This window comes from Centroberyx affinis, unplaced genomic scaffold (assembly GCF_046629955.1).
Source record: "Centroberyx affinis isolate AG114_WGS23_722 - 3 ecotype Tasmania unplaced genomic scaffold, CSIRO-AGI_Caff_v1 ptg000143l_1, whole genome shotgun sequence".
NCBI lineage: Eukaryota > Metazoa > Chordata > Actinopteri > Beryciformes > Berycidae > Centroberyx > Centroberyx affinis.
This window is the reverse complement of record NW_027278841.1, coordinates 1-120,692: the sequence shown is the minus strand read 5'-3', so window position 1 is coordinate 120,692 and position 120,692 is coordinate 1. Positions and strand designations below refer to the sequence as shown.

Below are 120,692 nucleotides of genomic sequence, written 5' to 3'. Positions count from 1 at the left end.
TAGACAACCAAAGAAACATTTGCTCGCAGACAATCAAATGCCATTATTCTATTTCAGAGATAAAAATAAGAGCTGAATCAATTTTTATACACTTTTGGCCACTTTTTGGAAACAATGTCATCATGCAAAATCTCTGATTACAAAATGTTGCTTCATATTGTTTTCTTTCTAAAATCCAATATTGTGTAAAGACATTAATATATAATGAGAGTGTGCATTAAGAATGTCTTATTTAACCCATGTAAATATAAAATGTGCAAAAACTATGAATAAAAAACCCTAAAAACTAACTGTCTTGTATAATAGTAAAATGAACAAAAGAAAGAGAAAGACAGTCACAGTAGGGAGGGTGAGGAGAAACGAGATAAAGAAAAATATAGAGTGGTAAGATACGAAGAAATGGAGAAGAAAGAGTGGTTGGGGTTAAAGAAGACATGTGAGGTTCAGCAGGTTCTCAGTCTGGGACTTTAAACCCAAACTGGGTTCCCGAGATGATTAATGGAATTTTAGAAACATACTTGCAGCCTCTAGGCTTCTACTAATAATTAATCAAGTAAAAGAGACTGAAAGGGGAAAATAAAAATGATTATTTTGGTACAAAGTTCACCATTCGGTGTATTTACAGCAGATTCCTCAGAGTTTTCGTTCTACAAACATTTCTCAGAGGCCGAGTTGCTCTGGAGGCAGAGATGATCTGATTGGTTGTAAACCACTGTGAACCACTGTTTTTCTGGCTAAGTAACGTTAGACTGAAGCCCAGTGAAATAGACAAGAGGTAAGAGAGGAGGAAGATAATATTATGAAGCCTAGCGCTCTGCTACTAACTGAAAAAATACAATCTATCATACTAAGTTATCTAGGTTAGCTAGTTAGCTAGATGAGCTTCAAGTTCAAACTAGCCATACTAGCCTATAGCTATCTAGGTAAGCTAGTTAGCTAGCTGACCTTCAACATCATGATGCCATGATCATGAATGAATGAAACATTTTTGCCGTTTATATTCTTTATATTTTGACCAGAGTTCCTTATTTGCCATTCAAGTTTGCCAGTTAGCTAACTTGTGCTCCGCCCACTGAGGTTTAACTCTGACAATGAGACAACAATGAGATTACTTCTGCCTCCGGAGCAGCTCTGCCTCCAAGAAATATTTGTATAACTAAAACTCCACTTTATGTATTTACACTACAGCAGGGGATGTGACTAGGCAGTGTTTCATCTTCAGGGCCTTCACCTGCCTGTCGATCTGAAACTGCTCTTTAGCTCTCGCTGAAAACTCTTTTGATGCCGCTGTGTGACGGTCTGAACTCGTGGGATTAGCAGAACATCCCAATCTGCTCCCTTTCACTTTCAGAAAATGGCGTTATATAATGCCAATCCCAGCTAGTGGGGTGCTATAGAGGGCGCAGTATAGAACAAAATGAACTGAGAGAACTGTACATGTTGCATACACTCTGGGATTTAATCAGGACACATGTTGCAGTGAGATATTTGGACGGGGACATGCAGCTCGATGCTTCGGCTCCATACGCTTGTTACTCCGCGTCTGAACAGGCCCAGTGAGCATGACGTTAAACTGCAGACCATCTGCTTTAATTGGAGGGTATTTTTAGTCGTATCAGATGAAGCTTTGAAGAACTAGTTTTGTACACGGCCCACCCGATTCTGACTGCCAAAAGTATTCGGACAGATTACGAGATTATATTCAATAAAGCTGCATTTTAGCATGAAGTCAAGAGATTCTTACCGTGCGGTGACGTCTCAAAGTCGACAAGCAGACAAACTCATAAATATTACAAGACCCTTGAGATCTTACTGAGACTCCTTTAATTTCCCCATAGATTTAAATTTGTAAGAAAATTAGTGAGGGGAGAACTACTAAGGTGCTTTTTCTTTACAAGCATGAAGATTTGAGGCCCCTGTAATCAGTTAGATTTTTGTTTTTATTTGCAGTAATTTAGCCAACATATTACTCCATAATGCTTCAGAGTAATTTAGAGACAAGTGCAGTCACATCTGAATCCCCATAGATCTAGGTTTACACTGAAATTGATATATATTGGAATGGAAAAATGGCAGTATGGTTTGGAGACATTAAGAGTTTTTGGCTACATGCTGACCACTTTATTGAATATAATCTCAGTCTGTCCATACTTTTCCAATCCTGAAATGGGAGAAACATGGAAAAAACAGAGATTAGGCAGTTTTATTAAGTAATCCTTATCTGCCCAAACACTTTTGCCGTCATGAAATGGGAGTGGTGGAGGATAAAAAGGGCAATAGATGAAGTGACGGGTGAGGCAGAGTACAGTATGAACCTGGTCTTCACAAACTGTTGTCAAACCTCCTTTCTGCTGTAATCTGTTGGTCCTTAAAGAGATTAGTTTTACCACTTAGACAACCTGCTGTGTTTTAAATCTACACTACCAGTCAACAGTCTGGACCCACCTGACTGAATGTTCTGTGTTTCTCATTCTCTTAAAGCCATTTTGATCTAAAGGCTTCTGCTTAAATTCTTGACATTAGTTTCTTAGACAAATCTAAATAGTGAAGTTGATCCTATGTATGAATTTCTTTCCAAAGCCTTTGCCTTTCCATCAAGGCAAATAATCTAAAATAAAAGATAGTTTTGATTTGTTTAACACTGTGTTGGTCGCTGCGTAATTCCATTTGTGTTATTTCATAGTTTTGATGTTTTTACTGTTATTCTAAAATGTGGAAAATAGTAAAAATAAAGGAAAATGTGGTGTGTCCAAACTATTGACTGGTAGTGTACATATATTACATACATAACACATTTATTGTATTCATCTCACTGTTTTTGACCACTGCATTCATCTTTAATTGGTGAACTTCACATCATCCTGCTATTAAACTCAGTTGTTTGAACAGTTGGTGGACAGATGCTGCAGCCTAGTGGTTGTTGCTGGAACTGCAGTTGGATTGAACCAAAGTCAAACCTCACTCTTGTTCACACTCATCTAGATCAGTGATTCTCAACTTGTTTCATATCAAGTTCACATTGGAGTCCACATTGGAGCCTCAGACCCCCATTTGATGAGATTTTGTCTTTCAGACCCAAATCTGAGAATATTTTTATTGTCAGATATGTTTTTGTCCAGAATCCCATGACTGTCTGTATTGTAGGTAGAGAGATAACAGGGAAACTATGATCAAAACAGTCATTTTTCCACATTCTTTAATTGTGTTAAACTTCATTATTTCATTTACGAGAAGTTAACAATTCTTCAGTTTGCTGCGGACCCTCTGGAACCCCCTCAAGGACCCCTGGTGGTCCCCAGACCCAACGTTGCGAACCACTTAACCTAGATGTTGGAAATAAGTGCCTTTAGGTGTATATAGATGTTTATCGATGCATGTGAAGTGTTTGAGATTTAAAGGACCAAGACTTTTAATCATGTGATGATGCATTATCATATTAATTAAGAAGCTGCTGTTATTATGGCAAAATAAACTGTTTAAAAGGTGTAACATTTATTTTCTCAAGGTCTGGTCGTCTAAATTAAAAGAAACAATGAAAGCTGATTCAACACATTGCCTCAAGATGTATCAATTGAGAAAACAGGAAAAATAATGTAGTCCTTAATGAACTGACTAACGTAGGTCATTATTCAGTGCAACTTTAGTTAATTAAAAAATGTAAGGAAGGAAATAATTTAAAAGAAGTGGTGTCCTGTTTTATTCAGACTCATATTATGTGTTTGGTGAGCTGGGATGGAAATATAAAAGAGAACCAAATGAATGATAAAATAATGTAAAAGATCATCACAGGTAAAAAAAATTATCCCATTACATTAAACTGAACTGACCCCAACACACTCTGTAATTTATATTTTAAACTGTGCAGTACTGATTCTGGTAATAATTATTCAACTGTGCAATAATTATTTAAATATTTAATTATTTACACTGTTGTATATATTGTGATGCACATATTTGTACATAATTCTTATTTCTGATTCTGCCTCTGATTCAATGAGAGAAAGTGAAAACCTGAAGTTTTAGCGCCATCTGCTGGACAAGAGCCGGACAGGCACAATATCTATTATCAAGGCATTGCTATATTTCTTATGATAAACTATTAATACAACTTTAAAAAAAAAAAAGTATTATCATTTAAGCAAAAAAATAAAACAAAATATTTCTACATTTTTACCACTATCCTGCAGTCTGTAGGCTTGATGGGTAAATGGTTTGTTGTGGTTGTTGTTTCCTTGCTCTACCTGTTCAGGAACACATGTTGTGTTTTCACATCAGTCAGTTAGAACATGATGTGCTCCATTAAAAGCAGACGTACAGTACAAGGTGTATACAAGGTGGTTAAAGCTTTACAGCCAATGAGAAGAGAGGAGCTGAACCCTTTAACAGCCAGCAGCCCGCATTCACTGAGAGACGAGCTGAGAGGACGGCTTCACTGTTTAGTTTAATTCATTCAGTCATTCATTCACTCACTCACTCATTCATTCATTCATTCATTCATTCATTCATTCATTCACTCATTCATTCATTCATTCATTCACTCATTCACTCATTCATTCATTCATTCACTCACTCATTCATTCATTCATTCATACATTCACTCATTCACGCAGTCATTCATTCATTTTCTTTACCTGTTTCTTCCTGTTTATGGTCACAGGGGGCTAGATCCTATCCCAGCATGCATTGATGGCATTCATCCATTAATTCTCTTTCATTCATGCATTCACTTTCATTCATTCATTCATTCACTCACTCACTCACTCACTCTTTTATTAATTCATTCACTCACTCATTCACTCACCCACTCATTCATTCATTCATTCATTCACTCATTCACTTATTCATTAATTCATTCATTCCCTTATTCATTCATTTATTCATTCATTCACTCATTCATTTTCTTTACCCACTCCTCAGGGGGCTGGATCCTATCCCAGCATGCATTGGCCAGAAAGCAGATGTACAGTGTTGACAGATTAATTTTATTCTTTATTGATTTGAATTCATGGATGAATGAATCACTGAATCAATGAATGAATGAATGAATGAACAATAGCAGTTTCATATAACAATACAAAGTCAGTCTAGACTAAGCAAAAGCTGTGGGACTGAATCATTGTTGTATCAAATTGCAGAAGATAAAATATTAAAGCAAGCTGGTTTTCTCAGCTGTCTGTAGAATATGTTCTTGTTGGCAAATCTTTTCTCAAATGAAATCAAAAGAGGATAAAGGATAAGGATAAAGCCAAGACTCGGAGCGGATTTTAACTTTTTTTTTTTTATTTCGATCATGAGAAACATAATCAAGGACAAGGAAAAAATATCTGAGAACACAGATTCAAACATAATCGAGCTCGTGAAAAGCTCTGATAAAGCAGATACTGAAGGTCGTCTGAGAAAACTGAACACCCGGGGGGGAGGGGGGAGGAGGGGGGGGGGGGGGGGTTAGAAAAATCACACCAAATAAAGGAACAAATGAACAAGAAAAAAAAGAAAAGAAATAAGTGCTCCGGGTTGGGTGAATACATTCCTCTAGGCCAAATATAGCCGTAAAACTATACATACATAAGCAATCTACATAGAAGCCGCTCCGTCCTCCACTGAAACTGAACTGGAGGACGGGGAGCACCTGGTGCAAAAGCAATCAAATAACTGAATAAAGCATATACACTGCTGTGGGTCCAGGTCATGCACACAGCTGATCTGGTGGAGGATACACAAAAAAAAACAAAAAAAAACAAAAAAAAATAAAAATTCAGGTTGAGGTATTTCAACTAAGCGGGAGGAAAGTGGAAAGGACTGAAGCACCCTTTCACATCCTGACAGGTGAGTCACAGAAAAAGAACCTCTGAGGATTTCCATAATGCCCATGCAACGCCCAACGACTCTGTTTGGGCTCGTTTTGGTAATAGTGTCGATTTCTGAATATATATACTGCTTATATATATAACCCTTTCCAAAATACACAGGAAATATCTATGTAGGAAAACAGACTGTACAAAAAAAACAAGAAGAATAGCTCTGTATAAACATTAAAACCTTTAATATATCAATATATCCTTTATACTGTATTCTTTTGGTCTTGTAGTAAAGAGTACTAAAGTGATTAGGTATTCCACAGTATAAGACGACACCACTCACCCAACGCACTGTGTTTCAAATATACATCGTATACATTCATCTCTCACTCGGCCACCGGGGGGCGGTGCTCATCGCTGAGCTACACTTCGGAAATAGGACAGAGAAAACAAAAAAAAAAAAAAATACACAAAAACGTCATGCATTCCAAAAGCCATAAAGAACCATCTATTGCACTGAAGTAGATAACAGAGGAATTTGGATTCCTGTATTGAACAAAAACGCACAAAAGGAAAATCGAACAAAACGAGACGCGAAGATGCGAATCGCTGTGAAAACCTCGTAACTCCCAATTTCTTATCGGGTTTTAAACTTAAATTGAAGGATTTCATGTTCCTCTGTGAGTTGAGAAAATACGACATGAGAAAATATAACAAAAATACGAGAAAAATATGAGAAAAACACAAGAAAAATACAAGAAAATACAATACTGTGCTTATAAAACAATTTCAAAACCCCATTGGATAAACTCAAAAAAACATGGCAGTCAATCTGAAAATGAGGCTGTTTTTCTCAGTTCCTGAAAAGTCGAGATTTTGGAGATACGCGGTTTTCACTGGGCAGCGACGCAAAGTGTTTTGTTAATGCAGTTTGACAAGCTTTGTCCAGAAGGAGAGTGTTTTGGACTGGTAAAGTGTCTGGGTTTCATTCATGCAAAAAATAAAGAAAAATGTACGTATTCAAAGTCTGTAGTGTGTGTGTGTGTGTGTTTGACTCCAGGACTCGTCTAACTGTTCATGTACTTATTGCTTTAGGTTCCAGACAGCTCAAATGGAAATGGCACCAGCCAGCTCTTTCTGTGTCACAGCCTCTGTCTGCCTCTGCCTACATAACACTGTCATAACGCTGCCATATGGTCGGCATAAGGGACGTGTGACATAACCGATGGTGCCACCTCACACAAAGCAAGGGCAGCTTTCTGTTTCTCTGTTTCTGCCAACCTGCCGATCCGTACAGCGGGAGGCACTGCAGAAATCCACTTCACATGGATGTATCCTGCATTTGTACTGCAGGGAAGCTGATTTTTTTTTTACCATTATACAGTGGAAACAAATGAGTAAAATGTGAAATAAAACTATAATGTTCTCAACCAAGTAGTTGTCAGATCATTCCTTGTAACTTCCAAGGATGAGAAGAGAGTAAAAGTTGATTTTTTCCAAACTATTCCCCTTAGGGAAGGAGCAATATTTTGGCGTTTTTAGTGTGGATTTCTACAATGTCTGCCTCTGTATTTCTGCCCAAACAGGCAGTGGCAGGTTCCAGTATCAAGGCAAGATAAGGATTTTCCAATTAAAGTGTGTACAGTGGCATGGTGCAACGACTTAAACATACAGCTTATCTCTAATACAAAAAGACAAATTAAACAGTTTTGGAACAGACAGGTATAAGGGAAGGATATCCAATCCCTCAACATGTAGTACATACATTTACCAAATAAAGGGAAGGTAAGAGAAACCGTAGAAATATGGCAAAACAATGTCAGGGATGAGTTCACCACAGAAACAACATACAAACACTGAAAATGTCACATTTATCAACAAAGGCCCAGTTCATAAGCACAAGTACTATAAGTCTAAATTTACCTCAGATAGTGTTGAAAATACAGTTTGTCACCCAGAGTAATGTGGTCCGTTTATGGCATCGTTTCAGAGTGGCAGAACAAAATGAAACTCAGCAGCTGTTTTGTTGTAAAGAATATCAATTTTTTTTTTTTTTACATGAACCCGAGCCGCCTGCGGAGTGAGGAAATGCGCCTGGGGGAGTCAACGGTATTTTCAACACCCTGTGCGTATGAACCTTCTGCCGTGGAAATGAGCACACTAACTGTACATGTACTGAAGCAGTCGTCTAGCCTGGTCTTGTGTGAACGAAGAAAATAAACAAAAGGAGGAGGAGGAGGAGGAGGAGGAGGAGGAAGAGGTACACATTCATATACACAGTCGTCAGGGGGAGAACGAAGGCTATGGTACAGCACGAGCCATAAACACTATGTACAAATCAATAGGTATGAAAACAACCTGTGAGGTCGTCAATGAGAAAATAAACTGTGAGCAATTGAGCAAAAGTGGGAGTTTGTTTTTGCTGATTTCTCTCGTTTTTTGTTGTTTTTATTTTACAGAAAGCTGTACTTCTAAAGTGCCATAACCATACATAGGGGTGGGGGTAGGGGTGGGGGTTGGGGGGATGGGGGTTGATTGGGGGGGTTGGGTTGGGGTGGGAGTGGGGGTGGGGGGGTTGTATGGGTGGGGTGGGAGGTGGCAGTTTAGTAACTCTGGGACAGCTAAAGGTAGAAGTCCATGAGGAGAGTTCACAGGGCGAGCAAGGAGATTCTCAAAGAGTTGTGTGTGTCTTTGCATGGACTGTATATGTCTTTGTGTGTGTGTGTATAGGTGTGTGTGTGTGTGTGTGTGTGTGTGTGTGTGTGTGTGTTGCGCACATGCCCTGGTGCACGTTTGGGTTCTTCTCCTTTCATAACTCTGAATGAGAGACATCGGGAACCGGAGCAGAGGTGGCAAAAGGATCGCTGGCGGAGCAGGGGAAGTGGGGTCATCATTCTTGGTGTGTATATATGTGTGTGTGTGTGTGTGTGTGTGTGTGTGTGTGTGTGTCCTCACAGCGGCCCGTGCTGTGACTCGTACTTGGCCAGGATGTTCTTGGTGCGGCCGAGCTCTTTCCTCAGGTCGGCCACCTCCAGCCTCAGAGCCGAGTTCTCCTTCTCCAGGAAGCCGGCCCGGATGGCGATCTGGTTCTCCTTGAGCCGCCGCGCGTCCCGGGACCGTTTGGCCGCCATGTTGTTCTTCCTGCGCCTGGCCCAGTATTTGTCGTCCTGCTCGATGGACACAAGGGAGGAGAGAGGGAAGTTAAAAGGGAAGCTTCAAAGGAAATCAAAGAAAGAAAGCAATTTGACTGTGTTCAAAATTAAAGGTGCCACATGTAGCATTTTAACATCAATAAAAGAAGCCAGTCAGCCTCTATCAGCCTCTACTGATAGTACTATGCATCCTCCATTGTTTCTCCACCTGGTGGATCTGGAGGGAAATCTGCTGGATCGCTTTACGGCACAAAACAGGAAGAGGTTCTGTTCTTCCAGAGCAAACGGAGCTAAAGCTTTCAGAGTTTCTGGCAGCAGATGGTGGAAGGAGGGAAAGAAAGATGGAGAAATCACTTCCAACATGTTGATCCTCTTCAGGGAGGGGGGGGGGGGGGGGGGCAGGAAGCAACGGGGCTGATGGGAAATGTAGTCTTAATGTGGAGAAACACTAGAACTACTACTGGAGTGAGATAGAGGAGATCAATTATCTCCACCATTTGTTTATGGTAATTATTCCAAGGTTTCATATATTGAGGTTTAATAATGTAACATGTAGCAACTTTTAAAAGGAACACAATAAACACAATAAAGAGACTTCTTGAGCAACACTTTGTGGGTTTGGTCTGCCCAAAGACTTCATAAGGATTGCGTGCCATCCCCCCCCCCCCCCCATCCATCGCTCAACCCCCCTCCCTTCACCACATACTGTATGTTTCCCAGACAGCGCAAGAAAATAGAGAGAAAAACACGAGATTAACAAAAAACAAGAGTGAATGGAGACCCAGAGCTGCAGCCCAAGGCCATGCACATCGGTTTCCATGGAAAAAACATCATCTAGTCCACAGAACCGCAGAGGAGAACCAGTCTGCAGGCTTTACATCAAGCTGTCTCATCCATCCTGTCCTGTTGCTGTGCATTTCATGCTATTTATTATTATATAACCTGCTGTTATTCTTTGTCAGTATTGTACTGCATTTCTGGGTCCACTTAGTTGTTTGGTGTATTTTTTTCTTCTTGTGGATAACTGGACGAGGTGACGTCACGTTCAGCGTATTTCCAGCCGCGTATTTCTAGGGGTTTCTTAAGGATGAAGAGAGAGATCTACTCCTATCTGTAGCAGCTTTGTACTAAACCCTTCAACATCCGACTAATAGAACTTTGAAGACCGTTACATAGCTACTATAAACAGGTGTAATCCCTTAAATTGTTTGTATTGGGGAGAACATAAACAAAGGTGGATCAGGTGGAGAAAAATGCATCTTTGAAATTTTTTAGAGGCTGAAAAAAGTGGAGTTGACATCCAATAGCGGCCGAGACCAAGACCAGTCCAAGACGTCAGAAAAGAGGTCTGGAGACCGGACTCAAGACCGAGACCGGGCTGTGTTTACGTCACTACATGAGTTGCCACTTTTGACGTCTCTGACTCGTCTCGGTCTCACGCCTATTTTGACTTTTTCCTTCCTATCTAAAATACCTTTGTTTATTTCCCCCCAGACCTACAAGCAGTTTAAGGGATTACACCAAGACAAATTTGTATTTGACCAATACAGCGATTATGATTGTAAAGCTTTGACTGAACAGCCTCATGTCCAGTGTTGTTTCTGCAAAGGGCCTGTAGCCATTAGTGAATTACCAACGCTCGGGTGTCTACACTCGGCCGAGCCTCCTCTAGTCTCTCCAGAGCCGCTTTCACAATCAGCTTTCAGCAATTCATTACTGGACCACGGCCACACATGGATCCACTTTTATTTGAACAAATTAAAAGCCAAATCCCCTAAGCCTGAGCCTGCGGCGGTGGAAGCGGAGAGAGAGAGAGGGAGGGAGGGAGGGAGGGAGAATCACACGGCGCCGGTCCTTCATTCATTCTGCCTAAGCTTCTTAACGAGGAGGACCCGCCCCGCTGGGAGTCGGACGGGGCCAATGGGAGCGGGACGGCTGCAGCTGGTCTCTGTGTGACGGACGGGCGGACGAACGAGAGACAGAGAGAGAGAGAGAGAAAGAAAGAGAGAGTTCTCCTCCCCACTCATTCCACCCCGGTTTGTTCCCCCAGAGTGGCTGTGGCGGTCTAAGCCGACTGTAATCACGGCTAATGGTCCGCTCCGCTCCCCGCCGCACGCCAGTCACCAGGCAACGCAACCGCAGGGAAAATAACGATACCCAGAGGTCTGACTGATCTGAGATGAGACTATGGAAAAGCAGCGGGACTGATAAGTGCCTCAGCTAGCCAGAATGATCCACATGTAAGATAACGAATCATCTGGCAGGATTTCGCCCCAATGATCGCGTTATTATGAAAAGTACACATGTCAGTAAATAAGTATTTGAAAAGTGAGAAAACTGGCTGAAAAGTAACACCTAGTTTGACCAAATGATTCATGGCAGAAAAAATTAAGCACATAGTGGCACTTTTTAAATGAGAAGTCTTAGATTAAAAAACAATGGTAACACTTTCTGTTATACTTCAGAAATATTGAATGATTAAATTGAGGTATTGATTTTTCTCCCCAAAAAATAGATTGTTGCAAACTCTTCATTTCTGCTTGCTTTCTGCTTCTAAAATAAAACTATTTTTTGTCACCAGGTCCATTTTGTAATATAATTTCCAACCAAAAACACTTGAAGGAGACTTCGAAACTCTGAAGAGAAGTTTACGAAGAGCGCTTGAAGGCAGCATTGACTCTCGTGTTGCATTACTTCTGATTGGCGGAGATGACTACAAGCTTTTGGGACTCACTTACCCAAAATACAATGAGAACTAGGGCAGGGACAAGCTACAGTAGAATGAAAACCGTCTTCAGGCTGTGTTTTAGGTACAGAGTGTGTATCAGTGGTCGGAGACAGAGAACCAGCTCCAAATTACCTTCATATCGTCTGGGATGAAGATCTTGCGGGCTTTCTTGATCATGGGCTGCGGTTTCAGCTCCTCAGCCGAGAACTTGCGCTTCCTCGGGTCGAACATTTCCTGTCCCGGGACGCTGGACAGCGCCAGGTCGGCCGGGTCGGGCTCGTAACCCACCGGAACCTGGATGGACTCTGGGTCGATGGGGCTGGGGGTGTTTCTGGAGGTGGGGAGACCTGGAGGAGAAGGGGGGAGGAGTTTAACATCGCCTTATTAGTCCACAGTCTGTCTAATGTTAAAGAGTTAATTGTTAATTGAGGAAGACTTGAAGGAAACCAATTAAAGTAAAGCATAAACATGTATTGATTTAACTAAACCCCAAACCCAAATCTGTGTAAAGCCTGACATATAAAGGTAAAAAGCATGTTACTGAAATGGCCATCTGCTATTGGCTGATCTTTGGTGCCTGGTGATGTCACCACCTGTTGTACTCTAGAGGGTGACATCATCACCTGGTTTGGGCTTTAGTTCCTCTTTAATATCAATACATGTTTATGGTTTGATTTAATTGTTTTACTTCCGGTCTTCCTCAAGTACAATCAGTATGGAAAACATTTTACAAATATATAAAAAGAGAGAAAGAAAAAAAAAAAAAAGAAGTGTAGATAGTAGGGTTTGATCGATGTGGGTCGCCAATATTTTGTGCCAATATTCAAAATACAAAAAGATAAAATATTCCTGTGGCCCAGGAATGATGATGTACGATGCAGAAGTGCTAGGAAAGGAAATAAGAGTTTGTGGAAAGAGGTAGAGAGGATACAGTAGATATTTTCTAAGCAGTAAATCTGTTTATGGAGACATAAAGCAAACCCATCTCCACAGGTCAGTGTTGATGAGGTTAACTGTCAGATAAAGCCTGAAATAAAAGTGACACTCAGTGACACATTATAGTCACTGAGTGCTGCATTGGACCGTCCAAACACAGTGTGGCCGCAGTAACACTCTGGAACCAGCAGGTGGCGACAGACGCAGAGCTAAATCTGTCAAAGACGCCTGTCAGTGGAAACACAACTGGAGCCAAAAATGATGAATTCCCTCTGCTGAATGCAAAAACCCATGATGGTGTGAAAGTGGATGAATGTACGCACTACAGCTGACGCACCGGGACTATTCTGCGCTAAATATTCGACTCCACGACACCCACGCTGTTTTTTTTTTAAATCCCCTGAGCTGAAGTGTGACACATACTGGAGGTAAAGCAGCTCAAGTGCCCCCGAGTGCAATTTCCAATTCAGAAATCAACCCTGACCCAGCTAATGGACGTATTGGCTACTCCACATCTCTCTCTCTCTCTCTCTGTTGTCTCTCCTAACCTCGTCCTCCCATCACCCCCTTCCCTCTCTCTCTCCCTCTCTCTCTATCCATCATTACTCCGCACATGTTTTGCATTGAGTGGGCTGCAGTCTGTGACAAACTGGTGAGAGGAGATGGAAAACGTGGGCAGCCTTCCTGCTTTAACCTTGTGAAAATGTGCAAATGTACCCATCCTTCTCTCCATGGTTATCACAGATTTTATTTTTTTTACTTCATTAAAGGAGAACGCTGATGTCATTACAGGTTATAAACTGTCTACATCTAGCTTACATTTCCCCCAATCATGTTGGAGTCCAGGCCGAATGTAATAGGGATAAGACAATATATCGAAATTCAATATAGCGCAATTAGCAATTGGGTCAGAAAAATGAATCATGATATTAGCTCCATTTTAGCTCCGTTGTAATAATCACAAACGAGACACTTGACCATCACAGTTTCACAAGCTCTCCATCCAAATTATATTATTGTCACTTTGTAATGACATTTTTAAATTGTTGTTTACATTCTAGCGAGCCAATGCCATCGCTAGAAAGATTGTGTGACATTTATAACAACCTGAAACCACCTCAAAACTAAAAAAAAAACACTTAACTTGAGTGTCACACTGAGAGAACTGCTAGTGTCAAAATCACTTGTGGCAGCTCAAGTTAGCTGATTTGCATATTTCCCAGCCATCATTGTGTTTCAGTCTAATTTCTCGAAGCAGTTTTTTCCCTTTCGTTTGGACAACTCACTCAAGACAGACATGCGTTATGTAACTCCTGTGGGTGTCTTAATTAACACATGGTTAGAGTTTGAGAAAAAAGAGAGAAGAATACCAACTATTGCTGAAATTGGTATCTATTTAAACCTTGTATACTCTCTCTCTCTGGTGTTATAGATGTGTCTGTGTGGAAGTTACAGCTCTGTAGGCGTCTCAGTGCTTTGCTGTTCTTATCGATTATGTAAAGAGCTTTTCCAATCCTCAGTGATACAAATGGATTCACCAATTGAATACAACAGACACCCACTCTTGCAAAATGATTGATAGTAAAAGGATGGTAGGTAACTTAGGTCCACACTTTGACGCACTAAACCCTCTGCCATTCATTCTTGTCCAGTATGAAAAACAGCTTCCACAGAGCGAGAAGAATCCATCACCGGAAACATGAAGCCAAACTTTCTGTTTTCTGCTTATTATTTCGTCGTTGCTGAGTCGAGTGTTTTCATATCGTTCCGCTCTGCCTCCTGTCAATCAGCTGACACCCACGGCAAGAAATGGAAGAAGCCTCCTCCGAGAAATAATCCCTCAAAAACATGTCGCCTCTAAAACTTTACTTGTCACATCCATGTCTTGTTTTTTTTTTTAATAAGGGTGTCTTTTTTTTAAGCTGGGACAGCAGTTCATTTCAAGCTAAGTTTGACACCGTGAAGTTAGTATTTTAAAAAATCTAATTACATACGGCATGTATTGGAAAAACGACTGCTGGAAATATAAACTAGACGTAGACAGAAGAAAATGGACAACAACTCTAAATGCCGCTGGTGTTCTCTTTTAACGTCACTGCCACTCGTCAACGCCTGCAGCTGTATCACTTGAGATTAAAAGATGAAACGGTGGCTTCTTCTTCCCACGGCAGAGAAAAGACCCTCCCGATGCCTACTCTTCAGAAAACACTTTTACGACTAATTAATAGAGGGCACTGCAAATTACACTAATTAAGGTGTCCAATTACAGAGGCCCTTTGTCATGTATCAGGCGTCTCTCGGTGAAGATCTAATTAACCCGGCATCGCACGAGCAAATGCCGCAATTAAGCCAAGAGTGAAGCAGAATAGGAGCTGGAGGCGCAGCAGGGCCATGCTGACATGTGTGTTCGTGTTCCTGTACTTCTATCTTTGTGAGAACCAGTTTGAGTTTTAAACCTGCAGAGTGAGGACATTTTTGCAAAGTGGGGACATTTTGGCCAGTCCTCACTTCTTCAAGGGGCCGTTTTAGGTTTAGAGCTTGGTTTTAGGGTTAAGGTTAGAATTACGATTAGTGATTAGAATTACGAGTACTGATTCAAAGAACAGAAGGGCTTTTTATCAGAGCTATCCAGGTTAGGCACAGGCCATCCACCGTAAATAGATTGCACCTCGCTCCTTTTGTCTTTGAAGTAGGAAGTTGATGAAATACACTGGGCTTGGTTTTTCAAATTTGGAGCTAAATTTCAAAACACATCATCAGTAGTGTACCTCAGGATAATAGGATGTTTCGGCCTTCGAACACTAATGTAGAGGTGAGGGTTAGGGTTAGGGAAGAGGGAATGAATGGAGTCAATGGAGGGAGAGAGAGAGAGAGAGAGAGAGGGAGAGAGAGAAAGGGCCCCTCTACACTACGAGCCCCAGCAATTCTTGGAACTGTACTATTTGTTTTTCCCCTACAGCTGGCCGTGCCGAAGCAGCCATTCAGAGGTCAGGGTCAGGTGGGAGGGGCAGGGAGAGGGAGAGAGGGAGGGGGGCACAGACACATGGATCGTGTTCAATAAGGTACGTGGGTTGGGATGGCAACAGGGAAAGACTGAGATGGGAACGAGGCACTTTGATGGTGGGTTAGTTAAGATAAGAAAGGGGAGGGGAAGGTAATAATCACCAAAGAATGACGATTTATTCAAGATGGAGGGCGGAGGAAGGGCCCCTGCTGCGTTCCAGAGAGGTCTGAGAGTCAGGAATTCAGAGTTCCTTCTAGGAAAAAGGCAACGGGACGGCCCCTTCAAGTCGGAATTCCAAGTGGGAAACTCAAGGCAAGATGTTTGGTTTCTGAGACGCAGTTGTCTGGTGTCATGTCAACACGGTGGCAAACACTGTAAACGTTACTCAGCATTACTTTTTAGCGTGTTTACAATCCTCAAAATACACTTCAAGCAGCACCGGGCAACTTTTTGAGGTAGCTGAAGAATAACTTTAAATTCAATACCCAGAAATCCTGTAAGTCAGTAAACTTTTTACCAACCCGGCCGGTCTGTGCTGCTGTATACCAAAAGGAAACCATAGAGACGAGAGAGGAAAAGATCTAACGCCGGTGAGTCCAGCTTTCTCTGCTGCTGCTCAGGAGACAGTTTGGGTTTCACTCTTAGGCTTTGATTCATCACTTCCAGAATTTCATTTGGGCAAACAGGGTGAATCTACTGCGTCTTAATTAGTGGGGATGGGACGCTCCTCTCCGTTGCAGCCCTACTTTGTGGTTTAGACGAGTGATTCTCAACCTTTTTCATGTCAAGGACCCCTAATTTAGTCCACATTAGAGCCACGGACCCCAATTTGATGAACTTTTGTCTCTTGGACCCAAATCTGAGAATATTTTGTCCCAAAATCCCAAACTATCTGTAGAGAGATAACAGTTAAACTATGATCAAAATAGTCATTCTTCTACATTCACTAATTGTGTTAACTTCTTGTAATTAAAATAATGCTAAATTTAACATTCCATGAACTTGCTGGGGACCCTCTGGAACCCCTTCAAGGACCCCTGGTGGTCCCCGGACCCCACGTTGAGAACCACTGGTTTAGACTGATAGGACTGATGCCACTTTAAGTTTGATTTTTAGCGTCTCATGACCTTAAATCTATCAAAACACTTGTGTGATAAATGGTTAATTCTATCAAAACGTCAGCTGTTGCATGGGTAACAGTAGGCCTGCTTTACACTGGGCAAAGAAAATCTCGTGGGCGTCCATGTTTTTCTGTCCATTTTTTCCGAGGTTGTAATTACAACCTATACGTTTGGGATTTCCGAGTTCCGTCTTTGAATGCAGCGCGGGATTATTATGATGGGGATGATACTTAAAGAGCCGAGGAGCAGGTGGGCTCCGATGGGCGTGATGATAACAGCATCGTCCAATGTGTCTCACTGCTTCAAACGTGACACAAAGCTCGACATCCACACGTGAGTCTGTGTGTGTGTGTGTGTGTGTGTGTGTGTGTGTGTGTGTGTGTGCGTGTGTAACTTGAGCACACTTCATCTGCATGAGCCGCTGGACCGTGGTTCCCGACGTTTCCCGTGGATCCGAGCTTCTCTTTCATCTCACTCGCTCCGGAGGTTCCAAAACACGACACATCCCACATTTCTACGTTATTATTCCTGTCATCCTTCCCACGGTTGCCTCACCGTACACCGCTGACTAAAATGACTAAACCATTCTTATTTTAAGTGCGGCAGAACTGAGGCGAGTAATAACCTGCTGTTTCAGTGTCTATACATAGCACCGTAATCTGTGGCATAATCTGGCATATTTGTATTCCCACATGCCCTGTGACCGTCCGGGAGATAAGAGGACGGGAACAGGCGGGGTTACCCAGGGTTCACCAGATAATGAAAAACAAATAGAGATGAGAGAGAGAGAGAGCGAGAGAGAGAGAGAGAGTGTGTAGGGGGGTCTTGAAAAAACATAAACATCCTTATCCTGCTAATTAGACAGAGGCTCAGCTGAAGCACCTCTGACACACCAGCAACCCTCCAAATTTCCCCATATTACGTTTTATTCTCATCAAAGTGTGAAAATCACTATTTGCCCTGCTGCTGTAAACTGTATTTTATGTTTTTGTGAAATTTGCAAAATATTTATGCCTCACAAAATGACTTTTCAATTGGTACCAGTGTGATATTGGCCTTTAAAGAAATGTGTTTTTCTTTGTTTTTGCTTCATTTAAAGGCAGTAATGTCTCCCAGAGTTTCTCTACCATTGACTAGTTGTGGTGGGTCACTCTGCTGACACTAAAAACACATGTCATCAGTCTGGGTTTCAGTGGAGAGTTTTAGTGTCCCATGATGCTCTAGGCTTTTCTGCCCTGACAAGGAGACAATTGTGGGTGGAAACACTGAATACTTGTGAATTTTTGGCATGAAAATTGACAAATTTGAAGTTACTGAATATATGAGAAATATCACCATCAGTATCGGCCTTCAAAAATCCATATCAGTCGACCTCTAGTAGCAGCTATGAATGCAAGATTGCTGTAATTTTCAAGGCATGGGCCTTCGCAGACATAAGTAGTCTCTCATTGAATGAGCGGGCTGACTAACACGTTCAAGCCGTGTGTGTGTATCTGTGTGTGTGTGTGTGTGTGTGTGTGTGTGTGTGTGAGAAGCGGCAGCATGATTAGTTTATGTAAACACGGCGCTGGAAACTTGACTGCAGTTGAGGAGTTTGTGTGAGTTGGCCCTCGTTCACGTGAGGGTTCCCGCCCCCTGGCCTAGATCTGGAGAGAACACTATGTTCTTAAAACACTGAGCTCATGCAGGGACAAGCACAACAGCAGTTCCCTCTCTCACACACACACACACCCTCTCACACGCACGCACACACACACACACACACAAGTAAGTCACATGTCTGTGCATGCTGTGAGAGGACAGTTTTTTTTTTTTCCCTACACATGAGTACACATGAGGAACACGGATGGAGTAAAACAAGGAAAAAAAAAAGGAAGTTCTTGCCTTCACACATATATGCACATGAGGACAAACATGCACACACACACACACACACTCACTCAAACCAGCACAACATCTGTCGAGGTGTTGAATTTGACACTTATTTCACTCATGGTGTTTGGGTGAATATGCTTTCCTCACCATTCTTGCAGCACTAAGTAAGCTAGCGTTACTACTGATACAGAGCCAGATAGAATCCCCTAATGTGTTGTTGACATCAGACCTGTGAAAACCTTTAGTGTTAGCATGATCCTAAACACACACTTTGGATCTCGACTCACCTTTGTACCATTTTCAGCCCTTACCTAGCACTCTCTGGCCCTGATAGAGTCAAGGATTTGAACTTTGTGCTCATTGTTCCAAGGAGTTAAGGACATTTTCTATGCGTGATGAAGGTCCCATAAACACAAGATCAGCCCACAGGATGGTGGAATAACGCACAAAACCAACCGCCAAACATCCACCGAGTGTGAAAACACTTTTGTCCAATTGTTAAAATGTCACTTTAAAGTGGCAGTGATTGTAATTACCTCCAAGGTTATGTTTTTTTCCGTCTGTCTGTCAGCAAGATATCTCAAGAATTTATGAACGGATTTCCATGAAATTTGGTGGATAGATCAGCCTTGGACCAAGGAGCAATTGATTCGATTTTGGTGGTGATCTAGATCTGGAGTTTTCACCATTAGACAATTGGTTTTTTTTTAGCCGTAACTATGAAACTAAAGGAAAGAAACTAAAGGATGCTGAGGTTTGTTTGCTGGGTCAAGAAATCAATTTAACTGAAGTGATGGGACCGATGTGTTTGGGTGTAACAGCAAGTCGGAGAGTCGTTCAGCGTGGGCGGAGGTTTGTGCTCTCCGAGTGTCTTCTAGTTGGAGAGTAATTCAATTCGACGAACTGGTCATAACTGATTCCTCCTCACACGGGTCAAATAAGACATTTCAACACTTCAGCCAATTGATTTTCTCACTGATCCCGAGACGACGTTCAATACTTCTCTGCCCTGGGAACCTCCTGCCTGATTGACTGAGGCGTCTTCTCTGTTCGTCTATCACCACTGATAACACCACGAGGACAAAGGTGTCGAAAGACTGTCCTGCTGCTGCATGGTTTCAGCTCAAACTCATGATGAAAGTGACGCACGGCTCTGCTTTGTTCACTTTTCAGTAGGTGGGGACAAACAGTAGGACTGTAACTGGTCCTGGTGTGGTACCTTGAAGTGAAAAAACACTTCTAACTCGATTCTTAGCTCTGATTTCTCTTCAACGATTTCCTTTTTCTAGCACTTGTAGCTTACATGATCATTCTCTGACCCTTGAACTCCTCACTATGGTTTGCTTGTAATGTTGGCGGTCTCGGAATCAAAGCCTATTCTACTGTTGTCACTGTAAGTCGTGTCAGCGAAATGCCTTAGATATGAATTATCACTGTCGGGTGAAGACCTCACATCTCCCAAATGTCAACTTTTCAGGATCTAAGACAAAATAGCGCTGTTTTAGCTTGACCACCATGCGTTTTTGAGTTTCTCCAATGGGCTTTGAAAGGATTGGGTTGAGAGTTGAAAGTTGGAATGTAAAAATGTGTGTTTGTGTGTGTGTGTTTGCACGTCTCTGTGTGCCTCTGTTACCTGCTCTTGCCGGGCTGCTGTGCAGGCAGTTTGGAGACACCAAGGTTGTGTGTACAGAGGTTGTGGCACGGTTGCTAAGGTCCATCACTGAGGGCGATGGCGTTGCCGGGGCTTGGGGCATGATTGGCGGCTGGTGCTGAGCGTGCTGTTGGTGCTGGTGGTGCTGGGAGGGGCTGGAGGGGATGCCGTTCTCCGATAGGAACTCCTCCAGGTCCATGTACTCCAGCTGGAAGTTGTCTCCATCGTAGGGCAGCGTCTTGTCCCACAGCGTGGGGCCCAGGAAGGCCGACTGTGGGGCGCTGCGCTCCTCCTCCAAGTTCTTCTCCTTCTCCTGCTGCTCCTTGTTGAACGCTGCACAGGGAAGGGTATTTTTAAATTAGTACATACCTAAAAACAACACTCGTTCACAAGGACGCGTTCACACCAAGCATGTTCTGAGCACTTTATTCAAACTCCGGACTGTTTCCTCCTTTAGTTTGGTTCATTTGGCCAGGTGAAAACAATGTTAATCCTTACTGAAAAAGTTAATTCCCACACGCACAGATCATCTCTGCATATTTTATTGTTGATGCTTCCGTCTTTCGACCTGAGGTGATCTGTGTGTGCAGGAATTTACTTTTTAGAAAGCATTAGCAATGTCTGGATATTTTCTTCCTTGCATCCTGAATGCAGTGGTGTGTGTGCTGTCAGGTGAGAACAATGACATTTGAACTCTGGTGCCATTTGAACACCAAACAACGGCACCGAGACGCCGCCGAATATGAGTCTCAGGCCTCTAACAATGAACTGCAGAGACCTACAGGAAATTACCCCAAAACACAAGGTTTTATGGGTATAAAGAGATGGATATTGCCATCTGATAGCCAGCAGTTACTCATGCTTGTAAAGCTTGGCAATATAAAATGAACCGAGGGCAAACTAAAGCTAAAGTTACAGGGACTGGAGTCAGATTTGTTTTGACTCTCCTCCCTTCGCCAAAATCTCTAACCTGGCAGGATGACAGGTCACCAAAACTGTGTCCAATAAATGACCTACTTGTGAGTCATGTGACTTTTGTTTACAAGCCAGTTCGCTTGTAATTGGGCAGCGTGAACCTAAACTTTAAACTTTTCCACAATGGCTTGAATCAAAGAAAACAAACTATAGTGATCGCACCCTTTAAAGGTAAAGGGTTTCTGGGAACCTTTTGCAGTCATAGCAGAACCCCTCAGGGTTCCTTGAAAACGGTTCCTGGGGCAGCAGGTGGTGCAGTGAAGGGAAACCAAGAAGGTTCAAACCCCTGTGAGGATCCATCCTTCAGCATGACACTGAATCCCTACCACCTCCAGGGCTGCTGCTCTGTAGCTGACCCCGACCACTGACCTCTGACCTCGCCACAGAAAGATGAATCTATTATATAGAATTAAGAGCCCCTTCGTAACGTGTTCCTGGAACCCGACAGTACTTCGAGGAACTCCTGACATATGGAAACCTTTCAGGGATATTTTTTCTCACGCTGAACGCCACGGTTCTTATTGGATCCCTGTGGATCTTAGGAGAACCACTGGTTTCATCAGGAATACCAAACAATCTACTTGTGCGTTCACGTGCTGCTGGGAAAGTCCGACATCTGGGACTTCCAAGTCGGCTGCTAAACGGCGTTGCATTCACGTGCTATTTTGGCGGAAAATCGCTAAACGCTAAACAATCATTGCCCTCCTGCAGCTTAACAAATTAATTTAACATAATTTAAACACATTTTAGTCATGATGGTTAGTTAACTGCATAGGTGCAATAAACGTGTCTTTAACTGACACAAAACTTGATTTTTACATCATGTTGAGAGGGTTAGTAACTCGGAAACTCGGGTAGCAAATTTTCTCTGACTTTTCTGACTTCATCATCCAACTTTGAATGGTTCATGTGAAATATCCAAAAAATAAATAATTTTTTTTATTTCTGATCTATCTGATAGCATGTGAATGCATTGCATGGCCAGGGCAGTAAAGGTTTGTAGTGAAAGGATAAAGTCACAGCTCAGTGACAGTGCTGCAGCCTATACAGACACTTTCTGATCCAGAAGCAGGTGACTGGCAGCATAATCAACTAAGAACTGTGGCTGAACAGCTCAGAGACAGACTGTAGCCTCCATTAGCCCTTTTTGCTTCAAATTTGTAGCTTGTAAACACTTGAAATTTGCATTAAAATGGGCATCATGATTTGGTGAGAGTGCAGAGTAACACTGGCTCATCTCCCGTCCAGCTCTGACAGCCTGAGGAGCGGCGGGAGAGGCGCTGTGCCCGGCAGACAGGCAACGCAGCATAACTGAAATTCCTCATAAATCAAGCCTCTTTAACGTCACATTATTAAAAGTCCATGCACACATACAACCTGTCAAATATGAATAATGTGAACTAATCAGCTCCAGGCTTGAATGGGTAATAAGAATAAAAAATATAACAATAATAATAACATGTGGAGAATCTACCAAATAGCCAATTAAAGGGCTGTAACCATGCAGAAACAAACTACTGGCTACTCTAGTTTAGCTGCAACACTGTTTTATTTTGTTTTTTTTAATTTTTTTTAACTCACCTTCATGATGGAGAGGCAGCTTCATCGGGTTTTCCAACAGAGATTTGAGCACGCCGTGCGTCGCTGGAGGTAGAAAACTTGGATTTAACGGGATGGGATGCCTGGACATTTTCTCCATGGCGCCTTGCATGGACTGACAGTCGAAAATGTAAAAAAAATAAAATTAAAAAAACAAGATCAAAATCTGCTGGTGTGTGGTAGTACGCCTCCTCGGTGCTGGCGATCGGCGAGGATAAACATGTGAAAAAATTAGAAATATAAACGTAGAGGGAAAGAGAAACTGCAGGATATAAGAGGTCGGATGCGACCCCCTTAGAATAAAGCCTTATAATAACCGGAGCGGGTCTGTTGTGGTTGCGTGCGGCTGTGGCAGACCGGGCTGCGGGAGGCGAACAGACCGAGCACCGATCCCATGTGTGAGAACGGAGGTCTATTGACGTCAAACCGTGAGAGCCAAGCTAGAAACACCCGCCCCTCTCTCCACACCCCTCCCTCTCTCCCTCCGTCACTCTCTCTCTCTATCCAAGTAAGACCAAGCCTGTTGAATGAAAAATCACTATAATATTCCGATAATATCCCTATAATATCCTTATAATATTCCTATAGGGACTGATAGTGTGTCTGCGGTAAACAATAGTGAGTTTATAGTGACTTTAGCGTACTTTATGGTACTTTTAATATCATAATATTCCTATAATATCCTTAAAATATTCCTAAAATATTACTGTAATATTCCAAAAACGAACGTATAGTGTGTCTGTGGTATTCAACATTGATTTTATAGCGACCTTATTGTACTTTATGGTATTTTTTCATCTTCTGTGGTATCGCTATAATATTAGCATTCCTATATTCCTATAGGGATTTTTAGTGTCTTGGGTACTCAATAGTGAGTTTATAGTCACATTATCGTACTTTATTATGGTTTATTGAATCTCCTGTGGTATCACTATAATATTCCTATAGTTATCGCGTCTATAGGATATAGCGGTTGAAGTGATAATTGTACTGTATGTTCCTCTGAATCCCAGTATGATGATCGCCCACAGGAATTATAGTTCACCCACCTTTTTTATTTACCTCTACACCCCGTGTTACAGACTATGTTTGTCAGCCCCCCCACGCGCCTCACTCAACCTGCTGTCATCCTGCTGTGAGCGGGCCGCGGCTCTCCGCTCCCCGGAGAGGAGCGACTCTTTTGCGGCTGTCACGCTTTTGCGCACACGGGCGGCGCTCCCCGGCCCGGAGAGAGGAATGCTGCAGGTCACATGAGTGGGCCGGCTTGACCTAGTTTTATCCAATGGGAAGGCGCTCTGTCTCCCTCTAACCTCCTCCCCCCTCCTCCCCCCTCCTCCCTTCACAAGCCTGGTCACATTGAACCTCATGTGCTTTGGCCCGGGAGAAAAACAAATCCAGCAGGGGGAAAAAACAGAGGAGGAGAGGAGAGGAGAGGTGGAGAGAGGATACAAGGAGAGGAGGAGAGGAGAGGAGAGGTGGAGAGAGGATACAAGGAGAGGAGAGGAGAGGAGAGAGGAGAGAGGAGGAAAGGAAAAGAGGAAATCGCTAGTGCCAAATGAACATTTTGTTTAGGGCCGAGTCCTTTAGATGATGAAGTGTAAAGTTAGTGGTTTGAGTTTGTATCTCCTATGGTATTACTATAATATTCCTATAGTATTCCTACAGGGACTTACGGTGTTTCTATGGTACTTAATAGTGAATCACACCTTATGGCGTTTTAATCTCCTATAGCCTAGTATCTATCAATACAATAATTCCATATTTCCCATTATTTTAATAGGCTATAGGGATTTACAGTGTGTCTATGGTACTCAATAGTACTTCACAGATTCATTTTATATGGCTTAATATTATAGGAATATTATAGGGATATCATAGTGATACCATAGGAGATGAAATATACTGTAAAGTACAACAAAGTCACTATAAACTCATTATTGAATACAAATACACACTTTATGAATATTGCAGGAACATTATTGAAATATTCTAGGAATATTATAGTGATATCATAGACGATCGAAAAATACCATAAAGCACATACTATAAAGTAGCCTACAATAAGGAGATAAAAATAGCCTACTATCAAATACAATAAGGAGATAAAAATACTGTAAAGTACAACAAGGAGATAAAATACTAGAAAGTACAATAAGGAGATAATAAAGTGCAATAGTGTCACTATAAACCCACTATTGAGTTGCATATAATAATATTTGGAAGGGATGCAAGGAATATTTTAGTGATTTTTCATTGGGGCTTTAAAACACAGGAGTACAAAGTTGTATTTTAACAGTGAAAATCTGTCTTCTGTACATCGCTCTGACCGCCTTCTGTCTCCTCTAGCCTATGTGAGTCTCCTCCTATACTGCAGCTATAAAGCACCATATGTGACACTATAGACGGAAAAAAAAACTATTCTGGGATAGTCTTCACGAATCCCTATCAGTTTCGCTCTCATTAAAACTTCCTTGGCAACAGCGGTTGCTAAAGCACAGTGATGTTGTGATGACCTTTGCAGGGGGAAAGTAGGACAGGCCGGGAGCCACGCCCGCTCCGCCGCTACGCAAGAGCGGCCGCCGCGGTGACTGGGCCAGACGCTGCCCAGCACTGCCTGCTCTGACTCATTCATTTATAATGCACAGTTCATTTCCACAGTCCATTCTGCTGAGGACAAAACCATTACCTGAGGTTCACTATTCAATATCTGTCATGTAGCCTATCGAGGATTCTGTCATTAAGTCAACAGAGGACTCAGAGGCTGCCTGCTGTAACACTATCGGTGGATGTTGGGAGCGTAGAAGTCGAACTTTTATTTCCTTGCATGATTTTTGAAGTCTAAGTCCATTGGTTTGCAGAGATGGGAAGTAAAGAAAAAATACTTTGTTACTTATTTTCAAGTATCTGTGCTTTGTTTTTCTTTCACTTAAGACTTCTTACTTTTACCCACTACATTTCAAAAGAAAAATTTATACATTCTACTCACTACATTTCAGAGAAAAAAAGGAAAGAAAAAGGTGCGAACTGTAACCGAAGATGGTTCTTCAGAGTGATGCCATAGAAGAACCATTTCTGGTTTAAGTCTTAAGAGTCTTAAGAGTCTAAGGCAGCAGTTGCTGCTAAAATATGTTTAAGCTTGAATACCCTGAACAGCTGGGGACTTCTAAATGTCTCCAATTAAATTAGTTAATTTGATGAGGCGGTACCTCGGGACTACTATTAAATAAAAGTTTTTCTTTTTAGTTAGTGGTGAGCAGACTACACACACCCATAAACACACACACCCACAGCGATCATTTAATCCAATTGTGAGTGTTGTGCCTCCAATGCTCTGTGGCCATTAAAGGAAAGGCTGGTGTTTTTTAATGCATTGCTTACCGTCAACAAATCCTATGAAAATAACAAAATCAGCAGTGATTTTGTTTTGCCAACAAGTCTCGTCCATGTAGCCGGTGCCCAGTGCAGCCATGTCCCAGCAGCCATAGAACTCCATTGTATAAAAAAAACGATGAAGAACCCGTCACAGAGCCATGCTGCTGCTCTGCAGCATATTTCATCATCATGATGCACCGGGCCGGCTGACTTTTTCCTCACACAACTTAATAAGCCGGCCGTAAACACGTTTTCCAGCTCAGGAAAGTAGTTCCGTAGCACCGAAAATAGTCCCCGGTGTAATGAAGAATTTATTTCCATTTGAATTTGATTTGGTAATAACTACAACAGCCTGACTTTTCGTGGTAACAGTGATTTTTAAAATGTAAACTATGTCTTTGTGAGCCGTATTTCAAAGTTTTTACCTTACAGTTGGAGCCAATGACTTCCGGGTTGATGGATAAAAACGGTACGTGGGAAGTCAGAAAGTAACGTGAGGAGAGCAAACACACTGTTGATTTTGTTATTTTCATAGGATTTGTTGACAGTAAGCAATGCATTAAAAAACACCAGCCTTATCCTTTAAAGGGTTGAAAATAAGATTTGCATAACCAAAGCTGGCCCAAACGAGCTAAATCGGGGTGTTATGTACAATCTTGATCCTGCGCTCACCTCACCTCTTGAGACCCGAGATGACTGAGCTGACACAAGCAGTCTTGGAGAACGAGACGGTTAATAAGACCAGAGAAGAAGAACGCTCTCAACACAACAAATAAAAGGAAAAGCAGCGAGGTTGGGAGTTATTTCAGATCCTCAGTTAACCTCAACCTCATCACCAACGCTGCTATGAGGTCCAGTCACCTCACTGGACTGACTGGCTGTGGTCTGATTGGCTCAAACGGCCTCGCTCCAGCTTTCTAATCCCATCCTGAAAGAATTGTTGCTGCAGTGCGTGACCTTTCACCTCTCCAGGTTGAATGAAGGAAAGAGGCTTTGCAGATTGTGTAACTTCTCCGTTGATTCGCTCACGATTGTAAACTCTCATTTTACAAGCAAAGCATGAACACTAAACTAAGACATGCAGTGTACCTGCTGTAGCTTTCAATGATCTATAAATATCTTGTTTTTTTCCGCAATGCTCATTATGAAAACCCCCTTTTCCATCAAGACAATGACATGTAATCATGGTCCCTTCATCTTCACAATACAAAGCTGATGAGAGCTTTCCAGTCCCTTTAAATGCCAATCAGGGATTTTGTTGAGTCTGTCATTATCAGTACATGGACATGAAGGGAAAGACTTGCTAATGGAAAATAATGATTTTGCAGCTTCTTTCCAGATCAGACCAGAACTCATAATACAGGCCGATTTTGCTCCAAGTGTTTACAGTCAATACAAATACAAACACAGAATTTCTAAATTCATTTATAGTTCATGTTTGGTTCTCATGTACTGCCAGCCCCGAGTCTATTGATGTAGAGGTCAATAGACTCAGGGCCAACTCGCTGGCGCTGCTCAACGTTTTTTTCCACCTTATTTTCGCTCTTGTAATCTGATCCTAGGTCAGCCTAATCATCACGCAAGTTACACAGCGCTTCCATGCGTTTCTCGTCTCGTCACGTGATCAGCGCTGATCACGGGTCTTCTCTGATCCACTCGGGTATTACACATAATGATAAACAGACCCGGGACCCGCGGCAATTGACCATAATAAAACGTGGACCCGAACCCGTACGGGTCCCGGGTCGGGTCTCGGATCCTAGAGTCCGGGTAGACCCGTGAAGACCTCTACATTGATGAACAAGATAGCTGCACAAGACAATTTTGCACTTTGGCGGCCCCAAGTGGCAGCCAGAGGTAACTGTTTCAATTTTCAAAAGTTTGAAGGACTTCATTACCCAAAAATCTTGTAACATGTCAGTAAACTGCGCACTCCTCTGACCTAATGCTGCGTTCACTTCATATCAGAATAAGCGGAGGGATGGGTTGACGTCTCGTTGCTACAACTTGGAAGCGTTCATGTGTGTAACTCGTTTGAACGTCCACGTATAAAAAATCGACAAACTGCAGCAGATATCTCTTGTTTAGAGTAGAGTTGATTGTATTACTCTGAATATAACTGATAATTTAGATATTTATTACCTTGGACTGCCGACATCGGTGGATTTGCTGCCTGTGTCGACACACTTCCACAACTCATCACGCAGAGTGGGAGATATCGGAGCAAAAAATTCTGACATGAACGGTTTTTAATCAGTCGGCAGCTAGTATTTACAGTAAATCTGATAAAATGTGAACACGGCATAAATATCTTCCTCTGAGTGTGGTGAAGAAGTTCGGCCATTGTTGGTGAGTCCAGCTTTCTCTGGACGAAGTGCTGCTCACTGCTGTTCAGGAGACAGTTTTGGATTTCACTCTTAAGTCTCAATTCATCTCTTCCTGTGTGGAGAAGATTTCCCACCAGTGAGCATACCAACACCAGAATTTAATTTGGACAAACAGGGAGAATCTACAGAGATGGGACACTCTTCTGTGTTGCAGCCCCAAATTGTAATTTATGCTGATGACACAGGTGTATTTTTACATAAAAATCTTGATTAGCTTTGAAAATTGTCTTCTACCTCAAAGACAAAATGAAGCCAGCAGCAAGGCAAAAGTGACACAAGGTACCTTGCTGTGATTCTGGTTTGGTTATTGAAGTTTAAAAAGAAATTTCACTGCAATTCTTTCAGCAAGAAGGAAATGAAGAAAGTATCCGATGGTAGCAGCGGGCTGAATCCAGGCGCTCAGGAGGAATCTCTTATAAAGCAAGACCAGATGTGTGTTTGTAGTGTGTGTGTGTGTATGTGTGTTTGTAGAGTATGTGTGTGTGTGTGTATGTGTTTGTGTGTGTGTGAGGGGCTGCAGACCACTGAAGATGAAGCATGTGAACACAAACGCCATTAAAACTCTGCAACGACATTGTTCTCCAAGTGTTGGTGAATATGTTTGCGTAGGGCTTCCAAGTGTGTGTGTCCAGTTGTACATGAACTTTTGTGTGCAAGCAAATGCAGATATTGTAAATATATGTGTATCTGTGTATGTGCATGTGTATCTTTAATGCAATGCTGCCCCCTGCTGGTCAGAAATACCGGACGATTAGCACTGTGTTAAAAATACAAAACATTTAAAAAAATACATTTCGGAGGGAAATTATATTATCTGTTAAAGCAAAGTAATGGCCTTCATACACAGGTGACCACCTACATAAAGTTATAATTGTCGCCAAATCATTGGACTCTTTTTCAGAATTTAAAATGGTTGATCCAAAGTGAAATATTGTGTAAAAAGTAATGAAATGAGCATGAACTCTAAAACGCAGATTTACCTGCTGTGGACACCAATTATGTGAAAATCATGTTCCTCCACCATGAACTGGATTCTGTGACCAAAACATGAATTGGGCATTTTCAGCAACGGTTCAGTTTAGGAAACTAAAACAACTCAGTTAAGGTCTGGGTTCAGGTTCCGGTCAGACCACTGAAACAACTCGGTTAAGGTCTGGGTTCAGGTTCCGGTCAGACCACTGAAACAACTCGGTTAAGGTCTGGGTTCAGGTTCCGGTCAGACCACTGAAACAACTCGGTTAAGGTCTGGGTTCAGGTTCCGGTCAGACCACTGAAACAACTCGGTTAAGGTCTGGGTTCAGGTTCCGGTCAGACCACTGAAACAACTCGGTTAAGGTCTGGGTTCAGGTTCCGGTCAGACCACTGAAACAACTCGGTTAAGATGTGGGTTCAGGTTCCGGTCAGACCACTGAAACAACTCGGTTAAGGTCTGGGTTCAGGTTCCGGTCAGACCACTGAAACAACTCGGTTAAGGTCTGGGTTCAGGTTCCGGTCAGACCACTGAAACAACTCGGTTAAGGTCTGGGTTCAGGTTCCGGTCAGACCACTGAAACAACTCGGTTAAGGTCTGGGTTCAGGTTCCGGTTAGACCACTAAAACAACTTGGTTAAGGTTAGTGAAAGGCTTTGGTCGGTCAAATAAGAAAACCTTTAGCTAAAAAAATTTAATTTGACTTTGAGAAATTTCCTTCCTACAAACTGGGAATTGAACTCCGGTCTCCGACATTGAAGTGAAGCTCATGGTCCATCCAGCAGCCGACCACAACACCCTGACTGTCACTGAGCTGCTGCACTGAGACTCTGCTGCCTGTTACAGTCCTGTCTGCTTCAGGGAACCGCTTCAAGCTGGGAAAACTGAGTTTTAACACTTTACGTGCCACCAACACGTAATTTGGTGTTAACAAGTCGTGTTCATTCCAGGTATTTGTGTGAGATCAGGTTGAGAAAGTTTGATTTTTCCAACGTATCTCTCGCTCCGCTGCTAGCAAAACCATCAAAACCATTGGAATCAATGGACTTCCGGTGTACCGCAACAGAATGGAACAGGCAGTTATGAACGAGGCGTGTGGTCTGCCTGATACGTGCACGCAGGTCTGTGTTGTGTGTGTGTGTGTCATGTGATTAGTGTTTCCAAGCGCAGCAGATATTTATAACTGCACCTGCTGCAGAGAAGGGAAATCAATACTCCGAGCCTGAGGCAGGAAGAATATTGGCTTGCCCCTTCCACCTCCCAACCCTCACACACACACACACACACACACACTATAAATACTACTCTTCAGATCACACACTAACATACACACACACACACACACTCACATTCACACACTTAAAAGCACATAAGCACACGCTTAATAAATGACTTCCCCGATGACCTCGTCACCCCGAGGTAAAACAGTAAAATAATCTTGTTCTTACAGGTTTTTATTTAGTTACTTTCAATTACATACGTCACCGAAAGAACAGAACGGAGTACAATTGGTTTAAACTCCCACATAAAAACGAAAAGAGGGTGAGAGAGAGAGGGGTTCTGGTGCAGATCTATATCGATCTATCTCTATGACGTAACACACGTTACAGGCCACCAATAGTAACAGCAGTATTTGGTACAGTATGACTGCTGAGGACACACAGAAACATTTGCATATTTACATTTTACAGTTTAGGCATTTGGCTGACGCACTTCTCTCTCACTGTCACATTTGTTGAAACCGGTAAAAATTATCTGCCAGTGCATTTGCAAGATGATTTCACAAAAAGAAATCCTAAAATGAGCTTGATAAGTCTGGAGACAAGATAAAATAACTGTTTGTCGATTTTTGCAGTGTGAATATATAACAATAAGGCGAGAGAGAAACAGCTGAAAAAGATGGACTATGGACAGTGAAGTTTCCAGTGGTAATAAGTGTTGATTTTGTTGACTGAAGTGCTGATTGGAGAATTGTTTGTCAAGAATACAGAATAAAGAACTTGCCCGCTTTTGTTTCCACTCTATTATTCAGCCTGAGATTTCAGGCTGTTGACGAGGGAAACACCAGACTCTCTGACTCGCCTGACAAAATCTGAAAAGGGGGCGGGACGAGATTCAGGAGTCTGGAACCAGAATACAGCATTTAGACCATCATGGGACACTAAAACTCTCCACTGAAACCCAGACTGATTATATTCTTTAAGGCTTGGTGGCTCCTTAAGGCGGTTTTACAGAGAGTTTTCCTGTAGCTGTGGTCAGAGAAGAACTTCCATCATATCAGAGTTGGAAAATACGGAAGCCGAGAACGGCCGTGCTTGCAATTATTTGTTTTAATGCCGTTATCTCGAGATAACGAGATAATCAACCCGTTATCACGAGAAAACAAAATGTGGTTTGCTGTTATTACTTCTAATGTTTATCAGAGATCAGGAGTGCCATGCCAGCATGCAGAGATGGCGTCTTGACAACTGACAACAACGTAACTGCAGCAAACAAAACTACACATTTATGCCTTGACTTCCTGTTCAGTTCTGAATCCTCCCCGACAGTCATGACAGTGATCTTGAAGGCTGAAATCAGGTGTGATCAAACGAACCAGACGCTCATTTTTGAGTTCTCCATAATTATCCCGTGATCTCGAGAAAACAAAAGTCGTTTTCTCGTGATAAATTAACCCGTTATCTCGAGAAAACGAGCTTTGTTATCTCAATATAACAAAATAATTAACTCGTGATCTCGAGATAATGCCATTAAAAAAATAATTGCAAGCACGGCCATTCTCGGCTTCCGTAAAAACCCAATATCGATACAAACTTAATGGTTATATCTACGAATCAAAGCTTATTGTACTGTTGAAGTAGTCAGCTGTAGATAAGAGTGTCAGCTAAATGGCAAATACAATATAATGCAAATCAAATAATAAATAAATAATAAAAAGTAAATAAATACATTTGTTAATAAATAAATATGTTTTTCCTAACATTATTATATAATATACAGTATATTTTACTTTGATTTTTTGTGAACATCAGAAGTATGTAATGTAATTCGTGTTGCTTTTATTTCTTAGTTTTTTATGTGTTTGTCTATAAAGTTTCTATTTTAACAAGGCCTTTCTTTGTGTTGCTTTTAATGTTGGTTTGTTTCACCTGTTTTCATGCACTTATTATTTACCCTGAAGCACTTTGAGGTTTACCTCTAATGAAAAGTGCATTACAAATAAAATGTATTATTATTATTAATGTAACAGTGAATGTAATGTAAGTCTTCACAGCAGAAACAAGGTTTGATCTGCTGCATAATGAAAACAATAACAGCCGACTGGATTAATGAACTGACTAATAGAGGATTAATAGTTGACTAATAGAGGTTGGATTCGTTTTGGTTAATGGACATAATGCTGCAGTCTCAGGGAAAAACAAACATGGAACTGCAATTTTGGTGTTTTTCTTTTTCTCACTTGAAATGAAAAGTTTTATGTGTTATTTATGTGTTGAATGAGTTTTGTTCAAACTCCAACTGAAGAGTTTCGTTCAAAAATGATATATAATTTGAACAATTTGGAAAAGGGACACCTACTGTTGCAAATGATTCACAGCAAAAGCTTAAAGCAGATTGTGGTACTTTTTAAAGAACAGTTACGTAACTTAAGTCTTTGGTTTAGAAAATCGGAAATTTTTTACTGGCTGGATCCTCTATTTTAAGGCTATTGAATTTGAAATAACAGTTTGTCCTTGAGTCTTTGGTTGAAAAAAAGAAACATTTTCACTGCTTTATTTATTTATTATATATTTTTGTCTAAATAGCATTTTGGAATGGAAGTCTTAAGTTGTTTAATGTCAGTGCTACATGGGCAGCTTTTATTCATAAAAAATAACTTTTTGCAGATTCATATTTTTTTGACAGACAACAGCGAACGTTGTTGGAGATCAGTAGTTCCCTCTTCTATTGTGGCGTCCACCTTAACTTTGTTCCCCATGTTTATTTTGTTCTATTCCCTGGCCAGCGTCCCAACATGAGGAACCTCCTTCGCTTGAGTTTCTTATCTTATCTGTCAGATGGGAAACCTGTCATCTGTTCATCCCCTGTTGTTTACCTCCAGTCTTTCTCTCTTGGCCCGCTGCTGTGGGAAGCTGAGAGGGGAAAATAAAGTCTTGTTAGTTTGGTTAAGCTTGTACCAGCAAACTCTGGGCTCCATTGTGGAGCTGAAGACAATTCGGGCACAGGAATGCAGACCTTCTCAGAATAGCATTAAAAGGAGCACTTGGCGCGGCGGAGAGTGTTTCAGCGTTTCCCCGCTCCCTCCAGATGAAAGAGCAGATAAATGCACTTCATCCACTGAGAGACCTTTCCTGCCGCTGACAAGAAAAACATACCTACTGTTTCTGTGGCCGGCTTCAAAGGTTGGAGCCGGAGTAATAGGCTGGGAAGGGAAGAAGTACAGAGGAGAGAGAGAGAGAGAGAGAGAGACAGAATGGGGCTATGAAGCGACTCGTATTGTGATGAAAAGAGAGACAAGACTCTAAAGACGCTCTAAAGTTGGAACGCTTTCCGAGTTGAAATTTCCCCATTTGTAATCATGAGGGGAGACGAGGTGCAACCACAGAACTTGAATGGGTAGAACGGTCCTTCCACTGTTTGTCCTGGTAATTTGGCTAGCACAGCATAAAATGGCGAGGGTTAGATGGTATGATGACAAGGAAAGTCTGGACATTAAGGCCGTAAAGTCTGTCCATGGTCTGTCACACTTGCTTGAGAACTGAGCAGATGAGTCTGTTAACAAACTGTCAAAACTCAACTGAAAGCTGCTGTTAGCGACGAGGCTAACGTAGCTTTATCACACACTGTACTTCTCTCTCTAGCTCTTCTGGTCAAAATCAGCATATTAGCACCTAGCAGGTAAGCATCATCAAACACGTTCCTTTAACTTAAAATAGCCCCTTAAATGCTATAAACTAACCTAGCTTAGCCTACCTTTAGTGGAGCAGAAAAGTTAGTATTCGCTAACTTCAAACAGCTAAAGGACAGAAACGTAAAACGCATCACACCAAATCACTTCTTGTGCGGCAGAGGATTTTTCCAGGAAAGAGCTACTGGCTGTTCAGCAACAATGGAAAAGCTTTATGAACTGGATATAGGTTTGATCACTGTTGGGTTATATCAATTGGGGATAGAGAGTAAAATGGAGATGTCACAGATTATTACTTTAATATGATTCACTACTAAAGATTGGACAACTTTTTCACTGAGAGTGTGTTGCACCCAAGCAGCCAAAACCAGGGTGAATTTTGAAGCCAATAGGAATTGGGTGGAGGCCGCTAGAGTCCGGCTCCAAAAAGACTCCAAACCGCCCAACTCCATGAAGTCAATGGACCACAACCCAACGTCTGATTAAAAAAGTCAATACATTTTATTGACAAGAGGTTTCAGTAGGGCGGTTGGGTTTCATTATTTTATGTCTTTGCTTGTTTTATCCTGCCTACTCTATGTTTGCTTTTTGATCTTATGGTTGCTTGTTTGCTTATTTTTGTTGGATTACATGATTTTTGTATTTGCTTATAATGCGTATTGAGGTGAGATTCCCTCTATAAGCCTCTAGGGGTTTTCTAAATCTCACCTGCACAATTTGCTTCTTCTCTTTTGTTGTTGTGTTTTTTCTGCTTTGTTTTATTGTGCAAAAAAAAAGGAAAAAAACCCCAATCTTTTGGCTTCAAAACGGCCCTTCGGAAACCTGTGGATGATGTCACCCTCACTACGTCCATCTTGTTTTTTTGCTGTCTGTGGTTGTAGTCTTCCCTCAGTGTTGCTTCATTTAATTCTCCCTCTGGTTGCTGTTTTTTCTCCGTCTGTTGAGTCTTGATCCATCCTTCGCTAAAACTCAACAGAGGCCGGGAAAGGGAGCAGGGGCCTTAGGAAACACTTTCTCCACAGGCCTGAAGCTTTGGATCCAGTCAAACCCAGAGTCACTGTTTGTATTTACAAGCCTTTAAACCCTCATTTTACCCCAAAAACTACGATGCTATGAGGTGACAGGAGAGAAGATTTGCAGGTTCAAACCTTGCAGGTTTGACCGAGCGAACCTCCGGTCTACATCTCCGTCTCCACCGACTGGCTCGTCTTCCTCTCCGCCTCTTCCTCCCTCTTCCCTTCCGTCTCCCTCTCCGGAGGCGGCGGCGGGGTGCTGGTCACAGGGTGGGTCCACGACGTCGTCTGGGTCACGTGACTGCCACACAGGTCAAAGAAAACACAAAACAGACAACTCACTCAAAGTTAATGATTACCTCAAGCGCATAACTCAAGCAAACAGGTTCGCGACCCTTGAAATCCCTTTTGGTCTGCAGACTTTCTGAAAAGCGCTTCCTTCCAGTCCTGCCGTGACCTTTGACAGTCAGCTGGCTATTATCTCCTCTCAAGCTTTCAACAGTGGTGGAACGAGTATTAGAACGTCCTGCTCAAGTACAAGTACTGTTACTTTGCTGATATTTGACTTAAGTAGAAGCAAAAGTTCTGGTGTCAAAATCTACTTCAGTAAAAGTAAAAAGTGTCTGACAAAATAAAGTGCAGAAACTTTTTTTAACTATGCTCCAAAATTATGGAATACCATACCTAACGCCATAAGAGATCCGAGCTCAGTGAACATTTTTAAACGACAGCTAAAAACCTATTTATTTAACTTGGCTTTTAATTGAAGTCATTCTATTTTACTTTTTATTTTTTTGTACATATTATATCGTTTTTACCAGTTTCTGTTTTTACTGTCCCTTTTACCATCTACTGATCTATTTATTACTACTCCTTTCCATTTACCCTTGTTTTAATTTGTATGTTTTCAATTTGTATTTCTTTTAATATCAAGCATTTTTTTAATGTAAAGCACTTTGAACTGCATCGTTTGTATGAAAATACAAAATAAAGTTTATCATTATTATTATTATTATTATTAAACAAACTAAAGTCAGATTCCTCTTCTCACTGTGAATGGATCCACAGTTTGTCAGTTTGCGTTAATCCAGTTTCTGTTGCTGATGGAGAGACACACAATCTGTTCTGTGATGGATGGGATTTAAGTACAATACTTAAAAAAAAAAAAAAGTACACAAAAGTAGCTACTCAATTACAGTAACATGAATAAATGTAATTAGTTACTTCCAACACCACTGCTTTGTCTTGCAGTTACTGAAGCTGTGATGGAATGATGTGGCTGCTGTATAAAAGCCTATAGAAGAAAAATAGAACGCACACATCCAAAAAAACAGAGAAGAAAAGCTAAATAAATAGAAAAATAGAGTCTGCATACTGCAAAATATAGCTCCCAGATGATGACTTTATTGAGGTTTCGGCCCCAGGGCTTTTTTCAGACGCCTCTCCATGTTCATCTCTGCATATTTTACTGAATTCTCACAACGTCGGCATATTCTAATCACTCATGGAAATTTTTCTGAGCGCGGTTTGGAAAGACGTTTGTCAGATTCCTATCCTGAGCGTTCATGCCTTCTCTTACTTGATGTAGTATTTCACCCCGTCTGCAGTGTAGGCCTCCTCCCAGCCGTAAGGAAGACCTATGGAAAGAATAAAAAAAAAAAAAAAAGAAAAGAAAAAAAAAGAACATGGGGGGAATGACGTTGGTAATTTAAGGATTCACTGGATGAAAAACCGTAGCTCAGATTTGTGGTTTGTCCCAGCCGGAGTTAGCTTGGATCATGTCTTATGTCTAGTTTTCCATCCCAGACATAATCAGGCCAACAGATCACTTGAACGCTCCTTACAAATATCATTTTTCCATTTTCCATCAGCCACCCCGCCCTTGTCAACCCCCCCCTCCCCCCCCGTCATTCTTCAACTAATTTTACTGTACTTTTCCACACTATCACACTGATCTCTCTGCCTACTGTATGCACTGGGACACAACAGCTCTCTTAACCCTGTTTTGGATGAACAAAAGGACCCAAGTTTCAAGTTGCTGCCCCGCGGGGATTCTAGTAAACCGAGACCAGAATTTCACACGTTCTTAGAAAGGGGGATTGTGGTGGATGGGTGTATCAGTGTCCGTGGGCCCCATGATATGATATCACATACCGGTCCCGCCCCAAAAAAAAATCAGCTATCAGTTATAATAGACGTGTGTGTGTTGATCGGTGCTTCCTCCTGGGTAGATGCAGAATCTGTAATGGAAAATTCCGTTTTACTTTTTTAGACATTTAGCTGTTGCTTCTATCAGGGTTTGGGGTCGATTCATGAATTAACTCATCAATTCCAGTTCAACTGAGGAATTGGAATTGGAATTTGAAAAAAAACCTACAGGAAACCGAATTGGAATTGAATTGGAATTAACATGAAATCGTGTGAACTTCCATGTTTTTTTTTTGTTTTTCTTCCCACATATCCGAGATTCCACATAGCGTTATATATTATCAATACTGAATATCATAAAATGTTAAAGGAACCTTTCAGGTGGTGTTTGATGCAGAACATCTAATGGTAATCCATACATTATGACTGAATGTGTTTGATTTGTTGAACTGTCTTTCATTAGATTCATAATGTTTTGATTTATAATGTTTAGAGTCGAGACAAACTCTCTTAGAAGTGGAATTTCATGGAATTTAATGGAATTCAGTTCTGTCTCCTGTCATTCCAATTCAATTAAATTCACATTCTGTTTCCTTACAGCTGGGAGACTCTCACATTCACACTGCAGGAGCTCAACTGGAATTTCCCATGCATTCTCAGTTCAGTTCATCAGTGGCCCAAGCCCTGGCTCTTATCTGGTGCTACTTACAATAAGCACAACAGTAGCCTAAGATCCAAAATCCCAATTCCTAGATTACCAAAACTACAGCCAATAGTAAAGAGAGCAAGGGTCAGAGCTGCAGTGCCCAGACAATACTTTTGTAACCCAGGAAAGATCATGTGAGACAAAAGAGGAAAAGGCAGAGATATTTTTGTTGTTGATTTTTAATTTGATGCTTTTTACACTGCATCTCTCCTTTTTTAAAATTCAGTCTCCATCTTTGTCCTTTCAGCCTCACTGCACTTCCCACAGATCACCTGTCAATCAAACAGTGTGGGGGGCGGAGCTTGGATTTTTCCTGTTGATGCAGTTTGAGTTTCTCTTTTCTCTGTCTGTTCAGCCATGGTGGCTATCGCTGCTAATGCTAACTACCCAGTTCTTCTTCTTCTTCTGTTGATTCCAAACAAACCGGAAACGTAAAACGCATCACTTCCTGTGCGGCAGAGGATTTTTCCCAGGAAAGAGCGACCAGACACGGGCTGTTTAGAACAGACAGTGGAGAAGATTTATGGACCGAATATAGGTTGGGTCACTGTTGAGTTAGAGCAATCGAAGACAATAGCAAAACTGATAAATATTTATATGAAAATGTCATGGATTATTACGTTAAATACCTTTGTTTGTGCTCTCCTGATAAAACGGAGGATTCCCCAGATTTAGGACCCCCTCTCCACACACACACACACACACACACTGTAAAACTGTATGATCTATTTACCCTGGCTCTATAGACCAAGACCCTTTTCACCATCGATAAACCTGATCCTGTCCTGTCACCTGTCACTGTACACAGGAAACCAAACGCCCCCATACTGTACCCTCCACAATGCGGCCCATGTACGAACACGGAGCCGACAATGCGGTTCTCACCCTCGGAACAAAGACACATGATATCAGAGCCGCTTTGTGTCCCTCTGAATGTCAGATGTGTACGTCGGCGATACATTTCGCAGACCGGGTTTCACCCTGTCAGTCTGAGCGTTGTCAGGACGGGGGCCAAAGGGACAAGAGGCAGGTCTCAGGTTCTCAAAACAGCTCCTTTCAAAGAGGGAGATAAACTGTACTGTACACTAATGGCCTGCCCTCTTACTGTATGGTTACAGAGCTAATCTGTGATCACCGTTGACAGCGGGTCTCTTGTGGCTGAGCGAGGGATTACAACAACACAGCTGCTCTGGTTCGCTGTTTGCTCTTATTCAGGGAAATACCTGGTGGCTCGGGAAATGTGTTTTGTGAAATGTCGTGTTTTGTGAAATAATGTGTTTTGTGAAATGTCATTGTGTTTTGTGAAATGTTATATTTTGTGAAATGTCATTGTGTTTTGTGAGATGTCGTGTTTTGTGAAATGTCGTTTTGTTTTGTGAAATGTCGTTTTGTGAAATGTCATTGTGTTTTGTGAAATGTATTTTGTGAAATGTCATTGTGTTTTGTGAAATGTCGTTGTGTTTTGTGAAATGTCGTTTTGTTTTGTGAGATGTTGTGTTTTGTGAAATGTCGTGTTTTGTGAAATCTCGTTGTGTTTTGTGAAATGTCGTTGTGTTTTGTGAAATGTCGTTTTGTTTTGTGAGATGTTGTGTTTTGTGAAATGTCGTGTTTTGTGAAATGTCGTGTTTTGTGAAATCTCGTTGTGTTTTGTGAAATGTCGTGTTTTGTGAAATCTCGTTGTGTTTTGTGAAATGTCGTTTTGTGAAATGTCGTCGTGTTTTGTGAGATGTTGTGTTTTGTGAAATGTCGTCGTGTTTTGTGAAATGTCGTGTTTTCTGAAATGTCGTGTTTTGTGAAATCTCGTTGTTTTTTGTGAAATGTCGTTGTGTTTTGTGAAATGTCGTTGTGTTTTGTGAAATGTCGTTGTGTTTTGTGAAATGTCGTCGTGTTTTGTGAGATGTTGTGTTTTGTGAAATGTCGTGTTTTGTGAAATGTCGTTGTGTTTTGTGAAATGTCGTCGTGTTTTGTGAAATGTCGTGTTTTCTGAAATGTTGTGTTTTGTGAAATCTCGTTGTGTTTTGTGAGATGTCGTTGTGTTTTGTGAGATGTCGTTGTGTTTTGTGAAATGTCGGGTCCCAACCGATCCATCAGAAAACAGACAGAATTATTGCTGATAGATGTGTGTGTGTTGGTTTGTTCTGAGCGTCAACATGGCGGCAAAGGCAGAAGAACAGGAAGCTTTGCTCATAACGGAGCTGCTTGATAGAAAACAGAAGAAACAGGGTGCATCCCAAGTCTCTTAAATTGCATCCACGTTTCCCTCACTTGCGTCTTTTCCTTGCGTCTTAGTCCCTCCCACCGAGGATGCATGGAGAGACGCAAGGAAACCATGCGAGGAGAGAGGAAACAAGGAAATATGTTATTAGAGAAATGAGACGTCCTTTCCTCTGAAGCGTCATGTGAAGCGACGTCCGTTTCTGCATGACAAAAAGGGTTGTGGATGAAATAAACGTAATTTAGGTTCCCAATGTTCTTTCATTAACATTATATATGAAAAAGCATAAAATAACGGACATTTACACTCGTACTGTTTCTCTGCCATCTCGTTCAAATTTGCCAGATGTAGGGGCGGAGAATTGACGTCATGGCGTTCAGCTGAAAGTCTTCCAGGAAGGCTGCTCTCGTGTCTCCTCGCTCAGCTCCTCAGAGATCCTTCCTCCCTCCTCGCTCCTCGCTCCTCGGAGCAGAAATAAGAGCTTTGGGACGACCTTCAAAATGACGGACCAGAACGACTTCCGGTTCAAGCGAGGATCGAGGAGCGAGGAAATATCAAATAAGAGACTTGGGATGCACCCATAGACTCTACTGTATAAATTCTGTAAGAAACTGAGCTGGAAAACCTACAATTGACACGACAAAAACAGGGAGAGCTGGAACGACGATTAGGGCAATGGGGTCATTATACAGCGATCGCGGATGGACTGAAGAAAGAGTCAATGGTCTCCAATACATTGATAACTCAAACTGATCAGTTGTACAATATTGATAGCCCCCTTTGGTGTGACAAGATGTAAAGTCCCGGGAAGGTGGGAGGGGGGTGGGTTATGGGGATAGTTGTATATATGTCTTTGTTTTTGTTTTGTTTTTTCTTTTCTCTTCTTCCTTTCTCTTCACCGCCTAGTACAAATATTAATTGCACTTTACTGTCACATTTTTGTCCTTTCGCGCAACATATTCGAAGTAATGTGCCATTTTTGTCCTATCTCCCACACGAACTGTCTCTAGCCAAAGTCACACGAGAGGTCAGAGGTTGTTGCGCAAGTTTGATGATTTCTTTCTATCCGCCCAGATAATCCTGCAGATCCCAGATCCTGCAGATAATTGAAGAACTTACGTGACGCAAGTAACAACATAATTGTTTGATTAGTAACTGTAATGTGATTACTGAATTTAGGAACCATAACGCGTTACATTACTGCGTTACAGACAAATGTAATGTGATTACAACACTGTTTATACCAAAGGAAACCAAAGAGACGAGAGAGGAAAAGATCTAACGTGGGTGAGTCCAGCTTTCTCTGCTGCTGTTCAGGAGACAGATTGGATTTCACTCTGAAGTTTGGAGTTTCTCAATGAGTTTGGGTTGGACACTCTTCCAACCCAGTAAAGAAAATGAAAAATCGACACTGAGCGTTCAACCTCGTCCTTTGAAGAAACAAAAAGAAAAGGTCAGGCAGGCACAAAGAGGGAGATCCGGCTCATCCTCAAGCAGCAACAGTTCATGAAAGTGTATAAACGCTCTGTCTTTGCCCAGAGACAGAGGCTGAGGCTGAGGCTGAGCGAGCGTCAGGAGTCCGACCGGGCGGCCACGTGAACCAGCGGGTCTCAATCACCGCTTTGTTCCTCCTGAGGGCCCAGCACCCCGACCCCCCCCCCCACCCCCCACCCCCCGCAGGCCCGAGGCAGCGAGCCGAGTTCAATCTTCAGGCTGTTTCTGAGAAATAAAGCATTAAAGCTGCTTAAGACGAGCGCAACGACGTCACCGAGACAAGAGTGGGAGGAGTGGGAGAGGATGAGTGAAAGAGGAGGAAGAGGAATGGGATGTGTGTGTGTGTGTGGGGGGGTCTAAAATAAAAATAGTAAACATCCTCGTGCCTTGGGTGGGTGGTCGGGGGGAAATGGTGTGTGTGTGTGTGTGTGTGAGTGAGAGAGAGAGAGAGACAGACGGACAGAGTATGTGTGTATTTGTCTCTTGCTACTAATTTGATTCTTAATCCAATCACAGCATTTGATTTGTTTCTTAGTTATGTGTGTACCGCTCATAAGAGAAGTAAACAAATACAATTATCCCATGGGCTGGGGGAATACTTGATTTTGATTGGCTGATGAAGTCGTCTTTCTAAAGTAACGTGTTATATACGAGCGTTTGATGTAAGCATTATCAGGTGCATCAAATGAACTGGTACTGCTGTATTTCTTGTGTAAAAAATAACTTTATTCACTGAATATCTGGATAGTGTTTATACATTAAGTGCAACATTGCTGTGATAACCACAAAATATTCTAGCTAGCAGACATGCTAGCATCAGCTGAAACTGACACTGTTTGCATCAGTGTTGCATCAGAACTGCTGTAATATTTTAGTAATGTGAAAAAAATTTTTAATTTAGTGAATATCTTACTTAGAACAAGCAAAGCAGTTTGGTGTTTATCCAGTAAGTGCAACATTTATTGAGTCTGAGATAACAACAACGTATTTAAGCTAGCAGAGATGCTAGCATCGGCTAACACTGATGCTGTTTGCCAAGCAGTGCATAATGGTGCATCCAGTATCAAATACTGTGTGAACTTGTACTGCTGGAACTGTATTTTTTAATGGAAAAAATATTGGTGGTGAATGGTGAATATCTTGCTTACAACAAGTAGAGCAGTTTGTTGTTTATACAGCAAGCGCAACATTTATTCAATCTGGGAATCAGCTTCTGGAAACTGGATATGAAATAACAGCAAATCATTACCAACTACTCATAGTTATCTGAAATACTTTGTGGTAGATTGAATAAATGTTGCATGTACTGTAGAAACACTATTTAAGCTAGCAGACATGCTAGCATCGGCTAACACCAATGCTGTTTTCCACACAGTTGCCAGGAAAGTTGCTATAGCTACAGAGGGATTATCTTGTTGAAATTATAAGAAACATTTTACTCCAGAAATGATTCATTAACAGCACTGACATTTTTTTTTTTATATCTTTGGGAAATAGCCATGGTATAAATATAATAACACACTCCAAGGTGTTACAGAAAAATAATGCAGAAGCTTATTTGCTTTGCTTTGGGGGTTCTTAGCCCCCGTGTTGTGCATCATTACTCATTCATTATTTCTCGATAACCACGCACCTCGACATGTACTTTCCCTCAAGGAAGCATATCTGCAAAACTCATATGAATTTCTTGTGTAAAGCACAAGTTTCAGCCAAAATAATGGTCTTTAACTCACTGGCCAGTCCACACAGCTGTAATAAATGAAGTTATTATTATTATAACTAAAGTTCGGGAACAAGACGACGCCTCAAGCACACGTTCAATTTCCTGCTCCACCCTATTTCAACGTGCCTAACCATGACCTTTTCTCTCTCTCGTATGTCTCAGGTCTCTCATCCCCTTGCTCTTCTCTCTCTCTCAGTACAGGAACCACAGGGGGATGATGGAGCCAAGAAGACTCCCCCATCAGCGAGACAGTGCCCCCACCCTGAGTCTCAATTCCCTGGTTCCTCGAGCTAACCATCGACCCCGACTCATCCGACCCTTCATCTCGACCCCTGATTCATCCCTCCACCCTCGACCCTTGTTTCATCCCTCCATTCTCGACCCCATCTTTCCCTCAATAAACCATCTAAATATATCTCATAGCGGCGCGGTCTTTGTTAGTGAATTATGTTGTTATCTAAGAGACTGTTGATTTCCATTAGACAGAGGGCCTTTATCGGCTTGTCAGCGGGGAGGCACTCCCTTTGTGGTTATTAAAGTGCAACCATATGACTGATTTAATCTCTGACTGTAGCATAAAGGTCCCATGAGGTCATGACACGTAATGTCACGGAAATGTTGGCTGTCTCTGCAGGGAAGCAGCACATGTATACACCCATCCAGACTGCTGCTGTCTGATTAGAGCAGAAGCACATCACTATTGTTAGTTTAAGATGAAAATAAACAGTATTGATTGCTCTGTCTATTTCAGTGGCAGTGTTGCATGTTTGGAGAGGAGGGGCTGTCATCTCACATGCTTTCTCTTTGCCAAATGATCTGCTGCTGGTCCTGATCTGCTGGAGTCACTGTAGCCTCACGTGGCTGGAAGTCCGCTTACTGGCTAGCCACAACACACACACACACACACACACACACACACACACAGAACACGCACACACACACGGGCAAACATGCTAAACACCCTAACTCTTTCGCTGCACTGCAAAATGGCTGCTACACACACCGACGCACATGCACGCACACACACACACACACACACACACACACAATAACAGCTTGGACAGATACAAACTGACTCAGCGAGATTAGCATTACACTCACACTCACACACACACACACACACACACACACTCGTGCGTAGTTGGTGAGGTAGGAAGCGCATGGCAAAAACGTGAGCATCTCGTTTTGCAGCAGTCACGTAGTCGCTGTCTGCAAAACACGTTACAGCGAGCATGTTGCTTGAGCTTGACCGCGCACACACACACACACACACACACACACACACACACTGCCTTGCTTTTCCTCTAATGCTGGCTCCCTGCCTGAACTTCCGCTTCCATCTTCTGCCCGTATTCTTGGACTCTCTCTTCCATCTCTTCCTCCATCTTTTCCCCTTGGTCACTTCTTCAGCTTTCACTCCCTTTATCGAACTCTCTCTCTCTTTCTTTAGCCCTGTTTGCACGTGATTAGTATTATGTGTGGCGACGTCATGTGATTTAATGAATTAACCACACAGCCTCTGCATTTCGTGAAACGCATTTGCATGTGCTAATGAGATCGCTGCCCCGGATAAAGCTGTAGACGATCAAGATTTTACAATTTCTCACTTTCTGTAAACTTTTAAGTAAAACCTCCCTGTACAGATTCCACTACCGCCTCCATTTTTCATGACAGGAGGAAGATGGAAATTACACGTCTGGAAGAAAAAGAAAAAGAAATCACATGGAAATTACATCTGAAAGTACAGAGAGTTAGTGGGATTAGTATTATCAGAGAACCTCCGTCTTAAGCAAAATACAGTAGGTAATTTGTGTAGGAATTCTTACTTTGCAAATTACAAACATAGCAGATTTGCACAGGATTAAAATCGCTGATGATCTCTGTAATATTACAAATCACTTCACATACCCAGATAATTTTAGTCCCATTCAGATAGGGCTATATTCTCTCTCTCTCTCTCTCTCTCTCTCTCTCTCTCGCACCTATTCTATCTTTTAAACGCGGGAGCAGGGTAAAGAAACAAACAACATATGCCATCTTACAGCTGCAGGAAATCAATACTCTGGCTCTGAGCACGGCTAATTAGATTAGTAGCCTTGCGGAGACGACTATTGTCCGCTCAGGAGTATTGTCCAGGAAACACATCAGCTGTGTGTTCATACATCCACAAGCCTTTTCTCTGATAAGGAAGCTTGTGTGTGTGTCAGGCTGGATGCAGGGACACTTACATGACTGAACCAAGAGTACAGAAAGAGACCGAGTGTGTATTAAGGTTCGACCGAATTCTGAAGGTCAATACGATAATGTTATTTTTAGACTGAAGTCGCCAATTGCAGATATTTCGTTCTGATGCTCAGGAGCGTATCTATGTTCCCAGGGTCCTATATTTAACCCTAACCCTAACTAACCATATTAAGCTGGGGAACATCTTTATCAGGTTCCCATTATGTGCTATATAGAGCTGGGGAACAACATTGTGTTCGGGTCAAATTTGACCGGTTTCAAGTTAAAATATTTCATAAATATTATCCAGTTTTTTTTATTGGAACAAGGCTTCAAAACAGCTATATAAACACAACAAAACCAATGGTTATCATTTTATTTGATTTTGAAGGTCTCTAACCCTAACCCTAGAACTGGGGAACATAGGACCCTGGGAACATAGGACCCTTTGTCATGTCCCCATTATGTGCCATATAAATCTGGCTAATAAAAAAACTGGATAATATTTATGAAATATTTTAACTTGAAACCGGTCAAATTTGACCCGAACACAATAGGAGGGTTAATGTCTGTTAACAGAATATTGAACTGGGGAACATAGGACCCTGGAAACATAGGACCTTGGGAACTTAGGACCCTGGGAACATAGGACCTTGGGAACTTAGGACCCTGGGAACATAGATACGCTCCCCCTTACAACGAGCCAGGTGGGGGAACTCTGGGGCAGTCTGGGATGTGGATCACTCAATTTTAATTAAAAAAAAAAATTTAATTAGATGGAACCTTGTAATTCCAAGCTCATGAAACAAGTCGACAGTCAACAGGTTTGATTCGTCCCTATGGATGAGACCTAAAAAGGTAAAAAGGTGGAAATTCCCAAATTGGCCAAAATACTAAGCCACATAACGAGGGGAGGAAAATCACTTGTGATGCAGAAAGTAAGAACATTTATTCAAGCTTAACATCGCATATACAATTGTGTTAGAAAGCTGCAGAGCACTCATCACCGGCTTTCTATTCAGTTCTCCTCCTCAGGCAGCGGGTTTAAATACATTTCCTTACTTTCTGCACTACAAGCGGTTTTCCTCTCCTCATTATTTGGCTCTTCAGAGAGGCAAAGTGTTTCTGGAGGAGGTTTGGTTCCTGAGCTGCACGGCGGGGAGCGGAGCCTCATCCGTCAGCAACGAGAGGCGAATACCACACTCACCTCCAACACCAGCCGCTGGATAATCACAGCTTGGTGCACAGGAGGGACGGCCAAGTGCTGCATTAAGGCAGTAAGACCTCACTTGGCATCAGTTTGCCCTCAAGGGAAAATCACAGTAACAAGAAATAATTCTGAGCAAATGCTTTTTACGCACGACGCCAAAAATGGCCGACTGACGAGCTCCGGTTGATTGACAGGGCATGTGAAAGACACAAACATCATTTAGAAAATGTCATGGAAGATAATGACCGTGAAGGGAGCCCGTTACTAACCGACCCGGCCTGTTGTCTTGGCAACAGTATCCAAGGACTGTGGAAAAGTTTCTCTCTTAATTGTCTGTGTTTGCTCGTCCATTCAGCTGCAGAAGAAAAGGAAGACGGCTGAGTAGTAAACTTAAATCATAATGACAATGAAAAATCCAAATCAATTGAAAAAATCAATTAAAATGGGAATGACATTTTCACTCTCAACGCATGAGTAGAGAGTGTTTGCGTGTGTGTGTGTGTGTGTGTGTGTGTGTGTGTGTGTGTGTTCAGCCCAATACAGTCAGTACCTGTTTTCCTGCTTATATCATTAAAGTTACAACTGAGAAATAGTTTGAATATAGTTGAGATCTGCTGCTATATTTCTTATTTCCTGAACATCTAGCTGACTGAACCCCTACAGGCTTCATGGAAACATCAACAGTCTCGTAAATCTCATGAAAAGAGCCCAAACTCTGGAACGCAGGTTTACGTGTTGCGGATTGTCGTGATTTATGAGAAGATTTGGTCCGACAGCAGGAACCGGACTGGACATTTTCAAAAGGTTCGCTTCAGTTTAGACAAGAAAAACAACTTTGGTTAAGGTTAGTATTATGTTTAGGCTACTAAATCAATTTGGTTCAGGTTAGGTTCAGGTTTTCATGGCTCATGGTTCAATAAATTTCTTACTTTCTTTATGGAACACACTTCCTCTGTATCTTCGAAACATTCCTGCGAAGATAGAATTTAAGAGACGAGGAGTAAATCTTTTTTTTTTTTAATCTGCACCTTGTGTACTGGGTTCTTAGTGTTAAAGTTTTGTGTTGTATACTATATTATATGATTTCAGTGTATTGTCTCTCGCACTTTGAAGTACTCCTACTGTATGTCCTAATAAGTTTGTTGTAACTATGGTAGTAACAGTTGTCTTGTTGTAATTGGTAATTCTAATTTTATGTACATGTTTAACTTTGACTGTTTTGTATTGATATTTTAAAATGGACCCCAGGAAGACTAGTCTGTCGCTTGTGCGTCGACTAATGGGGATCCACAATAAACAATAAACAACAAATGAAAACTTGTTGTTATGAGTTAACCACTTCCTGTTTCTAGTCCTGTCTCCTCCAGCTGATCCTTTCCTGCTGGGAAACAGGTTTCTAACAGTATTCCTGCACAGAGCCACGATATCTAACACTTCATAATCACAAAATTTCAGAAGACTCAACTAGGATATACAGTATATATACATGTGTATATGTAAAGAAATAGATAAAGCCTCTGTTTGTCATTCCTAAATCACTATCACTTGGCACGTCACTAATCGCTAACTTGGCACGAGTAACTTATGGTCAATCACAAACCATTTGATTATTTCATTGAGATGAGATGTAAAACCCCAAAGAGGATCAAATCTATATATTAAAGCTGAATGTTTAAAATTACAATCAAGTTAATTGACTCACTAGTTAAAGCTCCGCTGGGCAAACGGCAGCGAGAGGTGACTGTTGAGTTTTGATCCGTCACTTTCTGTGTGGAGAAGATTTCCCACTAGTGTTCAAAACCAACACCAGCTTTTCATCTGGGCAAACAGGACAAATCCACAGCATCTCGGTTCTGTTACATCGCATTTCACTTCACAGCAACATTATTCTGTGTCTCCTGGTTGTATATTTAAACATTTATGATTCATTGTCTTCATTTTCTGTAAGCAAAATGCAATAAAAAGGTGTATTTTTTACATTAAAATCTTGCATACTGCAGCTTAAACTCTTGAGTCTGGCCAAAACTGCAACATTTTCCCACTCTGTCAAGATATATATATATATATTTATATCTTTATATTTTTTACACTTAATTTCACTGATGTCCTCTCCCTGGCCCTCGACCAGCCTTCAGTGAACAAATATTCTCGAGAGAAAATAAAACTGAGCAAGGAAAAGACAGTTCAGAGGGAGAACTTTATTTGCGATATGTACAAGCTGCAGGAGATAGTTGATCGTTATACTATACAGCCAAGGGACAAACACCTGGGTTTTGTCAAATAAAGCACACCAGATATATATTCCCCCAACATTTACAAACTTATCAGTATCAAATCAGTACAGTCACAACTTCCAATCTGCTTTTCATAGCAAAACTATTAAAAAAATAAACTTCTTACACGTCTTCTAGGCGTACATGATGTTGAATATTAATTGGCATGGTTTGGGGTAAAAAGCAAAAAAAATATATATAATATTGCCATGATGTCCTACAGCCTGTAAAATGGTCATAAATGTAGTTACTGGGGTTTGACCGATATCGGTTTTTGATATCTGATATTTGGAGACGTACCGGTAAGTCTCCGATGTCTGATATCTTGTGCCAATATTTTCACATTTGACCATTTTTGTACCAAAAAAATTATAACTATTCAGTGTTTTACCACAGAATTTTATTCTTGAACACCAAAAATCTCCACCACACCTATTCTGTGGTATATTGGGCATTTAAACAAAGAATTAATCAACAAAAACAAAAATAATAAAACAATTAAATGAATGAATAATGAATAAATTGTGCAAAGAAAATCAAATGTCACGTCAGGTTTTTTCAGACTGTGGACGACACTGATCGGCTGACATCAGATATTTAATAAAAACCCGGTATCAGCAAACCGATATATCAGTCTAACCCTAGTACTTAAACATAATTAATGCCTAGTCTGTGACAGTTTGTTGTGATTTCATCTCCAGTTTCCAGAGGCTGAATTAATTCCTAAATTAAGGCAAATGCGTTCTCGTGCCTTAATCCAATTCAGAACATTGCTCGGTGTGAATTGTCCAGCGTTTCATTCACAGCAGACAGGAGAGACTGAAAAAACGAATGAATGAACCTCAGTCCTGTATCTGATTCTGTTCCGTTACAGTGCGTTTTGAATTATAATACATTAATAAATTATGCAGTGAGATAGTATGAATTGACAGTCCAAGGTTTAGATTGCTTTTTCATGTTTTTTTTCTGGTCATCGTTTTTCATGCAATCTGTTGAGTAAAATGTGTGTGTGTGTGTGTGTGTGTGTGTGTGTGTGTGTGTGGGCGGATGTGTGTCCAATTACATAAACGCGCAGAGAGAAGACGACAAAAGCATCGTGGACTTGAGCTATATGGTTAAAGCAGGACACGTATCCAGGCAACCGCGGCCTTCATAGACGGAGCCAGAGGTGATGTTAAGTGATGGACCACTAAAACACACACACACATACACACACACACACACACACTCCCAGACATCCACAGGCTGCGAGACCTGAATTGGATTGACCTACTTTCTGTACGTCGTGACTTCATTTCTCTCTCTCTCTCTCTCTCTCTCTCTCTCTCCCTCTCTCTCTCTGTCTTCATTACCTCTAACAGCCCATTGAAAAGCACAGAAGACTTCCCTCCTACCAGGCCAGTGATGCAGAGTCATTGCTGATAATTATGTAACTCTGCCCACATCTCCCCAGAGCCTCTTTGTTTGCACACACAGTCCCTGACAGCTGTTGGTGAAGCTGAAATGAGGTGAGTGTGTCAAAACCCTCAAAGGCTGAACTCTGGGAACTAAATGTTGGTGAAGGTATCGTTAGGATTTTACCAGTTCCGATTGCTTTTTTCTCGATTCTTCTCGTCGATCCGATTCTTTATCGATTCGAACGGCGGAATGAAGAGGAGAATAGGTTCATCGGTTTTGGAATTGATATATCGATGAGCCGGTTCTAGATACCCAGCCCGACTTAAAGGGGCGATAAAGTATGCTTTTTACTGTCCCATAGCACAAAATTACCATAATACTGTATATCTGCAGAGGGTTGATAGGGTTGGTGATCAATACCAACTCAACGACTCAACTCAATATCGACCCAACTATTACTTTCCCAGCTGCTGAGATTTTCAAAACTCAATTTCCGGGCCCATACTCTATTTCTGTTTGATCTCTGCTTTAACTAGCGAGCTTACTCCTCCACACTGGGAAAATGTGACTTTACTGTTTGTGTCAATTACAGGCCACCGTAGCTGAAGGGGACGGGATGAGGAGTTAATCGATGTTGTTTCAACTCCTACTGATCACCAATAGCGGCCGATAAAGGCCATAGATTACTTAATGCCCCTTTAAGTTTTTCCAGCATTTTTCAATTCGATGTATGTGAATCCAACTTTGTTTTTTCTACCTCCAATCCAACAAATTAACTTTAACATGCTCTATATCGATGTTGCTGCAATTCCTACTGGCCGCCAATAGAGAATAGAGCCATTTTTTCAGTTCAACTTGTTTTTTCGACCCCCATAAATCCTACAAATGAACTTTAACACGCCCTAAACCCGTCAGGGATAAAGATCACGATGAAGACGACAGCGAGCTCGGTGTGAAGCGACACAGTAAATCCGGTGCAGTTAGAGAGCGACAGGCTGGGTGTGAGTCACCCTCCGCAGGGCCCTGACCCTTTGGCCTCTTGTCTTTTTAAACCTCGTTTGTCAGGGGAGAGCGGTGTCGCTGCGGGCGAGGGGTCGGGGGGGTTAAACGGAGCAGTCGTATTAGCGACAGCGGGCCGTGACCTCCGGGCGGGATCACCGAGTCTCTGCCTTGTAAAATGAGATGAATGCATAGAGCCTGGATAGAGCAGTTTACTAAGAGGAATCGGCTCAGGAAACTACGCGCTGTTACACTGCTACATGGTTTAAAGGAATAGTTCACGCAAAAATGTAATAATTAGGCTCCCTGGCAGAGAAGCTTTCTTCAAAAAGGGCAAAAAAAAATTCCATAAATGTACTCCATACCTCCATACGAGCCTGGCAAACTCCTGGTAAGTTGTATGAAGAAAAAACACTTTTTGTATTGGCAAGAGGATGAGTAGATTATGACCAAATTGTACATTTTGGGTGAACTATTCCTTTAAGTTATAGTGCTTTTTAGTGCTTCTGTTTTTTGGCTCGCAACCCTCAAAAACAAAGTGATAGCTACGTGTAACCATTTGTATGTGCAAATAGGTACAATTTTGACAGGAAATTATGTTTTTTTTCCTGTGGCTTTTCAGGCTGTTTGACGTGACGTAAACTATGAGAAGACGCTAAGAGACTGCAAATATTTGTAATTTTACAACAAAAGGCATTCATGACAAAGAATACAAACATGAAAATAATGGTTCCATGATCCCAAAATGACCCCATGACCACCTGAGGGGTTGTGACACCTTGGATAGTAACATTGATATATAAATACACTGTTTTATCCAAGATATTAACTAATTGATTTCTGTAATCGGAACACATCGGCTGCATTCCAATATGAATGTTATGCCCTCTTTACTGTTTCCCTTCATCTGATCTTGTGTGTAGGTGTGTGAGATTTATATATTGTCTATATTGTCTTATGATGCTTCTATGCGTGGTTTCTCTTGCTAGGCTACAGCACAAATACAAGCTTTCTGTCACTCAAACACAAAGATAAACATTGATCAGATAACAGTGAGTAGTGAGACAGAGAGATATGTTGTTTTCTAACTGTATAAAGTCGCCTCCCGGATAGGAGCGTCTGCTACATGGCAAAAAATATAGTGTGATGGTAACTGTTGTGTTACACTGTCAAGTAAAGGTATTTATTGATGCTACAGACAGAAAGGTTGAGTAATATTTAAAGGATTACACTGACTTTTTGGGGATTTTGTCCCGTTGGTCTCCTTACCCAATATCTGACAAGAGGATTGACACCAAAATCATCCCTGTGTCTCTGGTAGAAAGCTCTGTCCAGTTAGCATGCTAACGCTTTAGCATACAGTATGTTAAGTAATCGTAGGCGACTAGCATTATCTAAAGTATGAAGATAAACTTTTTAGTTGTCCAATGTTGGTGTTGGTTTTTATTCTATGGACTTCATAAGTTCTGAAAACAAAATCTCATCATTTGTAAATCTTCATCTTTAGTGAAATCCATTATTACGGAAGCCGAGAACGGCCGTGCTTGCAATTATTTTTTTATTGCCGTTATCTCGAGATCACAAGTTAATTATCTTGTTATCTCGAGATAACAAAGCTCGTTTTCTCGAGATAACGGGTTAATTTATCTCGTTATCTCGAGAAAACAAAGACTGATCTGAATGTTATCTCTAACAGAAAGACACAATGCAATTTCTGCCTGTGTTAGACCTTGACTGAAGTACAGTCTGATGCGTTGATCAATAATGGATACTCCTTGATCTAACATTTTCATCTTAAATCAGTTGCTATGCATGCTGGCATGGCACTCCTGATCTCTGATAAACATTATAAGTAATAAGAGGAAATGACATTTTGTTTTCTCGTGATAACGGGTTGATTATCTCGTTATCTCGAGATAACAAAGCTCGTTTTCTCGAGATAACGAGATAATTAACTTGTGATCTCAAGATAACGGCATTAAAAAAAAAATTGCAAGCACGGCCGTTCTCAGCTTCCGTGCATTATAAATCAACAGCGCAAACAACTTTAGCTGTTTGGCTACCTTCGCTCACCTCCTGTGTAAACAAAACAAGTCGCGATCGAAGTCTCGCGGGAAGAGAGATCTTCAGCCATTCAAAGTAACTCCAAAGAGTGAATCTTTTTTGTCTAATTTACCAATCTCCTAAATTAAATCTGCTACGATTTCTCATTTTCTCTTAGGATAATGCTAGTCGCCTATACTTAACATACGGTATGCTAAAGCGTTAGCATGATCTCAAGAGAGTGCTATCTACTAGAGACACAGAGATGATTTTGGTGTCAATCCTCTCATCAGATGTCAGGTAAGGAGACCAACAGGCCAAACTCCTAAAAAGTTGGGTGTAAACCTTCAACTTCACACCGGTCTTCTTCCAGTGTATTAACCTGTGTACTAACCCATGGAAACGTATTGTAAGTAGGCTACACGGTAATTCTGTGTTAGTATGTAATGAAAATCTGCCCCATACATAAATGTGCTTACAAGGCTGTAACATCACAATGTATTTACAATTTTCATAAAGTGCTAACACAGTATCATGTGGTAGCCGTTAAGTATTATGTGGTGGAAAAAAAGCCACATCATGAATCTCTCCTGCATTAGTGCTGCAGGTCCAGCTTCAGTCTTTCTTTTTACACTTGACACAGTAAAACTAAGGTCTTATGAAACAGAAAAAGACAAACTGTCCCGATCATTACTTGTGCCTTCTGGCATTTGAGCAAAGAATGTAAATTTAATTTTCCACATAATGGGGTTTAGCAATATTGAAGTCATGGAGTAACAAGTATCCACTAACCCTGCCAGGGTTAGGGGTTCAATTTCCACTGGTGCTTTGGATAAAAGCGTTCACCAAATGGTATCTGTCAACTTCTACATCTGACTAAGTCTGTGCATGACTTTTCCATAAGTTAATAAACAGGTTAAAACACTGGAACGAGGCCGTTGAGAAGCACTGGCGCAGCTTGTAGTGACTATACAGACAATGTTCAGTGTATTGCATAAATGAGAAATTCGCTGCTTCACAGAAACAAAACAGTGTTTCATGCAGATCCAAGACATGAGTCCACAACTGGAAAATATTACGGAGGCAAGAGTTGCAAGGGAAGAGAGTGCCGTTCGGGTTCACAGCGCAGGACATTTTCGCTGCTGGTTTCCCGCTGACGTCCGCTAAGGAGCCGATGCAGACTGTGCTCTCTTACAGTCGGGTCCTCTAGAAGGTCAGCACTGAAACGGGGAGGACAGTCACTCACAACGGCAGGCGGCAGGATTCGGTTTAGTTTGGTTTTCAACTTCATCCGGTAGGAGTCACATGCGGGGCGGTTGCACAGAGAAACGGACAGGAGCAGGAAGAGGAGGAGGAGATGGAGGAGGAAGAGGAGGAGGAGGAGGAGGAGGAGGAGGACGTGCAGACTGGCATGCGTGGAGGCGAGCGGAGACGAGCTGAGATCACTTACAGTCGACCTCCAGGATGGCCCTGACTGTCCTGGTGAGCTCCTTGGCCTCCTGGGCGAGCGTGGCCGCCGTCCAGGGGTTCTTCCTGTAGCGGGGGGCGGGGCCTTGGGACGAGGCTCCCACCTTCACATCCCCGGAGCTGCAGGCGGGACGGCAGAGAGGAGGACAGGTCAGCATGTTGGGAGACACTGGAGGAGGTGTAGCACTGTTTTTACTGAAAACTCCAAAGGCAACAAGCTGAAGTCAATTCTGTTGCATATTTTAAGACAAAACCCTTATATCTCTCAACTAGCTAGTCACAATACTCATTGTAACTAAAAGGAGCTAAACCAGGGTTCCTGCGCAGGTCTGGGAAGTCTGGAAAAGTATTAAAATTGAATTTGATCATTTCCAGGTCTTGAATAGTTTGGGAATTTGAAAAAATGTCTGAAAAAAGTATGGAAAATGTTGCGGTTCAGGTCCGATACACACATAATTCTAGCTTTTATGTTGTTGTAGACCCACTTTGAGTCCACAGTGTTTGTTGATGTGAAGAATAATGTTCAGATAGAGGGACGCTCTTATTACCCAGCCGCTGTCAGCATGCATTATATCAAATACCCACCAAAATCAAATCCGGTCAAGAACATAGGGTCTGGGAAAAATATGGAATTTTAAAATGGAAACCGTGTAGGAACCCTGCCAATCATCTCACATATTCTGATATTTGTCACTGTGAAGAACAATCTTCATCTATACAGTGATATGACCTAGTTAGCAGGGGCAAGATGTCTATCGGCGTAAATCATATTGAACACCAGACAAATCAAGGTCTGGAAAAAGTATGGAAGTAGGAACCCTGGATGTAGCAAATGTGCAGCAGTTTATCAAACCTGCAGTAAAACATGGTGCTTGATGCTTTATTTCCCGGGTCCATAATTTCCTAATAATTTCCTAGATAGTAATTTCTTAGGAAGTTTCCTGAAAAGGAACCATGAAAAGATGTTCTAATTACAGGGAAAATAGAGAAAGAGTTGAATGGTAGTTGGTAAATTCCTCCAATTTCTTCTTCTGAAATTATGTAGTAGTTATATAGAAAATTAATTAAGAATTCAACAAATAATTATATGAATAATGACTTCTGATTGACCTTTGAGTATAATTGACCTCTGCCTATTATTTCTCAAGTAAATAGTTTATAGCCTTGCAGTTCTTTCCAGGAAACTCTTGTAGAAATGTTCAGTATCTGATCGACTCTCCAGACTGAGACAGTTTCTACAGAGCTGCTGCTTCACTTCATGCTGCTTTCAGGAAACGTCCCAAGAAATTAACAATTCCTTTCTAGGAAATTATTACGAATTTGTGGACCTGGAAAATGAAGTGTTACCAAAGATGGGACTTCTGCAATGGCTGCTATATTTCATGTCTTTTCTAACTGTGTAATATCAAGGAAACCGCTGAATCAGCATTGACTGTTCAGTAATCCAGAAAATAATTCAAATAATTTATGCCTGTCTTTTTTACTTTTTCTGCTTTAAAAAAAAAATCCTTTCTGCCTATCACCACAGTGCTTATTCCTCATTTCATTTCCTAGCGCTTCTATATATTGCACTTGTTAGTTGTTCATGTTCATGACAGATGATTTGGAGAGGTGTAATCCAAACAGACACCAGTATTTGTATATATATATAAAAAAAAACAAAAAAAAACAATTGCTGTAACCTGATGTTGGAGACACCCCGTCTCAGAGTCAGGATCATTACAGCATATTAAAAACATCCACAGGACATCTTTCAAATTAAATTCCCCATTCACTCCATTTGGATAAAGACTTTTTTGAAATGAAAAGACCCAAAAGGCCTGTCTTGGTTTTCTAAGGAAATTGTAATCACCTCCTTTTGGGCCAAGAGAGAGACCTTCTCCATGCTTATGAAAGAAAGCACAAATCTTTTCCACCGGGTGTGAAATCATGTATATCACATTATTTGTTTTTAGAGGTAATGAAACTGAAAGAAGTAATAAAAGTAGAGGGTAAGGAGTCCAAACAGTTCCAATATCAGCTCAGCAGCAGGTGATCAGAACAGGATTTTGTCCAGTTTATTAGCTGGAGACGTAACTATACTGTAGGTTGAATCTGGTTTTCAGGAACAAGGCTGCTGATGTATTCCTAAAGCCAAAGCTCCCTGTGTCTTATTGTGTGAGCATAATCCAAACCAAACAATTTGTTTTGCAGCTTTGTATATTTTGTGCATCATAACCTGATCACAGCTCCAAAATGAAATTTCCCTCTCCTCATCTCCTAAGGGGTCTTTGAGTTCATGCTTTGATAAAAAAAAAAAAAAAATGTCTTTTCTGTTCCCCCACTCTCTTTATTACGGTGCTGAAGTCAAAATGACTGATGGGCCTAATGCAAGTAATATTCAGCATGATAAGAAAGTCATTATCTGGCAGTGAATGGGCAGCGCAGAGCCATTTATTTCTGACGGAGAATAACGACGCCGCTCGCCCACTACTCAATTAACTGGCATTCAAAAAAAAAAAAACTGGCCAGCCTACATTTCCGGTTCCAAGTGGCCTAGAAACAGATCCACAAGTGAAAAGAAAAAGACCACCACAAGCTGGAGGGAGCCTCGGTTATGAAAGACGTGTTTAGGTGTCCCACTGACCTGGAGAGGGATAAAAGGAAACAAGGCAGAAGGTGTTGTATGGGGAGTGGGGGGGCACATCGACCGGTCGGCCTGATTTACCGCATCACACTTACACAACCGGCCACTTTTCAGAGGCCAGAAGGTTCATGTCCGCTCTGCGTTACGGCACAAACCGCCGACATCACGCCCGACAAACCATGACAACCAAGAGCTTCTGCAACTGGAGCAGCAAAGACAGAAGCCTCTGTCTTCATGATCCATTTACACCGCGGCTTATATACAAAAACCCATTAAACAGTGCTGGAAAGACTAGAACGCCCTACTCAAGTAGAAGTACTGTTCCTTTTGCTGATATTTTACTTAAGTGGAACTAAAAGTATATTGGTGTAAAAATCTCAAAATAAAAGTAAAAAGTGTGTGATTTAAAATGTCCTCAGAGTAAAAGTTCCTCTTTAGAACAGAGAACGTTGTCAGCTGTGATCTTTTCCATGTGATTCTAACAGGAGAGAGGACAGAGTTCACACTAGATTCTTTTCACTGGAAACATTAGAAACGACAAAATAAAGAGCAGAAACAAAGTAAAGTCAGATTCCTCTTCTCACTGTGAATGGATCCACAGTTTGTCAGTTTACATCGATCCGGTTTCTGTTGCTGATGGAGAGACACAATCTGTTCTGTGATGGATGGGATTTAAAACGGACTGAAGTTAGAGCTGTGAGTCTTGAGGCACAAGTCTCAAGTCAAGTCCCAAGTCTAAATGTAGATTACTAAGTCAAGTCCAAGTCAAGTCCATGTCATTAATGTCAAGTCTCAAGTCTAAATGTAGAACAGCAAGTCAAGTCAGAACAAATCAAGAGTCCAGTATCAATTTAATATCTTAAAGAAAACTAAATATCTAGGACTTTTCAATGCAATATGGTTTTAATAGGATAAAAACTTGGTAAGAGCATCATGAGTTTGATTTCTATAATCAGTTTCAACTTCAGTAAATTCAATCATTCCATACAAATTCAGAAAACAGAATTTAAATTCAGTCGTCTGCTGGAACAAATCTCATCACTTTCAATCTAAGTCATTTACACAAACACAAGATCTCAAGTCAAGACTTTAGAAACCTTTTCAAGTCATCAGAGTACAAGTCAGAGTCAAGTCCCAAGTCACCAGAACCCAAGTCAAGTCAAGTCTCAAGCTATTAAAATCGTGACTCTAAAAAATAAAATTACTGACTTTAAAAAATACTCAAAAAAGGACAGCTACACAAAAAGCTACTTGATTACAGTAACGTGAGTAAATGTAATTAGTTACTGCCTTTAAAACAAGCCAGATGTAACAGGCTGGACTGTGGCAGCTCATTAGAGGAAGACATGTTGTCTTTTATTTTGTACTTTCAGTTCTACTGACCGACATAGATAAAATCCACCTGATCACATTTCATTCAAAACAGCAGCTGCCTCCTCCCTGCGGTAATAACCACAGAGTGTTTCATAACGCCGCGGCCCGGCTGCAGGCAGCGGGCGGCCATTAGCAGCTACGGTTAATTGGTGTTCTACCTGGGCCGAGCCGGGCCGGGCCGGGCCAGTGGGTGTGTGTGTGTGTGTGTGTGAGGGAGGGAGGGAGGTAACCTGGGCTAATGGGCTGTGGTATCTGCAGGGTCCCTCATTACACGACTCCTGCAGAGGTGTCGGGGTCAACAACACACACACACACACACACACACACACACACACACACACACACACCCTTGTAGCTATACACACAAATGGACATGCACACATATACTGTACATATACACACAAAATGTCACAGCCAGAACCACTACACACATAAACAACCACATACACACTTAATAACACACATACACATAATAGACAAAACAATGCACACACACACTCTTGTAGCCACACACACATATGACTAAATTATTGATTGACTGATTGATTGATTGACACAATTACAAACAAAACAACACACACACACACGCTCTTGTAGGTACACACAAATGGACACACACACACCTACACATACACGGCAAAACACACAAGGTCATGTGGCTACACACACACATACACATAAAGATGCAAAAAAGACACACACACAACCTCATGTACACACACAAAATAACACACACTTGTGGTTAGACACAACATAACACACACACACATACACAGACTCAAGTGGTAACGCAAAATGACACACACACATTTATGTAGCTACATACAAGTGGACACACATATACACACACACTCACACATATATACACACAAACAACATGCACACACACACTCAGACACACACATACATTATACACATACATATATACTGTATAGACACAGAACAACACAAACACACAGAGAAATGCACAACATCACACACACACACACACACACAAAGTCATACAAAACCCCACAAAGACAAAGCATAAGAGAGAGAGAGAGGGAGAGCAGAGTCGGTTGCTACTGGCAACCAGCTGGGCAGCTCGTCATCGCTGGAGGTTTTAACGCCGATCCAAACCATTACAGGACTGACGTGTCTCTAATGAACACCGGGGCTGTCAGTCACACACACACACACACACACACACACACACACACAAAACACACACTGAGGAAACACACAGAAAACTGCCTCTCTCTCTCTCTCTCTCCCTGACAGAAAGTGATGGATTTCTTTCAGCTGCTGTAATTGCTAACTGGAACCGAGTTGCTTTTTTGTGTATTTTTTTTTTTAAGTCAGTCCATTCCTCCTGCAGTTTTGTCCTTCGGTCCATTTTAACTCCCATCCATCACAGAACAGATTGTGTGTCTCTCCATCAGCAACAGAAACCGGATCGACGTAAACCGACAAACTGTGGATCCATTCACAGTGAGAAGAGGAATCTGACTTTTCTTTGTTTCTGCTCTTTATTTTGTCGTTTCTAATGTTTCCAGTGAAAAGAGTCTAGTTTGAACTCTGTCGAGAACTCTGAGTAGATTTTTACACCGGTACTTTTACTACTACTTGAGTAAAATGTGAGTAAAGCTCAGAGGTTTTCTGTCTCTTACCTGTAGCTCTTCGGCGGTCCTTGGGTTTCAACGAGGAACTCTTGAACATTCTGTGGACAGAGGGAAAGATTTTAACAACAAAAAACAAAAGCATTATAACCATGACTGACATTCTTTTATTGTATTATTTCTTTCAGCTCTTTCTTTCAATTTTTGTCTTTTGTTTGGAGAGTGGAAAATTCGGTGTATATTTAGCAGTGGCATTGCCAGGGTCTTTCTTTCGGGCTTAAGCCCCGAATATTTTGAGATTAGCCCCGAATATTTTTGATCAGTTAATATGTCCTGAGTAAAGCTCCATATTCTCCACTCTCCAGTGTTTTACTTTGTGTCTTGAGGTCCATTCAAAGCTGTGTGTGTGGTGTCATGAACCAAAAACACTCTCAATCCATTTTTACACGTTCATTTTCCAGCATCTCTCTGAGCCTTACCAAGAACAGGCTGTCTCTGTCGCCGTGTCTTTAAGGCTCATTAATATTAACGACCCCTCTGTTCCGATTGGCTAACCGTTTCAAGAGTGAAACGTGAGACGCCGCGGCCCGGTGGCTACAGGTAGGGAAAACTCTCCGGTAATAAACAATGACAACCGCTCAACCGCTTTGAAAAAAACACTTTGTTAGTCTATTATTTCTTACAAAAATGATAATGAGCGAACCTTTGTGACGCCACAAAGTTACGGAAGTCCAAACGGCTCGTTTAGAGGCTCGCTGCACTAATATGGATTGTGTGGATTTAGTTTTGATACTTTCACCATGTTTAGATAGACCATCCAACTCCTTTATCATCACAGAGGCAAGGGGAGTCCTGCTTTACACTAACGGGGCAACAGGGCTTATGGGAAATGTAGTCTTAATGTGGAGAAACACTAGAACTAGCAATACTACTGGTGCGAGATAGAGGAGACCAATTGTCTCCAACATGGACTCATTGGTTTACAGTAATTATTCCAAGGTATCACAATTAATTTGACAATGATATATTGATGTTTAAAATTGTTACACATATCCCTCTATAGAGCCTTAAAAATAAGGGCCAGACGGGGCACAGTTGTGTCTGATTGATTTACTGAGACTTGAAATGTAAATGATAGCAGCAATAAATGATAAAAAACCAAATGCCGTCTTTTCAAATTAGCTTTTATCGTTTCCCATCTGGACGACTGCATCTCCCTGCCGACCGGCTGGGCTTTCTGAAATCCTGAATACTGAAATCTTCGGCACCTTCAGCTCATCCAGTACGCACAAAAAATCCTCTCTCCTTTTTCTACCCAGCTCTTATTTTGACAGAAGAGCACTTTTTGGGGTTTTGTCCATCAGCGGGAACACGGTGACATGACATCCAAAGTGCCTCCTGTTCCTCGAGTGCAGACGCCTTCAGCACTTCTCACCCTGATGGAGTAAAAGCCTCGCTGAAGTGAACTAAAGTGAACTGAACTGAACTGAACTGAACTGCTCCCGACCGCAGGAGCGAGACATGAGCCTCGAGTGCCGAACCAAACTGAAGGTTTTCATCACGGTCACAAGGGGCTTCAAGAAAAGCTGCAGCCATGAAAAAAACTAAGTGGATGAAGTGGTGGATGAGATAAAAATAAACAAATAATAAAGATACACAAGATGAACAAAAAACGAATTGGCGTGATAGTAAATCTTCAGTTATAACTGGACCGATGTAAATAAAAGGTAACAGTATGGAAGGAAAAATCTGTGTATGGCGGATTGTGTTGCACCTGTTTGAATTGAATTAAATGTGAAAATTAACATTAATTAATTAAATAGAGCTTTGGCCTTTACTGCATTTGGAAAAATATATTTAAAGTGGCAATCCATGAGTTCTTTGTATTTTTGTGTCTGTGACATCATCACTGTGGTGTTTCTGCTCTGCTCTTCCCACAGATCACCTGTCAATCAAACAGTGTGGGGGGCGGAGCTTGTATTTTCTGTTGCTGTAGTTTGAGTTTCTCTTTTCTCTTTCTGTTCAGCCATGGTGGCTATCACTGCTCATGCTAACTACCTGGTTCTTCTTCTTCTGTTGATTCCAAACAAACCAGGAAACGTAAAACGCATCACTTCCTGTGCGGCAGAGGATTTTTACCGGCTGTTTAGAGCAGACAATAGAAAAACTTTCATTAACTGGAATATAGATTGAATTACTATTGTGTAAAATCAGTCTGCGCTAGAGTTTAGCAAAACAGACATTTATTTATATGAAAATGAATTGTATTATTACTTCGACAAGGTTAAAGGCCCCAGGTTCCTTTATATAAGTGCACCTGGAAATTAAATCAGAAATTATATATTTTTACACGCTACCGCCGTACCAACACCATAAACAGTTTGTAGAGCCGTGCCCAAGATTTCATATGTTGTCAAAAACCCTGAATTGGCCACACTGGGGACCTGTAGTCAGCACCATGCACTTACTTTCTGTTTGATAATGAATATTAAAAATGTATTGTAGTTCTAATACATAATACATACTTTTGACAGACAGTCCCCAGGGCAGCGAGTCGAGTCTGACTGCCGCCGAACCTCAGAGTAAAATATCACTTGAAGCCAAACACACAGAGCGTTACATAAGTGGGATAAAGCAGGTTGGGGAATTCGACCTGTGCCTGGTATATCTGTATATCTTTTATATTATACCTCCACAAAGTTAAGCAGTTTGCCCGTGGATATCTCAAAGCCCTTTTTGGCCCCTTCGCTCTTCCGTAGCTGACACTCCAGGACAGCCACCCGCTTCTTCAGCTCCTCCATCTCCTCCTGGGAGAAAACAGAAAGAGACAAGAAAAGGTTTTTATTTGGGTCTATTCATGAACTGAAATGAGAAGTCATGTTAAACTCCAGCTCAGCTCCTGCAGTGTGAATGTGAAAGTCTCCCAGCTGTAAGGAAACAGAATGTGAATTGAATGTGAATGACAGGAGACAGAACTGAATTCCATGAAATTCCACTTCTAAGAGAGTTTGTCTCGACTCGCTCAGCATTATAAATCAAAACATTATGAATCAAATAAAAGACAGTTCAACTAATCAAATACATTCAATCATAATGTATGGATTACCATAGGGCTGGGCGATATGGTTGAAATCAATATCATGATAATCATAAGGATTTTTCTCAATATCAATATATATCACGATATGGTTCATGTATGCAAAATCACATTAAATAATCAAATGAATGTTCATCTCATTGAACCGAATGGTGATGTTAGGTGTGATGTCAAACAAAACTGAAATATTCAAATAATATTCCTACCATACCTCATTTTATTAGAGTTTTTAAGTAAAATTTGCTTGTCATCATTAATTTAGACAGCAGAAATGTGTCACAATATTAAAATATCTTCATATCATCACGATATGATTCCACTGAAAGACGATAAACGATAATATTGAATTATCGCCCAGCCCTAGATTACCATTACATGTTCTGCATCAAACACCAGCTGAGAGGTTCCTTTAACACTTTATGATATTCAGTATTGATAATATAGAACACCATGTGGAATCTCAGATATGTGGGAAGAAAAAACAACAGAAAATGTAATTTCACAGAATTCCATTGAATTAAATTAAACTTTCTGAAATTCTAATTCAGTTCCTCAGCTGAATTGGACTTGAGTTCATTCATGAATTGACAACAACAACACTGGTTCATAGAGACTTTACTTCACTAGTATCCAACCATGTGTCATCCAGGGTGACGAGTCTGCAGGTTTTCATTTTCACCAAACACTACAGCAGCTGATTTCGTTAATTAATTCCCCTCCTCATTATGCTCATTAGTGAAATCAGTCGGTGTAGTTTTTTGGTCGGAATTAAAACCTGCAGACTCTGATGATTGAAAACCACTAATCCACATTTTAAAGCTGCACAGGTCACAGAGTGCACTGCTGGATCAGATCCACAGCCAGGGGGAGTAAACACCTGGACACAGCAAGGTTTCCAGTGTTAATAATTAATGATTTTTCAGTGATAATTACTTTGAGTTGACAAGTTGTTGTTTATCCACTCATACAGCTGATATGGCTCTGAAGTGAGTCTTTAAAACTTGCGTTAAAAACAAATTAAAAGTGTTGAATTGCCTGTGATGGGTGTGGATTTACATAACCACTGTTGATTTTTATACTCTTAACACTGACAATTTTGTTGATTTCACCATAATTTCCCTCCAAAACAAACAAACAAAACAGCCCTCTGGCATTTTTGAATAAAGATGAGTCAGCTCTTTATTTTCAACACCCCTACATATTTACACAGCACCCAGCAGGGGAGCAGATATCTGTCCGTCACCTCGGCTCGTCCTCCACATCGCCGCTCGTCCCGCTGACCTGCGGGTTGCTAGCCAGATTTTTATAAATAACCTCTGAACGGCGACGTCAGAGAGAAGCAGCACTGCTCAGCAGCTCTGTCGCTGAATAATACAAAGCAAACACTGACCTAGATTCACTGTGCCGGGTGGGGGGGGGGGGGGGGGGGGGGGGCAGAGAAAAGCTGGAGGGAGGGAAGGGACGAACGACAAGGAGTGGAGTCATTATGGAGGGGGGGGGGGGGGGACAGGTAATATGTTTGGTTGGAGATATGAGGAAGAGCAGCACAGATATTTCCGTGTAAACCTCCTCTAAGATCAGATGTACTCTGAACATGGAGAGTGAACATTTTGTTTTCCCAAGATAACAAGAAAATGATCAATATTAGGCTACCTGTAATAGCAAGGCATAATGCTATTTCCCTTGATTAAAGAGAAATGTGATACGGTGATACACTCCTGATCCTCTGATATTGCTCCACATAAAGATCATACGTTTCCTGAAATGATTTTAAAAGCGAAGTATCTCATTGACTCGAGGTAGCATATTTTGATATCCCGAGATCTTGAGATAATTTTCTCATTATCTCAGGAAAACAAAATGTGTTAGATCAAGATAAAGACTTAGATAACTCAATAAATAACTCAGAAAACAAAGAAAATGAAAGGTCCCATATTCTCCTTCTTCTTTCCAGAGTTTTATTTTGTGTCTTGAGGTCCATTCAAAGCTGTGTGTGTGGTGTCATGAACCAAAAACACTCTTTTTTTTTTACACGTTCATTTTCCAGCATCTCTCTGAGCCTTACCAAGAACAGGCTGTCTCTGTCGCCGTGTCTTTAAGGCTCATTAATATTAACGACCCCTCTGTTCCGATCGGCTAACCGTTTCCAGAGTGAAACGTGAGACGCCGCGGCCCGGCGGCTACAGGTAGGGAAAACTCTCCGGTAAGAAACAATGACAACCGCTCAACCGCTTTGAAAAAAACACTTTGTTAGTGTATTATTTCTTACAAAAATGATAATGAGCGAACCTTTGTGACGCCACAAAGTTACAGAAGTCCAAACGGCTCGTTTAGAGGCTCGCTGCACTAATATGGATTGTGTGGATTTAGTTGCTGACCGTGCGTTTTGATACTTTCACCATGTTTAGATAGACCATCCAACTCCTTTATCATCACAGAGGCAAGGGGAGTCCTGCTTTACACCATATGGGACCTTTAAGTCGTCATTACGAGAAAACGGCATAAATAAAATGTATGAATACTGTCCTCAACGGGTTTCCGTATGAATGAGAAAGGCTCTCCACTCCATAAACAACTACTGCTGAGGCACTTTACTCTCACAAATTTCAGTCAGGATATCCTAGTTTTTAAAGGATAGTAGGACAAAGTTACAACACTTTTACAGACTGAATCCCCTGTATTTTAGAAATACTGAGTGGTAAACCTCAGGTAAGGATTAGATTAAATTATTTTCAAGGAATTTTGAAGATACAGAGAATTTTGGATATTAACTCTTGTGTCTTGTGGGACACAAATACATAGACAGAAGAAGGCAGAGAAATGTCAAATATAAAAACATAAATATTTTGTGGTGGTGTGATAATAGCCTCAAGGTTAAAAAAACCTTCTGACTAGACAGATGCTGTTTCAAATTGCAGACAGGTTGGGAAAATCTGGGCAGGGAACTGCTGTTAAGGCGGCTTTGAGCAAGGCACTTCATCAATCTGCTGCATGGAGCTGCTCAGTTCCCAGTGGGCAACAGTAGAAGGCTGCGGTTATACTGGGAAGTTCCCAGTTGGGGATGAACTTCCTGTTACTTTATGAATGTGAAGCCGAGAATTCCTGGAAAGCCATTATTCCTTAGAAATGGTGAGACAGTGTTACCGTAGTGTCAGGTACTTTAAGGGTGTGTCTTTTTAAAAAAAAAACTGTGCAGTGTTTCCTCCGTTTAGTTGGGTTGGTTTGGCACTAAGCAACAAGAGAACTGCGGTGCGGTTCGTTAGGAGTGGGAACGTAATCCACCTCAAACCTAATCCACCTCAAACCACCTCAAAACACAAGGGATTATGGGTAGAAGGAGTCAGATGTTGACATTTGATAGCCAGCAGTTCCTCATGCCTGGAAAGCCTAGCCGAACAAAATGAAGTGAGAACAAACTTGTCAGCATGAGGTGAAATATTTCTTGAACACCACAGAAGGTAAATTATGGCAAAGAGCGCAGACCATGAAGCTTAGACTGGAATCAGGTTTGACTGGAATCCTGCTGCTGCCAAAATCTCTAACCTGCAGGATGACAGGTGACCAAAACTCTGTCCAGTAAACAAGCTACTTGTGAGTCACGTGACTTTTGCTTAGAAGCTGTGGTTTGCTTGTAATTGGATGGTGTGAACCTAAATGAACCAACTACAAAAATGAAACAACGCCAACTTTTCCACTCGGCCCAAAGAAAACACCCTGTCTGTGTGATCGGCCCCTGACCCGGCCCCCGTCCCTCCCTCCACCCAGCCGGGTTACCTTGGCCTGTGCCGGCTGCTCGGCTCTCTGGGTCTTCAGCTCGGCGATCTCGGCCTCCAGGAGGTGGATCACCTCCTCGTAGTCCATCTCCATCCCCCTCGCCTGCTTCTGGGCCGCCTCCGCCAGCTGGATCCGGCTCCGCAGGGCCCGGCTCTCCTCCGCCCCGGCCTTCACCTCCTGCCGGGGGGACACACCGGGGACGGACAGCGGAGGAAGACAGGGGACAGGGTCAGGGAAGGGAAGAGGGGAGAGGGTAAACGAGGATGAGAGAGGGAGAGGAGGAGGGAAAACAGAGAGAAAAGAGAGATTAAGCATTTGCAGGAGTAACGGTGTAAACCAGTGATTCTTAATCTTTTTCATGTCAAGGACCCTAATTTAGTCCACATTAGGGCCACGGACCCCCATTTGATGAGATTTTGTCTCTCGGACCCAAATCTGAGAATATTTTTATTGTTAGATATGATTTTGTCCAGAACTCCATGACTATCTGTGTTGTAGGGAGAGAGATAACAGTGAAACTATGATCAAAATAGTCAGTCTCCTACATTCTATAATTGTTCTTCTAAATGAAATAATGAAGTTTAACAATTCATCATTTGCTGGGGACCCCCTGGGATGCCCTCAAGGACCCCCGGTGGTCCCCGGACCCCACGTTGAGAACCACTGGTGTAAACAACTAAACAACCTGTGGAAGAAAGAGAGTGGCAGTTTGACAGTTTATTCAATCTGCAGGTTGGGAGCCAAGGAACTCAAAATCTGAATGATTAAACAGAATTTTATAGTGTTGAATATTCATGATTATGTTAATACAGATAGAATATAATAAAGCTATTGGTCAACAGGTATATGAACGAGACTGAACAACCAATGATAATTATAGTTCTGGCACTTTAAGGAGATGCGTAATAAGAGGTGAGCACCTTCCTCTAGAGCAGTGGTTCTCAACGTGGGGTCCGGGGACCACCAGGGGTCCTTGAGGGGGTTCCAGGGGGTCCCCAGCAACTTGATGAATTGTTAAACTTCACCATTATTTAATTTACAAGAAGTTAACACAATTAGACAATGTAAAAGAATGACTGTTCTGATTCATAGCTTTACTGTTATCTCTCTGCCTACAATACAGATAGTCATGGAATTCTGGACAAAATCTGACAATAAAAATATTCTCAGATTTGAGTCCGAGAGACAAAATCTCATCAAATGTGGGTCCGTGGCTCTAATATGTACTACATTTGGGGTCCTTGATATAATAAAGGTTGAGAACCACTGCTCTAGAGGACAGAAAGTTATTATTTTGTCAGTGTTTCAATGAGATTTGGATATTTGCACATTGGAGCCTCACAGTTCAGCGAGAAACACACAAGATATTACTTTAGAGTTTAATCTTATAAGGGTGAAGCAGACTTATATTCTTGAGTTTTAGGCACTTAAGGTGTAAATATGGGTCAAAGGCCACATATTAAGTGAGAATACATACTACCAGTCAACAGTCTGGACCCACCTGACTGAATGTTCCATGTTTTTCATTCTCTTAAAGCCGTTTTGATCTAAAGGCTTCTGCTTAAATGCTTGACATTAGTTTCTTAGACAAATCTAAACAGTGAAGTTGATCCTATGTATGAATTTCTTTCCAAAGCCTTTGCCTTTCCATCAAGGCAAAGGGCGGCTGCTTTAAAGAATCTGTTTTACACTTTTTTGGTCGCTGCATAATTCCATTTGTGTTATTTCATAGTTTAGATGTCTTTACTGTTATTCTAAAATGTGGTAAATAGTAAAAATTAAAGAAAAATACGTGTGTCAAGACTTTTGATTGGTAGTGTAGGAATGTTGCTTAGTATAGGTACTTTCAGTGGTGGAGTACCAATACAACAATGTAAAGATACTCCATTACAAGTAAAAGTCCTGCATTCAAAATCTTACTTAAGTAAAAGTACATAAGTATTGGCAGCAAAATGTACTTAGAGTATCAAAGTAAACGTACTCATTATGCAAACTGTCCCCATTTAGAGAGTTATATTTTTCATAAATTATTGGAATATTAATACTGATTTATTGATATACATGTACATGTAAGCAGCATTTTAAAGTTGTCAACGTGAAGCCAATCTTAACAATTTAGCTATACTTTTGGGTAGTCTAATCTATAACAATGCTATTTTATAGTTATTTTATAAAGATGATCAAATGTTTTAAATATAAAATATTGATCTGAAAAGTAACTAGTAACTATAGCTGTGAAATAAATGTAATGGAGTAAAAAGTACAATATTTCCCTCTAAAATGTAGTGGAGTATAAGTACAAAGTAGCATAAAATGGAAATACTCAAGTTAAGTACAAGTACCTCAAAATTGTACTTAAGTACAGTACTTGAGTAAATGTACTTAGTTACTTTCCACCACTGGGTACTTTTCCATTTCTTCCTCAACAAACGGTTCTGTGTGCACAAAGACACTGCAAGCCCGGCTGAAACGAAGCGACTTGTTGAAGCTGACGATGTGAAAGCCGCATCATCCGCCTTCCTCAGGAAAACGACTCGAGCGACTCAGCGAACAAACAAACGAACACATCAGTTGCCACCGAGTCGACGAGGCCCTGCTGCTGTTTCCAGAAGCTTCTTACAAGATGCTCGGGTCATGATGTGGCGTTCTGCGGCGTCGGGACGGATTAGCGTCAAACGTCACGTGACGAAGCTCTCCGCCCGGCCTGAGGAGCGTTCTGCTGAGTCACCGCTCTGCCTCACTGGGGCTTGCCCAGGCATGTCACGGTTCAGCATGTTTACCCCGCTGATAAGGTTACTGACCATGTGGGGACTCCAGTCACTATTTGAATCGCTTGAGACTTGACTTGACTTGGGTTCTGGTGACTTGGGACTTGGGTACTTTGATGACTTAAAAAAGGTTTCTAAAGTCTTGACAAAAGATCTTGTGTTTGTGTAAATGACTTAAAGGAATAGTTCACCCAAAAATGTAAATTCTGTCATCATCTTCTCACCCTCATGCCAAATGAAACACAGGTGAAATGTGTTAGTCCATATAACACACAGGGAGGCTGCAGCACAACTTGGTAGCAGCCTTCTCCAAAACAACTGAAGTCAATGGGGACCTGTTCTTTAGAGCTCCAAAACAAAAACAGCCAAACAATCACACTGTGAATAGAAAGACCTATACACCATTATTTGTTGCAAATCAATCAGCTGGAGTTAAGATTTGCACTAAATGATGGTGTAAATATACTGTAGGTCTTTTTGGAACACCGAGCCACGACTTCCAGAGTCTTGGAGCACCACTCAGCGCCACTCATGTTTTTCACTATTGCTACTAAACCCAGAACAAGAGCCACACATCAACATTAGATATGCGGCTTGAAATTTATCATTGTGAACAGAAGTAGCAAGCCATCTAATATTTTAAAAACAATAACTCGTTTTTATTTTGTCAGCTGACATTTGTTTTCCATCTAAAAAATCATCACCCAGTAAATCAAATAAATGTAGGCTATCCAGTATATCCATTCATTCACTCTATGAATGGCCCTCAAAATTTTTTTTACGAAAGATGGATGATGAATGAATTGGTTAATCAATGAAGTAGGTAAATATCCGGAATTATACGCCACCAATCACAGATTATTTAAGGATAACCAATGAAAGTCGGCAGTTTGGAGGAAGATAGCAGGAGTAACGGGATGTACCAGTAAATTGTAACGTTATAACATTTATCTACATATTAACGTCTACTGGCGCTCTCTGTGCGATGCTTCCTGTGTGGTTTACCTGAGCCTCGTCCGGTGTGCGACCCCCTTAAGACTGAAAATGATGAGATTTCTTCCAGCATGCGACTGAATTTAAATTCTGTTTTCTGAATTTGTATGGAATGATTGAATTTATTGAAGTTGAAACTGATTATAGAAATCAAACTCACGATGCTCTTACCAAGTTTTTATCCTATTAAAACCATATTGCATTGAAAAGTCCTAGATATTTAGTTTTCTTTAAGATATTAAATTGATACTGGACTCTTGATTTGTTCTGACTTGACTTGCTGTTCTACATTTAGACTTGAGACTTGACATTAATGACATGGACTTGACTTGGACTTGACTTGCTGTTCTACATTTAGACTTCAGAGTTTTGTTTTTTTTAATCAGGATGTTCTCATATAAAATTTGCAGTTCATAGATATTTTACAAATCAAGTGAAACGTGAGGCTGAAACAGGAAGTAGTTTGACACTGAAACAGCGCGGTGGAAAGGATGTGGCGGTCGGAGGGTGTTGGGGGGGGGGGGGGGTATCACTTACGGTTCGCTGGTTAATGTTTAATTATGTAGTTAATTAATCATTGATTAACCACTAATTGATATATCACTTATCTACTCACTGCCTCTTAGTCACTGCTCAGTGATATGATGATAAGCGATAAAGCACTTACTGATGAATCAAGAGTGACATCGTTAACTGACAGTTTAATTTATCATGTCACAGTTCAGGTATTCATTACCTCTGATAATTATAACTAGAATTTATAACCTCCTCCTCTCCTTGTCTCCTCTCTCCTCTCCTTGTCTCCTCTTTCCTCTCCTCTCCTTGTCTCCTCTTTCCTCTCCTTGTCTCCTCTCCTCTCTCCTCTCCTCCTCTCCTCTCCTTGTCTCCTCTCTCCTCTCCTGTCCTTGTCTCCTCTCCTCTCCTCCTCTCCTGGTCTCCTCTCTCCTCTCCTCTCCTCTCCTTGTCTCCTCTCTCCTCTCCTCTCCTTGTCTCCTCTCCTCTCCTGCTCTCCTCTCCTGCTCTCCTCTCCTGCTCTCCTCTCCTTTCCTCTCCTCTCCTTGTCACCTCTCCTTGTCTCGTCTCCTCTCCTCCTCTCCTCTCCTTTCGTCTCCTCTCCTCGTCTCCTCTCGGGACACACAAACACACAAACCGCTTATAGTCCAATTATAGTAGTGGGATGTAACTATAAGACAGGTCAGCCCATCTTTCCTTGTTGCCACTGTTTTGTTTTCTGTGTTTTCTTGGTGTTTGTTTTCATTGTGAACGTCTCTACTTCTCTGTGCCTATGTGGAACCCCAGCAGGCCTCTGTGGCTTTTCACCGAGGATTACTGAGAACTGAACAAACACGCCTCACCTGTCATCCCACATGAGCAACGACACGCTAACCACACGCTACACGGAGCACTCACAACACTACTGCAGAGCGAGTGAGTGTGTGTGTGTGTGTGTTTGAGAGAGAGAGAGAGAGAGAGAGGGAGAGAAAGAGACCCAGAGAAACACATCATACCTGAATGACAACCTCTTACATAACACACCCCGCTAAAATTAGGAGCTTGTCTGGGATCAGCGGAGGCAGTCAAACTCTTAACTCCATCCATCTGGTTTCAACAGACCTGCAGCTTACAGTGTCCGGGCCAAGGAAACAGCTTTTCGGAGTGGAAGTTACATAACGGGGGGGGGGGGCGGTGAAACAGACACCCGCCACAATTAGAGGCTTGTCACCTCTCCGACTGGGAAGAAACCACTCCCTGTGTTCTATTGCCACACTGGCAACCGGTAACTCTAACCCTTTACCTACTGAAATAAACACTATGGATCCCGAAGGTGGGTGTGCGAACGCTATTGGATGAGCAGCACACTCCAGCACTGTATTCTCATCTCTGTTTTGCACAGGCGGAGTAAAGCGATATTCAAAAGATAATGACGCTTTACAAATACGAGTAGTGGATTTATCACGCTACCGTATGGAATATGATCCCCCTCCTTCCCTCCTTCCCTCTTCCCCTCTTCTTCCCTCCTTCTCTCTTCTTCCCGGTAAATGCCAGGAGGAAATACCGAAGGAGAATGGCTGCGTATTGTTGCACTGGTGGAAAAGTTTGTGTAGTTTGTGTGTAGATTCTGATTTCACTCGACAGAAAGAGTGAAATGAGAGAGCGGGGGGGGGGGGGGGCAGAGATATGGACACTGGACAGATGAAGAAGATGAATGCCGGCTTCGGGGAGTGGTGGTCATGTCATGTGACGCTGTGGGGATGGAAGCTGGGATTCACTTTGAAAACCAGGTACAATAACTGAAAATGACAGTTAAATTAGCTCCTCACATACTGTATGTCTAATACTGTGAACCCCCCCACAGAAAATACTGAAAGACCACAGTGTCGTTCTAAGAAACGAATGGTAAAACTTTTTTCTATATATTATTATATATAGAATAAATCTATATATAATATATAATCTATATGTAGAGAGATTTGCTCTCTGGTATTATTTGTATAACCTATTTGCTGCTACCTGCCCATTTGCACTATTGTATGTTGTATATTTCTATGTTTTAATGGTGTGTTGTGCTATGCGTATGTACTCTTGTTGTACTTTGGGAGAAGCCAAAGACAAATTTCCATCGAGGTGGACAATAAAGTCAATCAAATCAAATCAAATCAAAATTGGCAGAATCTGGTTTGTCAAAGTCTTGTCTCCCACCTTTTTTCGCCTATTTACAATTATTGATAAACATATTATTTCCTTTGTTCCATTGACGTAAGTTTCCTCCAGATTTTGTTCAGACTGAAAGGTTTAATAAACATAAAGAAAGAGATTCACTTCAAAACAATTCAGCTGCAGCATGACTAGTTTTTTTTATATATTAATAGAATCTGCTTTGTTAGTGTTCCTTTATGTGCGAGAAGTGATTTTCAGACTGTTCCTCCAGACAATGGCAGTGAATGGAGAGAAAAAAAACACAATTCTCCAGTCTCCTCTACCAGAGCAACAGATCACAGAATCACTGATTTGGGGGTTTTATCATGGAGGAAGATCAGTGATGGAAAGTAACTAAGTACATTTACTCAAGTACTGTACTTCAGTACAATTTTGAGATACTTGTACTTTACTTGTACTAGTATTTCCATTTGATGCTACTTTATACTTCCACTCCACTACATTTCAGAGGGAAATATTGTACTTTCTACTCCACTACATTTATTTGACAGCTTTAGTTACTTTTCAGATGGAGATTTGACACAATGGATAATATAACAAGCTTTTAAAATACAACACATTGTTAAAGATGAAACCAGTGGTTTCCAACCTTTTTAGCTTTTGACGTCTTACAAAAAGCAGTGTGTAGTCGGGTCACATTTCAGATGTCTATGAGTTGTTAACAGCTCCACCAAATAGTGATTTTTCCCTCTAAACCTCACATGGTTTCATTTCAATAAATGTTCAAATGATCCAATATTTCAGCAAAAATCAAAGATTAGAGAAAAAGTAAAAAAACTGAAAACAGATTTGTGTATCAGAACTTTGTTTTTTCTTCTTTCCTCTCCCATTAATCATCTCACGACGCCTCAGATTTATCCGGTGACCCTTTGGAGGGGCCCGACCCCTAGGTTGGGAACCACTGGACTAAACTAGCTAACTGTATATAAAGTAGTTCAAACTAGCTCCACCTCCAGCAGCTACAACAGTAACATGCTGCTTACACACTGATGCTTCAGTATTAATAATCTAATGATGTCATATATAATAGAATATCAGTCAGAGGGACCAAACCACTACTTTTACTTTAATACTTTAACTACATTTTGCTGCTAATACTTATGTACTTTTACTTAAGTAGGATTTTTCATGCAGGACTTTTACTTCTAATGGAGTATTTTTACATTGCTGTATTGGTACTTTTACTGAAGTAAAGGATCAGAGTACTTCTTCCACCACTGAGGAAAATACACAACCCAAGGTACTACCAGTGTTCAATAGCACTTTAAACACGGATAATAATGCATATCGAATCTTGAAAACCACAACTGTAGAGGGCTTCTTGTCCAACACACACACACACACACACACACACACAGGGAGAGGCTCTGGCAGCCCCGGTGCCTCATGCGGTGCCGTCGTATGTAGCGTGATCTGAAAGGACACGTATGAAGCACAAAGGGGAGATGTAGGTCACACAGCGGGAGGCATTTATTTCTGAATAACAGTAGGGGATCACACGCTGTGGACAAGAGGGCCACACACACACTCACTGGACGGATGCATACACATGGAAAGGGCAAGGGCACGCACACACACACACACCCACACACACACACACACACACACACACAAACAGGGAGTAGTGAGAGCAGCCCATCTGTTACCATCACTGTTCCCAGCAGGACTACATGCAATTCTAAAATTCTGCGAACCACCGTTCAGAGAAAAAAGGCTGTGTGTGTGTGTGTGTGTGTGTGTGTGTGTGTGTGAGTGAGGGAGGAAATGAGAGAAAGTGGAATAGGGAGAGAAAGTGAGAGAGACAAATAGAGGGAGAAAGAGAAGGAGACAAAAACACACAAGCTGGCTTTCCATCCGAGTATTTTTTTTTTTGCCAGTTATTATGTATTGAATCAGAAGAGCTGAATGGAAAGAGCAAAATTCAATAAAATGTCCTCAGAAACATCTGCAACTACATTTTAGGTATTCAGCTGATGCTCTTATCCAGAGAGACTTACAATGGGAGAATAGAATCGGCTTGAATCCTAAAAAGTGGATAAGGAGCGTACTGCAGAGCCACAGCTCCTCGATAATATTTGTACCAAAATATTCCTGTTAGCCGACAATGATCATATATAATAGAGAAGTACTAGGTAAGGAAATAATAGCCAGGGAAAATTGCTGGAGCAAATTATAGTAATTGGAGATGCGGACATCTCTGCTGCCAACTTGGCGACTCTGTCTCTTTAGCGACTTTTCAGACGCTCCTCGCAATTTTATTTCTCCAAAGCAACTACTGACAAATCTAGCGACTTTTCCCCAACAATCTTAATATGTTGACTCCCAAAGTATTTGCCAACAGATCGGTTTGGCTGATGCCAATTTGCGATACTTGCTTGTCTGATCCTAAGAGATCTGAGTCACCGTTTCACAAAACTGAACTTGAGAAAGCAAAAAAATGATTTGTGAATGACTGAAACAAAGTCCGCAAAGAGAAAGATTGACAAAATACTTAAAGCTAGAACATTTTGAAAGTCAACTTATTCTTTGGTTTAACATTTTTGTTATTTATGTATTTGGTCAACAGTATTTTTACTTAACTTAATATTTTACAGGTTTAGAACTGATTGTTATGCTCTCAACTCATAATTATTTTGTTCATCGTGGTTTTGGTTCTTGATTTTAACTTACAATGACTACTTTTTGGTTACAATAATTTTTGTTTCATTTACAACTTTTTCTTTTTCTACTCAAACAAACTATGGGTTCAAATCAGGGCCAATATGTTTGAGTTGATCAGCGCTTGCCACACACCCTGTAGCAGAGACTGAAGCAAATATATTGATATGCAAATTAGCAAATGACTTCTAGCGACTTTTTAGGCAGCCGATAGCTAGCCTACTTGCCTTGGAAAAGAGTTGGCAACACTGGTGAACATACAGAAGAATAATCTGAACATCAAACTACCAATGGATCTGTATTAAAAACAGAGAAGCTTGTTGCGGTGTGGCTGTAGATCCATTCAGTAACGTTCTCAGTAAAAGTGAATAGTGTGATAAGGTGGATTTGTTTCCAAATGTAGGTTACTGTGACACAGTAAACTGTCTTGTCTTTAGCCCTAGTCTCTACTCCAAAACATGAAGAGTTGTAGCTTGAGAAGAGTCAGCTCAGTTAACCTGAACAAACTGTTAGCTAGCTAACTAGCCAGCAAACACACTGATGTTAATGTGAACATGCTAACGCTAGCTGCTACTAGATACGTTAGCTAGTGTGCTAATCAGATGTGTTAACAACAAGACAGTGATGGTTAGCTGACCAGATGCTATGGTTAGCTAGCTAACAAGCTGACATTATCTAAACACTAAATCAATCAGATGGATCAGTGATGAAATGATCAGTTCAGTCAGAAACAGACAGAAATTAACCGTCTGTTCAAATCTGTTGAGACGACAGAAACACAATCAGCTGTTCACAACTGAGGACCTCCAAGATGGCCGCCAGAGGGGGGTTAGATCACCTGAAAGCTCTATTGCCTGTATGTGTGATTTTGCATTTTAGAAATAAGAGAATGAGAGAAAGAAAGACAATGTGTTTAGAGTTTGTGGATGAAGATGTGTGGGTACTGAGCATGAAGCAGAGTGGAGATGAGATGATTATGTGTGTGTGTGAGTGTGCATGTGGACATGTGTATTGTGTCTAAGTGCATGTGTGTGTAATCGTACGTGTGTGTGTGTGTGTGTGTGTGTGTGTGTGTGTGTGTGTGTGTGTTCATCTGATTGAGTAACTAATGGAGCCCAGTATGGGTTGTCTCCCCTCCAGCTGGGGCCCCGGGGGGCTCGGGGGCCCTGAGAGGCCCCCTGTCGGAGCCCATCGGGTCGGCCTGACCTCCAGCTCTAATGAGCTAACATGTCGACTGCCTCACCTCCGTCTCCCACTCCTCCGTCTCTCCATCTCTCCTACCGCTCATATGAAAAGAAGACATAATGAAAAGTCCCTCGCTGTGTGGAAGGCTCTGAGGATGCTTCCCTCCCGGCCGGCCATCTGCATCCACGCAAAGAAATAAATAACTCTCTCCATCTTGCAAAGAATGGGCATCTATATTTGCATTTGTGGCTGTTTCTTGCTTTGTTTGTTCCTTACATAACATCAATATCCCACTCCATCTCTGAGACGCTGGTTCCACCGACAGGCATGACGGCATTGATAAAATGCCACACTCGGAGAAAAGCACAATAAACACACTGTGGCTATTCAGCTCAACCTTCCAAAGAGCATCGAGTTTGGCCTCAACATATTCAGACTAAAAGCATTTCAGAGCTTTGCAATAATGAGAAATGTTTCTGCTGCCAATCACACCTTGATTTTACAAACATTTCCCATGCAGGCGCAGGATTTTTTTTTTTGTCAAATATGGAAATAGGGAAGGGTTTGTTTCCGATGTTAATGAGCCTACTTTACAACATTTTACGTTTTACATTTTAGCCGTTTAGCTGACACTCTCACCCAGAGCGACTTAAATGAGTGCAACAGCACAGTTTGGCCGTTTTCACACCTGTTCCTTTAGTCCGGTTAAATCGGACTCTGGTTCGTTTTCCCCCTTGGTGCGATTCGTTTGTGCAGGTGTGAACACAGTAATCGCACTCGGGTGCGGACCAAAACAACCGCACCGAGACCCTTTAGAGGAGGCGGTCTCGGTCCGGTCCCAAACGAAATGGTTTGTTTGTGGTGGGAACGTGATCCGACCTCGATCCGACCCAACTACCAGGTGTACTCAATTTACTCCGCAAGTTTGAGCTAAACGGCTCCTGTAGCCAGGTGTGTGTGTACATGCTCAATATTAGCTCTCTTGTTCTGCTCAGTCGTCTGAAGGCAGCACGTCTTCTTTGCAAAGTGTGAAGCAGGTAAAGCATTTTCAAGACGTTTCCTCAAAGTGCATTCTGCATCCTGCTGGTACAGTGTTGCCTGGTATATTGCCCAGATAATTACAACATTTATGAGCAAATGCCAACTCTGCTGTTGCTCCATGTTGCATAGCAATGTGCACTAGTCCAGAACACAGGACCTTCTTCCTGTATTTACTTTCTTGCTCCCGCCCCAGACACATCTGACCAATAAGCGGAGTGAACGTTCTCACGTGGTTTGTAGTGATGCATTTTCGTTTGCTTGGATTTTTCTCCGTGTGAAAAGAAACTGAACCAAGGGGAAAACGCTCCAAGTTTACAAACTCATCAACTGATTCGGACCAGAGCAAACGAACTATAGGTGTGAAAACGCCCTGAGTTTCAATTCCTGGATCACCAGTATTACATTATGAGCTGTGAGAATCTGTGGGAATTTGGGAATTATTCTGCTCTGATAGCATTCAGAAATCTCCTTTACAGAGCGGCGGAGTCACAGAATTAAAGCCTGTCAGCTTAACTCGTCCACACAGACTCATGAAATATACAAGAACACTTAACACCACAGAGACGAACAGCAGAACTAAAGCCAAGCCCGGCTTGTGTTGAACCTGATAGCCAGGTAGCTGTAATCCACATCGGGACAAGCCAGCAGACGAGCCGGATCTGACTGGTTTGGATATGGCCACTTAGACTAATCAATACAAAATAAGTGTGTAAAGTGCAACGTTTCTTTTACATTTGACATTTTAGGTATTTGCCTGACGCTTATCCAAAAAGACTTGTTAAGGTTTTCTTCGTCCCCTAACGTCTCAACGTCTTTTGTCAGTCAGGTCTTCGTCCATCACTGGGCAAACCAACCTGATCTCACACAAATACGTGAAATTAAAATGAACCGTTAGCCAACCTTTAGCTGAAAATCTCGTGTTCCAATTCATGTTTTTTGTCACAGAATCCAATTTGTGGTGGAGGAACGTAATTTTCACATAATTCCTGTCGTAACACAGCACGTAAATCTGCGTTTCAGAGTCCATGCTCATTTCATGACTTTTTCTGAGATCACGTTGGGGCGAACACACACACAGACAGACACTCACATTCACACCTACAGGCAATTTAGAGTCTCCAGTCCACCTGCATGTCTTTGGACTGTGTGAGGAAAATGGAGTCATTCCTAAATTCCCAGGGTCCTATGTTCCCCAGATTTATATGGCACATAATGGGAACCTGAAAAAGATGTTCCCCAGCTCTGTATTCGCTTAATATGGTTAGTTAGGGTTAGGGTTAGGGTTAAACATAGGACCTTGGGAACATAGGACCCTTTGTCATGTTCCCATTATGCGCCATATAAATCTGGGGAACATTATAGGACCCTGGGAACATACGCTCCCGAGAAAATAGAGAGAACATACAGACTCCACACAGAAAGGACCGAGGCCGGGACTCGAACCCTGGTCCCCCTTGTTGTGAACTGCCTTACAATCATGACTGTCCAAATATAGAATGAAGGTTTTTTAACAGATGTTTGAGTGCATACAGATGAAAAAGGACTACAAGACACGCACTTGGATTTGTAGAGTAAAAGGCTTTGGTTGACTGTGCTAGAACATTTTTAAAAAAGTTCTGGCGAACAATGCGTTGAAGAAGAAAAAGCTTTTTTATATAACTCTTTTTAACAGATTTTTGAGAACCTTGGGTCTCTCTTTTTCCCACATGGTGTAGTAACTAGTTGGTTGAGAGACACTAGAGTTTTGCTTTACAACATACTAATTTACTTCTCCTGTATAACATCAAGAAAGAATTGTCTGCAGTATAGTAATGAAGAAGAGACGCAGGATAAACACATGAAGGGCGACTTCTACATCGGTTGCCACTGCATGCAGCATATAAACATGAATGCAGGATATATGTAAATTCAGGATAAGCGCAGGAACATGAACAATGGCTGCCGCTCCAGCTACCAACCTGCTGCCATTTCCACTCTTGCCTCCGCAAAAACGGACCCAAAACACAGATGGAAATGCCCCGTGCCTTTTTGTTGTTGCAGCGCTGCGTCTAATTCTGGATATCGATCGGTTTATGCAATGGAGCCAAACTTGGGAGGCGAGAGTGAGAGGGAGGGAGAGAGAGGCTGAGACCCTTTAGCTGTGAATCACAACGCAGGGAGAACTATTTAGGGCCCCAAAAAAAAAAAGCCTCCGTTTTCAATGGTGGCCTTACACCCCTCCTCCACTGCAGGCCCACAGCGGAGCGAGTCCGCCTCGCCCTCCCACACACACACTCAGGCAGGGAAGCTGAGCTCAGGATGAGTTTGGTTGGACAGCTCTCCAGGATAAAACACACAGGTTAAAGAGTGGACCTGTGAGGGTGTGTGTGTGTGTGTGTGTGTGTGTGTGTGTGTGTGTGTGTGTGTGTGTAGGTGTGTGCAGAGCTCCACCTGGTGATTGATTTTAAAAGAAGCACCCCTTTAAAAAACCCACACGCTCCCACCAGAGGAAACAAACCATAAAGAGACAGCAGGGAAGCAGCAGCACAGACCTGCACTGGAGCCACTGTGCTGTACTGTAGTAAACACTAGAAATAACCGCCTCGTGGTTGTTTGCCTCCACCAATAAACTTTGTTTTATCATTGCAAGGACTGTCTTTATTTATTGAACATATATAATTAATGTGATTATTAGGTCAACTTAAAGGATTTTGGTGTCTGCAAAAGTAAGTGACAGCACTTCCACCGTTTTTGTAGAATGACCCAAGATCGTTTTCTCAGCTACAGTGGTAAGCAAAACATTATGATGTCACAGTGAAGCTGACCTTTGAACTTTTGGATATAAAATGCCATCACTTCATCATTTTATCCTATTAGACATTTGTGTGAAATTTTTGTCATAATTAGCGTATGAATTCTTGAGTTTTGGCCAAAAAACGTCTTTTGTGAGGTCACAGTGACCTTGACCTTTGAACTTTGACCACCAAATTCTAATCAGTTCATCCTTGAGTCCAAGTGGACGTTTGTGCCAAATTTGAAGAAATTCCCTCAAGGCGTTCCTGAGAAATCGCGTTCACAAGAATGGGACGGACAGATGGACAACCCGAAAACACAATGCCTCCGGTCAAGGCTCTTGCCGGCACAGAGGCATAAAAAGTTTTGACAGAAGCGTCTTTGTCATTGTAACAAAGGGAAAAACATTAAAAAAAATTATTTGAGAAACGTCTTCATCAGGGCAGGATTAATAAAACAGTTTAAATAATAACATGTCATCTCTTTGTCAGGGATGACGAAGACGTTTGTCACACTAAAGCTCTTGTTATTTACTGTATTAAATAAAGTAGTGCTTGCATTCTGGGTAGAAAACGAACTTTTCTTGCACACACACACACACACACACACACGCACACACACACACACACTGCAGCTGGTGAATCCCAAAATTCACTTGCCTCTTTCACTATTTTACCACCCAATTAGAATAGAACAGTCTCTCCAAATGATTTTTTTTTTTTTACCTGCCAAAGTTTAATCTACCAGCTGCAACCAAAATACTGTCTTTTACTGTCTACTGCTGTCCCACAGCTTTGTATTGAGATGAAACATTCAACAGAGTCCAACAGTCCAGCAGGTCTTGAACTGGATCCCAGTCCACCTGAACTGGTTGACAAACTGGAGCCAGGAGACAAATATGGATCTATTTCACTTCTTAAATGAAAAACAAAATGAGAAACTGATCCCAGACCAGACACTCGTGAAGGTTTAAACTTTTTAAAAGCCTTTATTAGAACGGGTAGAACATTTTACAAAAACATCAATGCGTATCGGCTTTCGCTTTCAAATCCGTTTGTCAGCGGAAGCCGATACACGTTGATGTTTTTTTTTTTTTATGTTCTAATAATAAAGTTAAGTTAAAACCTTTACGAGTGCCTGGTCTGGGATCAGTTTCCCATTGTTTTCATTTAAGTGCTTTCCAAGAGCACCTGAGGTTTTTGAATGCCCAAACACTCCAGTTATCTTTTTTTAACAAATATTCAAGTATTTCACTTCCTATTTCAATCCCCAAACGACATCAAAACCCCTGAGCAGAAGCTGCTGCAAAGTTGTCAAAATGGAAACACACTGCTTGATCGTTTTTCTTGTTTGCTGTGGTATCACAGTCATATCTAGGGCTGGGCAATACTGACATACCTCGATATCGATATTTTGGCGATATAATGTGGAGTATTCCTACTTTCATAAGATATTTCCACACAAGAACATTTGTAATGTGTCAGAAATGTAATCAGTAATGTGTAATCAGTGGCTTTACCTGCTCATCATGTGTATATGATGAGCAGGTAAAGCCAATCACTGTTCATTTTACTCAGCCAGAACAGGCTGATAAGTTCAGAAAATTGTGAACATTTAAGTTATTTCGCAACATTACGAAAACCAAAATCCCAGACAACATCTAGTCTCATAACACGATATCCATATTATACGATATATCGCCCAGCCCTGGTAGTGTCACATATTTAGGTGTGAAATGGAAAATATTATTGGTATCAAAGTCCATATTCTGGCATGGTGACAACAGTGTGTGACGGACCTGCTTGGCCTTGCTGAGCTCCTCCTCCATCTGGTGGTGAACTCTCTGGGACTCGGCCAGCTGGTCCTGAGGAGGAGAGAGAGGGAGAGAGAGGGAGGATCAGGACACGACGAGAAAGCAAGAGCAAACACAGGAACAAGTCAACAGTAAACATGTTGTCCCCCATGGATGAGGCAGAGCTGCAGTGGGGCAATAAGTAGAAAATACGGTCCCTCATGTTTCTGGATTGTATGCGGCAGGGAAAGGAGAAGAGAAGGAGCCGTCTGGTTGAAATGCTGGGGTCGCACAACAAAAAACGTTTTTAAATGATGATTTTTTTTAAATCACAGCAGACAAAACGTTTGTGCAGTGGTGGAAGAAGTACTCAGATCTTTTACTTAAGTAAAAGTAGAAATACCACAGTATAAAAATACTCTGTTACAAGTAAACGTCCTGCATTCAAAATGTTACTTAAGTAAAAGTACAAAAGTATTAGCATCAAAATGTACTTAAAGCAACAAAAGTAAAAGTATTCATTATGCAGAATGGCCCATTTCAGAATAATACAGTATATATTATATTATTGAATTATAATTATTGATGCATTAATGTGTAAGCATCACTTTAATGTTGCAGCTGGAAAAGGTGGGGCTGATTTCCACTACTTTATATACTGCTGGGTAGCTTACAGTAATCTATAATAATACATCACAATTTATTAGTTGATTATATTTTGTATTAATAATCTGAATCTGCAAAGTAACTAGTAACTTAACTTATCAAATAAAGGTAGTGGAGTAAAAAGTACAATATTTCCCTCTGAAATGTAGTGGAGTAGAAGTGTAAAGTAGCATAAAATGTTCATACTCAAGTAAAGTAAAAGTACCTCAAAATTGTACTTAAGTACAGTATTCGAGTAAATGTACTTAGTTACTTTCCACCTCTGTGTTTGTGTCTACAAGGTTGCACGGCCGAAAACATTTTGTCTGCTGAGCATTAAAAAAAAACGTTCTGTCCTGTGCGACCGCTTCATTTCAGCTAGATGTTTTGATTCCTAGGGTCAGGATGAGGTTTCGAATGGGAATAAGCTAAATGGAATGAAAAAAAAAATCCCAAATATCGCAAAAAAGTTTGCTGCATTAATAAAGGTTGAGAAACTAAATCAGCAGTCAGACTGTGAGGCAGAAGCAACATGAACGAACCTGCAGCCTCTTGATCTCCCTCAGCGCCTCGATGTGCTCCTTCCTCAGTCTCTCCATCTCCTCCAGGTCATCTGAGTCCGACAGCGACGGCTGCACACACACACACACACACACACACACACACACACACTGCATTAACACGAGATCGCCAAGCAGAATGGGAAATGACCACCAGCCAAATGGTAAAGTTTGGCAGTGGTTCACACCGGCTGCTTTGGCAGAAAACAAAACCGTCATTTGGAGATCCAGTGAAATCGCTTATAGTAAAACCAACATTCACCAACTACTTTCACTATTTCACCAGCCAGTACAGTAGAAAGTAATACAGTAGAAACTCCAAATGATGGAGGTGTTACTTTATAGTTGAGGTGTGACCAAGTCAACTTTGCTCGAGTCCCAAGTCAAGTCCCAGGTCTAAATGTAGATTACCAAGTCAAGTGCAAGTCAAGTCCATGTCATTAATGTCAAGTCTCAAGTCTAAATGTAGAACAGCAAGTCAAGTCAGAACAAATCAAGAGTCCAGTATCAATTTAATATCTTAAAGAAAACTAAATATCTAGGACTTTTCAATGCAATATGGTTTTAATAGGATAAAAACTTGGTAAGAGCATCATGAGTTTGATTTCTATAATCAGTTTCAACTTCAATAAATTCAATCATTCCATACAAATTCAGAAAACAGAATTTAAATTCAGTCGTCTGCTGGAACAAATCTCATCACTTTCAGTCTGAGTCATTTACACAAACACAAGTGTTTTGAAATAAAACCCCTTCATATTTAGAGAGGTATGTACAGTCTACTGCCTTGCACTCTCTCCTTGTATTTCTTTTTTCAAAACACAGAGACATAATGCCTGTGTGTTCCTCTCAGGCTCTGTGTCATGCAGTGATTGATTATTGGTGTGACACTGTGAGCCCAGCAGCATGGAAAGCTTTACATCCTGATCATGGGACAGTTCACACTCCTAATCTAGTGAGAGCGTCAACAGGTCGATGCCCGGCCGCCCGGCCCTCCATCCACATCGATACTGGACCAGCACACAGGGGACATTAACAACAACAACACAGGCCTGGCATACCAGAGCTCCACACAGGCTAAATACTCAAAATAGTGTTTATATGAGCGTATTAGATTAATCTTACGGTGTAATTTATGCCTCACGGGTGTGTTGGTGTGTGTAATAGGTATGTACAGGATGTAGTTGCTTTTTCAACAACTCAAAATTTTAAATTCAAAAAGGAAATTAGCAGTATTCGTGAGTGAGGAATAGTGTAGTATATACCCAATATGTTCAGTTTGGATCAATATTATTCTAAACTGCTAAAACTGCTCATAATTATGAGAATTATAACAAGAACCACTGCAACTCCAAATCATCTCTATTCATTCAATTCAGTTCAGTTCAATTCAATTCAATTCAATTCAGTTCAGTTCAGTTCAGTTCAGTTCAGTTCAGTTCAGTCAATTCAATTCGGTTCGGTTCGGTTCGGTTCAGTTCAGTTCAGTTCAGTTCAGTTCAATTCATTCAATTCAATTCAGTTCAGTTCAGTTCAGTTCAGTTAATTCAATTCAATTCAATTCAGTTCAGTTCAGTTCAGTTCAGTTCAATTCAATTCAATTCAATTCAATTCAATCTAATTCAATTCAGATCAATTTAGATCAATTCAGATCAGTTCAATTCAATTCAGATCGGTTTAATGTGGTTCTATTCAGTTCTATTCAATTCAGTTCAGTTCAGTTCAGTTCAGTTCAGTTCAGTTCAGTCAATTCAATTCAATTCAATTCGGTTCAGTTCAGTTCAGTTCAGTTCAATTAATTCAATTCAATTCAATTCAATTCAATTCAATTCAATTCAATTCAATTCAGATCAGTTCAATTCAATTCAGATCAGTTTAATGTGGTTCTATTCAGTTCTATTCAATTCAGTTCAGTTCAGTTCAATTTGATTCAATTCAATTCAGTTCAGTTCAGTTAATTAAATTCAGTTCAGTTCAATTCAGTTCAGTTCAGTTCAGTTCAGTTCAGTTAAGTTCAATTCGACTCAATGCAATTCAATTCAATTCAATTCAATTCAATTCAATTCAGATCAGTTCAGTTCAGTTCAGTTCAGTTCAGTTCAGTTCAATTCAGTTCAATTCAATTTGATTCAGTTGATGCTTCATTGGCAATGTACTGATCCAGAAATCCCATTACACTGCCAAAGTAGAAACAAACAAAACAAACTGCACTCATACAGCAATTATATCAATCAAAACTGAACATACTGGATTATATACAGTACAACATCATTACATGAAATTGCAACAAACTAATTTTTTATTTAAGATCAAACACTGAATCATCTACAGACAGAGGGTCTTTCTCTTTTAGGCCAAAACTTCAGCTTCATCCTTTCAGAGGGAGTTTTGATGAGAAGTGTGTGTGTGTGTGTGTTTGAGTGTCTGAACGTTCCCATGAGTCCAGCAGACAGAAAAGTTAAAGTCATTCTCTCTCTTACCCGCGGGTTGGTGGGAGACTCCAGCAGACTGGACAGGTCATCAGACGTGAACCTTGACCCCGGCTGGGTGACGGCCAGCTCCTCCAGCTGCAGCTTAAACAGCTCCCGGGTCAGGCTCTCGAAGTCTGCACACACACACACACACACGCACACACGCACGCACACACACACACACACACACGCACACACACACACACTCAGGGTAAGAAATTCACTTTTTTCAGAGAGCATTTTTTACCCCCTTGATCTGATTTTTAGGGGAATTTTGGTGCTTTTTGGGGGCAATTTTATTGAAATAAAAAATAAAACATTCAGATAGATAGATAGATAGATAGATAGATAGATAGATAGATAGATAGATAGATACTTTATTCATCCCCTTGGGGAAATTCATCTGTCCAGTAGCTCACACAATCTGTATTAACATATAACTATAGATTCATTATAATAATAGATTATTTGAATTGCTCATTTGCAAATAAACACTCAATTCAATTCAAACACAATTTTTACCACTAAGATTTCATTTTAAGTGATAATATATACGCCACTTAAACAGAGAAACAACTAGAGATATTTTCAACTGTTCAGGCTTTGTGCTCGGTTGTTTCCTGATAAAGAGAAAACAAACAAAGGCTCGACGAATCACAGGGGACAGTCGTGATATACAAACATGAATATGTAACAACTCAACGAAATAACAGGAATAACAGTGAACAGGGTGAAATGCAAAAAAGGGTATTCCTATTATTAATATTCCTAAGCCATTTTTTTGTCCCATCAGTTTTTTAATTTCACAGTCATTTTACGAACTTTTAACATTTATTCCTGACCCTCTGAACTGAAGAAAACTGCAAGTCCAAGCCCAAGCACAGCATGTACAGTACAGCCTGTATACACATTATGCAGAGTCATGTTTTCTGCACTTAAAATAAACTGTGCCAGGGACCACCACAACATACAGTATTTAACCTAAGCTCCTTATAGCAGGTTTAAAGATAGATTTGTCCCAGAACAGACGAGCAGCAGATCAGCGTTGGGTCGCTGCTGGCTAAATGTGTTCAGGATAAACAATACAGCCGTGTGATGGGCTGGGTTCAGGTCAAAGGGTTTATTATGTTCTAAAAATGAGGGTGAAGTTAACTTGAGGAATAGGCAATTTAAAGGGGAATACCGGTGTCATGTACAGTTGAAGTCGATTTACTTCTGTCTATGTCTAGTTTACATTTTCCCCAATCATTTTGAAATGCATTCCGTATGTACGTAGGTTTTTAAAATTTAAAAAGTTTATGGCATCAAACCTACGAAGTTGAAATTAACCGCTGTCCCTAAATCAAAAGCCATGGATGTGACTCGACTCATTCCAATGAAATAAGGAGAAAACAGAAAGTTTGGCTTCATGTCTCCTGTGATGGATTCTGTCGCTCTGTGGAAGTTTGTTTTTCATACTGGACAAGAATGAATGATAGCAAATGGATTCTTCTTCTGCAGGAGGAAAACGTGCGCTGATATCTGCAACTATGCTGACTGTGTGCAGAAACCAGCAGGGTGAATGGAGAGGAGAGGGGAACCTAGACCATTGGCACTTACTTAAAAAATTAAATGCTATTATTATCCTTTAAATGTGTTCTGGGTGAACCATACATCCATATGACTTGGTTGGGTTAAAGTTAAAGGGCTGATTTAGTTCAAAACATAAGGGTAAAGTCAACTAGAGGAATCGGTTTAAGGGTTTATGGATAAAATTTACTTGAGGAATTGGTAACTTAAATGTAAAGTCAGCTTGAGGTACAGGTAATGTAAGGGTGAAGTAAGCTTGAAGAATAGCTAATTTAAAGGTAAAGTTAGGTTGAGGAATAGGTAATTTACAGGTAAAGTTAGCTTGAAGAATAGGTAATTTAAGGGTAAAGTTAGCTTGAGGAATAGGTAATTTAAGGGTTAAGTTAGGTTGAGGAATAGGTAATTTAAGGGTTAAGTTAGGTTGAGGAATAGGTAATTTAAGGGTTAAGTTAGGTTGAGGAATAGGTAATTTACAGGTAAAGTTAGCTTGAGGAATAAGTAATTTAAGGGTTAAGTTGGGTTGAGGAATAGGTAATTTAAGGGTAAAGTTAGCTTGAGGAATAAGTAATTTAAGGGTTAAGTTAGGTTGAGGAATAGCTAATTTAAGGGTTAAGTTAGGTTAAGGAATATGTAATTTACAGGTAAAGTTAGGTTGAGGAATAGGTAATTTACAGGTAAAGTTAGGTTGAGGAATAGGTAATTTACAGGTAAAGTTAGGTTGAGGAATATGTAATTTACAGGTAAAGTTAGGTTTAGGAATAGGTAATTTACAGGTAAAGTTAGCTTGAGGTATAAGTAATTTACAGGTAAAGTTAGGTTGAGGAATAAGTAATTTACAGGTAAAGTTAGGTTGAGGAATAGGTAATTTACAGGTAAAGTTAGCTTGAGGAATAAGTAATTTACAGGTAAAGTTAGGTTGAGGAATAGGTAATTTACAGGTAAAGTTAGCTTGAGGAATAAGTAATTTAAGGGTTAAGTTAGGTTGAGGAATAGGTAATTTAAGGGTAAAGTTAGTGTTTGTTCACTTAAGAGCAATAGGAACAAGAATAGGAATAGGTAATTTAAGAGTCAAGTTAACCTGAGGAATAGATCATTTATGGGTAAAATTTACTTGAAGAATTGGTAGTGTAAGGGTGAAGTCAATTTAGGGAATTGGTAATTTAAGGGTAAAGTCAACTTGGAGAATAAGCAATTTAAGGGTAAAGTTAACGTGAGGAACAGGTAATGTAAGGGTAAAGTTAGCTTGAAGAATAGCTCATTTAAGGGTAACGTTAGGTTGAGTATTTAGAAATTTAAGAGTAAAAATCAACTTGAAGAATCGATCATTTAAGATTAAAGTTAGTTTGAGGAGAAGGTAGTTTAAGGGTAAATAATACTTTAAGGGTAAAGTTAAGTTGGTTCTTACCTGCGTAGGCGACGGTCCCAGCTGGATCTGTTCGTAGTCGGGACCTCAGCGTCTGTCGCTGCGCCTCTGTGGGCTTCAAGCCTAGCACATCCAGAGCCTGGACACACACACACACACACACACACACACACACACACACACACACACACACACACACACACGGGCCGATCAGACGCATCAATAGAAAGCTAGTGATCAATACAGATGCACAGGATGAAGCTCCCCATGTTACGCCCCGAAACCAAAAATCGACAACAGCCATACTGAGTTCATAATGAACCTTTTGTATGTAAACAAGCACACACTGTTCACACACACACACACACACACACACACACACACAGCTATAGCGTGACTGAGTGCACTAGATATCTATTGACCTTGTTGTGATGCTGTGGGTGTGTGAACAGCTACAACACACACACACACACACACACACACACACACACACACACATACACACATAACAATGCATACGTCTATACAAGGTCCCACCACACACACACACACACACACACACACACATACCAATGCATACGTCTATACAAGGTCCCACCACACACACACACACACACACAGGAATATATACAGGCATACACACTGAAAACACAAGCACACACACAACACACACACACACTGTGCTGCATACATCAATACAGGCACACGTGCACACACACATTTTTGAGAGTCACACACACACACACACACACACACACCTGCTCCAACCTCTCCAGTTTGAGGCGACAGCTGGTGCTGAGGGAGCACTTCCTGTGGGGGGGCAGGCTGCTGGCAGGGGGGCAGGAGGGGGGGGGCTCTGGGCGAGAGACAGAGAGAGAGGGGGGGGGGGGAGAGAGAGAGAGAGAGAGAGAGAGAGAGATGAACTGTGATTAATATGTCACGCGTCAAACATGAAGGTCATGAATTTGTTATTAGGCCTGTTTTTGTGTTCTTTCTTTCTTTCTTTCCTTCTTTCCTTCATTACTGCCCTTCCATCCTTTCTTTCTTTCTTTCTTTCGACCGCCCTTCCATCCTTTCTTTCTTTCCTTCTTTCTTTCTTTCCTTCTTGCTTTCTTTCTTCCTCCCTTCCTTCCGTCCTTTCTTTCTTTCTTTCTTTCTTTTTCTTTCCTTCTTTCTTTCCTTCTTTCTTTCTTTCTACCACCCTTCCATCCTTTCTTTCTTTCCTTTTTTCTTTCTTTCCTTCCTTCTTTCTTTCTTGCTAGACAGACAGTCAGTTATAACTTCGAACCCTATAGGTGTAAAAATCTTCTGCAATATATCTTTAGCATGGAGCGTCAATTTGACTTTATTTCTATAGCACATTTCACACACAAGGCAAATTCAATGTGCTTCACAAAACATAAAACACAAAAAAAAACATCATCTGTCCATAGTCACCACACCCAAACAAGATGCTCAGGAGCGTAGCAGCAAACCCGCCCGCATCCCATCATGTCATATTCTTTTATCATACTCATAGACGTGGGGACTCGAGTCACATGACTTGGACTCAAGTCAGACTCGGGTCACAGTTTGAACAGTTTCACTCTCACTCTCTTCCCCTGTCTCTCTCATTTCACTCAGATAAATTCGACTTGGGATCCAAATGGGATCCAAATGGGTCCCAGTTTGTCCAACGCTGTTCTCCCTCTCTGCTGAAGCGTGTTAATACAGATACTGGATCAGTGCAGGTATTGCTGGCAGAAACACCAGGTGATGACAGCACAGAAGCTCAGTGACGTAAATTGGCATGTGTGTGTGTGTGCGTGCGTGTGTGTGTGTGTGTGTGTGTGTATGTATGTGTGTGTGAAGCCGGTAGTTTTGCCTCCAGGAATATCTATCTGTGGTAGGATACTGAATTCCTAAAGCGACTATAAACCTGTAATCAGGTTTGAGGCAGTACAGGCCGCATGGAAGGTGGGCCAGATTTTTTTTTACTACTGAGTGATACGTCTTCTGTAAACAGACAGTCTTTGGAACAGGTTCCCCTGGTGCTGCAGGTGGAGAAATCAGAGCAGCTCAGTAATGTAAATCATATTTCCCCTGAGGTTAATGATTATCACATGCCAGATCTCCAGGTCGATACTCATGTTCTGGAACGTTCTGCCTGACTGTTCTGGGAGGGAACAAACTTCTGAAGAACATGAAGAACAAAGAACATCTATACAGTTTGAGATAGACTGTCTGTGGTATAGACTGTACTATAGACTACAGACTGTTCTAATATAGACTGTACTATAGACTACAGACTGCTCTACTATAGACTGTACTATAGACTACAGACTGTCACACTATAGACTGTACTATAGACTACAGACTGTCACACTATAGACTATAGACTGTACTATAGACTACAGACTGCTCTACTATAGACTGTACTATAGACTACAGACTGTCACACTATAGACTATAGACTGTACTATAGACTACAGACTGTCACACTATAGACTATAGACTGTACTATAGACTACAGACTGTTATACTATAGACTGTACTATAGACTACAGACTGTCACACTATAGACTGTACTATAGACTACAGACTGTTATACTATATACTGTACTATAGACTACAGACTGTCACACTATAGACTGTACTATAGACTACAGACTGTCACACTATAGACTGTACTATAGACTACAGACTGTTATACTATAGACTGTACTATAGACTACAGACTGTCACACTATAGACTGTACTATAGACTACACACTGTCACACTATAGACTGTACTATAGACTACAGACTGTCACACTATAGACTGTACTATAGACTACAGACTGTTATACTATAGACTGTACTATAGACTACAGACTGTTATACTATAGACTGTACTATAGACTACAGACTGTCACACTATAGACTGTAGACTGTACTATAGACTACAGACTGTTCTACTATAGACTGTACTATAGACTACATACTGTCATACTCTAGACTGTAGACTGTACTATAGACTACAGACTGTCACACTATATACTGTACTATAGACTACATACTGTCATACTATAGACTGTAGACTGTACTATAGACTACAGACTGTCATACTATAGACTGTAGACTGTACTATAGACTACAGACTGTTATACTATAGACTGTACTATAGACTACAGACTGTCATACTATAGACTGTAGACTGTACTATAGACTACAGACTGTTATACTATAGACTGTACTATAGACTACAGACTGTCATACTATAGACTGTACTATAGACTACAGACTGTTATACTATAGACTGTACTATAGACTATACACAAGACAATACTAGACTATACACTATAGACTATGTACTATAAACTATATACTGTAGCCTGCTAAAATATATAGATTATTACTTTAGACTGTACTATAGACTACAGTCTAGACTCTAATAGACTACAGATTTACTATACTACAGACTTTGGTGCTGTTTATTTGTGGTGGCCAGTTTGGACTTGCTGCATCTCTCTCATAGTGAATCTTGGGGATTCCCACTCGTTCACTTCAGCCAAGTCTTCAGCCAAGTCTCCATCCTCTTGATCCTCTCCATCCTCTCTGTCCTGTCCGTCCTTTTGTTTTGGCGTGACGTCGGACGCGTCACAGAGGACACGGGAACGCACAGTGACGCAGATTGAGAAAGCCCTCCTCAGGATTCCTCAGCGGGACGACAACCTCCCTCCCTCCTTCCTTCCTCCCTTCCTTCCTTCCTCCGCCCGGCAGGAGCCACGGAGACGGGAAGAGCTTCACACCTCCTCGGCCAATCGCGAGCCAGACCTCCCGCTCGCCTCACTTCCTCCTCCGTCAGGCAGCCAACCACGCGCCATCTGTCCCTCACCTCCCCCCTCCCTCCCTCCCCGTCTGTCTGTCAGAACCGGTGCCCAGCTACAGTTTAAAACCAGACCAACTAACCACAACTCAGATCAGGGGTCAGAGGTCATCTGTGAGTGATCAATAGATAGATAGACAGACAGACAGACACAGACAGACACAGACAGACACAGACAGACAGACAGACAGACAGACACAGAAAGACACAGACAGACAGACACAGACAGACAGACAGACACAGATAGACAGACAGACAGACAGACAGACAGACACAGACACAGACACAGACAGACACAGACAGACACAGACAGACAGACAGACACAGACAGACACAGACAGACAGACAGACAGACAGACACAGACAGACAGACAGACACAGACAGACAGACAGACAGACAGACAGACAGACAGACAGGTGTCTCACCAGCGTTGGTGTCAGTGATGCTGTCACTCTCTGGCGGGGAGGAGACACACGTCTGCTCTGTTCTGGCTGGAGCCACTCGCACCTACAAATATTAACATGAAATATTAATAATGGTTTGATAACGGTGTGTTCATGCGTGTGTGTGTGTGTGTGTGTGTGTGTGTGTGTGTGTGTGTGGGTTTCAGCATCACAGCCAACTAGAACAACCTACTTCCATAATCAGGTTTTATTATCACACACACTGAAGGCTGAACGCACTGGAAGTGATGATTGATGGGCGTTTTTTTGAGATTCCATATGGTTTCCATATGTCATACTGACCTTAATTTTTAATTTCACCTTTCCATTTTAACTTTTTAAGCTTCTGTTTTGTCTACAGGTGACACCCAGAAGAAACGCAACGTGTTTTATAATTTTTCAATGTTGTTAAATAGCTGATTTCCTTGTTACAACAGATTTTTTAAGCTTTTTAACCCAATTACCATGTATTACCATATCTTTTATAGTTTCATGATGTTGTTAAATGGGTGGTTTCCTTGTGACAGTTAACATTTTTAACATCTAATCAAGTCACTCCGCAGTCAAGAAGTCTAATCAGATGAAGTGGCTCCACCTGGTGGCAGAAAGACGTTCCTGCTTGGTTCCTCAGCTAACTCTAAGGTTAGAAACATGGAGGATTTTTACAAGATCATTTTTAATGTATTCTCAACATTTGATTGCTGGTTAGCCAGATTTGTTTACATTTCTATGGTTACAGTTCTGTAGAGTGTAGCCATGGATGCTAGCTACAGACGTGTCTATGCTCCTGCTGAACTATTTTTTTGGTGGAAGCTGTAAGTTACTTTAGCTTGTAATAAAATAATTTTAAATCAGTTGGCTACTTCATGTCAGATGATTAATGCTTTTGGTAAGCTTAAGTGTAATGAGCCGGGAAATGGACAGGGAGACGATCATTATCATCAAATAAACCCTTCAGGGCGACGTTAACCTGAATTTATTGGAATGGAATATTTTGACTGGAAGTATGCATGAACATATTTATTACTATTCTTACTACTAGTAGTAGTTGTAGCACTAGTAGTCGAGTAGCAGCAGCAGTAATAGTAGCAGTAACACTAGTAGTAGTAGCTGTCGTAGCAGTTGTAGTAATGCTATTATCCTGGGTTTAGTGTCTCCTGGTCTAAATCCTGTTACAGAGATTTGGACTCATATCTAAATTATAATTAAATGAAGCATAATTCATGTGTTTATCTCTACAGACGGTGTGTGTGTGTGTGTGTGTGTGTGCGTGTGCGCATGCACGTGCGTGTGTGTGTGTGTGTGTGTGTGTGTGTGTGTGTGTGTGTGTGTGTCTGTCGGACCTGGCTGACGTTGACGGCTGGCAGGGTCTCGCTGGCTGGGTTGCGGCTGGAGGTGAGCTTGGTGAGCAGGGCCGGAGGTGGAGGCAGGCTGGCCGGCCCCGGGGGCCTCGTCTGGGGCGGGGCTCCTCCGCTGGGCCCCTGCAGGGAGATGGGGCTCTGAGGGCCACTACTGGAGCTGGAGGACGACCTCCGCCTGATGAAGGCTATTTCCACCGTGGGGTCTGGTCTGCAACACAGAGACAGAGGACAGAGAGCGTTACAAACCCTGTTGAGTCCTGTTTCATATCAGTAGCTTTTTAAAGGTGCAACATGTAGAATTTTAATTAATACATCAGTGTCAAATTCATAGTGATACGTTGGTATAATTTCTGTAAACAAATGAGAGTATGTAGGAGATGATTGATCTCCTCTATCTCACTGCAGTAGTATTGTTAGTTCTAGTGTTTCTCCACATTAAGACTACATTTCCCATAAGCCCCGTTGCTCCCCTCCCTGAAGAGGATCAACATGTTGGAAGTGATTTCTCCATCTTCCTTTCCCTCCTTCCACCATCTGCTGCCAGAAACTCTTTCAGCTTTAGCTCCGTTTGCTCTGGAAGAACAGAACCTCTTCCTGTTTTGTGCCGTAAAGCGATCCAGCAGATTTCCCTCCAGATCCACCAGGTGGAGACACAATGGAGGATGCAGAGTAGAGGCTGATAGAGGCTGACAGGCTGACCACTGATGGTCTGCTTTGTTTACAGTGATTATACTAATGTGTCAGAATTAATGCGCTAATGATTTATTGGATTAATGAATAAGTCAATCCAAATGGGTTATGGGTTCCAACTCCCCACAAGAGCAGGTATCACTTCTTTTCAAACGGTGTTCCTGTCTTGTGTTCTTGCTGTGAAATCCCTTCGCTTCTGAATAATTCATGCCCTGAAAAACCCTACAGGTGCCAGTTTGGATGTGTGTGTGTGGGACCTGAGCTTGGTGCGAGTCAGGATGCTCCTGGCCTCCTCGTACGTCACTCCGATCAGAGACTCCTTGTTGATGGACACCAGCTGGTCCCCGACCTGCAGCCTGCCGTCCTGAAACACACAGCACAGGAACACACGGCATCAGGTCACACTGTTCCACACACTCAGGTATTTGGGACCAACTGGGCTCTTTTATCCAAATTCCATTTTGTCATTGGCTGGTTTTAAAAGGAAATTATTGGGCATCGTCACTGAAAGCTGGTCTTGTTCCAGGCTGTTTCTTGGTAGGTTTTATTTTTAGTTCAGGTTTTAAATGTCATTTTTTTATGTTTGTCACTTGTGTGCTGTTTGTGTTTAAACGGTTTTGTTTTTATGATCAGCGCTGCCTCTTGGCCAGCTCTCCCTTATAAAATAGAAATTGGTTCTCAATGGGACTTCCTGCTAAAATAAAGGTTAGCTAAATAAAGGTTTTTGGCTAGTGATCAGACAGTCACCAGTTCTAATCCCTAGATTGTCTGTGAAAACAACAAAAAACAACAAAACAACAAATGAAGGGTGCAAATTATCGGTTTATGAAACTTAAACAAAATTATGGAAAATGCTCTCTTCTCTCCATGCAAAGAGAAATATTAAAGATAAGATGAAACAACAATGCTGTTCAATTCTTGTAATCCATTATTAGTTACATTTACTTTTATATTGTTTTATTTGTTGTTGCACAATTTTTCTAAAAAGTAGAAAAAAGTGAAAGGGCTGCAGCATCTCATGCAGACAACATGCTACTGAAAAAATTAGCTGAAATCTAATTTGAGATCTAAATCTGCTTGATATAAATGAGATCAGCTTCCTGTTCTAAAAACAGAGCAGCAGTCTTGTGTTTTAACACAATGATCATGGACACAGCACAAACCATATTGCTACGGCATGTTTTTGAAGTGGGGAACGCAAAAGTACTCTAACAGTTACTTCTAGTAAAGAGTAACTTTGTAACTAGCTACTTTTAAGAAAAGTGTCTAAGTAGAAAAACTAATTACTTTTAAAAGAAACGTTCCCCAACACGTAGAAATTATGAATGAGAGTATGAAGAAATATGAATGACAGCATTATGATGGTGTGCTCTAGAACAACAAATATTTGCCCAGCCAGCATGTTGGAGAGGAAATAAATATTGTAATTGCATGGAGAGAAGAAAGCATTTAATAAAACTAAACAGGGATGTGGGATATGATGTTATTGCTCATGCTGTGGCAGAAGCAGCAGCATGTGAAGCCACCTGTCTGTCGGGGCTTTGACAGGCAGGACGCTCACCTTCTGGCAGTCTCCTCCAGGCACTATTTCCTGAATGAACACCATTGGTCCTTCGGCGCGGTTGGCTCCGCCCTTGATGACGAGGCCCAGGCCAGTTCCCTTGGAGACACATATCAACTGAATGACACTGTCACTGGGGAGAGAGAGGGAGAGAGAGAGAGAGAGGGAGAGAGAGAGAGAGAGAGGCGGAGGTGAGCGGTCCTGGCACGCTGACACTAAGCATGATTAAAAAACACAAAGCCACGCTGCTTTCACTCAATCCTGCCACACCATAATCCCCCTTTCCTCTTCCTCCTCCTCTTCCTCTTCCTCCACCTCTCTCTCTCTCTCTCTCTCTCTCTCTGGTATTTTTTTTACTATTTTAAGCATTGCTGGTGTTTCCACGCTGCATAATCCTCCAGATTTTGTTTGTTTGAATGAAAAGAAAATTCACCCTCAGGAGAGAAACGGCCTACCAACGCACAACCGCTGAATGCACTGTATGCAAACGACTCCACAGGGCGTGTAGCAGCATGATCAAAGGAGGAAATACATTTGTTTTCTGTTTGAGCGCTTTTCGTCTCTTCGCAGTGTTTATTTTTGTGTTTTTTTTGTGTGTTTCTGTATATTTTGTGCATTGGAAGTAGTCAAGGATGTACGTTCCCTCCTTTGTATTTGTTGAATATAGTTTACCCAACATTTTAGGCTCTTTATGACTAAGTTATATGAGGATAAGGGGTTTTAATGGAAATTAAAATAAATTCAAAAATTGTGTTTTCCCTGTTTTGAACCCCCCCCCCAATTTTCTAAAGCACTTTGCTACACACTGGTTTGTGTTTTTAAATGCTGTATAAGTAAACATTTTTGACTTTTCTGAACAGATATTTGTTTTTTGCTTACATTTGTAAATGTTTGCTTTATTCTGATCACTGACTGAAGCTCCTAGTTTACTTTCCTTTTTATTTATCATTTGCATTTGCATTGTATGCCTTGCTTGTGAATCAAATTTGGTATTTTATAAAGCACATTGGTACACACTGGTTGTGTTTTTTCAAAGAGCTATACATAAATATATATATAAATAAAGCTGACATGACTTTTCTGAACAGATATTTGATTTTGGCTCACATTTGTTTGCTTCATGCTGATCACTGACTGAAGGTCCTAGTTGAATCTCTTTTTATTTACCAGTATCATTTACATTATATGCTTTATTTGTGAACTAACTACTGCAAGAGGTTTGGATTATCATTTTATTTCCGTATGGACTGAGACTTGAAATCTGCAATGGGGCTAAGTGGATGGACGTGCACTGTACTTCCTGCTTCCTGCCTACCTGAAGACGGGCGTGGGGGCGTGCACGGTGTACGGACAGGCGATGTAGGGGGGATTGGGGGTGTAGGGGGGTGCGTGAGTGTAGGTGGTGACCCCCTCCTTCGGGCTGAGGAGCTGCGGACTCTCCGATCTGGAGGAGGAGGAGGAGGAGGCCGTGTCTGTCAGCTTGCCTGGAGAGAGAGAGAGAGAGAGAGAGAGAGAGAGAGAGAGAGAACAAAGAGGTGAGGAGGAAGCAGTGGGAGAGAGAAAGAGAGAAAATAAAGAAATAGAGAGTGGGAGTGAAAGGCGGTGGGATGGAGGGGAAGATGAGAAAAAAGGAAGAGGGAAAGATAGAAGGCTGGACTGGGTGAAGACTGATATAGACCGATAAATTCATATCACTATAATAATAATAAACTTTATTTCTATAGCACTAAAATCAGAGGTAACAAAGTGCGTTACAGGAAGGAATAAAAACAAGAAGAGTAAAATACAGAGAGGAGATAAAATGAGAAGCACAAGCAAGACAAAGTGCAGAAAAAGAAGAAGAAATATATATGTAAAATAAAATCAGGTAAAAGAAAACTAAAAAAGTAGTGAAAAAAGGAAAAATATAAAGGAGAGGAAAAGGGTTTGGCAGCCTGGATTTACATGCGTTTTTGTATCTGTATATCCAATACACAGCCAATAAAAACATATATATAAAAGTACTGAGTTATGAACACAGTGGAAAAAAAACAAAAAACTACCAAGGACATCATGAGACAGCAGTGATGGATAGCAGCAGGGAGAGAAAGAGAGAGACAGAGATGGAGAAGATGGAGATGAAATGGAAATGGAAAAGCTTGTAGTTTGTCTGCGTCACCTGTGGGAGAGATCCGTCCTGAAGCTGTGATGTTGTTAGAGCCGTACTTCTCCATTAACTCTGCAAACTCCCTCCTTCAGGACACACACACACACACACACAGACACACACACACACACACACACACACACACACACAGACAAACACACACATGGTTAGGTTTAGTTAGAGTAGCAGCATTGGAACTAGGGTTCGGCTGATGTGGGTTTATTGAAGCCTGATAGAGATACTGATATTTTTGGATTGAAGCCGCTGATAGGGTTAGGGTTAGGATATTTTGTGCTGATATTTTGTGCTGTTTATCTAAATTTCATCATTTCCATGCTAATAAAAGTATTCAGTGTTTCCCCCTAAATATTCTTCTTGTCAGGGTGGAAAAGCCTCTGAAACAGCATTCAGACCATCATGGGACACTAAAACTCTCCACTGAAACCATGATGAATTGTTTTGGTGTCAGCAGCTCTTTAAAGGATAAGGCTGGTAAACCCGGAAGTCATTGGCTCCAATTGTAAGCTAAAAACCTTTACATACAGCTCACAAAGACATAGTTTCCATTTTAAAAATTGCTAGCTGTTACCGTGAAAAGTCAGACTGTTGTAGTTATTACCAAATCAAATTAAAATGGGAACAAATTCTTCGTTACGTCAGGGACTATTTTCTGTGCTACAGAACTACTTTCCTGAGATCGCAAAGTGTTTACAGCCGGCTTATTAAGTTGTTTGAGGATAAAGTCGGCCGGCCCAGTGCATCATGATGATGAAATATGCTGCAGAGCAGCAGCATGGCTCTGTGACGGGTTTTTAATCATTTTTTTTAATACAATGGAGTTCTATGGCTGCTGGGACATGGCTGCATTGGGCACCGGCTACATGGACGAGACTTGTTGGCAAAACAAAGTCATTGCTGATTTTGTTATTTTCATAGGATTTGTTGACGGTAAGCAATGCATTAAAAAACACCAGCCTTATCCTTTAAGGCAGGTTTGTAGAGCACCGCCACCTTTCATACAGAATTGTAGCCCAAAGTGTTTCACATAATGATGAATAAATGAATGAATAAATACCTAACAAGCAGTAAAGTAGTTGATGCAAAATTAAAAAAATGAAACAGGATGAAACAGGTAATTAAGACTAACAGAATGAGTAAAGAGGAACATGTACATAAAATAACCTGAATTAAAAACCAGATTGAAAAGATAGGCTATGTCTTTCACTTTTTCTTTAAAATACCAATAGAGCTCCCCAGTGTGTGTTAAAGTTAAGATTGGGTGTTTGTCTCCCTCCTCTGGACGCACAGAGACACACACACACACACACACACACACACACACACACACACACACACACTTCTGTCTGATCTGGATCTGATTTGACCGGTTAATGCCTGTCAGTCTGCAGGTAAACAGACTCAGCATGGTGTTTGGAGAAGAAAGCCCTGAGGTTAGGAGTCACACAGACTTCACCTCTGACCTCTGACCTGATAGATGCCTAACTGAAGTCACACTCAAATGAAAAAAAATATGTTCTAACTATCATACCATATCTATTGGACAATTTATGCCAAAAAAAAAAGCCAAAAAATTGTATTCAGTCCCGTTTTTAACTGCATAACGGTGTTTCAACACTATTATTTGCACTCTGTAAGCAACTGGCTCGCTCTCTAGTGTTTTCACATGATGTTTGTAAGGTAAATGATGCATTGTTTTGTTTTTCTTATGTGTTATATTTTATTTCAATTTTTATATGTTAATGTGAAACACACTGCATTGCACTTGTTTGCACAAAATGTTCTATATAAATAAAGCTTGAATGATTGACTTCAGCATCCTGGACTTTGTGAAAGCTGCTGACAGGAGGCACAAAACTCCATCAGGTTTATTTTTTTTTGTTGTTTTTATCCGCTGGGCCTGTGAGGACAGCAGGTTGTATCTGGGTTGACTCAGCCGTAGATTGTCTCGCTGAGAACCAAATCCCTTTAACAGCGGCTCGGTCCGGCCTGATTGCATCACAGCTCTGGTGTCCCCGCGCTGACCGGCTGGAGCGGCGGGGACGCGGCATCTGAGGCCCGAGAGGCTGCGGATAATCACAATAATTTGTTTTAAGTGTGAAACAAATCGCCGTAACAATCGGGGTCGAGATTTGAGGTGAATATCTGACGTGTCGGCACAAAGCGGCTTTCCCACGCACAGACTCTTGTTGGTTTTGGTTTCGTAATAATACGGATAAAACTGAACCGGGGTAGAGACGACCTTCCCTCTGCAGCCGCAGCAGTCGCTTCCTATCTTTTGTCGTAAAACTTGTATTTTCAAGCAGAATACCTCACATCATCTCCGCTCCACATCCCATCTCCTACATCTTCCTCCTCTACTCGCTCTAAAAACTCTGTCTGCCTCTTTTCTCAGCTCTTATTTCTTTTTTTTTGTTTTTCTTACTCTTCTCTCTCACATTTTCATTCTAGGATCACAGGATTTATGTTTATGTATCCGGCTCACTTCTTGTTGTTTGTACTCTTGATGATCTAGGAGTTGAAGCTATAACTGACTGTTGTGCTCACTTTAAAGTCACAATGAATGCATTTTGAGAGCATCTTTGCTTCCTTAATGTGATGTATTTCCTGTTGAAACAGGATGTTGGGGCGGGACATAATACAGGGAGGGATCATGGGAGACTGAACCTCAGACCTCACTGATCACCAGGCCATCCTGCCACCCAAAAACCACGAGCCAGCCAGGAGTCGAACCTAGAATCTTCTGATCCGTAGTCAGACGCGTTATCCATTGCGCCACTGGCCCACAGATCCACTGCATAATAAATCCACCATATATTATGTGTAATATCCTTTGGGAACGTACACTCTATACAGTGATGAAATGATACTCCTTTCATTTTAGCCAAGGAAGGTTAATATAATTATCTGAAACATTCATGCCCCATGGGAATAAAAGATTGCAAGGTTATGTTATGATGGATAGAATATTTCAACTGACTGCACAAAGAGAGACAACCTCCCTTCAGCAAAGTAAGACGAGAAACAGATGAGAGAGAATGTAATAATATATAGCTATAATAGCTTTCCGGGCCGATCACCGAACCTCGACCGCTCTGCCACCTACGCTCCCCTGCAACGATAAAGAGCAGTAATTACATGAGAAGAGAAGCTGAGAAAAATGACTTCAGAGTTTATCTCCTTCCTGACAAGAGTATTGCTGGTAGAGAAGCAGTCTGTATATTATCTAATGATATCTACGGTTGTAGTTTTTGCTGATGTCAAATACGGTTAGACCAATATACCAGTTTGCCAAAAATATCAGCCTGTCATCTCATCCAGCTCTGATATAATGGAGGTTTCTCCACTGGCTCTCTCCCCAACTAAAGCTAGTCTTTCTTGTTGACGTACATAAAGGCCTCCATGATTTATTCTAAGTAAATTCATTCTTTATTTAAAGGCAGCAATATATCCAAGAGTTTCCTCTACCATTAAATAAGTGGGGTGAGTCACCCTGCTTTAACCTGGGTTTCAGTGGAGAGTTTTAGTGTCCCATGCCAAATGCTGTTTCAGAGGCTTTTCCATGCTGACAAGAAGAAAATTCTGGAGGGAAACACTGTAAACTTGTAATTTTTTGGCATGAAAATGGTAAAAATGGTCGGCACATAAAAAACGTTATTGGCAGCTTCAATCAGAATCGGCCTTCAAAAACCTAAATCGGTTGAAAACTAAGATGAAATCTAAACCCAAGTCATGACCTCTGATCTTTAAATCCCACAGAAAGTAGATATTTCTGTTTGCCTCTGTACGGCAGTGCAGTCGTCTGTTGTCCTGCAAAAAACATGTCACCTCAAAAACGGTGTGCACTGTTGTTTTTGCTGATCTCTGGGTGCAGTTGTTTCGTAACTCTGATCAGCCGGAGCTCTTTTTTCAGAACAGAAACCCTGTGGACAGACAGCAGAGTGTCCCTATTGTGTCAGGGTACGTTTGGCTTGACGTGGCAGCCTGACATTGAAAAGCAGCGGGGACAGCAGAGTGCCAGGTCGGTTTACCTCCTGCTGGTGCTCCACACGACATCGTCTGTCAGTGACGAGGCTTCAGACTCAGCCGAGACAGAGCGGCTTCACCTCAGCATGTACATGTAGGAGTGGAGGACGCTGGTCATCTGTATCAAATGGCACTGCAAATACTGCCATTCTTCCTTTTAATGGGTCGTCAAAGCTTGAGGTAGTAAGAGCCGTTTTTCTCCTTCACTCTAAAAAGTGACAGGGTTTTGAGGAACCCTCTTCAGACTGTAACCATAGGGAACCCCAGATAGTTCCTTGAAGTACTCCTTTATAAAAGTTCATGAACCTTGACTGTACTTCCACAAACTAACATAGAGTATATGGGGGTTCTCCAAGAAACCCTTTAGAGGTATTTTTTCAAGCGAGGAGCCCTGGAGCTTAATGGCTCCCATTTATTGGTAGAAGAACCCCTAGCTTTTAGAGGGTTCTTCCTCTCTGAGACATTTTTGGGGGCAACTCTACTTGCACCTTAAGATGTTGCTAACCTTCGACAATAACTGCCATTGGTTTTGTAATGATGAGCAGATATTTCTCAGAGGCACAGCTGCTCTGGAAGGTTCGGTTAAACCTCAATGGACGGAACCACAGTAATGTTCCACTGAAGCCAATTGAAGAAGGCAAGAGGTAAGAGAGGAGGAAGCTAATGTTATGAAGCCTAGCGCTCTGCTACTAACTGAAACTAGAAGGGCACTTGGAGAGGGCAGACCTCCGCCAAGGTTCGTGCTATTATTGCTTGTTTGTGAGTCAGATCCGGATCCGCTCCAAAATTTAATGGGTTCTTCCTTGGCCCATGCTACAGTTTCATGAAAATCGGGCCAGTAGTTTTTCCATAATCCTGTTAACAGGCAAACAAACAGACTAACAAACAGACTAACAAACAAACAAAAGGCACTGAAAACATAACCTCCTTGGCGGAGGTAACAAATGCAATCTAGCCATACTAAGTTATCTAGGTTAGCTAGTTAGCTAGCTGACCTTCAATATAGCCATACTAGCCTATAGCCATATAGGTAAGCTAGTTAGCTAGCTGCTGAGCTTCAACATGATGTCATGGTCATGAATGAATCAAAGAAAGAAGTCATTGCCATTCATATTTTTTGTTCATAGAGTTCCTTGCCATTCACGTTTGCCAGTTAGCAAACTTGCTCTCTGAAAAAATGTGGTTCTTTGGCTCCGCCCACTGAGGTTTAACTCAACCAATGAGATTATTTCTGCCTCCAGAGCAGCTCTGCTTCCAAGAAATGTTTGTAGAACTTAAGCTACAATCTTCTAATGCTGAAGGGATCTGGTATGCCGTGCGAAGGCACCTCTTTGGCATTGCCAGAGGTTTTACTACCAGCTGAGTACGACCGGAGCACACAGCACGCCACCAAGAGCTCTCCCTGCAGGTGAACCCAAACACCTTAATGTGCTTACTGTATTAAGACTATTTTTAGATTCATCGAAATCAAATCATGGGGCTCATCAGCACTCCTGCTGTGCACAGATCATCCCCGTTCAGGAGTGACAACAATGAGCATAGTGACAGAAACAAATCACCAGGAACAGTGAGGACAGGTCATCGCCACAACACAGAACATGGAAAGGAGGATTTTTTGTTTTGACTGGCTTACTCTAAAAAGCACCCAGTCAAATTGCCACCAAAAACACACAGCAACAATAGTTTTGTACACACAAATTGTGCATTTTACATATGCTAACTTGCAAAAAAAAAACAAAGATCTAAAACAAAATGTGAAATGGAAATGCATAAAGACAAGTAGGACTTATAGGTAGGGAGAAGAGTTAATTAAAATCAAAGTAAAAGTTATGCAATTCATTACCTGGAATCATCGTCCCTGGCGACCAGCAGAGACATGTGATTGGAGAACGAGGCTGTCCTCAGGATCTCCACCGCCCTATCAGGAAACAGGAGAGAAAAGAAATCACCTCCATCAGCTGGGTGCCTGAGACCGCCTGCGACACCATTCATCATACATACATTACTCTGGTTGTAACTGAGTAGCTTTTTTTATGTACTTGTACTTTTTTTTAGTACTTTAAAGTCAGTAATTACACTTTTACTTGAGTATGCTTTAACTTAAGCATTGTACTTTGCTACATTACAAATGTTGTACCCATTGCATCAGAAAACGGTCATTGCATAAACCCTGCACTAGCATCTGGAGAAAAGTTAACTAACTGTAACAATAAATGTTCAAATTTATTTATCTTTTTTATAATAGTTGCTTAGTTAACATCCATCCATCTAGAGTAGTTTGTGTTTGTCTGGTTGTTGTCTAACTAGTTTGCTAGCCTTGCTAGCTAGTTGGATAGCTATTAGCAGAAGCTATATCAGTATAATAACGTTTTTGAGTAATGGAGATGGGTATTTTCAGATTTTTTTTCATCACAGATTGAATAAGGATGTGAATCTCACACTCTTACTTTTAAAAGCTCAACATATTCTATAGCAACATGTATATCACATACTGAACTCTTAGCATTGTCTGCCAAAGATTATGTAAAACATTTGATAATTTTTTTTTTAAGTAACCCAGGAACTTTTATTAGTATTTTTAGTTATTATTATTATTATTTAGTTAGTATATTATGTGTTAAATTAACAACATTTTGCTTTTACCAAAGTAGATTTTTACACCAGTAATTTTACTTAGCTTATACTGTAGTTAAATTTAAAGCAAAGTAGGCTAACAGTCCTTCTACTTGAGTAGGATGTTTTTGTATTCTTTCCACTCCTGACTGTGTATATAATACATGCATAATAAAAACATAAGGTGAAACAAAATGAAACTGCTTAAAACAACAACAGCAAAATCACTGTATCTTGGAGACAAAAGAGTGTAACTGGTCATCTTATGTCTGGTTTTCTCACTAAAAGGTAACTTAGGAGACAAGGACAAAAGCAAATGTTTTTAATTTTTCCTCATTTACAGAAGTCAGCTGGGTAAATATTACCACTGCCTCACCAGCTTTGACTAACTAACCTTTCATTGGTCACTCCTATCAGGCTGATATTATTGACATCCAAAATCAGGTCACCTGACTTAAGCCGGCCTGGAACAGAGAGAGAGAGAGAGTCAGACAGAGACAGACTGACAGGTGATGGAGGATATTTGTACTGTCTGTATCTTTCCCTGTTCAGTTTTATCAGACAAATAATCAAAAACAGACAAAACAGGAGGCACCTACCGTCCAGCGCAGCCAATCCACCGGCTACCACCCGCTTGATGTAGATGCCAAACTCTTCCCCTGTGAACTCCCGGTAGCCTCCGATTATTTTCACACCTACGAGTGGAAAAGATTGAAAGGTTAAATCCATCGTCAGCAAGCACAGACTGCACAGAGTGTACTGGGAGAAGAAGAAGAGCTCAGGTTATTGGAGAAATCAATGTAGAAGCTGAAAAAAAAAAAGTCTGATTTCAGAAAATAAATGAATGATCTGTTGATGCTTTTGATATCTATGTGTACAGGTTGGCTACTGACAGTCATGTTGATGTATTTGCCTGCTATTTCATACACAGTAAAGCAATATTTTGAGAGAGACACTGAGCCGTCGCATACTGTAAGCTCAGAGACAAGAGGTGAAAAAGTCAGGGAGATTACGCTCACCGAGTCCCTTCTTGCAGTCGCTGAACTCCAGTCTCTGTACGGCTCGGTTGATGCCGTGCGGCCCCATGATCGTCCTGGGAACAAGCAAACGACAGATTCAAACACACATCAGCATCCTGCCCCTCCGCCTCATCCCTCCGTTTCATCCGAAGGCAGTAAAGCCCCTGTTGCCCCCCTGGAGAGAGCAGAGAACAGAGGCCCAGTCGTGTCCTGCTGCCTCTTCCCCCGAGCTCAGCTGCAAAAAATAATCAAATCATCACAGGATTTGGGCATTTTCTGCTTGTGTTCGTTTCCACCGGCGGGCATCACCACCCCCCCACCCCACCCCCTCACCCCCTCCCCGCTACATCCAAACCAATACAATTTGTAGCCTCTTAAATCACACGGCAGTTGAACCGTAGTGTGACCTGGATGTTACCAACCTCCAGCAGACCCAAACAGAGGTTTAGAAAAATCAAAGAAACACTACAAAACAATTTCAACAATATCTTCAACAATCCTTGTGTCCATACAATCCCTGTGTGTGTTGGGAAATTCTTGCCTGGCAGGATGGAGTGAGGTTAAAGGTTAAGAGATTCCCCAGACGGTCAAGATCATTCTCTTCTCTGTCCTTTTCTGTCCTGTGGATGAACTGACTGCTAGACCGGAGCCTGGATGCTGTACGGTCCGGAGTGAGCAGCGGTTATTTGCTTACGTGTGTGTGTGTGTATGAGAGTGTGTGTGTGTGTGTGTGTGTGTGTGTGTGTGTGTCAAGAGACAGCAGCTACTCCTGCAGACAGGATTTCAGCATCAGGTCAAACACACTTTGTCTCATCTCTTCACAGATTTTTAAAGGTGCTGCTATGTGTAGCATTTGTAATCATCAACATATCATTGTCAAATTGATATCTTGGTATAATACCGTAAACAAATGAGACCACAGTTGAGACAATTTGTCGCCTCTCTCACACCAGTAGTATTGTTAGTTGTAGTGTTTCTCCACATGAAGACTACATTTCCCATAAGCCCCGTTGCTTCCTGCTTTAGCTCCATTTGCTCTGGAAGAACAGAACCTCTTCCTGTTTTGTGCCGTAAAGCGATCCAGCAGATTTCCCTCCAGATCCACCAGGTGGAGAAACAATGGAGGATGCAGAGTAGAGGCTGATAGAGGCTGATAGAGGCTGACAGGCTGACCACTGATGCTCTGGTTTGTTTACGGTATTATACTAAAGTCTCAAAATTAATGTGGTAAAGATTTATTGATGTTAAAATGCTTCATGTAGCTCCTTTAATTAATAGAATGGTCTTGTGAATGCTAATCTTTCTTTCTTTGCAATACAGCCATGACACATTATATAATACTAGGGGAATGCTTGGGGAATGCATACTATATACAGTAATAACATTAATACTCTTCTCATATCGGCCCAGGAAAATTGATATTGCAAATGTTTAGGGCAAGTGAGAATAAAATTATCGAAGCGTTTTTTATGATAGGTATAAAAGAGAAATTGGTTCTCAGTGGGACTTCCTCGTAAAATATCTAACCGCAAAAGACTTTTCCAGCTTCAGAACTATTCAGGTGAATACCATAATGTACGTTGTTTGGTGGACGCTTTTATCCAATGAGTGCATGCAATTTCATCATGGGTGGCTCTAGTTTTAATGAAACCCCTCACCCTGACCCTGTTAGTGCCATGCCCTACGCACTGAGCTGTTTATTTCCCCATTATTGGCAAATGTCTTGTGTCAGCCCTGGTCATGTCCAACTCTGATCTGGATGGATTTAATCCTCTGGCTGTCAGGAAGAGGCAGAGAGCAAAAGTTCAGTGCTAAAGTAAGTAGGCCAGGCAGTCCAGTTAAATAGACCTGAGAGGTGCATCGGGATTCAGGACCTGCTCTTGACATGACCCACCTGGGACTCTGATCATTATTTTTGTCCCCCACCAAAGGGGGGGACTATGGATCGGTCTCAGTCCGTTAGTTCGTTCGTTCGTTTGTTAGTCACAATGTAACGTTGACTTTGTGCCGCTAGGGGGCGGCATTGACAATGAATGGGGACTCAGTGGTAAAGCAGGTCATACAGTTAAAGTTATCATACAATGTGGGGGACAATGAATGGGGACTCAGTGGTAAAGCAGGTCATACAGTTAAAGTTATCATACAATGTGGGGGACAATGAATGGGGACTCAGTGGTAAAGCAGGTCATACAGTTAAAGTTATCATACAATGTGGGGGACAATGGATGGGGACTCAGTGGTAAAGCAGGTCATACAGTTAAAGTTATCATACAATGTGGGGGACAATGGATGGGGACTCAGTGGTAAAGCAATACAGTTAAAGTTATCATACAATGTGGGGGACAATGGATGGGGACTCAGTGGTAAAGCAATACAGTTAAAGTTATCATAGGTAACATAACAGTCTACACACGCTACACACTTGGAGACATCAGACTGGGTTGATGTGTTGAAGTGAGAGTCAATGGAGAATTTTTGGGCAAACCTCTAACCACAAGACACTGTAGTTATTGTACAGTTGTTGGACTGTTGGACTGTTATTGCATCATCACTGCACTACCACTGTGCCTCAGTGTTGACTACTTATATCATATTACCACTTACCTACTGTGCAATACCATATGTCACTTATCATTTAGCATTTATATTATTCATAACACTCACACTCCTGGTGTTGTATGTTATATTGTATATTGTATTATAAATTGTATTATAGTGTACATTGTGTAATGTACGGAGTGTATTTATTGCGTATTGTAGTTCTTATATTTTGTACTGTATTGAGTAAAAACAGGACAATTACAGTTACTACATTTCAAGATATAACTTGTAAGCCTAATTCTGAGGAGAGTAGGCAACAGAAATATATGGTCAATCTGTCCTTTCATTGTCCCATACCAAAATGCTTACACAATTTCACTCATATTTCAAGTTCACTCAGCAATCACTGACTGACCCAAGGGTGGAACTACATCACTGGTGGGGGACAACATGTTTACTATTTGCTTGTTCTACAGAGAAGGACCTTCAGGGCTGGTATCGTGAAACTCTGTCAAGTTCACACACTACACACATTATAGTGTATATTAAGTGAGGGATAATGTAGAGAGAATAAGCCCCGACAGGATGAATCAGGACCCTGACAGCAGGCGGAGGTCACTCTGATCGTCCTGAAGCTGATTATGTTGCACTAACATCATCAATAAATTACTTCAGCTTGTAACAAAGTAATTTGCAAGCTTCTGCCAAAAAGTCTAGTCCAGCAGGACTGACTGCAGTAAACAAGCTGTAATGTCTTTTTGGTACAAGGCAGCACTAGTTCTCTAGATCAGTGGTTCTCAAACTTTTTCACGTCAAGGACCCCTAAACTGACACAAATTAGACCACGGACCCCCATTTGATAAGATTCTTGCTTTCAGATGTTTTATTACAGAAAGTATATGAAACCCATGACCAAAATAGTCATACATTCTGTCATTGTGTTACTTATGGATGGAATTATAGTGAAAATAAATTATTCCCCTTTTTGCTGGGGACCCCCTGGAACCCCCTCAAGGACCCCTGGGGGTCCCTGGACCCCACTTTGAGAACCACTGCTCTAGATCAACAAAGAAATCAACAAAATGGAGCGGACTCCTTGGCTGCAGAGTGATGTGATTGGATGTGAAACAGCGGCCTTTTATTCAGAAATAACAGATCTCAGGACTGAGTATTCAACAAAGCCGCGTAATACAGATACACAGTATCTTGTGAAAACATGATGGTGATTTACAATTTGTTGCTTCTCTCACATGCTTTAGGTACATCTGATTGATCTGATATACTGTAGAATGCTTTTGTCAATACAAAAATATCGACAAGACAGAAGCACTCCCGTGTCAACAGTATACAGGCATTAGTTGAGTGTGTATCCATCCGTTTCTGTAAAATATCGGCCAAGGTGGCACTTAAGAAACATAGCGGCTCTTTACAGACTGTGGAGAAAAAAGAGAAAAGACTCCAGAGTCGCTGCTGGCTTGATGATTACAATACTGACCAAGCCAGGACTGTAAACTTTGCTGTAATTCGGTTAAAACAAACCAAACAACCCGCTGTGAACCAACAAATCACTGCACACACATCATCATTTCCTCTCTCTGGGTTGGACAAACCCTAAATAATCCGCACCACGGTCTAAATGGAAAAGGACTGAGACTGTTGAATTTTGGTGAACCTTTTTTCATGTTTTTGGTCGGCACCCGAGTCCGCATGGCGTGTTCACACCTGTCAGAATGAGCCGAACTTGGCAAAAATGTCATAAAATCCAGACCAAATGATGTGGGTGTCCAACAGTGAAAGTCTCATCATTTGTGTCTCTGCTTTAAGGAGGTTAACCTAAACAGACAGATGTAACACTGTTTCCTTCACACTGGCTGAACTATTGCTGCACTTTTGTTCCATCCGCAAGAGGAAATGTTTGGAAAAATCAAGGTTTGTTCTCTTTACAACCATTGGAAGTTACAAGGCCCAGTCTGGGAACTAGTTGGTTGAGACGTAAGTTTTGCGTTACTGTAAAACTTTCAAGAAAGAATTAGATCTGCAGAACTAACACAGGATAGATGCATGAAGGGGGAATTTTTCAGAGTCATTCCTATGTTCCCAGGGTCCTATGTTCCCCAGTTCTAGGGTTAGGGTTAGAGACCTTCAAAATCAAATAAAATGATAACCATTGGTTTTGTTGTGTTTATATAGCTGTTTTGAAGCCTTGTTCCAATAAAAAAAACTGGATAATATTTATGAAATATTTTAACTTGAAACGGTTCAAATTTGACCCGAACACAATAGGAGGGTTAATGTGTGTTAACAGAATATTGAACTGGGGAACATAGGACCCTGGGAACATAGGACCATGGGAACTTAGGACCCTGGGAACATAGGACCCTGGGAACATAGGACCATGGGAACCTAGGACCCTGGGAACATAGGACCCTGGGAACATAGATACACTCCCTTTTTCAATAGCTACCACTGTAAAGCAATGGAGAAAGGCAGTGGAAGCAAATGTGCATTCAAGGGAGACGGCATCCGAGAATCAGCAGCTTCCAGATCTGTTTTCCTGTCACTTCTCCCCATCTGCATTATTTCTCCTCCTGTCTCCATCATCTTTTCTTTGTTGCTCCTTGTCATATTTCTGCAGAGCTTTGTTCCCTGTATATCCTCAAATTCTCCCGTTTCATTCTGAAGACTGCTTTTCGATTTCTAGCGACTCGTAAGAGAGGGATTGTGAACAACGAACAGGTTGAAATTAAAATGTTTAATATGAAGTAGATGAATGTTCAAGGTCTCCAGCTGTCAGGGTTAGAACTGAATTTCAAAAGAAGAATACCGAGCCAATTTGATTTACCACAAAAAGACTTTAAAACCAGATTTACTGAGGCGGCCGAGCGACCTGCTGCAGAGCTGTATGGGCTGGTTTGCCTCAGTGAATAAAGTTTAATTTACAAGTTTTGCTTTTGAATTGTCTTGGTGTCCCTCTTTTGAAAAACTGTGAGTATGAAATGTTCGCCAAACCAGGATTTGATCATTCTCCCCATTTCTGAAAGCAACATCAAGCACAATAGCATTCAATCTTCTCCTCAAAGCAAAACATCACTTTAAAACAAGATTCAGATATGTTCAGCTTGTCACACTTTAGCTTAGTTTAGTTTAGTTTAGTTTAGTTTCCATACTGCAAAACCTGACAAGCTGTCCAGTGATGTTCTCTTGTCTCCAGACCTTTCAGCTTATTTCATGATATTTTTAATCTTCTTCTTTCAAGAAATCATCATAAAACAATGAAGAAAATCTGGAAACAAGAAACTTTCTCCAAGACAATTTCACTTTTACCAAGTAAATGTCCTGAAACAAGTTACATTCTCCTGAAAAAAATTTTAATTTGTTGAAAGCGGTAAAATTATCTGCCAGTGCAGTGAGATGATTTCACAAAAAAAATCCTAAAATAAGATTGATGAGTCTGGAGACAGAAAGCTTTTGCAGTGCATTTGTGATTAAAACTTTTCTCGGAGAGTCGCATTTTCAGGCGTCTCTGTGCCGTTATTTGGCGCCACCCAGAGTTCAAAGGTCATCGTTCTCACCTGGACAAGCCAAACCAACTAAAGGAGGAAACACTGCAGAGTTCAGAGAAACCGACCTGAACACGCTTGGTGTGAACACAGAGCATCAACAGAGTGAATCTACGGTGCGTTAAGTCGGTGAGACAGGACGCTGTTCTCTGTAGGAGCCCAAATTTGTGGTTTAGAGCAGTGGTTCTCAACGTGGGGTCCAGGGACCACCAGGGGTCCTTGAAGAGGTTCCAGGGGTCCCCAGAAAATGGATGAATTGTTAAACTTCACCATTATTTAATTTACAAGAAGTTAACACAGTTATAGAATTTAGAAGAATGACTGTTCTGATCATAGTTTCTCTGTTATCTCTCTACCTGCAATACAGATAGTCATGGGAGTCTGGACAAAATCATATCTGACAATAAAAATATTCTCAGATTTGGGTCCGAGAGACAAAATCTCATCAAATGGAGGTCTGTGGCCCTAATGTGGACTGAATTTGCGGTCCTTGGTATGAAAAAAGTCGAGAATCATCGGTTTAGGCTGATGAGATGTGAGCATTTTTTTAGGTAAAAATCTTGCCTAGTGCAGCTTTAAGTGTTGATATATACAGTAAATTAAAAAAATAAAAGTCAAAGTTTAAAAATCTTTCTCTAACTCGTCTGCTTCACTTCATCTACAGCTCTTCATCTGTAATCGGTACAGATTTAATAAGACAAATTAATAAGGATTAAAGGCTTTTACCTGGATGCAATACCTGGATACCTGGACTCTTCAGTGTTCCTCATGAAAACAGTTAAGTGTCCCCTAATGTTTTGTACAGTTTAGTTGGCTCTGTTCTTCCTAAGCAGGTAAACTTCACTCTCTGTGCGGCAGTATTCCTCACGGCAGCGGCGACAAACAGATGACAATAGCTGAAGCGAGGCCAGCTGCCGGGACACAAGGCAGCAATTAAACTGATCACTTAATACCTGATAATCTGCATTACCTGCCCCGCACACACACAATGTCACACGGGCCGGCTGCCAGAGGGACAACAGCAACACTGCAGCAGGAATGTTACTGTTAAAGGTCTCATGTTGTTTTCAAATCCACTGTCAGCGGTGGAAGAAGTACTCAGATCTTGTACTTAAGTAAAAGTAGCAATACCAGAGTGTAGAAATACTCTGTTACAAGTAAAAGTCCTGTGTTCTAATTTTTACTTAATTAAAAGTACAAAAGTATTAGCATCAAAATATACTTAAAAGTATCAAAAGTAAAAGTACTCATTATGCAGAATGGCCCATTTCAGAATAATGTATATTATATTATTGGATTATAATTATTATCACTTTAATGTTGCAGCTGGTAAAGGTGAAGCTGATTTTAATGTCTTTATTTACTGCTGTGTAGTTTGTAAATTTCCCCCTGGGGATCAATAAAGTTTTATCTTAATCTATAATAATGCATCATAATTTATTTGTTGATTATATTTTGTATTATTAATCTGAATATGCAAAGTAACTAGTAACTTAAGTTGTCAAATAAATGTAGTGGAGTAAAAAGTATAATATTTGCCTCTGAATTGTAGTGGAGTAGAAGTATAAAATAGCAGAAAATGGAAATACTCAAGTAAAGTACAATTACACCAAAATACTTAAGTACAGTACTTGAGTAAATGTACTTAGTTACTTTCCACCACTGTCTACTGTGGATAAGACCAGGAGGAAGAGGAGTAAGGTTCTTCATCATGTTGTGCAAATAAATGGAGTGTAATGCAGTTTAATAATAATAAGTTTAAAACTATCAAACTGTCATAATAAAGACAAAAAAGCCCCCAAAAATGATAATAATAAGTTTAATGTAGCGTAATGTGTAATGTAGTTTTGTTGAAATGGTTTTTACTGAATGAATGTGACGTCGTCACAATACCGGACTCTGATTGGCCGACAGCAGCGGCGGCTCCTCTAATTCAAATGAGCTAAACCTGCTGAGTGGCTGAGGAGGCTTTCCAGGTTCACACGCTGCCAACTGGACCCTGATTGGACGGATTTCAGTCATTCTTTAGTGAGGGAGCCAATCAGGACCGAGTCCAGCTGTGACGCATTCACCGGCGTTAGTTTTGAAACTGCCGGGAAATAAAGGAGGGATTTTTGAAAATGACATAACTTTAAGCAGTCAAAGTCAAATTTTAACAGTGTTTTCATTAAACATCTGTGATCATTTAGGTATATAAATGGAGGAAAAGTTGAATTCCTATAATAGCACCTCTTTAATGTGCCAGGTTCTCACACTGCTGCTAATTTGGCGACTTTATCACTAAATTTAAAGACTTCTCAGACCTCCTGCTGACTTTATTCCTCAAAAGCGACTAGTGACAAACGTAGTGACTTTCTGACGATGGGGGAAAGTCTTAAAGTGATGAATCCAGAGCGTTTGGCGATAAATTTGCACAACTGATGCTGATTTGTGCTACTTGCTTGTCTAATCCAAAGAGGTCTGATGATCCCACACACACTGTAGCCCCGCCCTCCACTGACAGATAATATACTGATATGCAAATTAGCTGGTGACTTCTAGCGACTTCTACTTTCCTTGGAAAAGAGTTGACAAATTTGACTATTTGAGTATTTCAGAGGCTCGAGGGGCAAAAGATGTCGAGTGGAAACCTTGTATCTGTAAAATAGAAACTTCTAAGAAAATCAGCCTTGTTTTTTGGCTTAGCTGTCATGTATTTTGAGTTTATCCACTGGGGTTTTGAAAACGTTTCATAAGTCCAAGTGTCATGTCATGCCTCTATAGAGTGCCATAGAGGAGAATGTAATCCTTCAGTTGAACATGAAAATCACCCAAACTGGAGTTTTTCACGAGGTTTACACAACAACAGCGATATAGATATTTCTGAGATACAAATTTCAGATCATGCTTGTAAACTCTCATTTTTCTTGAAAAAAAAAAAAAAATGAACAACTGCAGCTTCTAAAAATCATAATTTTGTATTCTGCATATTTACAACTATAACAACTTTTTGGGGATCATGAGACATAAACAAATAAGAACGGCATGAAACAATCTTTAAAAAAAAACAAAAGAGAACCGCTGCTTTAAACCGCAGCAGATGGATCCATACAGATTACATACAGATCCCAACACAGATGGATCCATATGCTGACAGATTATCATGGCAGTGTGCCATATGGTGAGCAGCAGCCACTGTATGTTGGATAATAAAAGCTTTGGTTTGCAGAACAGACAGAAGAGACTGAGGAATGCTTTATTAGATAAGATGAGATTAGATGAGAAAAGATCAACAGTCAGTGTGTCGGTCTGATTCTCTGACTGTTGTGGTCTTATTAAAGGAGAGCACCAGTGTCATTTAGACTTTTAGATTTACTTCTGTTTATGTCTAGTTTACATTCCCCCAGTCATTTTTTTTGTTTTTTAACATTTACTCATTTTACGCAGTTTTTAAAATCCAAACTTTACGGTGTCAAACCAAGCTTGAAATGATCAAAGAAGCCCTAAATAAAAAGCCCCATGGATGTGACAGTAAAGTTTGTTTTTGGAGGGATTATTTTCCTGGAGGAGACTTCTTATCATTTCTTCCTGCTGACTGACGGGAGGCTGAGCGTAATGCAGCGCTGAGATGAAAACACCCGACTCAGCAACTCAATGAAGAAAACCAGAAAGTTTGGCTTCATGTTTCACTGTGATGGATTCTCTGTTTTTCATACCGGACTAAAAGGAAAACAACACTGATATCTGCAACTGTGCTGACTGTGTGCAGGAAGAATGTGAAGGGTTAAAAAAAGCAGTGTGTTATCCTTTGATATAGGTGTGTGTGTGTGTGTGTGTGTGACATCCAGCGCTGCACACACACACACACACACACACACATTGACTTAACCTCCGGAGCCGGTAAACAGGCTGTAACCTAATTCACCTCTCCTGAAGTCTGTGACCCACATGAGCCGCCGCGGCAAAACAACAAGGCAGAAAAACAAAAAAAATTTAAAGCTGTAAACCACCACATGGAAAGGGGAAGTTTTCCTCTTTTAAATACAAAGAAGACATGTGAGGGAGCGAGGAAAGGAAGCAAGGAAAGGACTCACCAGTAGAGGAGAGACAGCCCATCGAATCGCTCAGCCTCCTGAGGGAGTAATGGCATCGCACGGCGGTCCGAGACGAGAAGCCACACACACTCACTCACACACACACACACACACACACACACGCTCACACACACACACACACACACAAGTATTATGCCGCCATGAGACAGGAGTGGGCTGTTCGGAGGAGACGGGATGAGAGGAGACGGCGGCGGCGGTGGCGGCGGCGGCGGCGGTGGTGGTTCAGTCGAGGTCGGTGTGTGTGTGTGTGTGTGTGTGTGACCGCAGAGAGAAGAGAAGAGGAGAGCAGAGGAGAGGAGAGGAGAGGAGGAGAGGAGAGGGATGGAAATCCGCCTAGACAGGGAGAGACACGCGCTTACCTTTACTCACTAATCCATGCTGATACCCGTCCGTCAGCACGCACACACACACACACACACACACACACACACACACACACACACACATACATACACTTAAGCACATGCACATGCACACACACACTTTGACTAAGAGGAAACTTTAAATTTATCCCTTTAGATGTGGCAAAATGGGGTAATTTAGAAATGTAGGAATACAAAGTCACTCATGCACTTAATATGAGTGCATGAGTGTGTGTTTGTGTTTCTACATTTCTAAATACACACACATAGGCTATGCACACACACACACACACACACACACAGTCTACACTCACATACACATACTCAATACACCCAAAAAACCACACTCACATGGAAAAACACATAAACATACACATAGAGTATATATATATACACACATATAGGCCTACATATACACAGACACACATACACACAGAGGCACACACACACACACACAAATACCTACAAACACACACACATATACATGTTGACAAAGACACACAAACACACCCACACACACATACATATACACACACTCAAACACACATACATGTACACAGACATTGACACACACACACACATACACACACACACATACACCAATCAACCCACACACATATAACACACACTTATACATACACACAAACACACACACAAACATACATACACATAAGTACACAGAAACAAACACACACGCACACACACACCTACAAATACACACATATACATGTACAAAAAGACACACAAACACACACATACACACACACACACACATTTATCCATTCCTCCACACACTTGCATGTGCACTCACACATACATCCATACCTACAAACACACAAACACACACACACACACACACACACATGCACACACACACATACCTGTCCAGCTGTAACGCCACCGAACCAATCCTGTCAGGTGGAAACGGCAAACGGGGTGGACAGGAAGAGAGGGAGAGCAGAAAGCAGAAGAAGAAGAAAAAGAAGAAGAAGAAGAAGAAGAAGAAGAAGAAGAAGAAGAGCGACAGGAGGGAAAAAGAAAAAGAAGAAGAAGAAGACAGCAGCGTTAATCTGCAGCCTCTGAAGCAGCTGCTGCGGCTGAACGGCTCTAAATCCTGTCTGAATGTTTACTATCTGCTGCCTGACACCACAGTTTACTGGGCTAATTCCTGGAGGAAGAGGAGGAGGAGGAAGAGCAGGAGGAGGGGGAAGAGGAGGAGGGGGAGGAGGAGGAGGAGGAGGAGGAGGAGGAGGAGGAGGAGGAGGAAGCTCTGAGCGTGTCTGGACGGCTTCCAGAGGAGGTGTTGAGATGGAGAGATTAAGGATGAGGCCAAAGAGTCAGAAGGCTTGTTATCCTGCCTGGAGGCAACGTCTTTATCAATGAGTCTGGTTATTGATCTCATTTAGGCAAGGTGAGGAAAACTTATTTATACATGAAGCAAATTCAATGTGCTTCAGATTAGAACACAAAAAGTACATAATTTGTCTAGTAGTAGTTTTCGCACTTATGCACTGCTGCACTTTTAAAAAAAATGTTGTATTTTACTTGATTTTATGCATTCTATGTGCTCTATTTTTTAACTTTATTTTTACTATTATTATTCAGTGGGTTTTATTTTCCATCTTATGTTGTGCATTCCTCATTTTTATCTTATTTTTACTATTATTATAAAGTGGGTTTTATTCTCCATCTTATTTTACATTAATTATGGCATTCTATCCCTGCTTTTATGCTCATTCTATGTCTGTTTTCATGTGAAGATGCATTCTATGTATTCTATTTTTTATCTGTATCTTATTTTCACTATTATCAAGTTTTATGTGAAGCACTTGGTGCATGTGATTTCTTTGTTGTAAAGCACTTTGAGCTGCATTTCTTGTATGAAAGGTGCTATACAAATAAAGTTTATTATTATTATTATTATTATTAGTAGTAGTAGTAGTAGTAGTAGTAGTAGTAGTAGTAGTAGTATGAGTAAAATGACATTAAAAAAGAAAGATAGATGAAAAATAGGTAAG

At 41.2% G+C, this 120,692-nt stretch overlaps 2 protein-coding genes and 1 non-coding gene across 5 annotated transcripts; all 3 read right to left on the bottom strand.

Moving 5' to 3' along the window:
- Positions 1 to 5,248: 5,248 nt before the first annotated feature.
- On the bottom strand, positions 5,249 to 23,192 carry LOC139654499 (hepatic leukemia factor-like). 3 transcript variants are annotated; one of them, XM_071531603.1, is made up of 5 exons: positions 22,822 to 23,192; positions 21,003 to 21,013; positions 20,248 to 20,587; positions 11,811 to 12,025; positions 5,249 to 8,965 (listed from the first exon to the last, which is right to left on the bottom strand). In XM_071531603.1, exons 1-5 carry the CDS (start codon positions 22,949 to 22,951, stop codon positions 8,750 to 8,752), a joined length of 912 nt encoding a protein of 303 aa, XP_071387704.1. In that variant the 5' UTR covers positions 22,952 to 23,192; the 3' UTR covers positions 5,249 to 8,749. The 3 variants fall into 3 exon arrangements, with proteins under 3 accessions (XP_071387704.1, XP_071387688.1, XP_071387695.1); XM_071531587.1 differs by lacking the exon at positions 21,003 to 21,013 and having other exon boundaries at positions 5,249 to 8,968; positions 20,248 to 20,598; XM_071531594.1 differs by lacking the exon at positions 21,003 to 21,013 and having other exon boundaries at positions 20,248 to 20,598.
- A 12,462-nt stretch (positions 23,193 to 35,654) lies between these two features.
- Positions 35,655 to 116,240, bottom strand: stxbp4 (syntaxin binding protein 4). Its single transcript, XM_071531575.1, has 24 exons — positions 116,112 to 116,240; positions 114,231 to 114,286; positions 108,118 to 108,191; positions 107,698 to 107,793; positions 107,493 to 107,562; positions 106,329 to 106,403; positions 100,456 to 100,527; positions 99,611 to 99,793; positions 98,296 to 98,428; positions 96,992 to 97,098; positions 96,027 to 96,252; positions 94,670 to 94,747; positions 91,151 to 91,246; positions 90,435 to 90,531; positions 87,470 to 87,594; positions 84,972 to 85,061; positions 83,791 to 83,856; positions 67,858 to 68,034; positions 66,968 to 66,970; positions 63,677 to 63,793; positions 61,038 to 61,087; positions 55,372 to 55,508; positions 37,069 to 37,126; positions 35,655 to 35,790 (listed from the first exon to the last, which is right to left on the bottom strand). The coding sequence occupies exons 1-24, from the start codon at positions 116,238 to 116,240 to the stop codon at positions 35,655 to 35,657; spliced, it is 2,451 nt and encodes an 816-aa protein (XP_071387676.1).
- On the bottom strand, positions 103,172 to 103,244 carry trnar-acg (transfer RNA arginine (anticodon ACG)). The gene has a single exon. It is a non-coding gene; the product is annotated as a tRNA-Arg (tRNA).
- Positions 116,241 to 120,692: the final 4,452 nt, after the last annotated feature.

Bases quoted from the DNA above. Each gene is read 5' to 3' on its own strand.
- LOC139654499 (XM_071531587.1), bottom strand. From the start codon at position 22,951: ATGCAAGGCGCCATGGAGAAAATGTCCAGGCATCCCATCCCGTTAAAT. The intron at 20,599-22,821 runs GTGAGTTAAAAA...TTCCCTGTGCAG, and splicing joins GCTGCCTCTCCATCATGAAG to CGTTCAACAAGGAGCAGCAG. The intron at 12,026-20,247 runs GTAACAGAGGCA...CTTCTCCTCCAG, and splicing joins CAGCAGCCCGGCAAGAGCAG to GTCTCCCCACCTCCAGAAAC.
- stxbp4 (XM_071531575.1), bottom strand. From the start codon at position 116,240: ATGACTGAAATCCGTCCAATCAGGGTCCAGTTGGCAGCGTGTGAACCT. The intron at 87,595-90,434 runs GTAAGAACCAAC...GTGTGTGTGCAG, and splicing joins TGGGACCGTCGCCTACGCAG to ACTTCGAGAGCCTGACCCGG. The intron at 85,062-87,469 runs GTAAGAGAGAGA...GTGTGTGTGCAG, and splicing joins AGTCTCCCACCAACCCGCGG to CCGTCGCTGTCGGACTCAGA.